We start from the raw sequence: 144,179 nt of genomic DNA on the forward strand, positions 1-144,179 counted from the left end.
CCACGATAGCTATTACAATTTTGAATATCTTCTTTATTTTTGTATATAGGTATTAAAGTGTTTTTCCTCCATTCATCTAGAATTTTCTTAGTTTTTACAATTATAACCAAAACCAAAACCAAGTCTTAGTCCCACTAAGTGGGGTTGGCTATATGAATCCTTTTTCTCCAATTTATGCGATCATGGACCATTTCTTTTGATAGATTCAAGGATATTAAATCCTTATTCACTATCTCCTGTCAAGTTATTTTAGGTCTACCACTACCCCTTCTACTGCCCCCCACAATAACTAAGTCACTCTTCCTCACAGGTGCACTATGTGGCCTACGTTGCAAGTGTCCATACCATCCGAGTTGTTCCTCCTTTATCTTATCTTCTATAGGAGCTAAACCTAACTTACCACGAATATGTTCATTCCTTAATTTATCCTTCAATATTATACCACTCATCCATCTAAGCATTTTCATCTCGACAACTTTTACTTTTTGGATATTATGTTTCTTCGTCGCCCAACATTCCGATCCATATAGCATGCCGGTCTTATAGCTGTCCTATAAAACTTCCCTTTCAATTTTAAGGGTATCCTACGATCACATAACACACTTGAAGCACTTCTCCATTTTACCCAACCTGCTTTAACTCTATGCATTACATCATCTTCAATTTCTCTTTGAGCTTGCATAATAGATCCAAGGTATCGAAATTTACAAGTGCTATTTACTTCTTCATCATCAAGTTTAACTTTGTCTCCAATATTCCTCCTCTCATTACTAAAACTACATTTCATATATTCTGTTTCATTTCTACTTATCCTAAAGCCTTTAGATTCCAAAGCTTCTCTTCATAATTCTAACTCAGCCTCTACTCCGTCCCTAGTTTCGTCAATTAATATAATATCATCTGCAAACAACATAGACCATGGAACCTCCTTTTGAATACTCCTAGTCAATTGGTCCATCACTAAAGAAAAAAGATAGGGACTTCAAAGCAGATCCTTGATGTACACCTATCGTAATTGGAAATTCTCTAATTTCTCCATCTATAGTCCTTACACTAGTCATTACTCCATCGTACATATCCTTAATGACATCGATATACCTACATCATACACCTTTTTTTTTTTTCTAAAACCCACCATAGAACTTCCTTAGGTATCCTATCATATGCTTTCTCAAGGTCAATAAATATCATATGCAAGTCCCTCTTCTTTTCCCTAAACTTTTCCATTAATCTTCTTAAAAGATAAATAGCTTCTGTGGTAGATCTCCCAGGCATAAAACCAAATTGATTCTCTGAGATCTTCGTTTCTAACCTTAATCTTTGTTCAACTACCCTATCCCATAGTTTCATCGTATGACTTATAAGTTTAATTCCACGATAGTTATTACAATTTTGAATATCTCCTTTATTTTTGTATATAGGTATTAAAGTGTTTTTCCTCCATTCATCTGACATTTTTTTAGTTTTTACAATTGTATTAAATAAATTAGTTAATCATATAATTCCGTTATCACCCAAGCATTTCCAAACTTCAATTGGGATGTTATCTGCTCCCATAACTTTCCCATTTTTCATCTTTTTTAGTGCAAACTTAGCTTCGTTAACTCTAATTTTGCGAATAAATCTTATATTTTTAGTCTTTTCCTCATTTGACAATTCTAAGTTTAAGTCTTCTATTTGGTTTTCATTAAACAACTTACTAAAGTAATTTCGCCATCTTTCTTTAATATCTTCGTCCTTAACCAAGACAATTTCATCCTCACTTTTTATACATTCTACATTTCCTAAGTCCTTGTTCTTCCTTTCTCTAGCTTTAACAAGTTTAAATATATCTCTTTCCCCTTCTTTTGTACCTAATCTATCATACAAACTATTAAAAGATCTACATTTAGCTTCACTAACGGCCCTTTTGCATCTTTTCTTGCCTCTTCATATTTTTCAAAGTTATCTCTGTTTCTACATTTTGGCCATGTTTTATACCAAATTCTTTTTATCTTTATGATTTTTTGTACATCTTTATCCCACCACCAACTCTCTTTGCCATTCGAGAATCTTCCCATTGATTCACCTAAAATCTCTTTTGCTATCTTTTTAATAGAGCTAACTAATCTATTCCAAAGAGTATTTGTATCTATCCCATCCTCTATGGTCCAATCCTCATCTATGATCATTATATCTTTAAATTTTATTATATTTTCTCCTTTTAGGTTCCACCATCTAGTTCTCCTACACTGGTCTATTTTATTTTTTTTCTTCCATTTTTTAATAGATATATCTAACACTAAGACTCTATGTTGTGTGGTTAGGCTTTCACTTGGAATAATGTTACAATCCTTGCATGATAAACGATCTACCCTCCTAGTTAAAAAAAAATCTATTTGACTTCTATTTTGTCCACTTTTAAAAGTTATAAAATGTTCTTCTCTCTTTTTAAAGCAAGTATTCATTACACTAAAATCATATGACATAGCAAAGTCTAAGATCATCTCCCCAGATTCATTTTTGTCTCCATATCCATATCCTCTATGTATCCTCTCATAATTTTCATTATCTCTTCCAACGTGTCCATTCAAATCTCCTCCTATAAATATTTTCTCAGTCCATAGTATGCTTTGTATAATACTATCCATATCTTCCCGAAATTGTCTCTTAAGATTTTCCGCTAAGCCAACTTGAAGAGCATAAACACTAATGATATTTATTATCTCTTGTCCTAATACCATCTTGATTTTTATAATTCTATCCCTTACTCTAGTTACATCCACAAAGCTATCTTTTAAGTTTTTGTCTATAATAATGCCTACTCCATTCTTATGTTTTTCTTTTCCAGTGTACCAAAATTTAAATCCTGATTTATCGATTTCTCTAGTTTTCTCCCCACCCACTTAGTTTCTTGAAGGCAAATTATATTAATTCTTCTTAAAATCATTGTATCCACAATTTCCATGTTTTTACTCGTAAGTGTCCCTATATTCCAAGTTGCTAATCTAATCCTAATTTCCTGAACTAACGTCTTTATCTGCCCGCGTTCAGAATGATGCAGGAACCCTCACATATTTGACACCGTACTTGGGCACCGACACGGCACGTCGCTTCGAGGCGACAACCTAGCCCACCCTCGCCCACTTTTCGCTACACCCGGGTGGTTCAAATGCAACGCGTCGCTTGTAGGGTACGCCCCAGCAATACTTAAAAATAAATCTTGAACCAGAAAAAAAAACTGCTGTGCCGAGAGTCACAAGGACAGAGAAGCACCAGAAATAGCAATAGAGAAAACGAAGACCAACCTTCTTGCACTTAAAAAAATAAATCTTGAACCAAGAAACCTGCTGTGCCGAGAATCACAAGGACAGAAACCTGCTGTGCTGAGATAGAGAAGCACCAGGAATAGCAACAGAAAGCTATTGCCTGCACTAAAATAAATGGCAAACCAGAAAACCTGTTGTGCCAACAGCCACTCAGCCACAGAAGTACCGAAAGAACAGAGAACAAAAAAATTCCAGAAGAGAAAAAAAACCACGACAGCCACAGAAATGAGAGACACCTCCGAAACCGAGAAGACAAAAAAATTCAAAGGGGAAAAAAAAGCTTAGCAGTCTGCTGGCTCTGATACCATGTCAAAGTATTGTGTGATTGGATGAATGGTTTGGCCTTGAGTTTTGTATATTATATATAGACTTTACAAGAATGCAATATATGGAAAGTAAATAAGCTCTAGCATGATTCAAGCCCTATACATGTAAACTACAATCTCTCAAGCCCTATACATGTAGACTAATATATGTTAACTGTAAAAAATAAAAATTGAAAAATAAGGAAATAATTGTGGGCTGAAGGAAAGAAATCTTTTGCTTTGCTGTTTGCTGTTCTATTGACAGTATCTAGTGACAGTTTAGCAAAGGAAAGGAGGTAAAGAAATGGGGGACCTTTCAGATATAGATGGTGATGCCATCAGTGAGTTTGACTGTGATGTGAGGTTGTTGGATGAGACACAATAACAATATGGGTACTTTTCTGATTCTTGTGATAAATTAAGGAATTTAATTTATGTTCATCGATCCCTGCTGGAAGTGTTGCAGGTTCCATTTTTGATAATGATGGGTGGTTAATAATTTACAATGCAAGGATGGAATTTTTCCTACACCCATGGAGGAGTTCCGAAGGAGTTAGAAAATCAAGATCTTTTGGATAAAATGAATCTAAAGAGAGGAGTGATTTTGGAGGAAATCAAGTGTAAGGACGGTGGTAAAAGTTAAAGGATGAAGGATCAAAGGAAATTAACGAATTTGAACAGCTTAGTAAAAGGGTTTGACAAGGGATTTCCTTGGTTAATATTGTTTAATTTTATATTGTCGTCTTTTTTTTTTTGTTTCTTTTCCTTTTACTTTTCTCTTTGATGTGCTTTTGTTGTTTAATTGGACTTCTTGTCCTTGTACCTTGTACCTCTCTTCTCTCTATCTAGCATATCTTATATTTTTATCCAAAAAAAAATAATTATATATAAAGATACAGAGTTATACACACAAAGCATGTCTATTAGCTACTTTATAAATGAAAACAACTCCCCAAATAAACTCATGATGCCATCTTTCAAAAAATCCCAACTATTCAGGAAATAAGGCTAAACCGTCCAGACCCTCGGTTTTATCCCCATCCAACACAGACCTTCTAACTTTCTCCAATTCAAGAGGCTTTTCAAATCAATTTGCAGCTTCCTCCCCAATAAGTGTCCAATCCAGCCCCTCCACCATAAATCTAATCTTACATTCATTAGTGTACAACATTTCATAAAAAAATTTGATCTCATCTCCAGTCTGTATATGATCCCTCAACACCCTCCCCAAGTTTAAATCCTTAGTAAGACATTTTTCACATCCTCCTTTTAGTAACCCTATGAAAGAACCTAGAATTACAATTCCCTCCACCCAGCTAACCTTCAATTTTTGACACCAACTCCTCTTTTCCCTTAACAGAAACACCTCCAACTCATTGCAAAGATTAACCCTTCTAGCTATATCTACCTCCCTTAACAACCCTCCTCCAACCTATCCATTCTAATGATTTCAAATAGGATATTATTTTTCTTCTCCTTGATATTCCAAACACCTTTTTTATTCCAATCCTTAAAGTTGTTTTTAAAAAAGTTCAATTTTATTACCAATTTAAAACCTTCCCACCCTTGAACCTAAAAAGCCCAAGTTGGTCAATTCTCAAAAACAAAAAAAACAAAAAAAAAAAAAAAAGGAAAAAAGAACAACACTACAGTAGATAACACTGTGTTTGGGCCATAACACAGACGTGAACCACCACCCTCAACACTCCTAACCCCTTAAAAGTGCCTACAAAGAATAAGACCACCACATACAATCTTTATTCTTTAAACAAGCCAAGTCTGGTATCCTAAGCCACTAGTCCCACCGAGACTTTGAAGAAGGAAAAGAAACCCACTCTCTGAATCTAGAATCCCAAATACTCCTAAAGAAAAGGGCATCTATCACTTTGAGTTTTGTCACCTGTAAAAAAAAAAAATATTAGGAGTAACTATTAACCAAAGCCTCTAACATTCTAGGATAGAAGCTTCATTTAATCTCATTAATGACCCCTAAAAACATACTCCCTTTCTCATATTTAACAAAAAATCTAATCTAACCAATTCTGTCCTTTGTTGGTCTTTTTCCTCTCCCCAGTGCACTTTTTTAAGCCTAAGCTTATCCTAAGGAATCACCGTACTAAGACCAAAATCGTCAAGGAGTTTCTTGGTCACCTGGTTCTCTCTCATCCCAAAGAGGACAAAAGTATAAGGTTCCCCTCAGATTCTAACTCCCTCTAGCATTTTGGTAATTTGAGTTTAAATGAAACAACACAAGAATGGGAGGATTACCTCTGGGATTTGCATTTTCCACTATTGCGCTTCAAAAGGTCATTTTCAAGGTTCTTTGTCGTCACACTAGGACAGGAAAGAGTGTTTAGAATTATGAGAATATCAGAACTACAAGATTTTGCAGTTTCTGTGCTCTGAATTCTATGAATAGAGCAAATACGACCCTTGCCTTTTGCCTTCATCAATCCTCTGTCCTCCATAATCTTCAAACCCTTGTCTTCGTCCCTTCCTACATCGCCTCTCTTCCTAAGTCATTCAATTAAAGACTCTTCTACCATGAGGTTATAAGAGGACAGTGACACATCCTCATTGTCTGCGAAATCCAAGTGCCTCATCTTGACTCTCTGATTGCATAACTTCCTTCCCTTTGTCATCCTCTATCTGCTCATCTACTCGCCCATAGACATCCGATAATCTTCGCAGCAGCGCTTGTATCACATACCTAAATAATTCTTCTCCATAGCTTTCTCAAATTTTCTGCTGCATATTTCTTCCCTCTTGTACCATTCTTAAGTTCTTCTGAACCTGACAACTGTCCCACTTCTTCTTCGATGTTCTTGATTTCTCTAAATCACAAAGTGGGCCTCTAAAGCATCTGCCATTTCTGCACCCAAAAAATTTCAACCTCGATGAAGAGGGTTCTTGCCTGTCCTGTGGCCTGAACCCCCTCAGCTCAGCATTGCTAGAAGCTTTTTCTTACTGTGAATGGGTCTCGTTGAGGCCCATTTCGTACAGAATGCTTTTTATTATCTGGCTGTATCTCTCGGGCCTAGAACTCCTGAAATTCCCCTTGGTCCAGGAAATTGACTGTTAGAGACCCATGCCCGAATAACACCTTCTGCAAAATAGTTCCACCGTGCTGTTTGAAAACCTTCCCTCTCGTAGAAAATTTCGTGGATATCCGTCTTGAATCCCCTCATTCCCGGTCAAGCTTTCCCAGAACAGCTTCTTTCCTTCCTTGGCTTGCCCGAGTTCCACGACCATCACTGCATTGAATCCTGGTCTCACCATGGCAGGTTATCCATTTTCATGGAAAAACTGGTTGGTATCCCTGCCCCTTGACGCACATTTGTAGAGCCACAATCCGCACAAAGTAGCTTTGGCGTAACCATCATCAGTGTTAGTCCGATTTCCCTCTGTAAAACCCTTCAATACGCCTTCCAGCCCCGTCTCCTTTCCTTGCTGAATACAGATCATTTGTATGGAAGCCTTAATTAGGATCTTCTCCATAGATAACAACCTTCTGAAACTATTCACTCTCAGCCTCAGAATCTCACCATAAGAAAGTGATTAGGGACTTAATGTTCTGACCCATGGGTTTGTGATTTTTGTCAATAAAATGTAACTTGTGAGAAAGCCATTGTCTTTTCTCCCTTAAAAGAGAAAGATGGAACAACAATGATCATTCTTCTTTGAAATTTCGAGAAAACCGTCTCTCTGACTTTCTCCATGACAGAAAAATCCTGTTTACCAACGAAAATTTTAGCCTCCCCCAGGCTCAAAGAAGAAACGAAAGATTAACCAAATCAACTTGACAGCAAAAAAGCTATGCCAGATGAGCATGCTCGTCACTGGAGATTCATCATATCAACTCAACAGAAAAAAGCTTCACTGGAGACAGAAGAAGTATAACTTATACCTGTTTCTGCACCTCCATTTTAATTTAATCCAAGTGTTCACTATGGGATGATCAACAGTAAGCCCAGCAGCAGCCATGAACCCAAGCACTTCTTGCACCCTCCACGCAAGTTCCTTATATATAAATTCCAAACGCAAATGGTCATGGTTGAAGCAGTGGAGGCTGGAGAAATGATGGATGGTGGTCAGCAGTGATTAATGGCTGGCTTGCACTGGTCAGCTACATTGACTGGTGAGAGATGATGGATGGTGGTCAGCAGTGATTAATGGTTGGCTTGCACTGGTCGGCTTAGTGACAGAAAAGGATTCATATAGCTGACCCCACTTAGTGGGAATAAGGCTTGGTTTTGTTTTGCTTTTTTTTTGTTTTTTTTTTTTGCACTGGTCGGCTGCATTGACTGGTATAGGGGTATAGGGCTTTGAGAGAAGAAATGTGATAGAACATTTAACTTACTTTAACTAATAAACACATGTTGATGGGTTTTATTTCATTTTATTTACCTAAAAAAAAAAAGTTCCATGTCTTGTCTGGGCTGAGAAAACTGTTTAGATGAAGCAACATCTTAAGAAGGTACCTACAGCCAATCCTAGCTTGGTGCAAGGCTCTAGTAGCTTGATTGGGTTAAGATTCTCAGCTGTGTGTGCAGGCACTTGCTCTTCTACAAAGAAGAAAAGCAGTAATTTTTTTGAATCGGTAAAGATCATTAGCTGGGCATCAAGAGGATGCCACCCTGTGGTACAAAACGTCAACTACTGTGTAGAGTGTCACAAATTGTTGCCAATAAACCAACTCTTCCATCTGACAAACAGAGAATAACTTGACCCAACAATAGATTACTAAGTGAAGTAAAACGAATTTTTATTTTTCAATGAAAATGAAACAGCAGACTCTGCAATCATCCAGAAATGGTCTCTAGTTTTGATGCATGCTTAAACTGCACAGACAAAATATTGAATACAACAACAACAAAACCAAGCCTTAATTCCACTAAATTCCAACATACCAGTATGATGTACATTGAAACAGCATTACAATGGCTCTCTACTTCCTAGCAGTCTATGTTCTTCATGTACTCCTTTGAAAGTTTAATCTCCATTATCAGCTGCTGTTCTTTCAGAAGCAAGTACCCTGACTTGAGTAAAGCCTCCACTGTTTGCTGTTCAATCAGATGTAACAATCATTTTCGGAAGTCACAATTCTTCAAAAGAACTTTCAAAATTCAGTAAGGATGCAGTGTCAATGACTGGGATGATGTTTATGCTAAATCTTTATCTATAGGCTAATGCACACACACACACACACACATACACACACACAGATGGAGAGCATTGGCACAGGAAGAATAAAGGTACTTGCACGGATGAAAGCAAACCTACACATTCCAAAAGGACCTAACTCTTGGAGCTTCATATCTTGCTAATCACATTAAGTTACAAATAAATTCTATGACCGTTTAAAACTATATCTTTATATGCCAAATGCCTACAACATAGTTGATCAATACAATTTGGCAACACCAAAAGCAGGGACGGAAAGTAAATTTAAAAAAAGAAAAAGAAAAAGAAAAAAGAATAATCCTCAAGCTGTCTGGTTATGGTACACCCCAAAGGCATAAAGAAGAAAATCTGGTGCAAAAGAATAGTAAGCTAGATGGCTTCTTAGTAAACAAGAAGCACCTATTGGATCCATGGGAAGAAGCACATGCACCAGGAGATAACCAGTAAATGCTGTGAAGAATGCAGGAAAGAGTCTATCTTATATTTTACAGGATATAGTAATGACATTTTGTCAAATTAAGAAGACATCATCAAATGAAATGTGTAATACGAAAAAAGTCATTGTGTTAAAACAGCAGCAAATGGAATCAACAATGGAAGCAACAAAGCACACACACAACACACATATACATTTGGTCAATTTATTATATAATTTGTTTGAACAGTTTAAGCATATATTGGTAGGCAGGGCTTTCTCATGATGTGCACTCATTATGTTTTGACAGTTTAGAAACAGGTCCTCAACTGTTTTTGCACTGTGATTTTGCTTGGATGATATGGAATAATCTTTTTGGTCTATGGGGACGAAGTTCGGTTTGTCAACAACTGGTTGAGGACATGTTGATCATTTCTTTCTCTAATTTTGGTAAAAACAAAGATGAAGTTGTGGGATTATGGATGAAACGCAATGTATGGGGAAAAAGTTTAGTCACACCTTGTTATTGGACAAGATTCATTTTTCAGCTTTGCTTTGGTAAGCTGGAATTGGTTGCTTAAAGGAGTGAGATTCTCTTGACTAGCTTTGTTAGTTAGGTTGTTGATTTATCCTTTTTGTTTTTTTTTTTTTTCTTTTTTGTACATCTCTTTTTGTTTATGAGGACTTCCTATTCTCCTTTTTGTACATTCTTTCTAATCTAATGGATTCATCTAGTTTTGTTATGATATATATATATATATATATATATATATATATGTGTGTGTGTGTGTGTGTGTGTGTGTGTGTGTGAGAGAGAGAGAGAGAGAGAGAGAGAGAGAGATGAAGAAATAAATTACCAATAGAAGAGAGAAGATGATAAAAAAAGGAGGATGTGGCATCCTCCAAGCTAGAAAGAAAAAAATAAAAAACAAAAAGGAGACCTTGACAATATGAAAAAACTAATAAAACAGACGCCTCCAAACCCTTTATGAATTAACAAATGGAACATTTTGAAAAAGCCACTTGAAAAACATTAGAGTGAAGCAAAGACAATTACTCCAAACTAATGTAATTGGAGTAACAAATCCCATCAGATATTCCAAATAATCACAAAGGCAGCACATCTCCCAAAAGATCCTTTATCTCTTTTTCTTAGACTTGCAAACCACGTCCCTCAATGCACAAAACGATCTCTACTCTCAGCCCCCAACACTAACCATAAGAAATTGCTGACTGACTTTTCTAACTTATGGGCCACCAGCACAAGAATTCTGTTAAGATTTGATTAAAATGAATGATTTGACTTGAAGATAGGTCTCTCCCTCTATTTAAAATACAAATTAAATACATTCTAATGACAATAATACCCTTACTAACTCTCGCTAATTAACATACTAATACACTCAATAATAATAATACTAAAAGATATATATAACCTCTAAGATTCCCCCTCAAGCTGAAGCATAAATGTCATAAGCTCCTTGATTGTTACAAATGAATTTAACACGAGCACCTATCAATGCTTTGGTAAACAAATCAGCAAGCTGCATGTCCGACTTCACATAAGCAGTTGTAATGAACTTCTGCATAAGTTTCTCTCGAACAAAGTGGCAATCAACTTCAATGTGCTTCGTCTGCTAATGAAAGACCGGGTTGGAGGAAATATGAAGAGCATATTGATTATCACACATCAAATTCATAGGTTGAGAATGCGAAATACTCAATTTTCCAACATGTTCTTTAATCAGACAAGTTCACAGGTAGTGTGAGCCATAGCTCTATATTCTGATTTAGCAATTGACCTTGCCATCACAATTTGTTTCATACTTTTCCAAGAAACCAAATTACCACCAACCAAGATATAGTACCCGATGGTGGATTTCCAATCGGAAGGTGATTCAGCCCAATTTGCATCTGTATATCCATGCATATAAGTGTGACCCTGATCACGATATAAAATACCTCTCCTAGGTGCACCTTTGAGATATCTCAAGATGCGAATTACTGCATCCCAATGACTTGTCCTCGAAGAATCTATAAATTGACTCAAAACAGTTGCAAAAGATATATCTGATCGAGTAATTGTGAGATAACTCAACTTTCCCACAAGTCTTTGGTATTGTCCAGGATTAGGTAGCAAATAACTTATATCTGACATTAACTCACTATTAAAATTCATGGGTGTATCAACTGGTTTAGATCCCAACAAGCTAGTTTCATCCAACATATCAAGAACATACTTCCTTTGTGACACAACAATTCCGATATGAGATCTAGATACTTCTACACCCAAGAAGTATTTTAACGGTCCCAAATCTTTGGTATGAAACTTAGCTTGTAGAAAAAGTTTAAGACCATGAATGCCTTTATCATCATCACTTGTAATAATAATATCATCCACATAAACAACAAGAAGGATCCTACCAGATGAAGTACAATGATAAAACACGAAATGATCCATAACACACCGTCAAAGCCCAAACTCAAGTACTGCAACAGTAAAACGACCAAACCATGCTCTGGGAGACTATTTTAAACCATATAAGGCCTTCTCGAGCCAACACACTAAGCCTGACTCCCCCTGAGCAATAAACCAAGGTGGTTGTTCCATATAAACCTCCTCCTCAAGGTCACCATGCAAGAAGGGATTTTTCACATCTAGTTGATGCAAAGGCCCGTGACAAGTAGTAGCCAAGGAGATGAATAGACGTACTGATATAAGTTTGGAAATTGGAAAAAAAGTATCAGAATAATCTAGACCATACACTTGAGTGTATCCCTTAGCAACAAGATGGGCCTTTAGACGAGCCACGACACCATCAAGGTTGACTTTCACAATGTAATCCCAGCGACAACCAACCACAGACTAGTCAGGAGGAAGAGGTACCAAGTCCCAAGTACCATTGTCATATGAAGCATTCATCTCTTCAACCATAGCATCGCTCCACCCTAAATGGGCTAAGGCTTCCAGAACAGATTTAGGAAGGGTAGTAGATGATAGAGTAATGACAAAACAATAATAGGAGGGTGATAAGGAGTCATAAGAAACATAGTTGGAAATGGGGTGTTGAGTAAATGTGTGTTTACCTTTCTGAACTACAATAGGAGGATCAACATCATGGGAAGTATAATCATCAGATGAGGAAACCAAAGGTGTGGTAGTAGAAGCTAGAGGGGACTCTCTTCCTCAGAGCAGTCGTTGTGAATACACCTGCAAATTAGGGTGATCAAGGTGATGAGAAGGACTCGAACTACATGAAGACTTAGATGGTTGGTTGGGCAAGGATAGCAACATAGAATCTGGAAGATTAGGCAAAGAAAGAGACTTGTTGAGCTCAGAATTGCTCAGTGACTGGATGTAGTAAGGTGTAGACTCAAAGAAGGTAACATCGGCAACAACAAAGAAGTGAAGCAACAGAGGACTATAACAATGATATCCCTTTTGAATTTATAAGTAGCCCAGAAAGACACATTTTATAGCACAAGGATCCAACTTATCCACCTCAAGAGTTAGTTGATGAACAAAGGACAGCCACCCAAATATACGAGGAGGAAGAGAAAATAAAGGTGAATTAGGAAAGAGAATGGAGTAGGGAAGTTTACCACTAAGAAGAAAGGATGACATTCTGTTGATTAGATAACAAGCAATAAGTACAACATCACTCCAAAACACTTAAGGTACATGCATTTGATAAAGTAAAGTGTGAGTGATTTCAAGAAGATGTCTATTTTTTCGCTCTGCAACCCCATTTTGTTGAGGAGTGTGGGCACAAGATGATTGATGCACAATACCAAACTGAGTCATATAAGTAGTGAATTGTGCATTGAAAAACTCTTTAGCATTATCACTTTGAAGTATTCAAACTGGCAAAACAAATTGAGTCATTATTTTAGAACAAAAGGCACAAAATATATGAAATAACTCAAAATGATCTTTTAGTAAATATAACCAAGTCATTCTTGAATAATCATCCACAAATGTCACAAAATACCGGAAACCCAACTTAAACACGACCCTACTAGGACCCTAGACATTTGAATGAACTAACATAAAAGGGCTTGCAGCCCGCTTATTGACCCAGGAAGCAAAAGAAACACAATGATGCTTTCCTAACTGACAAGACTCACAATCGAGACTAGACACTGAATTCAAACTAGGAACAAGACATTTTAACTTTTTCCAATGAAGGATGACCCAGGCAACAATGAATTTGGAAAGGTGTGGCAGCAGTAGTGCAGGCGATAGAAGGAGATAGCGGCTCAAAGTGATAGAGTCCACTAGCTTCACGCCCTCCACCAATCATCTTCCCCGTCTTCAAATCTTGAATAACCACAGAAAATCAGGGAAGAATATCATTGAACAATTCATGGATTTAGTGATTTTTCTAACGAACAAAAGATTGAAAGGAAATTTGGGAAAATATAAAACCAAAGGAAGAGAAATAGAAGAAGTGGGATTTACAGACCCAATTCTTTTGATTGCAATAGTGGATCCATTAGCAAGAGCAACACAAGCTAAATTTGCACAATATCGAATAGCGGAGACAAAGCTAGGTATACCTGTGAATCTGTGATTATGATCAGTGGCAATGGAGTCTAAGACCCAAGGAATAGGACAAGAAGTACTGGATGATAGGCATACTATGTGATTACCTATTTAGGCAAGAGATGAAATGGGAAGAGAAGCTTGTTGTGATGCTTGATACTGCTGCAACTTGGAATACTCTTCCTCTGACATAGAGACAATACGTTGCCCCCCACTCAACCTCAAAGGTGAGGAATCAGTTGTGGCTACATGCCCCCAAATGTGTGAAGTCAGTGGTGGCTGAATTGGCAACATGTGAAGGTTTGCCGTGAAGATCCTAACACTACTCAATAGTATGATTATCCTTCCACAATGAATGCACTTGAGAGGAGTACCTCTGCCTTGTCTGTCTCTACTGCTATGCCTACTCAAACCACCGTAATAACTTTTGTGGTTGTTTGGCAGAGAACTAGAATCACTCTATGTAGCAAAGGTTGTCCTCTCAAAGCCAGATGCAAGAGAAAACGAATGCGTGCTAAAGGAAGCACGAAGGACACGAGAATAAACATCAGCAAATGATGGCAATTTGGTACAATTGAGTATCTAGGACCGAACTACCTCAAACTTAGGTCTCAAGCCTGCTAGAACACAAAGAACTGTCATATGCTCCCTCTGCTTTTGCATCTCATGAACATCGACAGTTATAGGTTGCACGCCGTTAAGCTCCTCATGAATACGCTTCATCTCTCCAAAATAAACTACAATGCTCCTACCTCCTCGTTGTAACTGAAAGTACTCCTAGGATAAATCATACATACGTGTAATATTACTGAAGTATAGAGGTTTGAAATTATCCTAAATCTCCTTGCACGTATCTAGATGCATACATATCTATGAAATCTGTGGCTCCATTGAATTCCATAAAAGGGAAACAATCAAGGCATCTTCCTGAACCCACATGTCTTCTATCTTCTCTTCAGAAGAATTAGATTGGAGCAAGTGGTCATATTTCCCTAATCCTACTAAATAAATCCGAACAGCTTTAGACCATTGAACATAGTTCTTTCCATCCAACTTTTGAGTCGTTATTTGTGGCAGTGATGTAGGAAACAAATTTTTTGGATTCATAGATTCTATCCCAACACTCACAAATCAGCAATCACACCAAAAACAATAAGAACAATCAAAACTAATCAGGTCAATCACAAACTATGTGAAGCACTGACACAACGATAGACAAGGTGAACAACTCACTGACAGATATAGCGCTGCCACAGCACTCACAAATCAGCAACCACACCAAAAACAAGAAGAACAATCAATAATCAGAACAATCACAAACCATGTGTAGCATCGACGCAACCACAGATGAGGTGAACAACTCACCAACGGATATAGCACTACCACAGCCTCACAACTGAACATATGAACGCTGCCACGGCTCCACAAAGCTCACAAGGAAGCTTTCACAAACCCTAAACAAAAATTAACGGAATACCGTGAGTGCATGGTCAAAAAAAAGTTGAAGTTTTGAGCAAAAAACTGGTCTAACAGCTTGATAATATAGTCTAAAGAAGGAATTAGAACATGGCGGAAGAAAAAAAAAATAGAAAAGAAAAGTGGCTGTAGTTTCACTCACGCTCTGGCGTGTGGGGTCAGCCCTGCTGGCATTTGGCCAGCGTGTGGGGGCGGGTGGAGTGCCCTACGGCGATGGGGTTTTGTGATTTAGTATGGGATGGAGGTGAATCTAGGAAGAACAGCCACAGGAATGGTGTTTTCTAGCGACGGCCGAGGGAAATAGGGTTTAGATAGGATCATGCTCTAATACCATGTTAAGGTCTCGCCCTCTATTTACAATACAATTTAAATACATTCTAATGAAAATAATACCCTTACTACTCTCACTAATTAACATACTAACACACTCAATAATAATAATACTAGAAGACGTATATAACCTCTATCAAATTCTAATCAAAGACAAATAATATAAAGAAATATATCAAAGAAACAGCAGAGCAATAGTACTGTCATTACGTTCTCTCTCTGTCTCTAAACATTTTTCCTCACTTTCTCCTTCCACCCTTATTCTTTTCTCCCTTCTTCTAATTTATGTCTCTAACCCTATATTTCATAATTTGATAGATCTTTCGTGTTTATAACATCACATCAGAGCACAAATCCTGATCAATCTGACTTGCAGTACTTTCTTTGAGCATTCACTCCTATTCCCGTTTCTCTCCCTCCCTAATCGACTCAACAATCAACATCATTAGCCTGGTTTGGGACTCATTTAGAGGTCCTTTGTTTCTTTCCTTAAGTGCAACCTTGTTTGATGCTGTGCATTTCTGCCACTTCATGAGGTGAAATAGTTGTGTCCTGTTACATGGCCTCTCAGTTTCTCTGTTTGAGTGATTTCTGCAGGGGCATGTCATGGTTATTTTCTGAAACCATCCATCACTGCATTGCAATGTGTTTCTGCCTGTAAAAATTGTGATAGCCTCCTTAAGTCTTCCAGTGTGGGATGCCTGTGCTATGCTGCCTGTTGTCTTCTTTAGAGTGCTGCAATTTCTAGCTGTGCCTAATCTTTAATTGGTAATTGATCTAGAGTGTAGCACAGCAATTGGTGGTCCATCCAGGTTATATTGCTGCCTGTTGCAGCTAGTTCAGAGTGCTGTGACTGCAATTTCTAGCTGAGCCTGTTCTTTATTTGGTAATTGATCTAGAGTGTAGCACTGCTATTGTTGGTGTGTCCAGGTTATATTGCTGTCTGTTGCAGCTGGTTCAGAGTGCGGTGACTGCTGGTTGTTCCCTGTCGAATGTATGCTCACAGTCCGTTCATATTGTATCACCATTTTGATTTCCCATTTTTCTGGTGATTTGAACAGCTGAGTAAGATATTCTTTTTGGCTGAGTGGAGACTAGTGTTTAGTTGGTGGAGCTCTTTTTTGTGCATTGTTTGGTACTCTGCATGCTGCTCTCGTGGCTTTCTCATATAGAAGTTCAAGTGGTCAACTGATAATGTCCATGTCCAGATTACAGCAATGTGGTCATCTGGTTCTTTGAATTACCTCTTGTGGTCGCAGGAAGTGCAGGTGTATATTAACTTGAAATGGAAAACTATATACTTGTTCCAAGCCCCCACTGATCCCAACACAAAAGATAATGAGGATTAGATGAAAGAGTGGCAAAAAGTCCTCATGTAATTATGAATAGCATGGAATGGGCAGATGTTTCACAAGATTGCCAAGGTTGTTTTGAATGATTTTTGTGAGAGCTTAAGATACAAATAAGAACCTCATATCTTTTTTTTTTTGGGTATAAGAAAAGGATATATATTAAGAAAGAAAGAGTAGTTACAACCTAGGGGAGGATAGGAAATCCTCATAAAAATAAAATTAAAAAATTAATTAAAATTAATAATAAATATTTAAAAAAAAAAAAGCTAACAAGAAAATTTTAACCCATAGTCTATACAAGAAAAATTTCAATGTTGATAAAGAGAACAGACCTATAAGTCAACATCATTGTCCCAAATTTCCATGAAATTATCAAAATTTTCATTGAATTTCCACTTTTTACCACCCTAAAATAAAAATTGCAGCCAATTCCATTTTACAAAACCAGCCAAGAAGTCTTTTATTAATGACAAAGCAAAGGGAAGCATACCCCGTCATACTAGTGAGGATGGGCATATCATCTAGTGTATCTCGAATGGAGTATAACAATTAAGTTCATATGTTCCACCAATTCCAAGCTTAACCCTTTAGGCCTAGTACTACTGTGGCGCATTCATGTACAGCATAGCCCCTTGACAGTTCATCTTTTCATCCTCCAATTATTGATTTTGGTTCCTCATCCTGCATAACAGGTAGAAGTAGACCTACTCAATGACAAAAATTTTCCCCACTGATTGTTTAGTGACTCCTCTTTCCTGTTGTGGAGATATCCTCTCTTTTCCATCTCTTCAATTTCATTTATATTATACTAATATATATATATATATATAAGTTTCCATTGAATTTTCCATTTGCAAAATGCTGGACCAAGTCACTTAATTGTCAGGAAGATTGATGGAGGCTTAAGAAGGCCAGTCTAAGTTACTTCAATGGAGGCAGTGGTAGTTCAAGCTCCTCGTGTACAGTGACTTCATTTCCTCTCATGGATTAGTGGTATGCTCGAGGACATCCATCACTTCTAAAATATAGCAAGCACTTCTAGTTGTTTAGAAAAAAGTCAGTTCAAGAAGCACAGTGCACCTTCCCTTTGTCCTAGGATTGAGTCTTATAGCAAGCATGGTTTTAAATAGTGGTAACAAGTCAGTTCAAGAAGCACAGTGGGCCACCCTTTTAATTTCTTGCTAATTTTTTCTTCTAATCCTCGACCCCATATATCTTTTGCAATAAAATGTTGTGACCAGTTTCTTGGTTCTTCAAGATCAAGTCGTTGAGATGCTGTCAATGGAATCTTGAGATATCTCAAGGGTGCATCTGGGAGAGGTCTTTTATATCAGGATTGAGGTCACAATTATGCTAAAGGATATACCAATGCATATTGGGTTGGGTCGCCTTCTGATAGAAGATCCACAACCTGGTATGGTGTTTTTGTTGGTGGTAACTTAGTATCTAGAAAAGTAAGAAATAAATTATAGTGACCCAGTTAAGTGTTGAGTAGTATCGACCCATGGCCCACACTACTGAGCTTAGCTTCCTACATTCTCAGACTATGGAGTTGATATCTGATAATAAAGCTACTATTTCATATTGATTGCAACCCAATTTTCCATGGCCAGAAGAAACACATTAAAGTTGACTGTTGCTTTGTTTGAGAGAAACTAGTGCAAAAGCTCATTACAACGACTCATGTGAAGTCTGAATTCAAACTTGTTAATTTATTCACTAAAGTACTTGGGGGATGCTCAGGTTAAATACATTAGTAACAAGCTAGGAGCATGTGATATCTATGCTCCAACTTGAGGGAAGTGTTACTAAAGTTATTTATTATTTCTATCCTATGTAGTAAGTGGGAGTTAGTGTGTGAGGGTAACATGGTCACTGTTATGTACTTGGCATATATTATAAATAGCGAGAGAGATCCATCATTGTGATCAGGTCTTCCGTTTTACTCAATATTTTAACAGTTTCCTCTTTTCTACTTGCACAACATCCATATAGTCAAAGCACAATACCCGTCCATCCTGTAGCCCATTACTCATATCTCTGCTCCACCCCATAACAGCGCACAATCACTGCCCCACCCCATAAGAGAGCACAATCTCAGCCCATCCCACCACCCCCAAAGTGGCTTTACTAGGGACTGTACCAATAGACTCCTCCACCCTTTACATGTAAGTCGTCCAATTGGACAAGGTCTACTGCAACTTTAAGTTTCTAAACAAGCCTCTCAACAGACACAAAATGTGTTTCCATTAATCATAGGCCCTAATCCGAAGCCCACCTTGATTAGGCCCAACAGCCTGATTAGATGCATTACCCATTAAACATAGCGCAAATGGACTAAAAGGTCCACTCCTCTCAGGCCTAAACATCACCAGCTTCTTCATCAATGCTTCACTTCAAGGAAAACCTAGATCTGCGTCTCGCCAAACTGCCAGTGCTGCCACCTTTTCTCTTCGACCGCATGGTGCCACAGATGCATGACTGCTTTCCCAATGGAAACCTTCTTTATTCCCACAACTCATGCACCCCATCAAAGAACAAACATCTCAAAAGCAAATCCTCCCTTAACAACCACACCACTGATTCTTACCCGTTTTGACCTCTTTGATACTAATCCTCTTAGATCGGAGCCATCTTATTCATTTCTCCCTTCCATGAAACTACTCCAACCATCTCTTTTCAACCCTCCAGCAACAAAAATCAAATACTCATAAGATCAGACTCCCAACTCAGAAAATCTGTATCTAAGTTGGCCAAATTGATCAAATCAACCAGATTTCTCTATCTGAACAGACATGCTTAAATGAGACCACGCAGGTCAAGCTCAGAAAAATCCATTTTACCACTGGGTACCCTCGCACATCGATTTCTTGTCATGCTATTCTCAATCAAAATAACAAAACCTCCTATCCTCATCCTCTATTTCCTTTTGATTTCTGTACTAATCGCAGGAGATTCTCATCTGTCATGGCTGTCATTCAGTATCATGGTAAATGAATAAAGAAGATAGTATTACAAGACGAGAGAGAGAGAGAGAGAGAGAGAGAGAGTGCAGCAGTGAACATTTCTTTCTACTTTTAGTCTTCTACATATTTAAAGTGCTTATAATATGATTTTGAAAATAGTAAATATATGCTAAGTAGCAATTAAATATACTGACTAGCTGTAAATAAAATGAAAATTTTTGAAGTTGCTACAACACCTAATGGTAACACTTAGCAATAATATTGGCCAAAACAATTTAAAGGGAAAAAAAGAGCTTACAATGAAAACAAATAAGAAATTGACAAAATTATTTAAATAATTATTAAATATATTATCTTACAATAATCCTAATCCACGGTACAAGTTTGCAGTACGCAAACAAAGATTTAAAGCAAAAGGAATAAAATCAAATAAAGTAAAACAGAAAAACGAGAAATTACCATGAGAACAAAGCAGGGAAACCTTGTCCAAGAACAAAAGTTGTTCATGTTGAACCGAAATCAATGAAGATATATAATAGGGAACAATTCCAAACTGAAATCGCGACAACCAACCACAAAAAACAAAAAATCAAAAGAACAGCCAACCAAATGAAGTTCCTGGAGCTTAAACCAATGTTTGATTCAGATTTCAAGCTCGTGTCTCTGTTCTTGAAACAAAAATTAAGTAGATTTGAATTGGATGTGAACAGAAGAGGGTTCAGAGCACACAATATCAGAGAAAATCTGCGAAAAGGTGAAAATCTTCCTTTTATATGTTGACAGGTCGTAATGCTGCTGTAACAGTCTATAACAGTACAGTAGCCAGCCATTATAGACCGTTACACAGGCATAGCAATAGTTATGCCTATAAATTTCAGTCATGCAGATATACCAGGCTGTAAAGGGATCAGGATCTTTTTTCATTCTGAGACAAATTTCACACTACGTATAAAGGTCCCCCAAAAAGAAACCCCCCTAACTTCTTTGTCTCCCCCTCTCCTTGTGATGCTCAAGCTGCCATCTCTATCTTCACAATGCAGATGCTGCTCTCTGATTTTGCTGCTCTGTTATCCTTCCCCCTCCCCTTTGAAAATTCTCCTTTGACCTTCATTTTTCTAAGATTATGGTGGTTCAGAATACATGAGACGTGTTTTAGAGATCAGAGGGACTAGGTTTCAATCATGCCAGGAATTTCAGATTTGTTTTTCGTAAATTGGACGCAGTCTTTTTTAATCTATATGCTTCAATTTTTTAAAAAAAAAATTATTTGTATTTATTAAAATCTGCTTATTCATATTTTCCTGTAAATCTGCCTATATTCAATTGCTGCAGATTTTTCTTCTTAATCTGTTGCATTTTCTAATTTGCTTGCTTCAGACCTGTTTTTCTCCCCTTTTAACCAGCAGCACTTTCTTAAAATTGTTTTACTTCATATTTTTTATTTTCTTAAAAAAACAAAATTCTATTGTGGTTCCTTTATTATTTATTTATTTATTTTTTTTAAATCTGATTCCTTCATATCCGTTTCTCTAATCTGTTGCATTTTTTGTGTCTAGTTGTTTTAGATTTTTTTTTTCCTAAATCTGATGTGTGTTTTTTCCTAAAACAAAAATTAAGGATCTATGATTTGTTTGTCATTCACCCCCAAATTCTTCATCTAACGTGCACTTCATCAGCTAGTTAATGATACTAGCAGATGGTATTTATGCTCAAGTGATAATTGATCAATGGATAATATAATTGGCGTTTAAAATTTTGGATCTATGATTTTATTCCATTATTTATAAGATTTTGGCTCCATTATCCCATCAAGCATGTAAAATATAATGCAACTTTTCCTCAACAAGTTTGCAAATAAAATCTAATTTTATTAATATATGCAGTGTAGTCATTCACATAAAGGCACTAAAGCAAAACAAAAAAGAAATCATTTTTGAAAATTATAAAGGATGTCCTACAAATATGGGTTTAATTAACCAAAAGCATTCCATCATTTTCATTCTTGGGGAAAAAAAAAAAAAAACAAATACAATTAACCAAACATGTTCTTGCTTATAAAATATGCAAAATACATTGTGTATTTTCATTTTCAAAAAAAAAAAAAAAACAAACAAACAGTTAAAGGTTCTTGGATTGCTAACTGAATGGAGCCTAATAAAATGTAAACCTAGTAGAAGGCTTGACCTACAAACCTTTGGTGGAATAAACATGGGAAGCTTTTCGTCCTTTCTTCGTTTAAGAAGTTTCTCTCCAAGATTTTCAACACCTCCAAGTTCTTCAATCCACTATAGTAAAACACAAGTTATATGCAAACAAGCATAAAGTATTTAACATTAAATCAAAAAGAACAAGTGAGTGATCTCCAGAAGTTTATCTTTTAAGGAATAATTATACACCAATGAATTATAAAAATGCAGCAGCATTAATCATAGCAGAAGCAATTCTATGAGCAACCTGGCCTCTGCAGAACACATATTTGCCCAGATATTTATTCATCCTAGCTTGATAAAAATTGTTGGCCTATTCTCTTAAAAACTAAAGCTTTTAGCTTCTTGTACATATAACTATTTTACAGTTTCTGCTTGCATTTGTAAAAGTGTTTGTACATATGTGACCCTAATTATCAAGTTATCTGCCAGGAAATTAAGGCATGACCAATGAGTTCGTGGAGAAGTCCTTTAGTTTCCAAGTTGAGTCCTTATAACTATAGGGTATAGTTACAGGTCACACTGTGTTACATTGTTGATTACTGCATGCTAGTGAGTGTACACTATTGTCCTTCTGAAGTATCTGAAATTTATTTGTAAATAGAATGGAAGCCAAACATTAGGTTCTCAAGTTAAAAGAGATCCTTCTTGGAAACCAAATATTGTCCTTTGTGTCTCATTTTTAACATTTGTTGGATAAAAAAAGGTTTAGTGTTAGCTGATCCAGAGGAAAAGGAAGCCTACTTGGATGGTGGTAAATTAAGGCTAGGGGAGGGTCAACGGTAATTGGCTAATTTGCGCAGCACTCTATTAACTATGATGGAAAGATATTGGAAAGGGGTTTTCTTAGGTAGCATTTGTTTAGGGTTTTTTTGGGTGGTGGGCAGTTATGATTTTTTTTTTTTTTTGTCTTTTTTTTTAAGAGCAACAATCCTAAAAACCTGAAATCATCACCTTGGTGCACAGGTTTTCTCATGCCCTAACCCTAAACAGTTTCGTGAACACTCAGTTTATCACTGCAGTCATCAGAAAGGTTAGAGGAAAACCCATCTCACCACTGCCTTTCTGACTGGAGATAATTCCATGCTTGTTCTCGACAAACTGGCACCACGAGAGTCTTCAGAGGGTGCCAATAAACCAAGCTCAAAAATCTCAACCCATCATTCAGCACATGGCCTCAAGTGCCAGTTCTGTTTGGCAGGCTGACGCAGAATGGTGTGTGCAGATTCCTCCAGCCATGCTTTTCAACCAGTTTGGTTTGCCCTTGGATAACACTGTTTTGGCAGGAGTTTAGATCATGTAAGTTTGTGTTTGTTCACAGCATACATGTGTACACCATACCAATCTGTTATTTGTTGGTGGCATGGGGCCGTTGGTAGTATAGAGTGCATCAGTTGCTGTCCACTACTTCTTGGTGATAGAATCTATGAGTCCAAGGAGTCCCATTCTCTCCACATTGCCACAAATTACGGCATAAAATCTGAGGATGGAAACGACTGTTTGCAGTAGTCTGAGGCAGTCAATACCTATTTGACTAGCTAAGATAAGTTTGGACACCTTTAGTCTGGTCTAAAAGGAGGTATGGGTCAAGGTTGTTAGAATAGGGATCCTAATGGGAATATGTGATATCTGACAGGATTGGAAGGATCACATTCTAGGATCAGAACAACAACATCAGCATTGCATGACAATACTTTTGGTTCAATACAATACCACAGCATCGAATGAAAATGAACATTTCCCCACAGCCATTTAACATAATTTTTACATAACAGAAGAGGCAAATCATCACAAATCTACATAACTTTACCCCTTTGTTTCTTTTTGTAGCAAAAGAAACTTATTAACAGGAGAGAGAATAAATACGATCTAAGAGAGAGCAAGAGATCCTCAAAGAAAGAAGAAAAAAACAGGAGAAAAAAGAAAGAAACAAACTCTAATTAAGAAACCCCTCCTTAAACCCTTCCCACCGTGACTGACTAAGCTATGCAGATCCGCTAATTCACATTTCAAAAAAGGAACCATAACACTTCCATGACTAGTCAGGCTACCATAACACTTCCATGACTAGTCAGGCTACCATAACACTTCCACGACTAGTCAGGCTAGAAGAAGAAGAAGAAGAAGAAGAAGAATCACCAAAACACTGAAAAATATTGGCCACCAAAACTCCCACTAAACCAAATATCAACCAAGAAAAATGCCTCATGAAAATCCAACTCACTACCCGATCAAATCAGGCACCAGTAATCTAATTCTATTACACACACACACACACAAAAAGGCAGGAAAAAAAAAACAAAATCATAACAAAAAGAAAACAATCAGATAAACAAAAGCAAACCAAGTTCCAAGAGCCTAGTCACACCAATGCACGAAAAACAGCGAAACCGCATTAACATGAAAGCTGAGCACCGAAAGAGACCACGCCATAAAGAACGGCACAGCAGTCTTAAGACAGCAAACAGTAAATTTGTTGAACCAGCATTCCACAATTAGGCTGGTGATTCAACCAACAAAACTTGGGAAGTTTTTGGAGATAGGGATGGCATGGAAAAGGAAGATGTTTTTGGTTTTCGTTCCTGGTGGACTAAAAGGGAATAGATGGAGAAAGTTCCTGCAAGAATTCTATGCATTGACTTGGGTTCTCCCCAATGGTAATGGTGATGTAGGCAAAGGTTTACAGTGAGGCAGTCATTCATGAAGCAAGGTAGTGACAGCAGATAAGACCAAGATCTGTGACATGGTTCTGCAATGCAGAGGCAGCAGCAGAAACAGAAGGTGCTGCAGCAGAACAGCAACAGCAAAGGCGCAGGCACAGCCACAGCAGTTGCAGAAACAGTCTGTTCGTCCATTGTCAGGCAGTTTCCAAGAGCATCACTACAACCCAAGTCTACCATCTTATATATTGATAATAAACAGACATGCAGGATAAAGAACCCCACTCACCCTGATAATTCCTAAAATTGTATATTCTCTTCTAACATTTTTTTGGTTCAGATTTGATGTATGTTGGGGAAATTGTGGCGAAAGGGAGTTAGCCTGAAGAAGAGATTTTTTTTTTTTTTTTTTTTTAATATTCGTGCCGTTAATGATGGTTGGTAGTTGTGGAAGGACAATAGGTGTGGGTGTTGAATGGTGAAGGAGGTGGAGATGGTGTCGAGCAAAGCCCTTTAAGTTAAAATTGTGACACTACAAGTTTAAGTGGAAACTTGCGGACAACCCTGTGAAAGACAGCCACAGCAATTTGAGTTAAAATCCTGGACCGTGTCAAAAACAGTGACAGTTGTCTCATATCGGAGAGACTGCTCTGATACCACTTAAGGTAAGACCAATGTCCACTAACATCTCCGTGACTTGTAGTAATCTCAATGATACACTTATTTGAGGTTTTACCTGTTTTTGAGATGATAAAAAAGAAGATATATCAAAGGAGAAAGAGAATACAAACAAGAGAGGACAAGAACTCCTCAGAAAATAAAAGCAAAGACTAAAGACAACCAGCCGACTCCTGTGCCTACAACCCAAAACACAACTGTCAACCAACCCAAAGTAAAAACACAACCTAAACCTAAACAAAAAAACCACGTAAGAGAACCTCTTATCAGCCCTTTCCCATCGCAATTGATGGAGCACTGCAAATTAGCTAATTCCCTTTGCCCCTTCCTAGACCACAATCCAAATGGACTTCCTTTCCCTCTGAATTAGCTCCTGCATGCCTGCCAGCAGATGTTGAAAATGAGATATGAAAACAAGCGAGAATACCAGTGTAATTCTACTCAATCTTGTCTACTACCTCTTCTATCTCAGCGTTCCTCGAATCAAGGACTCCCTCTAAATCTTCCAATAGAGATGAAGACTGAAACTAAGGAACCGAGAATAAGAATAATCTGATTGATAACCAAGTTGTTCACGAACCTCATCTATAAGTAGCCCTTCGTCACAATCAAAATCACTAACCAAATCACCCTCCTCGTCTGATATGTCACCCCATTTCTGCTTTTCCAAGAAATCTTCACTAACCTTCTTTTGTTAATCTGTTTCCAACCCATTTGAATTCTCAATACAAAAATTACCATACCTACTTCTTTTAAGGAACTTAACTGGACTCCCATCTACCTAGGAAGCCTCTTAATTGAGTTCACCCTTTTTCCCCTACTCTTCCACCTCTGAAGAGTGTAAAACCATGATATAGCGGATTTTTTACCCCATCAATCCTCACCTTGTCGTTACTGGAATTTGCTCCATTTTGATTCCTGATATGAAAGGCTGCGCCATCATCCTCCATATGTACCTCCAAACAACCCTCCTCCAAAGAAGCACCTCTTGTATACTGTTCAATCTTCAAAAATTATCCTTCCCCCATCTATCAACAAGCCGGAAAAAATCTCATGTTGTTCATTCGTGCTGACCAACCTCATTGGAGAGGAGGTACCACAAAGCTGTTTCTCCTCCACCTCCTCACTTTGACAAAGACCAAGTCTGCTGTGCCCATCCGGTTTAACAGCCACTACCACACAAGCCTCTCCCACACTTTGGCCTGGTTGCAAGGGGATTTACCCAACATTATAGGCAGCTCATTGAAACTATTCGGTGGGCTTTCGGCCTGATTTCTAACAGGAGAAGCTTGCAAAACCTGAGATGTGTATTGGGCCTGTTCCAGAGAAGATAAATTAGTTGGAATGAGATGCCCATTAAATTTATTTGGATCTATCCTGATAGCACCCATTCAAGTGACCCAAGTTCAAAGTAATGTGTATAACACCCAGCCCATTCAACTCCAAGCCCACTCCACTATTCTTGAGCTCCCAGCCTTTAGTCCTCTCTCTATTGCAAAGCCTAGCTGCAACGATGTTCTCCAGACCAGCCGTTGCCACCACATACACTGGAGATCGCACCATGCTTCCACAGAATGCCACCAACCCTGCTGGACCTTTGACAATGAATCTTCCACCAAGGCATCCTTCCAACTGCAATTGATCATTTGGTTGAGCAAAACTTATTGTAAAGTTAGAGATGGAGAAGAGAAGAAGGAGAGAAGAGAAAAAGAGAGGAAAGAACTGAGCGGCAGTTTCATCAAGTCTATGTACAGCTCCAGGTTTACCCTCTTATATATTTTTAATAATAATAAAGTCTTAAGGACAAAGCTTCAATGTAAACATGCCAATTTTCCCCTTTAGAGTCCCCTGGAATGAAGATAGAGTTCCTTTATTGTTCGATTGCACTCCCAGTTCCAAAAGGTTACCTTTGTGATTCATTCTTGAAAGTTTTTTAGAAGAAGAATAACCATTCTTATTGAATTTCAAGAGTCATGATTACAAGATAAATAGTAGAGGAAGGCCACCAAATTAGGAAGGCCACAAAATCAACAAATCAAATCACCACAAAATCAGCAATTCAAATAAGCAGATCTCTAGGCTAGAAAACAGGAAACTGAAACTACTAGAGACTGAAATAGTAATTTCAAATTTTAAAAAATAGAATTTACTAATTTATTCCTTAGAAATCCGACACCCCCCCTCAAGTTGGAGTGTAAATATCTATCATGCCCAACTTGCTTAGAAAGAGCTCAAAACTAGGTCTGAAAAGTCCTTTGGTGATTTGTTTAGTAGGAACAAAAGGCAAGCAAACAGATCCACTATCAATCTTCTCTTTTATGAAGTGCCTGTCAATCTCTACATGCTTCATGCGGTCATGTTGTACTAGATTTTGAGCAATACTTATGGCAACTTTGTTGTCACAATACATCTTCATTGGCATGTTCACCGGCATCCACAGCTCTTCAAGAATTCTCTTCATCCATAGCATCTCACAAACTTTGTTAGCCATAGCCCTATATTCTACCTCGGCACTGCTCCTTGCAACCACATTCTGTTTCTTGCTTCGCCATGTGACCATATTTCCCCAAACATAAGTACAATATCCTAACGTGGATCTCCTGTCAATAACTGAGCCTGCCCAATCTGCATCAACGTATGCTTCTATGTTCTGTTGTGTGGTCTTCTGGAAGAGTAAACCCTTGCTTGGTGTACTTTTCAAGTATCTGAGAATCCAATAAACTGCTTCAAGATGTTTCTCGTAGGGTGAATGCATAAACTAGATAACCAAACGCACAGAAAAAGCAATATCGTGCCATGTATGTGATGAGTAAATTAACTTTCGCACCAACTTGTGATACCGAGTTGTTTCACTGGATCACCTTCCTTGTCATCTCTAGGTTTCTGATTGGGATCTATTGGAGTGTCTACTGGCCTACAACCGCTCATCCCAGTCTCCTTAAGGAGGTCAAGGACATACTTCTGTTGGGACATAACAACCCCTTTCTTCGACTGAGCAACCTCCATTCCAAGGAAATACCTTAGAGATCCTAAGTCCTTGATCTCAAATGTTGATGAGAGGGAAGTCTTCGATCGGTTCATCTCAAGTACGTCATCTCTAGTGAGAATTATATTGTCTACATACACAATCAGTATCACTATCTTCCCATCCTGTGAATGTCTTATAAACATCGTATGATCACCTTACCCTTGAGTATACCCCTGACTTTTAACAAACTGAGTGAATTTCTCAAACCAGGCTCTTGGTGACTATTTTAACCCATACAAGGACTTCTTTAGTTTACATACCTTTGTGCCAAACTTTTCACCAAATCCTGGAGATGCATCCATGTACACTTCTTCCTCCAGGACTCCATTAAGAAATGCGTTTTTTACGTCCAACTGTTGTAGAGGCCAGTCACAATTAGCTGCAAGTGACAAAAGAACTCTTACATAGTTTAGCTTTGCGACTGGAGCGAATGTTTCCAAGTAATCAATGCCATAGGTCTGAGTGAATCCCTTGGCAACCAATCGAGCTTTATACCGTTTTAGAGAACCATCAGATTTATACTTGACTGTAAACACCCATTTGCACCCTACAATTGTCTTTCCTCTTGGTAGATCAACTAACTCCCACGTGCCATTTTTTTCAAGAGCTTTCATCTCCTCGAAGACAGCCTCCTTCCACTCAGGAACTTTTAGAGCATCCTGCACAGTATTAGGAATCTCTATAAAAGACAATTGTGAGCTAAAAGCACAAAAAAAAGGTGATAGATTTTCATATAACACATAATTGGACAATGGATGTTGGGTACAAGACCTCACACCCTTCTAGATAGCAATGGGAAGTTCAGAATCATTGAACTCAGGATTGGAACCAAACTCAGGTTCAGAACTAGACAACTTAGAACTCAAAAATGAAATGGACTAACATGAGGTAAAGGCTCGGTGAGGACATCACCTGGAGGGTTTACGGATTCTGGACAGTGTAAAAGATTGGAAGACCCTTTCTTTCAAGTTGTCCTCTGTTGCGGGTAGACAATGTCAAATGGTACCAACGCTGCGGTGTTTTTTTTCTGTTTCTCCTTTGTTAGTCATTAGAAGATCATGAACGCCAAGAGATGACACTGTAGGAAGACCTGCCTTTTCAGTATCTAAAAAACTTGACTCACTTTCTCCTGATATAATAAAGCTTGGATTTTCAGGTTGAATAATCAAAGTTGGAGAAGGAACATTTTGCGAGTCTTTAGTTTGGAAAAAATCATGAAACACAGCCAAATCTTTGTTTTGGTTCCCCCCCTGAAGATGAGGTGTAAAATAGGGATGTAATTCAAAGAATTTAACATCCATGGTGACAAACATTTTTTTGGAAATGGGTTCAAAACATTTATATCCCTTTTGAGTGGGAGCATAACCAACAAACACACATTTTGTGGCTCGAGGTTCAAGTTTTCCTCGATTATGACAATGAATATGAACAAAACGGTACAACCAAATATCTTTAGTGGTAAAGAAGAAGACAGCTGATTTGTTGGATAAAATTTATGAAAAACATCAAAAGGTGTTTCAAATCTTAAAACCTTATCAGGTGTTCTATTTATGAGATATGTAGCAGTAAGAACGGCGTCACCCCAAAGATATTTAGGTACCTGATTGGTAAAAAGCAATGCCCGAGCAACTTCCAATAAGTATTTGTTTTTATTTCAACCAAACCATTTTGTTGCGGAGTGTCGACACAAGAGCTTTGATGAATAATTCCTTTTTCAAGAAAAAATTGGCCCAAAATTTTTTGAAATATTCTCAACCATTATCACTCCGCAAAATTTGAATATTTTTTTTGAATCGTGTTTGTACCATGGAGTAAAAAATTTTGAAAATTGTTTCCACTTCAGATTTTTTCTTTATCAAATAAACCCAACTTAATCTTGTGTGATCATCAATAAAGGTTACAAACCATTTTTTGCCAAAATACGTAAATGTTCTACATGGGCCCCAGATATCACTATGAATCACAGTAAAATGGTGTAGTTGGTTTCTAGGGATGGGTGGAAAAGGATGCATGATGATGTTTAGCAAACTGACAAACTTCACATTGAAAAGAAGATGGACGTTCATTCCGAAATAAGTTGGGAAACAAGTATTTTAAATATTGAAACTAGGATGACCCAACCTATAATGTCATAACATGATATCATTATCTTTGAAAATAGAAACAGAATTTAAGAAAGTACTTTGACATTGTCTACTCAAGTTAGGTCCATCGTCAAAATAATAGAGTCCATTTTTTCCTTAGCACTGCCAATCATCCTCCCTATGGTCAATTCCTGAAACTCACAATAAGAAGAATAGAAATTAGCTTGACATTGATGATCAAAGGTAATTTTACTGATGGACAACAAATTCCAAGACAAATTTGGAACGTGGAGCACATTATGGAGAGTTAACAACGAAATGAGTTTGATAGTTCCTATCCCGGAAATTACCGAGAGTGAACCATCTGCAATTTTGACCTTTTTATTGCCTGCACATGGACTATAGGATGAGAACAATTTGGAGCAACCGGTCATATGATCTGTTGCGCCAGAATCAATTATCCAAGAATGAACAGAATTGGGAATAACACCTAAAAATGCAGTAGCAAGAGAGTTCTGTACCAAAGAATAAGACAGAGTTAAGGATAGTTTTAGAGATTGAAACAATTTGTACAGGTGCTCTAATTGCTCCTTGGTAAAAGGGACTACATCCGAGTTGGTAGAAGGCTCTTGAGTCTCTTCAGCAGTGGCTTCGTAGGCGTGACTGTCACATTTGGATTTTGGCTTCCAATTTGTTGGTTTACCATGAAGCTTCCAACACATCTCCTTCATATGCCACAGTTTTTCGCAATGCTCGCACCATGGTTTCTTACACCCATTGAATTTTGTAACCGTGAGATAAAGGGATGAGTTCTGGGAATAGTAATCAGCAGAGCCGGTAGGATTTCTTTGGGCGCCGGTCATTGCCGACTTATACGACATCATCAGAAGAAAAGAGCACGAGGCTCTGATACCACGAAGGATTTTTTAGAATAAGAATAACCATTCTTATTGAATTACAAGAGACACGATTACAAGATTAATAGTAGAGGAAGGCCACAAAATCAGCAATTCAAATCAGCAGATCTCTAGGCTAGAAAACAGGAAACTGAAACTACTAGAAACTGTAATAGTAATTTCAGATTTTAAAAAATAGAATTTCCTAATTTATTCCCTAGAAATCTAACAATTCTACTAGCCACCCAAAACAGCATTATGCTAAAAAGTAGAAAGGAAGACAAATTGCACACTCATCTTGTGATCAAAAGAGTAATGCTGATCCACCGACTCCTATGTCTGGATCTCTCCTCAATGCACAAAACCTCCTTCTCCCCAAACTTCTACAGACATATATCAAAGGTCTTGCCCTCGATCTGCACCGACTTGAGGAGATTCACCTCTATACTTTCCTTTAATCAAATCCATAAATAGAAGAGGAAGGAACTCATGAGAGAGCTAGAGTCTGAGAGACATAGCATAATGCTAACCTTTTTGCATCACCAAACTCCAGGTTATCTGATCCTCGGATTCATTCCTAAGGACCGATTCACATGACAGAAGAAATGTTATCATTGTCAAAAAGATACTTTGCTTCATTTCCCACTCATCGAATTTGTGACTATGAGATCTGGTCCTTATAACCTTTTGTAAAGATGACATAGATTGTACAGCAGAAAGAATGTTATCTTCATCTAAAGAGAATATGCTCTGATATTATCAGAGAAGACTATCAGATAGAACAAAATCAATAGCAAATCAATAAGAAACAAACTTGTGTTAGATTACCAACAAAGTGCACATGATATTGCTTCTGATAGAATCTCTATGTCTCTTAATAAGCCTAAAGAGGCTTGCTGTTCAGCAACAATGCTAACTTCAGTAATCCAAAGGTAGAGGGTACATAGAATCATATTTGTTGGTTCATCATAATGAGTAGATCCATCATGGAATTTTGAACCTTTTTTTTTTTTTTTTTGAAACAAAGAAGTATATTAAGGAAGAAAGAAAAAAGAAGGTATAAATTGTTAAGGCTTGAAAATTATTTACCCACAAGCTAATAGCTTAAGCTTTTAGCCAAGTCATTGCTTAACATGGTATGAGAGTCATGACTAGCAGGAGGTCTTGGGTTCTATCTTGTAGGCTATGTTCATCTCTGTTTGTGAGAAAAAATTATGCTATTTCCCATACTAATTTCATTAATTATTTGTTACCACATCACACGCAATAAGGCTGCAATTGCAGGGGGAGTGTTAAGGTTTGATATGCATTGTTCCACCACAACCTGACAGCTTAATTTTTTAGGTTAAGTCATTACTTAAACATAAATAAAATACGAACGCAATATATCTTCCTTAAAAAATAGAAGAACCAAAGAAAATTTAAGGAAAAATTACAAATGGAGCAACACTTTCCAATCATTTTGCACAACTACTTAAGGCACTCCTCTAAACCCAACAAACAAAGAGCACCACAGTGAAGCTAGAAGATTAACTTTAACCCAAACCAATTTAAGGGAAGCCCTCTACCTCTAAAAATCCTAGCGTTATGGGGATATTGTTAATTTCTAGAAGATAAGGGAGGGATGACTCAAATGGTATGGACACTTGCAACGTAGGCCACATAGTATGCCAGTGAGGAAGAGTGAGTTCGTTACCGTGGGGAGTAGTACAAGGAGTAGGGTAGACCTAAAATAACTTGTAATGAGATGGCGAATAAGGATTTAATAGTCTTGAATCTGTCAAAAGAAATGGTCCATGATCACATAAATTTGGCAGAAAAGGATTCATATAGCCGACCCCACCTAGTGGGACTCAAGGCTTGGTTTTGTTGTTGTTGTTCTTCATTGGGAGAAATTTGAATGTGAGAGAAAGTGAGGGGGAAGAGAGAGAGAGAGAGATGCACAATCTATTTTGCTTGTTAAGTGTTGTTGACTTGATCCACCTATCCCAATGCTAGATAGAGGAGTGTTTTGGGTTTTTTCTTATAAATGTTTCTTTTTTATCATTTAACTCATAGATTTAGCGGTGCTCATTTTCTTTTCCATTCTTTTATTTGGAAAGTTAAGATGCCTTCACAAAAGGGTTTTATCTGGTCTATGGTACTTAAAAGAACTAATATTAATGATTTGTTAAAACTTACATGTTTGTGTTTTGTGCCTTTGGATTAGTACAAAAAATGCTCTTATCTTTCTATACTGCAGAGTATTTTGTTTGGGTTTCTCTTTCTTCGTTGGCAGTGAGAAGGAAGGGAAGTTTGCCTGGAAATATGCTACTTTTATAGTTGTTTAAGAATTCCATACTCATTTTATAAGAGACAGCAAGCATCATTGAAAATTTGATGGAAGTTAGTTCAACAATCAGAATATATATTGGCAATTGTAGACTAATGAAAAATCAACTTAAGACCTTATGTGTTATCTAAGTGGATACCCTGAGGAACTCGATTGATCTCTTTCTACCATCTAGCTTTCCCACAACCCTAGTGCTCATTTACAATGATCTCAAATGGCGCTAGGAGGGCTAATAGAGTCCAATTTCATGTTTTCCACACTCCAAGACCTTAAGCACTATGATGGTAACCCAAGAGATAAAAAAGGGACAAAATCACAGAATGACCAAAGGATGAGAGTGTCTCTAGGGAAGAGACAGAGTGGGAGGTTTTCTAAAACTCAATAGCATGTTCCTGTAGGTTGTTATCCCTCATTTTTATAAGCATTATTTCATAATTATTAAAAATCAGGGAGTAACAGCCGTGAAGTAACAGCATTCAAGGCTTCCGAGACCATTACATGGCAATATCTCTGAGGTCCTCTGATTCACAACCATAACAGCCATTACAGACTGTTACCTGTTACACTGCCAAACTGATGAATGACTAAAAATTGGGTTTTGAGTCCCTTTTTTTTTTTTTTTTTGCCATTTGCATATGCATTTGCATTTACCCTTCTTTTTTCCCTTTATTGAAGCTTAAAATGTCTATTTTAAGTTGGTTTATTTTAATTAGTAACCTCTTAATCTAAAAATAATTTTGGGTTTATTTTCTTTGATGCTTAGCATGCACTGTTTTAATAACTATCACTGATATATACCTAATCTTTTCTCGCATTAAAATTATACATTTCCATACTTTTTCTTTCAGTATTTTTTTTTCTTGAAACTAATCTGAATAAAAAAAAAAATGAAATATTGCTATGCATTTTTGTTCTTGTTTAATATATAAACATTCTATATTTTAGTTTTTAGATAACAATAATTTAATTAAAGACTAAAAATGTACAAAAGCAGGCATTCTTTATTTTTAATTTCCTTATATTTATGATATCTCAATTTAATCTTCACTTACAAACAAAAAAGTAAGGAAAGTTAGCAAATGCAAGCCTCTTCTCACCAATATCAACCAAAGCAACCTAGATGACATCCACTACAACTGATTAAAATTTACAAAAAATCATTTAAAGGACTAGTATGTAGGATTCTGGGATCAAAACATGTGAACCTATATGCTTGTAGCAAGTTTGCTAATGCAAAAAATGAATTCACAGATGCGATGTTTTCTTTTTTATAGTAAAAGAAAATTTTCATTAATATATTAAGAATATACAGCCAGCAGAATAAGGCATCTCTTTAACAGATTCTGGAAAATCCAGATAAAAAACAATGAAAAAAACTAGAATACTAAAAAAAGAGAGAAAAAAAGAACAGCACAAACTAACCACCCAACTCATGAAGCCAATCGCGCTGAATATCAGAAAAATTCACACCCTTAAAAAATTCCCCTGCCCTACACACCAAAGAGAAGCCAAATAATGTATTTCTCCCAAACCAGCAAATACGATGACTTCTTCCCTAGAAAAATACTTGCATTATGCTCCATCCAAAACCCCCAAATAACTGCAAAGAAGCACATTCCAGAGCGCTGCCCTTTCCTTTTTCCCGCCAAAACCAACAAAAGAAACCGCCAAAAAGTCCCACCACTGCCTCTGAAATTATCCAACGCTCGCCTAGAGTACAGAATAGCTTATTCCATACTCTCCACGCATAATTACAATGCATAAACAAATGCAATGCAGATTCTGAACAGTTAAAACAAAGAACACAAACATCTGGAGATAGAGCCTTCAAAGATCTCATAACCTGCAGCAAGTTATCGGTATTAATTCTATCAATGCAACCAACCACATAAAAGACTTGATTTTAAAGGGGCCTTCAGTCTTCCAATATGGAGAGGAAAGTATGAATTAGACGTAGTCGGAAAATCAAAAAGAGATTCACAAGAGTAAGCCCCGGAAGGATCCAAAGACCAAGAGAGACTATCCTCCTCTAAATAAAAACGAAAGTTATTCAACAAGACTACCAAAGAGGATAGCTCTACCATCTCCCCACTCTTCAACAACTTACGAAAATGGAAATACCAAGAAGGCAAAGGACCACCTGAATCAACGACAAAAGAATATATGGAGCCATCCTGCTCTGAGCTCAAGCAAAAGAGGCATAGAAAAGAGATGGACAAATCAACATTCCCCAACCAATGATCTTTCTAAAAATGGATATTACTACCTCTTCCAACCAAGAGTTTAATATGGGGAATGAAGAAGGGATAACTAAGAGATAGCTTTCCACCGACTCTTCAAACGACATCTAAATCTCAAATTAGTATCCCACCCGTTCTTGTCTAATCCATAGTTACTTTTAACAACTAAATTCCACAAGGAGGAATTCTGTAGCAGAGACCACCAAATCCATTTAGCCAAGAAGAGCTGTGTTTCTAGACACCAAGTCTCCAATACTCAAACAACCTCCTGCTTAGATCAACCCACCCCTTCCAAACTAACCAAATGATCCAAAAACCCCTACACTTGACCACATGAAGTCCCTCATTATCTTCTCAATCTTGCTAGCAACCCCCACCAGAATCTTAAAAAATTGAAAGAAAGTGTTTAAATGTGGAAAAGAAAACTGAATATTCCACTAACTTATGAAAAAGATTACATTCCCTTTAAATAGATGATAATTCTCATCTAATTACTAGGGATATTTACAACCTACTGAAAATAAAATATCCTATTTAAAATAGAAAGCAATAAAATAGGAAAGACTATCTACAGAATCGGGTAACATGTTACTCAAATCCCCTAGGATCGTGGAACCAAAAATAGCTAACAAATCAACTGATTTGTTAGCTGTAAATCTTCTAAAGATCAGCGGATCAGCCTCTAATAAAGGCTGATAGATATCTAATAATTCTACAAAAAGTATAGACGAATACTAGAAAGACAAGCCTGGATGAGTGTAATTCTACCACCGAGAGAAAAAAGAGCATCTTTCCACCCATCCAATCTCTTAGAAACCCTTTGAACAACAGGATCCCAAAAGCTGACAGATCTAGGGTCACCCACAAAAGGAACCCATAGATAGGACAGCCGCCATTCTAAAACATTGCAACCCACCTCTGCAGACAACTGCCTAAAACTGTCAATATGCATATTGATAGCCTCAATACCACATGTCCATATATTAATCTTAAGCCCATAAACCTTTTTGAAAACATCAAGGAAACCCAAAATATTCAAAAAGTAGGGTCTATGATATTCTAAACACAAGATAGTATCATCAGCAAAATGACAATGCAAGACCTTGAGCCCATCTCTCCCCACCTCCAAATCCTTCACTAAACTTCTATCCACAGCCTTATCCACTATCCTACTTAGAACATCAGCCACTACAAGAAACAAAAAATGGGTAAAGAAGGTCACCTTACCTAATCCTTCTCATAGCATAGACTAACCATTCACTAAAACCAAGTAGCTCACATTATGCAAATAGCCTCTAATCCAATGCCGCCATCTCTCACCAAACCCTTTCCTCACAAAAATCTTATCTGGGAAATTCCAATTCACCGAATCATTAGCTTTCTCAAATCCAACTTTAAAAAGAGCCCCTTTCTCTTCTCCAAATATCCTCAACAACTTCATTGGCAACCAAAATAGCATCCACAATTTTCCTACCCCCCACCAAATCACTCTAAGCCTTAGCGATAGTCCTATCAAGCACCGCACTCAACCTATTAGCTAAAACTTTAGTGATGATTTTATAAGCACTAGAATCTAACCGAATAGATCTTTAGTCCGACATCTTGATGGATTTGTTCTTCTTAGGCACTAGAGATATGAAAGTGGAATTGATTTTCTTGCTTAAAATCCCATTCCTATAAAATTCATTAAAAACCCTACACAAATCAGCTGTAACCACCTCCCAACAATCTTGGAAGAAAACCATATTAAAAGACTTGTCCAACCAAGCTACCTCATCACTAGACAAAGAGTCCCAATCTAAGGGGCCGTTTGGCATCACCATAAAAAATTAGAGAAACAAAAACCAACCAAAAACAAAAACTGAAAACTAGAAACCAAAAACTCGTTTGGTTAACATTTATAAAACTAATACAAACTTAAAAACTTAATTAAAAAATGTTCATTTTCATCTTTAAATCAAATAATATTATAAAAATATGATTAAAATAACAAAATTACAAATAATACACATTAAAAAATTACTATAATGAAAATAAAATTTATTACAATTGTTTTACTTTCAAAATTGAAAAATAATGAAAATATTTTGTAATTGGTTTTATTATTATTTTTTGAAATTTATGTATATTTTTCTTTTATTATATTTAAATTCATATGATCATTAAATTTTGATTATATTTTAAAAGTATATAATATGAATAATTTAATAAAAAAAAAACTATTTCTAGATATTAAACTTTTTGGCTACAGGTTGCCAAAACAACTGAAAACCATAAAATCTAGTTTTCAGTTTTTTGGAAAATAGTTGAAAACCGGCAACAGAAACGGAAAAATGACAACATAAACGAACGTATTTTTATAATTAGTTTTTTCACTATGGAGAAACAAAAACAGAAAACAGAAAACAACAACGATACCAAATAGACCCTAAACCTTCAACCATTGTTCTACTATCATCCTCCTCAGAATACAAACAAGAATAAAACTCTGTGATTTCAGAAAAATTTGACTATGAATGAAGATACTGTCTCCCTTTTCCACTTCCAACTCCATAATCAATTTTTTCCTCATTTTCCCATTAGCTATTGTATGAGGAAATCTAGAACTACAGTCACCATATTTGATTTATTTAAACTTCGTCTTCTGCCTCTAGGTTCTTAAATCCTTGAAAATCATGTCCACCAAATCATTATTCAAAGATACTCTTTCCATCTCTTCCTCCTCTAAGAGAATACTATCTTGTTCCTTCTTATCTAACTCAACCAACTCACCTAAAATACTAGCCTTTTTAAACCTTCAATCTCCAAACACCTCCTTATTTCATTCTTTCAGCTTCTCTTTAACCCCTTCAATTTTTTCATGAATCTAAAACCTTTCCACCCCCTCTCTAAATCCTCACTCCAAGAATCCCCAACTAAAGGCTAAAGGAATCATGATCAAACCACATTTTCAAACTTGAAATGAGTATAACCCCAAGAAACCTTCCTCAATTCCAACATAAAGGGAATGTGGTCAGAATTGGGCCTAGATGAAATAGATTGAGAGAGATTAGGGAACTCATCCTCCCACTCTGCAAAAAGGGAATCTGTGAAGCCTATTTGCACCACTCAAGCACCTTCCACTGACCATGTAAAATTAGCATTATCAAATAGGAGATCTCTTAAAACACAATCCCTAATGAGGCAATCAAAACTCTGCATAATAACAGCAGCCAATAACTCTATCAACCCCTTTCCCCCCTAGGGAAACCTAGCAACATTAAAATCACCTTCCACTATCGAATTTGGAGCACAAAATCCAAAGACATAAAAAAGCTAATCCCAAAAAGAGCTCTTAAAGGTTGGTCTAGAAGGACCATACATCGATGATACCCACCATTGGCTCTAGCCTTTCTTCTACTGAAACGGAAAGAGAGAAAAAGCCTACTATGCTATCCATTTTAACAATACTAATAGAGAGAGTGTTTCACAGCACCAAAATACCACCCCCCCCCCCCCCCCACCCCAAAAAATGAACATTCTCATGCTTAATCTATTGAATCAAAACAATATTAGAAGAATATCTAAGTAGGGCCTCTTTGATTAGTCCCCCTTGTTCTAAAGTCACCCAAATCTAACATTCCAACTAGAAATTTTCATAATTTCACTCATTTCCCCCCATTCCATACTCCTTTTTCTCCCCCAAAATTGATAGAAGAAACCAAGTTTTAAGTTCTTTCTAAACCTTCTTCTTTTTCTGCTCATATGTTCTAGGACTCACAAGCAATGTCAGCTCCACCAAAACTCGTATAACTAGTTTAAACCCAAGTCCTCAAAGTGTACATTTGGATTTGGAATGTCTCTCTTACTACCCTCCAAGCCAATACCAGAAGTGCTACCCTTGGTAGAACCCTCCTTGTAGCATACACTGTTAAAAGGAAAAATGAACTGAACATGAACGAGAAGAATACCTTTCCTAGATTTGGATGGATTCAGACCTACCGTAGGAATGGTTGTCTCTTCATCAATAATCCCCCTCCCCCACCCAAAACTTAAAGAAGGAATATCAACAAAGTCCACCATGTCAAAGTTAGGCTCAAAAACAAGGGACAAGGACCCCTCATCAAGCAATTCTTTTACCTAGTTTAAGTTTTTTTTTTTTTTTTTTAAATATCATCTGTACCCGCTTGCACAATTTCAAAAAATAATTAAGCACTCTTTCCCATACAGCTCTAGACTTTGTGTGTGGTCATCACACTACCCCGAGGCTTCCACTCTCTCACCTTCAAAAATTTCCTCTATAAGTTGTGCCAAGGCACCATTGCCTATTAAGTAATGTCTATGATGGCTGCAACCGTTCTGCTGTGATTGTTAACGTTACATGGACTATAGCAAGCCATGCATTATTTATAAGTATGGAAACCCTAGTCCTAATCAAACTATGCTGCCAAAGCACATTAGAAGCTCTCTCTTAGGTAAGGATTATCCTATTACAAGAACCATCCTAATCCAAATTAATGAAAGATAAAGGTCATCAAAGTCCTAGTTTGTGTGGAAGCCATGAAGATGCCCAAAATGGATCAGGTTTACCAACTTGATCCAATTTCCTACACAAATGATGGTATTTCCTACTTCAAAAAATCAATTTTGGTTATTTAATTAGAAAAAAAGTGAAAAAAGTATATTTTACAAATATTTAAATCCATATTTTTTTTTTTCATTCACAACATAAATCACACTAATAACACTATATTATTGAGAAACTTATGTGCCAAATAGAATGTCATAATAATCAGTAAAAACATAAAAGTATAATATCTTTGTGCATAAGAATCATTAGATAGCAAGGTATTCTATCTTCTAAGTTAGAATGTTCCAGACCTTAGAAATTGACCGGTCAAATGTTCGAGACCGAAGAGCTCCATAAAAATCCAAAGCTGCCCAATCACAGAAACAAAATAAAAATATCACTCAAAATCAAAACTTCCAACATATTACATCAACAAAAGAACAAAAAGCAACAAAAGTAAATCTCTATATATATGCTGAATTGGAGATAAGTATGCTCATGAAACTTGCAAGAAGGAATACAAAATAAGAAGTTAAAAGAATATGGTACTCTTCAAGCCTAAATCAATTTGAAACAATATAATAATTTTTAAACCAATGTGATTATTTTATAGTCGACTTATAATGGGGTTTTCATCTTTTCAGGCAACTAAATATAGAGAGATGAGGCATCTTACCTTGTTACAAATTATTCTTGATTCCCATCAACCTTCTAGTCAATCAAATAGGATATTTTAGAATTTATAGAGTTTTGGGATTTTTCCTGCAGGTCATGTTATTCTCATCTTATTCAAGAGTATACATGTGTGTGTGTGTGTGTGTGTGTGTCGAGCCATAAGCATTCAGAATGATGCTTTGATGAATTCAAATGACAACATACTCAAATAAATGCCTATATTCAGGATGTGTTTGTTTCGGTGGCTTGCCTAGGCTAGGGTAAGCACCCTTAGACTATGGTTGGCGGATCAAAGCTATGGCATAGGATTGGCCAAGAGTACAAATATGAAATTAGTTGTATGGTCAATTCAGCCAAGAAACCAACAAAACCAAACTCCTTTTGCTCAACTCAAACATGAAATGATCCTACCTAACTTTTTATATAGAACCGAAACCGAACCAACTGAAATTATGGTTCAAGACTTTAAAAAACCATCCAATTGACCTCATTGTGTTGTGATCTCTCTGTTTGAAAGTGGATGTCCCAACCCTTTCAGTTTCTCTGAACAACCTCCCTCATTCTCATATGATGGTGGCAATGGATGGAGATGTGGATGATGAGCAAATCAGCTCTAATCTCTAATGGTTTTTTTTAGAAGTTCATCTAGAAGATATTATAGCATGAGTTGTGCAAATTGTGCTTCCAAGAACATCGATTATTGCGAGCACAGCTCAGAGAAACAAAATGTTTCTTAGAGGCTCTTGGACAACGCTCTTTGTTGAAGTTTTCAAATATTGTCCAGTAAAGGAAAAGAGAACTTCCAAGCATGTTGGAGCCAACTCCTTTCCAAAAGTTGGAAATGGGGATCAAAGACTTGGGCGTATTTACAATGGGCCGACAAGGGTTGTTAGAAAATGGGTTTAAAAGGGTAAAACGATTGTTGCATTAGATTCTATCCAATATATGGATCTGAGACCTTTAATTACTAAGGAAAGGAGATTCTATGATTGAGGTCCCTTATCTAGCAGCCAAATGGTTAAGCTTGGTGGATTGGAATTGGGGGCAAATTTAGAAAGGGAGCTCAGGAAAAGATCTCAAAGTGAATTGAAGGGAGACAACTCAGAGTCACAAAATCTGGGAGACTTGAAGGTGATGAAGGAGAATACGGGGAATGTTCCGCACATTATTGACACATGGCCATCTCTCAACTTAGCCTGTGGGGAATCAAGAAAGGAGTTGGAGATTCCTGATAGTAAAGAGGATCAACTTTTTACATCAAACTTTGGGAGAGGGAAAGGTGAAGCAGTCAAAGGGGATGATGGGCAGAGAGTTGAAGATAATTTGAATAGTGGTGGTGAAGAGGTCGCTAATATGCAAGGATGACTCAAGTAGCTTTTATGATTCTAAGAAGGAATTGTTGGGGGATCAGTTGAAAGCTAATGTCGATTTCTATAAAGAGGAGGCCTTGGCAGAACTTATAAAGGAACTTTCCGAAGGTGAGAGAGTGTAAGCATTGAGGCAGTGCAAGGACCCCTACACAAAATTTATAGATGTCTGGGGAAGAATGTGCTTAATTGTTTTCCAATACTATGCAAGGGGGCACAAATGATATTAAAAACAACTTAAACTAGACAAAATAATTGACTAATAAGGGCTATTTTTCCCTGTCTCTAACCCTAAATCTACACAATGGACTTGCTGAAATTCCTTTTGTAAATTTTTGGGGGAGGGTGTACTGATGAAGAGACGGCTATTCCAATGGCCAGTCTGAATTTTCCCAAATCTGGAAAGGTATTCTTCCCCTTCCTATTCTACATGTTTTGTCTTTTAACACTTTATGCCATAGGGAGGGTTCATCTAGGGATAGCAATTCTGGTATTGGCTTGGATAGTGAGAGAGACATTCCAAATCCAAATAAACTCCCTAAGGACTTGTGTCTCAAATTAGTTAGTCCAGTTGGCGTCAAGGTGAAATTGCCAGTGACACCTAGAACTTATGACTTATGAGTGGAAAAGAAGATGGTTCAAAAAGAACTTAAGAACCAAGTTTCTTTTATTAATTATAGGGGAGAGAAGGGAGTAGGGAAGGGGGGATACAAGTGAAATTATGAAAATTGTCAGTTGGAATGTTAGAGGTCTAGGAGACTTTAGAAAGAGGGGGTTAATCAAAGAGATCCAAATTAGATATTCTCCTTATATTGTTTTGATTTAGGAGACTAAGCTCGAGAATGTTGATGGGGGCATGTCAAAGGAATTTGGGAAGGTCGTAATAAGGATTGAGCCTTTGTACCTTCTCAAGAGTCAGCAAGTGGTATTTTGGTGTTGTGGGACACAGGATCTATTGTTAAAATGGATAGTATAGTATGCATTTTCTCTCTTTCTATCTTAGTAGAACTGAAGGGCTCGAGCCAATGTGGGTATCGTCGATGTATGGTCCTTCTACAACAACCCATAGGAGCTTTTTTTGGGATGAGCTTTGTAATGTGTTTGGCTTTTGTGCTCCAAATGCGAGGTGATTCTACTGTTGTGATGTTTCCCTAACAGAAGAAAAGGGTGATAGGGTTATTGATACCATGCAAAGTTTTGATTACCTTCTTAGGGATTGTGGTTTGAGAGATCTCCCCTTTGATAATGCAAACTTTACATGGTTGGTGAGAGGCACTAGAGCGGTGGCAAGCAAGCTCAACAAATTCTTATTTTGCACAAAATAGGAGGATGAGTTCCCTTATCTCTCTTAATCTATTTTACTTAGGCCTACTTCTGACCACTTTCCATCATGATGGAATCAAGGAGGGTTTCTTGGGACCATACTCCTTTCTAGGTTGAAAATGTGTGATTGGGTCATGATTCCTTTTGCCCTTAGTCAGGAACTCTTGGAATGAGGATGTGGAGAGGGGGTGGGAAGGTTTTAGATTCATGAAAAAATTAAAAGAGGTTAAAACATAAGTTGAAATATTGGAATAGGGAGGCATTTGGGGATTTGGAAGTTTCTAGGGTAGTGGGTTTCGAAGGGACTCAATGGGTGGAAAGGTATTCCTTTTCCTCCCGAGAATTACACTCATCCAAGCTTTTCTGTCCAATATACCTTTATACTTTCTTTCAATTTTTAAGATTCCGATGGGGGTTTCTAGAAAGATTGAGAAGATAAATGAGGGACTTCTTGTGGCCAAAGGTAGGGGGTTTTAGGGGTCATTTGGTAAGTTGGCATGAAGAGGAGAGTGGTCAGGGTAAGTGGGATACTAATTTGAAATTAGATGTTCTTCGGAGAGTCCATGGAAAGCTGTCTCTCAAAGTTATACCCTCTTCATTCCCCATGTCAAACTCCTTGAAGGAAGGGGTAATAGTATCCTTTTTTGGAAAATCCTTAGTTGGTGAATGTAGATTTGCCCACCTCTTTTCCACACCTCTTTCATTTAAGCTCAAGGCAGGATGGTTCCATTTCTTCTTTTGTTGTTGATCTAGGCGGTGCTTTGCCTTCTTGGGTTTTCCAATTTTATACGTCATTGAATGAAAGGGTGATGGTAAAGCTATCATCTTTGTTAGTCCTGTTGAATAACTGACATTTTTCCTCAGAGAAGGAGAGGAGGTCTTGGTCTTTGGATCCTTCAAGGGTTAATTCTTGCAAATCCTTTTGTGATTTTCTAACTAGGTTTAACTCTTTTTTTCCTTTCTATAGATCCATTTGGAAGGCCAAAGTTCCCTCTAAAATCAAGGCTTTCATCTGGTTGGTTGCGCTTGATAGAATTAACCGCAATAACTTGCTGCAAGTTGGGAGACCTTTGAAGGCTCGATCTCCAGACATCTGTGTTCTTTGTTTTAACTGTTCATAATCTGCATCACATTTGATTATACATTGTGATTATGCTTGGAGGGTTTGGAATAAGCTTTTTGGTATTTTAGGTGAATGTTGGGTGAGTTCAGAGGCAGTGAAGGACTTTTTGGCAGTATCTTTTAGTGGCTTTGGCAGGAAAAAGGAAAGGGCAGCATTCTGGAAATGTGCTTTCTTTGCAGTATTTTGGGGGTTGTGGATGGAGAATAATGCGTATATTTTTCTAGGGAAGAAGTTGTTGCATTTGCTGGTTTGGGAAAAGATACATTATTTGGTTTCTCTTTGGCGAGCAGGGTAAGGGAATTTTAAGGGGGTGAACTTTTCTGATTTTCAGCACAATTGGTGTTGTCTGTTGGGGGTTTTTAGTTTGTTCTGGTTTTAGTTGTCTTTTTTAGTTTTCCGGATTTTTTTCTTTGTTTTTATCTGGATTTTCTAGACTCTTAAGGAGATGTCTAATTCTCCTGGTTGTAAATTCTTAATCTTTTAATGAAATTCTTCTTCTATTATCAAAACGAAAAAATTGGGCATGGCCTTCACCAAATGATCTCAAAAATCTCACCCTCCCTCACCTCTGTTGCAGATAGGTGATGCAGCAATTATTCAAGTGATCTCATTATCCTCACCCTATGTTATCTCACCACTCTTTAATTACTTCATTTATATTGCTCTGTTTTTTTTCTTAAAAAAAAATCTTTTTGATCTGAATCAAGAAATTTCAATATTTTCCTCCCTCACTTCTGTTATCAATCTGCTCGTGGTGAAGGATCAGAGCAGCTCAATATTTTCCTCGCTCACTTGGTGCTTAGCAGTGGTGTGGAGGCTGAATACAAAAGTCAGACGGTGCTGGGCTAAAAATTAACTCCTTGAAGAAGAAAATTGAGCCTCAACTGAAGAATCTGGAAACATAGTTCGGTTTCTTCGGTTAAGTGGGTTCTCCACAAGGTCTTGAATTTCGATTTCGACTCAAATTTCGAAGTTCCAAAAGTACGGAAATTTCGATTTCAATGTCAATTTTAATTTCAATTTGAAAAAATAGTGGAAATTAGTAGTAAAGCATGGAATTCTTTGTGAAACTTTAGAAATGGTTAACAAACATAATAATATAAGTTTTAGGACTAATATATTACAAATTAAATACATCTATGTTTTGTATGAGGTGGAAAAGTTGTAAATTTGTATGTGTATCAAATATATGTGTAAGATAATATACATCAAACATATTCAGCTAATACAAAGGGAATTCATAAATCATTTAAATATTATTTATTATACAAATAATGATAATTTAGACACGAATGGTTAAATAAAATATTACTGTAAGTTTATTTTTTCATATAATTTCAAAAAAATTTGTAATAATCTGTTGTTTCGATAAAATAAATAAAAGAAATTAACATAGAAATTTCACTTCACTCCTAAATTTCTCATTTGAATTTTGATGAAATTTCATCGTATAGTTAAAAATTTCGACAAGTTTCTCTAAAATTTCAAGATTTCGATAAATTTCTGATGATTCGTTGATATTTCGATGGAAATTATGCAAGAAGGAAATCGACTGCCATTTCAATTTCGAGGGTGAAGGAAATCGGGAATTTCGACAATTTCGTGGAAATTTAAGACCATGGTTCTCGATTAATAAAATTGAGACCAAATTGACATCTCTCTCCAACACTTTGAGCATGGATGGCAGGTCTCAGCTTTACCCCTTCACCTGAACCCTACACCCTGATACATCCCTCTCACGATGCTTTCTCGTCTTGACATCTCCCTCCAAGACTGCGAGCATGGCAGATTTCAGCTTTCCCCCATCTCCTGAACCCTATTTCCTTCCATTGATATCCTAACCCAGAAATGAAACCAAAGCACCAACAAACCTACAGAAATCGAATCTTATCTTCTCCTACTTCCAGAAAACCTCTCATTCTCTGGGAAACTCTCTTATCAGAAAATTGTGTCTCTGTTCAGCAAATCCTCCTCGGCTATCAGAGATTGATCGATTCCCTACGGCGTCTAGTCTTTTCATCAACCATCTTTCACCTTTCAGAAGGTCCTCAATTAACTCCAGAATCTTTGGGATTCAGAGTATGCTAGATCCATACCAGCAAGAAATTCCTTTGCATCTGCTTCTTTTTTCTTAGACCACAAGCAGCCTTCAACCATGGCTTTCTCTATCATGATTGATAGGAAAGTGTTCTCCTTTGGACAGGTTCCCAATTCGCATGCCCTCAGAACACTGGAAAGGTCTGGGGCCAGAGTATCCAGATGCTTATTGTTGGCAAATGAAATGAAGTGGATTCAACAACAATTCAGTGAATTCTGGACACAAAATTTGCATTACCCTTGGGTAAAAAATGAAAAGAAGCCCAGGAGGATAACTACTGGTCATGCATCTGATATCAAATAAATCAGGACATCTGATTGTCATAAAGAAATTCTTTTTTTTTTTTCCGATAATAAAAGAAGGATTCATTGATAGAATAAGAATATACAGCTAGGAGAGTAAGACGACTTCTTAACAAGGTCTGGAAAATCCACATAAAAGAACATAGAGAAACAACGTAAAGACAAAAAAAAACGAAAGAGAGAAAAACCAGCATGAACTAACACTCCAACACATAACGCCAATCCCGCTGAATATCAGAAAAGCTCATCCCCTTCAAATTCCCTTGTCCCACATACCAAAGAGAAGCCAAATAATGTATCTTTTCCCAAACCAGCAACTTAGGCAATTCGTCCCTAGAAAAATGCGTGCATTACACTCCATCCACAACCCCCAAAAGAATGCAAAAAAAGCACATTTTCAAAGCGCTGCCCCTCCCATTTTCCTGCCAAATCCAGCAAAAGACACTGCCAAAAACTCCTCCATTGTCCTAGAACTCACACAGCATTCACCTAAAGTACCAAATAACTTATTCCAAACACTCCAAGCATAATTACAATGAATGAACAAATGCGACGATGGCAGAACAAGTAAAGCAGAGAACACACATCTGAAGATATAGCCTTCAAAGGTCTCCTAACCTGCAGCAAGTTATTGATATTAATTCTATCAAGCGCAACCAACTAGATAAAAGCATTAATTTTAAAAGGGACTTTGGCCTTCCAAATGGAACTATAGAGAGGAAAAGATAAATTAGTCCTATTCAAAAAATCACAAAACGATTTGCATGAATAAACCCCCAAAGGATCCAGAGACCAAGACCGCCTATCCTCCTCTAAAGAAAAACAAAAGTTATTCAAAAAGACTAGCAAAGAGGATAGCTCTACCATCTCCCTATCATTTAGCGATCTACGAAAGTGGAAATCCCAAGAAGGCAAAGGACCACCTGGATCAACAACAAAAGAAGAAATGGACCCATCTTGCACTAAGCTCGGACAAAAAAGGCATGGAAAAAAGGTGGACAAAACCACATTCCCCAACCAAGGATCCTTCCAAAAACAGATATTACTACCTCTTCTCCCCAAGAATTTAATATGGGGAATGAAGAGGGGATAACTCTAAGAGATAGCTTTCCACGGACTCCCCAAAGAGCATATAAATCTCAAATTAGTACCCCACCCATTCTTATCTAATCCATACTTGCTTTTAACAACCACATGCCACATGAAGGAATCCTCTATCAGAAACCACCAAAGCCATTTAGCGAAAAACTGTGTTTTAAGACACCTGATATCCAATACCCAAACCACCCTCCTATATAGACCTTACCCATCGCTCCCCAACTTACCAAATGATCCCCAATACCCTCCACCCCTGACCACAAGAACTACCTCACTATTTTCTCAATCTTATTAGCAACTCCCTCCAGAACCCTAAAAATCCAAATATATATATATATATATATATATATATATATATATATATATATATAAAGGAATACAAGAAAGATAGACTTGTGACACAAACTGAGAAACACTTCGTGGAAGAATTTTCTTCATACTCTCGAATAATACACAAAATGTTAGCTATATACATCAACCCTAGCAACAAAAAAGGAAAATTAACTAGGTTATATCAGATCCCATGATTTATGGGATATTCTAACAGAATATGAAACTAACCAAATCAGCCTAATTCTAGGTATACGGGCTGTTACAAAATTTCCTAAAATAGCTAACTATACACATAGAATACAAGTCATTAAACACGTTTTCCCACACTCCCCCTCAAGCTGGCGAATAGGTATCTTCCATTCCCAGCTTGGATACAATACTCTAAAACACTGAACTACTTAACCCCTTGGTAAGTACATCAGCAAGTTGGCCATGTGTAGACACATAAGGTGTACAAATCAATCTGCTCTCCAACTTTTCTTTGATGAAGTGTCTATCAATTTCAATGTGCTTTGTTGGATCATGTTGTACCGGATTATGAGCTATGCTGATTGGGGACTTATTATCACAATAGAGTCTCATCGGACCATCCAACTTAATCTTCATGTCTTCTAAGATAATCTTCAACCAAAGTAGTTCACATACACCCTGAGCCATTGCTCGGAATTCCGCCTCCAAACTAGACCGAGCCACCACATTTTGTTTCTTACTCATCCATGTCACAAGATTTCTGCCAAGAAAGGTGCAATATCGAGAGGTCGACCCCCTATCAACAATCGACCCAACATAATTGGCATCCGTGTATGCTTCAAGGACTAAGCTTCCATTCCTTTTAAATAGAATACCTTTTCTTGGTGTCCCTTTGAGGTATTGTAACACTCGATGAGCTGCCTGCAGATGGACTTCCTTCAGGCTATGCATAAATTGACTAATCATACTCACTACATAAGCTATATTTAGTCGTGTGTGAGACAGATAAATGAGTCTTCCTACTAGGTGTTGGTACATTTCTCTATCTACTGCAAAATCCTCCTCTGCCATTCCAAGTCTAAGGTTAGGATCTATTGGAGTACTTGCTGGTTTGCACGCTGTCTTGCCAATTTCTTTGAGGAGATCTGCAACATACTTCTGCTGAGATATAAAAAATCCCTGTCTAGAGTGAGCCACTTTGATCCCAAGAAAATATTTCAGCCTCCCTAACACCTTGATCTCAAACTCCTTAGCCAAACACTAACTCAAAATCTGTAGCTCCTTATCATCATCCCCTGTCACTATTATATCATCGACATATACCAAGAGGGTTGTGACTCCCCCTGAAGGTGAGTGTTTAATGAACAATGTATGATCCCCTTGGCTCTGTCTATATCCCATGGCAATCATAACTCTTGCAAACCTTCCAAACCATGCCCATGGCAATTATTTAAGACCATACAAGGCTTTCTTCAGCTTGCACACAATATAAGCAGCCAAATTATTCCCATGACCTAGCGGGACTTCCATATAAATTTCTTCCTCTAGCTCTCCATGCAAAAATGCATTCTTGACAACAAACTGCTGCAAGTGCCAACCATAATTAGCTGCTAGAGACAACAAGATTCTAAGAGTGTTCATCTTTGCAACTGGAGCAAAAGTCTCTAGGTAGTCAATTCCATAGGTATAAGTATAACCCCTGGCCACTAACCTTGCCTTGTATCTCTTTATTGATCCATCTGCTCTATACTTCACAGTGTAACGCCATTGACACCCCATTGGTTTCTTTCCTACCGGCAATTTCACCAACTCCAAGGTTTTGTTTTTTTCCAACGCCTCCATCTCCACAGTCATAGCCTGTTTCCATTTCTCATTGGATAAAGCCTCAGATAAGGTGGTAGGGATGACAATGTTGTTTAAGCTAACAAGGAAGGATCTATGGGATGGTGAAAATCTTTTGAAGGACAAGAAATGTGAGAGAGGATATAAAGGTTGTTTTGTGCACTCTCTAGTTCCTTTTCTAACAGCAATTGTAAGATCTTGGTCATTAACCTGAGGTTCGGTTTCAACTTGCAATGAAGGGTTAGAAATTGTTACCTCATTTTCAGGATCCGAGCTGGAGTCTCAGACTTGCATAGATTCAGGGACAGCCACCTTCCTCCTTGAAAACACTTTTCCAAATCTCACATTCTCAAGAGCAAAATCAGTTTTTTTTTTCATGGAGAATTTTGGGCATGAGTTTGGACATATGATTGGGCACAGGATTTTGCACAAGCTCAAACACAGACTCAGACACAAGATTTGGCACAGGAGAACAAGAAATTAGATACAGGAAGTGACAGCATATCAAGTAAAACATCCCTATCCTCCCTATCCTTATCTTCCATTGTTGAACTCTCCCCATGAAGATAAGGAGTGGATAAATAGGACTCTTGTTAATTGAAAGTAACATCTGCTGAGACATACAACTTCTTATAGATGGAGGATGATAACATTTATACCCCTTCTGAGTCGAAGAATAACCCACAAAGACACATTTTAACGCCTTCGGATCTAGCTTTCCCCTACTTTGACTATGAATATGAACAAATGACACACACCGAGTATCCTAGGGACAAGATTATTCGTAGTGTGTATGGAAAGATAGAATGTTGAGAGCATTTCCATTGGAAAATTGAATCCCAAGACTCTGGAAGGCACATGATTTATAAGATGAGCAATTGAAAGAACTGTTTCCCCCCAAAAGGATTTAGGCACATTTTTTGGAACATGAAAGCTCAGGTTGACTGAACAAGATGACCATTTTCCTTTCTTCTACGCCATTTTTCTATCGGGTATTGACACAAGATGACTCGTGTACTATCCCTTCCTTCTGAAAGTATGGAGTTAGGACTTCATTGAAATAATCCCTAGCATTATCTGATCTAAACCTTTTGATATCGACCCCAAATTGATTTTTAACCATAGAATAAAAATTTGGGAGAACAGTACTGACATCGGATTTATGTTTGTGCAAGAAAAGCCAAGTAACACGAGTACAATCATCAATGAATGACACAAACCATTTTGCCCCAAAAACATTAGGAATATTAGAAGGACCCCAAATATCACTGCGAATGAGATAAAAAGGAATAGAACTTCTTTTATTACTGACTAGAAAAGATACACGTTTGTGTTTAGCAAGTTCAAACACTTCACAATGAAATTTCTCAACATTTAAACCTTTAAAAAAAGAAGGAAACGGAATTTTAATGACTCTAAATGACGGATGTCCAAGTCGGCGATGGTAAAGCCAAACTTTCTCTTTTTTGGATGAAAAATGCCCAAAAACAAAAGAGTGAAACAATTTGCCCTTGGTAATGCTTGACTGACTCGGTGCTTCAAGGTAGTAGAGTCCATCCCGTTCTCTAGCTTGTCCAATCATCCTCCCCAAATCCTCATCCTAAAATACACAATAATTATGATAAAAAACCACATTGCAACGTAAATCTTGAGTGAGTTTTTGAATAAAGACAAGGTTTATGGATAATCTAGGAACATGGAGAACATTTTTTAAAATCAGTGATGGGCCTATTTTGACATCTCCTACACCTGTTATAGCGATTAAGGAACCATTGGCTGTGGCTATTATCCTACTGCTTGGGCATGGCAAATATGTGAAAAAACCAGTGGGTCATATGGTCGGTAGCTCCTGAGTCCATGACCCAAGAGTTGGCAAAGGTTTCACCCGAGACATTTAATGCAATAGAGGTAGGGAACTCACCTGAATATGCCAATGAGCAAGTACCTAAAGGTTTGCCAAGATTTTCAATAAGAGATCTCACCCTCTTGACCTCTTTTTGGTTGAGACCGCCTAATTCCTGTGGTGCTACTTCATTTTGTTGTACAGCAGCAACATAAGCCTGACCATTGTTCCTTGGCTGCTCTCCTTTCTGTCCCCACTCTCAGCTTGGAGGTTTTCCATGAAGTTTCCTACACCGTTCACAAGTATGGTGTGCCTTCTTACAATACATACACCACAAGTTGTCCTTGTAATCACGGTTTTGGGCCTTTGGCTGACTAGGTCTCCCATTTTCAAAAACTGGTGTTCATTCCACATTTGTGACTAAATTATTGCAACCACTAGCCACCATAGCCGAGCTATCTGTGTTCAGTGGTTCAAGCATCAGACATCTTCTATTTTCCTCGCCTCGAATCAGTGCCACCACCTCATTAAAACATGGAACTTCCTACTTGCTAAGAATTTGAATCCTCACTTAATCAAATTCTAGATTAAGTCCAAAAAGAAAATCATAGACTCTATCTTGCTAGATGAAATCCTTTAGAACAGCAGAATCTTTAGGACTCTTGGTTTTTATCACTCTATAATGATCAAGTTCTTGCCACAAAGATTTCAATTGGTTGGCATATTCAGTAACAGATTTACTCCCTTGTTTTGTTGCAATCATCTTCACCTTCACCTCATATACTTGAGCCGCATCTCTAGCTTTTGAGTATGTCTATTGAATCGCATCCCAAATATCTTTGGCAGTAGCCAAGAACGTACATGTGTCACTAATCTTAAGAATCATAGAATTCCACAGCCACGCCATAATCATGGAATCTTCTTCATCCCATGCTTCAAAATGAGGATCTCCTGGTTTCGGCCCCATACCCATGAGATGGTTGACCTTTCCCTTTCCCTTCAGCACAGCACAGACAAGTTGAGACCATTTGAGGTGGTTTTTTCCATTCAGCCTTTATGCTGCCTGGATATTTTGCAATTCCCCAGGTTGTTGGGATCAAACAATCTCCCCCAATTGTGTTGTAGCAGTCATCTCTGCAACCTCTAATATTCTTCACGAACAATGAGCTCCTAGCAATTAAGGCCGATGGCTCGAAACAGAAACCATCAGCAATGAAGGCTCGCAAAGGTAGAAATAAGAACGGAAACTGCTCTAAGAAATTTCAGCAATGAAGGCTGAACAGAAAAAGTGCAAAAATACTCTGTTTTTGAACTAAAAAACAGGGTAAAACAGGGTACAAAGAAGCAGGAGTATGGTCTCGGCAATGAAGGCCTATGTGAAGAGGTTTTTAATCCTAGAAAAGAGCTTTAGGCTCTGAAACCATGACATAAACTGAGAAACACTTCGTGGAAGAATTTTCTTCTCTCGAATAATACACAAAATGTTCGCTATATACATCAACCCTAGCAACAAAAAAGGAAAATTAACTAGGTTATATCAGATCCCATGATTTATGGGATATTCTAACAGAATAGGAAACTAACAAAATCAGCCTAATTCTAGGAATATAGGCTATTACAAAATTTCCTAAAATAGCTAACCATACACGTATAGAATACAAGTCATTAAACACATTTTCCCACAACTTGGATAAGCATAATTCTACCACCAAGACAAAAAGGAGAAACTTTTCACCCATCCAGTCTCTTAGAAACTTTTTCCACAACAAGATCCCAAAAGCTAGCAAATCTAGGGTTACCCCCCCCCCCCCCAAAACGAAGCCCGGGAGAGAATAGCGGCCATCCAAAACACTAACTCCACCTCCGCAGATAGCTCCCTAACACTCTCAACAGACATTGATAGTCATGATACCGCTCTTTCCCATATTAATCTTAAGCCTAGAAACCTTCTCGAAAACATGACTGAGACCCAAAATATTCTTAAAGGATGGTTTATGGTCCTCTAGAATAAAGATAGTAACATCGACAAACTGCCCTTGATCCTTTCTTTCCCCACTTCCAAACCTTCCACTAAACCTCTAACCACTGCCCTACCCACTATCCTACTCAAAGAATCAGCCACTAAAACTTCCAATTCACTTTATCATAAGCTTTCTCAAAACCCAACTTAAAGATGATTCCCATCTTCTTCCTTCTTCAAATATTCTCCACCTCATTAGCAACCAGAATGGCATCAACAAATTTGCCAACCCCACACATGCACTCTGAGCCTTAGAAATAGTCCTATCAAGCACCGTACTTAGCCTATTAGCTAACACTTTAGTGATGATTTTATAAACACTAGAAACTAAGCTAATAGGTCTAAAGTTTGAAATCTTAATAGATTTATTCTCCTTCAGCACTAAAGTTATGAAAGTGGAATTTATACTCTTGCTTAAAATCCTATTCCCATAAAATTCATTAAAGACCTTAAGCAAATCATCCTTAACCACTTTCCAACAATCTTGGAAGAAAGTCATATTAAAACAGTTTGGTCCTAGAGCTTTATCTCTCTCCATCCCAAAAATTGTTGCCCTCACTTCCTATTCCTCGAAAGGTCTCTCCAACCCGACCACCTCATCACTAGATAAAGGATTCCACTTTAATCCTTCAACCATAGGTCTACTATCATCATCCTCAAAATACAAATTAGGATAAAACTTGGTGATTTCAAAAGCAAGTTGACTCTGATTGGATATAATTACACCCCATTATACACTTCCAACTCCCTAATCAAATTCTTCCTCATTTTTCCAATAGCTATCCTATGCAAAAATCTAGATTTAGAATCACCATCTTTGATCCATTTAAACTTCGTCTTTTGCCTTCAGCTTCTCATTTCCTTGAAAATCACCTCCTCCAATTCATTCTTCAAAGATACTCTTCTCATCTCTTCCTCTCCCGATAAGATTATCTTCCTTCTTATCTAACTCAACCAACTCTCATAAGATACTAGCCTTTCTAAAACTTAAATCTTCAAACACCTCCCTATTCCAATCTATCAACTTCTCTTTTAGCCTGTTTGATTTTTTCATGAATCTAAAGCCTACCCAACCCCTTTCCACATCCTCATTCCAAGAATTCCTAAGGGCTGGAAGGAATCATGATTCAACCACATATTTTTTTACCTAAAAGGAGTACGTCTCCAAGCAACTTTCCTCGATTCCAACAAGATGGATAAGTGGTCAAAAGTGGGCCTAGGTAAAATAAATTGAGAGAGATTAAGGAACTTGTCCTCTTACTCCATATAGAAAAGGAATCTATCAAGCCTACTCTCCGCCGCTCTAGCCCCATTTACCGACCACATTAAATTAGCATTATCAAGAGGAAGGTCTCTCAAACCACACTCCTTAATAAAGGAGTCAAAACTCAACATAGTAGCAATAACTCTATCACCTCTTTCTTCTCTCAAGGAAACCTCACCGCATTAAAATAACCTCCCACAATCCAAATAGGAGAACAAAAGCCATACACATAACCAAGCTCATTACAAAAAGAGCTCCTAAGGGTTGGTCTAGAAGGGCCATACACCAACAAAATCCACCAATGACCCTGGCCTCTCACATCTACTAAAACAGAAAGAGAGAAAAAACCTAATAGACTATCCACTTTAACAATACAGCAAGTATCCCACATCACCATAATACCACTTGTTGACTCTTGAGAAGGTATGACAGCCTAATCCTTACTGTATCTTCCCAAATCCCTCTAACAACCCCCCACCCCCCCGCGGAAAAAAAAAAATCAACAATCTCTAGTTTGGTCTCTAGAATCAAAACCATATTAGGAAAGTATCTAAGAAGGACCTCTTTAATTAACCCCCTCTTTCTAAAACCTCCCAACCCTCTAACATTCCAATTGACAATTTTAATTATTTCACTCATTCCCCCCCCCCCCCCCCCCCAAATAGTTAATAGAAGAAACTAGATTCCTAAGTTCTTTCTGCACCATTTTTTTCCACTCACAAGTTCTAAGACTCACTAGCAATTTCATCTCAACCCCCTACTAGACTAACTAATTTTAAACCTAGGTCCTCAAGAAGTTTATTTGGATCTGGAATGTCTCTCTCACTACTCCCCAGGCCAATACCAGAAGTGCTACCCTCAGAAGAACCCTTCCTATGGCATAAAGTGTCAGATGAAATAACGAATTGAATAGGAAAGGGCTTATACCTTTTCCATATTTGGACGAGTTCAGACCGAACATAGACAAAGTTACCTCTTCATCAATTACCCCCTTTTTACCAAAGGGATATCAACAAAGTCCACCATATCAGAGTTTGGCTCAAGGATAAGGGACAAAAAGCCTTTATCTATCAATTCTTTCATCTGGTTTAAATTGAGTTTAATATCACTAGTATCCCCTTGTGTGGTTTCAGAGAACAATTGAATATATTCTTCCCCCATACAATTGTGTGCTTTATGTAAGGTTGTCCCTTTGCCCTAAGGCTTCGACTTTCTCTCCTCGAAGCTTTACTCTATAAATTGAGCCAAGGCTTCCTCTCCATACAAGGCTAACTCAACTCTTAATAGATCCACCAACAATTCTTCCTTAGATTCACAAAAGCTGCTCAAGTCATCTTCCATATCAGATACCTCCTCTTCCCCCCTACTCTCAAGAATCTCCTACTCCTTTTTTGATATCCCACCAGCTGAATTGAAAGATAGTTGTGGACCGATATTGAGCAGTGCATTCCTCAAATTCTCCTCCATCACCTTCAAATCTTCCAAGTCCTCTGTCTTTAGGACCTCTCCATTCAATTTTCCTTAAGAGCTGCCCGCCTTCCCTTTCTAACTTCCCCCCAATTCCAATCCACCATGCTTATTGATGTAGGACGAGAAGCGGCTATTTTGATGGATCATTTGGACACAATTAGGAAGCCTATGTCAAAGAATAAGGTGAATGGTTTATTGGGCCCGAAACCCAAATGTTCTTAGTTATTTAGTTGCTAAAGTATATGTGTGTCGTTGTTTGTATTAGGATTATTTATGTTGGGGTATTGTCTGTAGTAATTGTGTATGTTGAGTAATTGGGTAAATTGGAAGACCTAAACTCAATGATATGTCTCTCCCTCTATTTATAATATATGTAAGTACAATAGGAATGACCAAAATACCCTTACTAACTCACACTTATTACTAACAAAACTCTTAACAGCTAAAAGACTAAATAACCATTAACACATCCCCTTAAGCTAGAGCATATATATCATATGCTCCTAGCTTGTTACAAATGAACTTCACACGAGCACCTCCCAAGGCTTTAGTGAACAAATCAGCAAGATGAAACTCAAACTTCACATAAGTGGTTGTAATGAGCTTCTGTACAAGTTTCTCTTAAATAAAGTGACAATCAACCTCAACGTGCTTTGTTTGCTCATAGAAAACAGGGTTGGAGGCAATATGAATAGCAGCTTGATTATCACACTTCAACCCCCTAGGCTAAGAATGTGGAAAACCTAGTTCTTTCAACATGTTCTTTGGCCAAACAAGTTCACATGTAGCGCGTGTCATAGCCCTATACTTTGAGTCAACACTTGACTTGGCAACCACAGTTTGCTTCTTACTTTTCTAAGACAACAAATTACCACCGACAAAGATACAATACCCAGTTGTAGGTCTTCAATCAGAAGTTGAACCAGCCTAATCTGCATCTATATATCCCTAAATATCAATGTGACCCCGGTCTTAATATAAGAGACTCTCCCTGGTGCACCTTTGAGATACCTAAAAAAGCGAATTACTACATCCCAGTGACTTGTTCTCGGGGAATCAAGAAGTTGACTCACAACGCTTTTTGCGAAGGATATATCTAATTGAGTGACTGTGAGATAATTCAACTTTCTAACAAGTCTCTGATACCATCCTGGGTTAGGCAACAAATCACCCATATCTGGCATTAACTTACTATTGGGGTCCATGGGTATATAAACAGGTTTGGATCACAACAACCCCGTCTCATCTAAGACATCAAGAACATACTTCCTCTATGACAAGACAATTCTCGTACGAGATCTTGATACATCTAGACCCAAGAAGTACTTCAATGGTCCCAAGTCTTTGGTCTAAAACTTACTCTATAGAAAATTCTTTAGGTCTTGGATGCCACGATCATCATCACTAGTGATCACAATGTCATCCACATATACTATAAGAAAAATATTGCCCAATGGGGTATGACGATAAAATATAGAGTGATCTACTGCACACTAATGAAGGCCAAACTCAAGTACTACAGCACTAAAACAACCAAACCATGTTCTTAGAGATTGTTTTAATCCATACAATGACTTCTTGAGCCAACATACTAAGCCAGACTCCCCCTGTGCAGCAAACCCAGGGGCTTGCTCCATATATACCTCCTCGTGAAGATCACCATGTAGGAAAGCGTTCTTCACATCTAGCTGATGTAGAGGCCGCCAATAACAAGTGGTGGCCAAAGAAATGAATAAACGTACTGAGGCAAGTTTAGCAACCAGGGAGAATGTGTTTGAATAATCAAAACCATACACCTGAGCATACCCCTTAGCAACAAGGCGGGCCTTTAAACGAGTCACAGAACCCTCAGGAATGACTTTCACATTGTACACCGAGCAACCAACCACAGATTTATCAAGAGGAAGAGGTACCCAATCCCAAGTATCATTATCATACAGTGCATGCATCTCTTCAACCATTTCCGTCCTCCACCCAGAATGGGAGAGGCTTCAAAAATAGATCTTGGAAGAGCAACAAAAGACAAAGTACTAACAAAATAGTAATAAGAGGGTGACAAGAAATCATAACAAACAAAAATTAGAGATCAGATTTTGGGTAAAAGTGCGTTTACCTTTTCGAAGAGCTATTAGAGGATCGACATCATGAGAAATAAGATCATCCGACGAGGGAACTAGAGGCATAGTAGTAGAAGTTGGAGAAGGCACTTACTCCTTGAGTCGCTGTGTGTATACCTATAAATTGGGATGATTCAAGCGACGAGAAGTACTCAAAGTGGATGAAGATGTAGAAGGATTGGGCTCAGATACTAGGCTTGGATCTGGGAGGTAAGGTAAAGGAAGGGACTCATCAAGGTCAACAGAACTCAAGGTGTTGGCTTTTTGAGTCCAATCCCTGGTTTTGATAATGACAAACAGCATGTTACTAATGTGTATGCCTAAGTACTTGAACAGGTTAATCATTCAAATCACACACATGAAGTGAAGTGAAGTGGAAGCCAGAAAGACCTTAAACGAGTACATACCGTCTAGCGTATTCCATGATCTGACGAGCAAAGGAAGAAGAAGAAGAAGATACTTATTTTAAATGTAAATGCATTTGGTATTTGTAATTTGAGTATGTAATATTTGCATCTGCATGCATGATATGAATAAGCTCAACAAGACCGTAGGTTGACCATAGGGCACCGAATGACCTTAGGGCACCCTTCAGTTGACCGACGCCGGATTTTTGGGGTTAACTCTCATAGGCCTTAGACTGATCGTAGGACCCATAATTCTGCATGAAAAAGTTCCCTATTGACTTAAAATTATTTATCATGTGACTAGGGACAATCTTATAGAGTATAGGACCGAAATGCTCAAATTGGCATGTTCGGTGGACCAAACTTCAATATGCAAAACCATTCGGTCGACCGAACCTCCCTAGGGTCAACGACTTGACCCTTCGGTCAACCGACCTTAAAATGAGCTACAACGCTCAGGTCGACCGAACTAACACGTGGGGAGATCCCAACGCCCTGGTCGACCAAACACCCAAGTTCAGTCAATGGAACTCATGTTTGGTCAACCGAACATCGGAGGGTTCAAAATGGCCTTTAAACGGCCAACCGAACCTGTAGTTCAAAAATGCCCCGGTCGACCGAATTTAGTGAGATGGTCGACCGAAATCTGGTCGACCGAACCTCTCGGGTTGGTCAATTTTTTACCGCAGGTAAACAAGGTTAATTTTAATTAAACATCATTAATCCTTTTCTAAAATGACCTCCGTATCCCCAACGGTCATATTTTTCCCCAAGTCTATATATACCCCTTCATTTGTATTAATTAGTAAGAGATTAGCAAAAATCATTAAGAAAATATCTCTGAAATTTTTTATACTCAAACTCCTCTTTTTGCTCAAATACTTCCAATCTTTTCAAAGCATACTACTCATACTCTCTTACGCTCCTTGTTTTTAAAATCATTTTGAAGAGAGCATTTGATTAATCCTTGGGCATTTATTTTCTTCATCCAAAGCGCATACTCTCACTTGTTCTTTGTTTGTGAAAATTTATTTTGAGAGTTAGCGTCTTGGATCTCCCATATATTTTATTGATAAATATTATTGGGAGAAAATTTATATTTGTTACTGTGAAAGACTTGAGCACATATATTTTGTACTGGGAAAGTCTTCTTGCATTTGTGCTTACATTGATGTGCATTATTTTGCAAGATCATTAGAAAGCAAAAACCCTAGCTTCCTTTGAACAAGTTTTTTGAAAATCTTTTGGGGTTGAATCTTTGAAATATTCATTATATGCATTTTACTCAAAGATTCCAAAAAGTCATTTTGAGAAAAATCACCATTCTCACATTGAACTTATTTTCATATCATACGTGAGTGTATTTTGAGCTGTAGTGTTGTACACATCTGCTTGTATTAGAAGCATATTGTACAAAATATTTTATTTGATTATCTGTTGTATTCCCAACGTATGATCGGAAGAGGGAGACTAGCCCTGTGAATAGTCTCGGATTGACTTAGACCCGATTAGGAAAGCTAGGTGCACCATCCTGGTAAGGTGTAGTTGTAGGTTGAGCTCAACCCTGTTAATTGACCTGGTTGTATACGGTGCCGCTTCACCCTTGAAGTGAGCCTTTAGTGGAATCCTCTTACTTGTGAGCTTGAGACGAGGACGTAGGCAGTATTGACGAACCCCAATAACATATCGTGCGTGTACTTTATATTTTTGCAATTTATTTTCTGCACCTTCATCATTTTCAGCACATGTATGTTTTGTGTTTAATTCATTATATGTTGTACATGTGTTGCTTGGGTTTATGATTATATAGAAAGACCCTAGGTTTGTGTAATACTGCTTCTGGTTAATTAGACCTAGGAGATAAATTTTTAAATACCCAATTCACCCCCTCCCCCCCTCTCGAGAATACACCAATTCCAACACAAGGAATCAAAGTAGTACGGTGTAGACTTAAAAAGGTAACATCAGCAGAGGCAAAGAATCGATGTAACGTACGACTATAACATTGATATCCCTTTTGAGTATAGGAATAGCTCAAAAAAATACATTTGATAGCACGACGATCCAACTTATCCATTCCTGGAGATAGCTTATGGACAAAGGACACAACCAAATATACGAGGAAAGGAGAACAAAGAAGCCTTAGGAAAGATAAATGAATATGGAATTTTACCACCAAAGACATAGTATGGCATTTTATCGATGAGGGAGCAAGCTGTGAGCACAGCATCCCTCCAAAAGACTTTGGGGACATTCATTTAATACAATAGGGTACAAGTGACTTCAAGAGTATGTCTATTTTTCCACTCTGCAACTCCATTTTGTTGTGGAGTGTGGGCACAAGAGGAGTGATGGATCATACCAAATTTAGTCATATAAGTACTAAATTGGGTACCGAAGTACTCCTTAGCATTATCACTACGAAGTATCATGACTAACATATCAAATTAAGTCTTTATTTGGGAACAAAAAGCACAAAAGATATCAATCAACTCAGAACAATCTTTGATTAAATATAACCAAGTCATTCGAGAGTAGTCATCAACAAATGTAACAAAGTACCAAAACCCCAACTTTGATGTCACATGACTAGGACCCCAAATATCATAATGGAGAAGCATGAAAGAACTAACCACCCGTTTGTCGACTTGGGGAGCAAAGGGAACACAATGATACTTGCCTAATTGACAGGACTCACACTCAAGATTAGACAATGTAGGAACTAGCTTTTTCAACTTGTCAAAGGAAGGATGACCAAGGTGACAATCATGGTCATAAATTTCCACAAAATTGTCAAAATTTCCATCGAAATTTCCGATTTTCGTCACCCTCGAAATCGAAATGGTAGTCAATTTCTGTCTTGCGTAATTTCCATCGAAATCGCAACGAATCATCCGAAATTTATCGAAACCTCCAAATTTTAGTAAAACTTGTCAAAATTTTAACCATGCAATGAATTTCCGTCAAAATTCAAATGAGAGATTTAGGAGTGAAGTGAAATTTATCTTTTTATTTATTTTATTGAAACAAAAGATTATTACAAGTGAGTTTGAAATTATATGAAAAAAAAAACTTACAATAATATTTTATTTAACCATTCATGTCTAAATTATCAATATTTGTATAATAAATAATATTTAAATGATTTATGAATTTCATTTGCATTAACTGAATAAGTTTAATGTACATTATCTTACAAATATGTTTAATGTACATTATTTTACAAATATGTTTGATACACATACTATTTTACAACTTTTCCACCTCATACAAAGTAAAGATGTATTTAATTTGTAATATATTAGTCTTAAAACTTATATTATTATGTTTGTTAACCATTTCTAAAGTTTCACAAAGAATTCCATGCTTTAATACTAGTTTCCGTTATTTTTTCAAATTGAAACCAAAATTGACATCGAAATCGCAATTTCCGTACTTTTGGAGCTTCGAAATTTGAGTCAAAATCAAAATTTAAGACCTTGGTGACAATGGATTTGAAGTGGTGTAGCAACGAATACGCAGGCAATGGGTGGAGAAGGCAACTTAACAGCAATTGGGTGGACCCATCCGCAAGGGTAACTTGAGGGAGATTTTTAGGATATTGGGGATCAGAAAATAAGTGCAAATGGTCAGTGGCAGCACAATCAATAATCCAAGGACTAGTAGGAAGGATACTAGATGACATGCAGACTATAGGACTACCTTTCAGGGCAAAAGAAGCAACGTGATAAAATGCTTGTTGAGACAATTAATACTATAGAAACCTTGAACACTCCACCTATGATATAGTCCCAGTACGCAGTTCACTCTAACAAGTGACTAATGAAGGAGTCATACTTTTGGAATCTGCAAACGCCATCCCAACATTCACAAACTCAGACCAATAATCATAAGATTAATTGCTGGAACAATCAGAACAACCACGAACAAGGTGACCCACCATGAACAAGCCATAGATAAATTAGTAGAAGGCTGCCATAGCACCAAGAAACTCATACGCAGCGCCAAGATAGCAACACTCAGCAATGGAACAATTGGAGAGGTGAACTGCAAAAACTGCCATGAACAAATCACCAACCTCAGATGCAGCCCCAAGAAAGCAACACATGAGTGCATTGTCACAACAAAGATTGGATCTTGGAGCAAAATCACATACCCAACAGCTTGATATTTTGGTATATGGAAGGAACTAGAATAGTGAATCAAAAAACACAGAAAACCCCTGTTTCAGACCCAATAAACTCAATAACAATTGATAAGCAGCTTCACGAAGCATCAAACAACCATTCCTTGGGTGCCACACTGCCACGGACGAGGTGAACAACTCACCGACGGAGATAGCACTGCAACAGCCTCACAAATGAACATATGAATGCTGCCACGGCTCCAAAAAACTCACAAATAAGCCTTCACAAGCCTTGAACAAACATTAACGGAATGTCGCGAGTGCATAATCGGAAAAGGTCGATTTTTTTAGCAAAAAACTGACCTAACAACTTGATAATATAGTCTAGAGAAGGAATCAGAACATGGCAGAGGGAAAAATAAAAAAATAAAAATAAAAAGTGGTCGTAAATTCACTTATGTGCCGACCCGTGGGGTTGGCCTTTCCGGCAATTGGCCGACACATGGTAGGTCCTCCGGCGATAGGGTTTTGTGGGGTGAGTCATCGGGGGGGTCTGTTTATGGATGTATGGTTGTTTTTGGAAAATAATATGGGATGGAGGTGAATCTAGGAAGGACAGCCGCGGGGATGTTGTTTTCCGACAACAGTTGAGGAGTAGGATTTAGTTTGGATCATGCTCTAACACCATGTTGAGTAATTGGGTTAAGTACAATTGGAATGACCATAATACCCTTACTAACTCACACTTCTTATTAACAAAACTATAACACATAATGCTAAAAGACTAAATAACCATTAATAGTCATGTAATGTAGTTTTAGGGGTATGTGTGCAATTTCATATGTTTAGAGGTTTTCTTATAAATAGTGTGTGAAACCATGATGTAGGCAGTTATTTGATGAATGTGAATTGGAATTGAACGTGAGTTCCCCCCTTGGTATCTCCTCTCTCCTCCCTTCACCTTCCTTCTTCTCTTCTAATTCTCCCATGGCTGCAAAACCTTGATGGTGCCCTTGCATCACTTACTCATTTGACCACTAGAAAGGATGCCCGCATCATTAAGCCTCATTTTCTTAGAATCAAAAGGTTCCTCCTCCTGAATCAGATCTAATACCATCTTAATTTTACCCTTTTCAACCCATCTGCTAACAACCCTTCTCGGTGCATTATTTAAATACCTACATTTGTTGTCCCTGTTACCATCATTAGGGAAGGAGTTACTCCTGAATTGCCCACTAATTCTCCTTCCCTTTATTAGGTGCTCTTTGACAACTTTGTAAAATGATATGTTATCCAAGAGCCATTGAAAAACAATCTGTTTCTCCAAGGTCTTCTCCCAGTGAACTTTGTTTGTGGAGCCACAATCTACACATCTCATAATGCGGTATCCTTCGGAGTCAACAAATAGCTTCATTAAGGCTTCTAAGAACTTGTGCAATCTCCCACTTCGATTCCCTTTCGTGACATGGAGTGCTTGCCTTCGACCTCCAAAAGACTACTTATCAATACAAATAAACCTACCCCTATCATAACTCCTCATCTGTATACGAATCCTACCTCCCTCTCTATTGAAAAGAGCATCCCTCGCTTGCCCATTCGATGCCCTCTAATGGACCCAAACAAATCACCACCATGGATTTCAAGATACATAAAAACTCCTCCTTTTATAATAAGATATAAGAGAAGAATCTCCCTGCAAATTTACACAACTTGAAAGTTAAATTGCCCAAGTGGTTCGCATTGAAAATTTTCCTCTCAGTCTTCACAGTAGCATGTCCAATTTATCTTCTTTCCTTCCCCCATACCCACATACGATTAAATAACCAGAGAACATGTACCAATAAGCAATAGAGCATGAACAAACAGCAAGTAATCAAAACAGCATAGAGAGAAAGTAAACAAAAATAGCCAATCAACACTAATCAGGATGTACAAGAGCCTCCCAAAGTGAATCGTATGTTAGGGGGCTCGGGAAGCCTTGCTGATGATTAGCATGAAAGTCAAATTTGGTGGGGTCGCAGGACCATCTTTGATGCTGAAGAAGAGATTCCAAACAAACACTGTCAAAGAGGACGACTCTACTAGGATCGAAACAAATTCAATCGCTAATGCGAACACCAAAAGAGTCAAAGCAGACGACTCTATGTCGAAGTAGTCTTAGTAAAGCAAGAGTTGCTGAGACGGGAAATATTGAAGTCAGGAGAAACACAGGGCACTACTCCTATGCGATTCTAACAGCCAAGGAGGCTTTTCCACAATGAAACGCAATTTTTAGAAAGGATAATTAAGTTGCTTCTTAAAACTTGGGTTCAGGAGTAGGGTATCTTTGGAAGGGGAAATGGTTCAACATAAGAAGGAAACGCATAGTTGCAAAGAACAATCCCTCTGAGTGATGAATACAGAGCTTCAAGTCGTTGGCTTACGTAAAAACAAGTTTCGTGAGTTTTGTAGCCTTATCGTAGGTCAGGGATGGAGTTGCGACCACCGCAATGTCCTCTAGAATCACTTTTAGGTTTTTCAACTTGCGACCTTCTCCTGGCGAAAGAGGAGGACGGTCGCAAAGGGCTAGGGCTAGGGCTAGGTGAGGCTAGGGCTCAAGGAGATAGTAACAATGAGGATGGAGGTGCAACTAGGATGGAGGTGAGTCGACTTTACTATGGAAGGGCTAGGAGATGGTTTGATGAAGGAGATGCCATACTCAAGGGCCAGGGATAAGAACACCAAGAGGAGAGCATCGAGTCTCCTGTCGGGAGAAGCTTCTCCCTGAGAATTCTATAGGGAAAGGAGGCTTCTAGTTAGCAATCTTCTACAAAATCCAAGTTTCTCTCACCAACATTGTGGATTCAAATAAACAGTGAAGAACAAGCGCAGAAATCTTGAGTTTAATGGGTTCAAAAATGAGTGCAGCTTTGCAAAGATGGTAAAGTATGAGGTTCTGGTGGTGGGAGTTGAAAAACTAGCTAGAAAACTCAGCAAGGCAAGTCATCGAAAATGGAAAGAGTTAATTTGCGAGAGAGTGATTCTCGACAATCTTCAGACCTAAACCTAGTTCAAATTTTAAATTTTGTTCTCTTAAAGGAAATGGATTGAACTATGAACTAAAAATCACTAAAATGGAGAACAATTTTTACATAACATGGTTTGGGCCAATAAGCCTAAGTCTAAAACCAGTCTATCTATTAGGCCCAAGGGAGGGTAAATGGACTGGTTTAGCTTGAATAGAAAAGAAAAAGCCGACGATTATTAAAAACCTAGATCTTGAAGGGGCTTTTTCTTATGATGGGAGCCTGAATGATAATAAAATAGGGATTTAGTAGTAATAGGAAAGAAGTCAAAGGAGCAGTTAAAATTGAACAGAGAGGACAATCAACTTTTGCCAATTCTAGAAGATCCACAGGTTTCACAAGAGTAAAAGGAGAAGCTAAGGAAAGGTGGTGCAGTTTAGTCTTCTAGTTAGTCGCCTAATCAGACCAGCTATGAGTGTATTAGGGATACAGCAGAGGGCCATTACCCTCTCCCCAAAAAGGTGCCTTATTACGGTATGCAACACCCACTCTTATAAGTCCTCAAGATCTTCCAACCGTTTTCAATGTGGGACAAAAGCACCCTGCATATCCTTTGGCACTTAGCGAGACACCCTGCCTAACCCTCCTAGGTGCTTCGCGTGTCACCTTACCTACCCTCCGGAGTGCTTGGCATGACATTCTCCCCCACCCAATCTAACAACGCCCTCATCGCCGATGGCCACCCTACCTACCCCCTTGGGTGCTTGGCGTGAGTCAAATCGAGTCAGGTTGACTCTGATACCACTTTATCATGGAGCCATTACCCTCTCCCCAAAAAGGTACCTTATTAGGGTGTGCAGCACCCACACTTATAATCCCTTAGGATTTCCCAACCGTTTCCGATGTGGGACAAAAGCAACTTGCCTACCCTTTGGCGCTTGGCGAGACACCCTGCCCTTTATCACGAGGCCATTACCTTCTCCCCAAAAAGGTACCTTATTAGGGTGTGCAATGCACAGGCTTATAAGCCCTCAGGATCTCCCAACCATTTCTAATCTGGGACAGAAGCACCCTACCTAGCCTTTGGCGCTAGGGGAGACACCCTGCTTACCCCCCTCCCAGGTGCTTTGGCATGTCACCCTGCCTACCCTCTCGGGTGTCTAGCATGACATTTGTGTTACTCTTCCTACCCTCATGGGCACTTGGATTGACATTCTCCCCCACCCAATCCGATGACACCCTAGTCGCCGATGGCCATCCTGCCTACCCCCTTGGGCGCTAGGCGTGAGAATTGAGTCAGGTTGACTCTGATACCACTTTATCACAAGATCATTACCCTCTCCCCAAAATCAAGCAAGATTTTGGGTATGGAAGATACAGATTCTTATAAGCGAGGAAGCAGCCAGGACGTGACGTCGGAAAACCAACAAATGGACCATATATCAAACGGGAATAATGAAGTGAAAAATTGGTATGAAGACAACAAAAAATCTGTTACCAGAAGTTTGGAACAGATTCCAGACTATGAAGATGTGGGCTTTCCTTTGTCTCAGCTGCAAGATATAGTTAATTTAGAGGAAGCTGACAATTTGAAGAACTATCAAAGTTTCGAACTGCTAACTCAACACAAAAGGCACTCTTAAAGGAGGTAGGGACTTTTGTCAAGTCGTCTTCTTCTGATCAATCTAGAAAGTTTCTTTCCAAGTTTTTCCATAGGTTCAAAAAATCTTTCTGATGGGGAAGCTTTGGTTGCTAATAACCTCTCGGGGAAATCTTCATGCTATTCTTCTCCTCTCAATCATTGATCTCAATTCAGGTTCTGTAACTTCTGATGTTCAAAATGAGAGATTTAATTTTGGCAAATGCATCCTACCTATGCCTGGGTTTGATCTTATTGAAACAAATTATCTTTCTTACAAAAGAAACTTAGATTCCATAGGAGGGAATTTAATCCTATATACCCATTGGGAGGTGAAAGGGACAGCTAGGACCCACGGGACCTTTTAGATCAATTGGAGTGCTTTGTATTCAATCCATTAGGCTAGGTTGTCAAAGTGGTTGTTTCCCCCAGAACCTATGAATGTAGAAAAAGAATTGCGAAAATTACCCCATTATATAGATTACTTTTTGGGGGGGGGGAGGGGGGAGAGAGTTAGGGGCAGTAAGTTGGTAAAATGAAGATTCTAAGCTGGAATGTTAGAGGTTTGGGTTGTCTTTCTAAACGTTGTCAAATCTAGGCTATTATAGCTAAGGCTGCCCCTAACGTTGCTATGATCCAAGAGTCTAAATTGGAGATGGTGGATGGTTTTCTTGTTAGGAGAATCTAGGATTCTAGATCTAAAGATAGGGTGTGGTTAGCTTCTATTGGTTCCTCAACGGGTATTGTCATTATTTTGGTAGATTTGCAAGCAAATTGGATGTTCTCATTGGTTCTTTTTCTATCTGTTCATTTAGAAGTAATAGGTAAGGGTCAAGGGTGGTTTACCTTGGGTTTATGGTTCCAATAATCCTCTGGTGAGAGGTAATCTTTGGGATGAACTAGCTGCAGTTCATAGCATGTGTTCCCCTAGTTAGTGTTTGGGAGGCAATTTTAGTGTCATTACATTTGCAAACGAAAATTTGGGAGGCTCCATAATTTCCTCAAGCATGAGGGTTTTGATATATTTATTAGGGATTGTGAATTGAGGGATATTGCTCTTTCGAATGCTCATTTTACTTGGTTTCCTCATGGCTCTAGATCAGTAGCTATTAGGATTGATAGGTTCCTATTTGCTACTGATTGGGAAGATGCTTTTCCTATGCTTACTCACGAAATACTACCTAGAGTTAATTTTAAAGGGGTGAGTTTTCTGATATTGAGTGCAATTGGCATTATATGTTGCAGTGTTAGTTCGTGTTGGTTTTTTCTCTCTTGTTTTTTAATTTTCAGATGGTTTCTTTGCGACTATGTTAAGGAGATGTCTTATTGTCCCAGCTGTATATTCTTATTCTATGAATGAAATTTTTTTTTTACTATCAGAAAAGAAAAAAGTACTCCCTCGAGTTGTTTTTGACCAATGCCCCTTGATTTTTGGATCTAAACCTATTAAATGGGGCCTGACTCCATTTCAATTTGAAAACATGTGGCTTTCTCCTACTAATTTTGATTTATGAAAAAATAGGAGTATTTGAAAGAGACTGAAAACTTGGAATGCTGAAACTTTTGTTGATGTTTGATTTTGCCAAAAAAAAAAGTCTTGAGGAATTGCCAATGACTGATAGACTAACTGAAGAGGGTCTCATTTCTAAGGACATTGCTGGAAGACCTATCCAGCTGTCCAATGAGTTTGAGCAGGTTGTTTTAAGGGAAGAGATGAGCTGGAGCCAAGTCTAAGATGAATTGGGTCAAGAGCGGGATTGTAATTCTAGACTCTTCCATAGGATGGCTAATGGTAGCAAGAAGAATTTTATTAAAGAGCTTGAGGACGATAGAGGAGGTTATTAGGGATTTCGTATCGTGGGACTGATTATTGAATTTTATAGGAATCTCTTTTTAGAGGGAGATGGGAGAGTAGTCAAGGCGTTGGATAGGTGTCCTATATCAGCTGATAAAGCAACTTGGCTAGAGAGACCCTTCGAGAAAGCAAAGATTAAAATCTCGTTTTTGGAATGGATAAAGAGAAGGCCCCTGGGCCAGATGGTTTTACTATGGTTCTTTTTCAAGATTGTTGGGACATTTTGACGAAACACCTTCTCAAAGTTTTTCGTGAATTTTTTTATAATGGGGTAGTAGAAAGAAGCATAAGTTCTACTTTTACTACCCTGGTGCCTAAAAAAGATTGTGCAGTTAAAGCCAAGGACTTTAGATCAATTAGCTTAGTCACAAGTGTATAAGATTTTGACTAATGTGCTATTTAAGAGATTGGCTACTATTCTGGAGGATGTTATCTCTCTTAGCCAGAGCGCTTTTATAGGTGATAGATAGATCCTAGATGCTGCCTTGATAGCAAATGAGGTGGCTAAAGATGTAGTTTGTAGTTAGTGGTGGTAACTACCACCCATACCCATTAACCCACCCAGGGCCATGATAAATAAAAGGGTTAGGGTACAACCATATAATTATATGGGTCATAAATGGGCGGCCCATTTATTAAATGGGTTAAATGGGTGCACCCACTTAACCCAGTAACCCATTTAAATTTCCAACTTTAATTAATATATTTAATTTATCACATTTAAAAATATACTACAAGTAAAAAACTAATATCATAATTTGAACTTCTATGTACTTAATGTAATTATGTAGTCTTCGTCTTCGGTTTAATAATTTGGCTTGATTTTCAAACTAATTAATATTCATGCATGGTCATAATTGCATAATGGGTTCAGCCTATACATGTCCATAATTATGTCGGTATGTTATTATAGTTGTAACGCCCCAAAAATAATTATTACAGGAGGATGTAGTGATTCCAAAAAAAAAAAATTACTAATTAAATAATATAATATAATTATAATATAATATAATATAATATATTAATATATATATATGTTGACAAAAATTAACAAAAGGTAAATTAGAAACCTGAATTTCAGAACAAAGCCCCCCCCCCCCACGCCTCTCTCACTCTCCGTCTCGCTCCTCATCTCCTCTCTCTCTCTCTCCTCAATTTTTTCGATCAAACGGGCGTCGATTGAAAAACAGAAAATACCACTGGGTTCCATTCTCCGCCACCGACATTTTAACTGAAGTGGATTTGTCGTAGGAGCAACGTAGACACCACTCCTGGGGTAAGGTAACCTCTCCCTCTCTCCTCAATTTTTCCTTAAATCTCCAGCCAAATTGACGATCGGACACAACCACAGGGTCCTAGATTCAATCCTTGTCATGTTAGTCGGAGCAGATTTTTGATTTGGGGGTCTTAGGCACCACTCCGAGGCTAAGGTGAGAAGTACAAATTCTGTCAATTATTTTAGAAATTCAACCGATTAAATTATAATATGAGATTATTAAATTGGAGTATTTGATTATAGCAGATTTTTGAAGAATATTTTGGAATTAAATTAAATTTCAGGGATTTGATTAAATAAGATTTCTGAGAATATTTTGGAATTAGACTAACTGCGGGGATTTGATCCTATTGGTATTTTTAATATGTTAGAAATTAAATTTAAATACGGGAAGTGGATCAAACCTGCGTTTTTAGAATTTACTGGTTAATGGAAGCGTGTGAGCCTAGAAAATGTTAAAATAATTGTAATTTTGGGGTTGAGTTAATTGAATTGGGGAAAATGTGATTTCAGGGGTTTGAGTTCCGAACGCCGTGGGCGTGGATTTAGGGATTTTAGCGAGATCTCAGTAAGTCAAGTAAGGGGAATAAATTATTGCAGTTATTTTTGAAATTACTAGTTGGGGAAATATGTAAAAATGAAACTATGATATTTTGCCTGAAATTATTATGTTATGAATATCAGATAAAATTTTGTGGCATATGATTTATACTGAGTTGTGATGCTTTAGGATTTGAAATTTGGGAAATGATGAAAAGTGATAAATATTGATGAGTATTTTCTGAAAAATAATGAAATGTGAAACATAAATATGTTTACTGGAAAATGATGGAATAGGGTATACATATATATATATATATATATATATATATATATGGAAATGTTTTCTACGATAAATGAGGAAATATGAAATGATGGTATGTGTTATAGAAAAATGATGAAAATATTGAAATGTGATATATACTATTATGAGATGAGATATGAATATTGAAAATGTGAATATTGGAATGAGAATATTGAAAGGTGAATTCTGAAATGTGAATATTGAATTGTGAATATGGAAATGTGAATATTGCAATGTGAATACTGAAATGTGAACACTGAAATGTGAATATTGCAATGTGAATACTGCAATGTAAATACTGAAATGTTAACACTGAAATGTGAATATTGCAATGTAAATACTGTAATGTGAATACTAAAATGTGAATACAAAATGTGAATAATGAAATATGGAAATGAGAACCCTGATGGACGGTTGTTGATATAGAGCATGATACCGTTGCTATCGAGGTGTTAGTGCAATCACACAGTCTAATGGTGAGTGTGGTGTTGACAGTCAATTGAGCCAGTGAGAAGGGTAGTTTTGCCCCCTGGTTCCGAACCAGGGTTATGGCAGGTCAATCATACTATAGACGCATGGATGGATTTCCTATTTTGATCTAACTGAGTAGGCCAACCGCGGTTTAGATCCAGCCTTCAGACCGCACAACCTCGACCATGGGGGGAAGCATGGAGTGGAGAATATCCTCAGGGCAGCCATGAGTTACAGACCGTACATGGATTGGTTACCGCGGACACTCATGAGCTAGATGTGAAATGGAAATGAGAAATGAAAGAGCGTGAGTTCAATAACATAAATAATTAGGGCGAAGTAAAACTCTCTGCTTGAGGGCTTACTGAGTAAGGTGAGTGCCCTGATAAGTATCAGTTGTAGCCACACCCGAACTATCCGAATAAGGTTACAAACGATATCAGAGCGGAGGGGAGCTACATGTATGGGCGTGTAATCTTCTCTATACTCGGAAACTTTCGCTAATAAATATGGGTTGCATGTGCATGAATTTGAGAAATGGAATAAAGCTATAAAAAATTGTGTTTTATATCCATATGATTATGAATACGAATTTGTATATTTTCTCAGATGGTATTATCACTGAAATGAGTATATTATGATATAACGAAACTCATATTGCCACACACTATAAATAATTTATTACGTCTTACTGAGATGTGTCTCACCCAAATATCTAATATTTCAGGAAACCATGACAGACCAAGTGATAGAGCTCCGTGATAAAGGGGAGTTGGTACCCTAATAGACAAGGTGAGAGTTTTGTTTAGGGATATATGATTCGTAGTGTATATTGTGGGTTTTGGGGATGTGTATGGTTGTATAGAACTCTGGGTATTTGTATTATGGATGATTTATAAATATTAACTTCCGCAATTAGGAATGTATATATATGGTAAAATAATTACCCTATACCCCACTTCGGGTCGGGTTATATTTAAATGGTATCAGAGTTTTTGACATGGCCAATGTTTGATTAATATTTATTATTTATTGGGAAAAAAAATGGTATGAAAATCGGGGCATCACAATAGTATTGTCTATACTCATTGTTTGTAATTGAATTATATAATTATGTAATTAAAATTATAATTAAGAAAACTACATGCATAATTTTATAATTATGGACAACTAGCTTACAATAAGTACGTAATTTTACAATTATATATATGTAGGTAATTTGATTTACTTTAATTTTTCAAACCAATTAATATGCATGCATGTACATAGTTTACATAATTGATTCAATTTAGATACATCCGTATTTTTATCGATATGTAACTATATTAATTGTTGACTATACTTATTACTTGAAACTAAATTACATAATAATGTAATTAATACTGTTATTCAAAAATCTATGTACATAATTTTGTAATTAAGAGCAATTATAAATGTATACAATTGGTTTGGTTCATATGCATACATGTCTGGTTCAATTTAAATATATTCGCAATTATGTAGTTATGTAATTAAACAACACAATTAATGTTACATCGTTAATACTACAATTTGAAAATGTATGAATATAATGTCTCTTATCATGGACAATTCCATTTGAATACGTACGTAATGACGCAATTATGTATGCACGTAATTGAATTGATTTGGTTTTCCAAACCAATTAATATACATGTATGTACGTAATTACATAATTGATTCAATTTAGATATCTCTGTAATTATATAAATATGTAATTATAGTATTAATCACTCATATTATTTTAAATTAAAATTCATAATTGTGTAATGAATTCTATAATTTAGATATCTATGTACATAATTTTGTAATATGTTAATAGTTTTTTTTAATAGCATGTACTTACATAATTATATGTACATAATTGGTTTATTTTACTTATGAGTATAGACAATCGGTTGGATTTGTTTATGCAAACCAATGAATATGCATGCATGCATATACGTAATTACATAATTGGTTAATTAAGATATATCCATGATTTATAGTTATGTATGTAATCATTATTATTGGTTACAACTACCTCTTAAAAATTAAACTATATAATTGATTAGAAATCAGTATCATAATTCGTAAATCTATAGTTATAAGTTTCAATCGGTATTCAACAATTGATTTTGTATGCTTTAAAATAAATGGGTAAATTGGTTGACCCATTTCTAAATGGGTATGGGTCATAAATGGGTCAAATATTTGACCCCACCAATATTGATTCATACCCACCCATTTAACATGCTTACTCGTACGAAAAAGAGGGGTCTAGTGCTAAACTAGATTTTGAAAAATCCAATGATAGGGTGAAGTGGAGTTTCTTGGACAAGGTTATGGATGGAAAAGATTTCATTCTGGGGTGGAGAAAATGAATGATAGGGTGCTTATCATCTGTGGTCTTCTCTGCCTTAGTTAACGGTGAAGCTAGGTCTTGGTTTCATGCATCCAAGGGTTTAAGACAAGGGGACCCTCTCTTCCTTGTTCTCTTTACTATTGCAGTTGATGGTTTGGGTAGGACGATTGAGAAAAGAGTTGACAAAGGGCTAGTGGAATGGATTAAGGTCGGGTATGAGGAGTATATCATTTTGCATCTCCAATTTGCAGATGATATTGTTCCCTTCCTCACATATAACATGGATTGCTTCTCTAACTTTTTGACAATCCTTCGGGCATTTAAGGAAGATTCTAGTTTGAAAATTAACTTTTCTAGGAGTTGTTTGGTGGGCCTTGGCATTAATGTTGATCCTTCCGTTAGGCTTGTGGGTTGCATAATTTTGAATTGACCGATTATCTATTTAGGTGGTAATCCTAATTTTGATTCTTTCTAGGATCCTATTTTTAGGAGAGTGGCTAGGAGATTAGATGGCAGAAGGAGCATTCTTCACCTTAGGGGGTGGATTACACTTCTTGCATTTGGTTGTATTATCTCTCTTTTTAGAATTCCAGTGAGAGTAGCGCGCAAGCTTGAGAAATAAGTAAGGTATTTCTTGTGGTCGAGTTGGGGAGAGAGTCAAATACATCACCTTGTAGGTTAGGAGACTATGTTGGTCTAAAAGGGAGGAGATCTAGGTCTCATCTTGGAAATTTGGTGTACAATAACATTTCTTTGGTGGAAAAATGGTTATAGTGCTTTCCTTAGAATATAATTCTCTTTCGCATAGGGTAGTTCGCAGTAAATTTGGTCTACAACAGAATGGTTGGAGAATGGTTGGAATGCTAAAGTTTCAGGTTAGTATTATGTGGGTCGTGGGAAGTTTATATCTCCGATTTATGATAAAAGGGTTTCCAAAAATCCATTACATGGTGGGTAATGGGATGCAATTTTTTCTAGGAGGACCTTTGGATTGGGGAGATGCCATGAGCTATTGCTTTTCCTCATCTTTATCGAGTTTCTATGCTTCATGATAACCCAATCCCCGATTTTTTTTTGTTTTCTTTTGCAAGGGGATAGTCTCTCTTGGAATTTCCATTCAGGAGAAATCTTAACAATAGAGAGATTGATGAATTGGCTCTTTTACCCAGTTTTCTTGATTCTTTTCACATTCATTTGGAAAATGATAAAAGGGTTTGGAGTTTAGATCCTTCTGGGGATTTATCTTGTAAATCATTTTTCTCCTATTTGAGTCACAGCCCTAATGTGGATCCTTTTGGTTTGTACTCTTTGATTTGGAAAGCTAAAGCTCCCTAAAAAATAAAAGTTTTATCTGGACTGCAGTTCATGATAGAATTAATATTAATAATGTGCTTCAGAAAAGAAGGCCTAAAAGGCCTCAATCACTGCATGTTTGTGGTCTTTGTTTGAGAAGTGGAGGAACTTGCTCACACTTGTTTATTCATTGCTCCTTTACTTGGGTTGTTTAGAATAAATTGTTTTGTATTTGTTCGGAAGACTAGATTTGTCCCTTCACCTTGAGGGCTTTTTGCTCTATTGCATTTAGAAGTTTTGGAAAAGGGAAGGATAGGAAAGCCTTGTGGCGATACACTATTATGGCTGTTATTTAGTCTGTTTGGTTTAAGAGGGACGCCAGAATTCTCAAAGGGGTGGCCACTGCTAATAATTTGGTTTGGAGTAAGTGGTTTATCTTGCGTCACTGTGGGTGTTGGCTAACGGCCGCTTTCATCATGTTTTTTCAAAAGACCTGCAGCAGGACTGGTTGGCTCTGCTGCATTGAGTTGGCTTTCAGATTATGATGATCTTTTGTTGTAATTTTTTGTTATTGTTGTAAAGAGAGTATCTTATTCTCTTGGTCTTTTCTTTTTCTTTTCCTCTTCCTTCTTCTGATGTTCATTCTTATCTCTTCTAATAAATTTCTTTTTTATCAAGAAAATAAAATTGGTACAAAACAACAACAACTAGCTTAAGTACCACTAGGTGAGGTCAGCTGCTAAAAAAAATTGAGACCAAACTGAATAATTTTTCAGTCCTAATTTTGGCACTGAACAAAACCATTTGGACTGAATCAGTTCAGTCAATTTAAAACAATTATGCACAACCCTAGCCAAGGGAGAGGGCCTTGGCCCATTAATATGGCATAAGGCCACCACCACCACCATCCCAACCCCCCAAAACACCAGCCAGCAGCAGCTAAGTAACAAAAAGACTAGACTGGCCTATGCTTTTTCTTTTGGCTATGTTGGTCTTTCCTTTAAGTGTAGTTGGGCCCTTTGAATGATTAGCCATCCATTTACAGATGACAATCCAAACATAGGGGCGGAGAACTATCATAGCCAGTCCAATCCGTAAACCTCAGCCAGTAAAACAAAGCACCATACAATATTCAATGGACCTCAGATCGTTCCATTTTTCACCCAATAAAACAAAAGTGTTCCCTCAAACCCCAAACAACTGAAAAGTGCAAGAAATGATGGAGATGAGTCTTGCTATTGAAATGCACAAAGCATAATTCAGGGAACAAGCTTTATGAGGCCCCCAAATCAGCAAAAAATTGTTGGCAAACTCTATTCAGAACTGCCACCAAATCAAAGCTTTGACCTTGACATGACCTTTAGCTCTCCAAATACAATTAACAAGATAAAAAGAAGTAGTTATAATAAACTGAGACAAAATTATTTCCAAAACTCAGACCCTAGAATCCTCCTATAGATGAGGTCTGAAAAGCATCCAACAAACAGGGGAAGAAAGAAAGCTCAACAGCCTGACAGACACTAATATTCCTCCAAAACTAAGAACTAAAAGAAATAAAATCCCGTTGACAACCATGAAAGAAGAAATGAATGCATTATGCAACAAGGAAATATGACAATGATGATACAGGGCAACAGAGAAAGAAGCATGCCCATCCCCCCCCCCCCCCCCCCCACCCCACATCCTTCCAAGAAGGTTTATGAGAGCCTTCCACTAAATTACAACCAAATAGAATCATAGAACAAGGTAAAAATCTACAAAGTGAACTTCCATTAGGATAGCAACTACAATGAACAATGGCGTCACATTAGTTTCATTGAATGTCTATTTCAAGGAATATAAGATGGAAAAATAATGCAGAATGAAAAAGGAAAAAATTATTTTGTATAAAAAAAAAAAGTAACTCTTGCAAAAGCTGGTGTTATTTCATACATGGAATAAGATATGAATAATCATTCCAGTTAAATTTGGAATCAATTCCTGTCTATTCGATGTTATGGATCGATTAAAAAAATTTGCATTGTCATTTGCTTTATGATGACAACACATTTTCTCTTATAAGCTATTAAATTCTTGAATTATTACTGCTCTATTTCTAGGAATACTAATACTGCAAACCAAACTTGATGTGAGAGTATCAAACTGTTCTACAGCTGTTTAGGCATGCATGTTCATCATAGATTTTGATGAGCCCAAATTGGAGGGTATCATTGCATCACAACTTACACCCCCAAAACTCCTCACATTTCCAGTACCAAGTCAACTGGGACTGATAATGTGAATCATGGCCGCTCCTTTCACCATTTTTATAGCATCCAAATTATCAGCACATGCTATTTATAACTCAAAAATTAAGACATAAGTGACCAAAAAAAAAAAAAAAAGACAAATAATCATCAAGAAGATACAGATCATACCCTGATTAGGAAATGTGTCCACAATGCTCACAACCACTTCTCTGGATATACCATCTTTTTCATACATTTTGTGAACAATATTTATAATATCTTCACGAGTTGGCTGCCTGTTTTAGCAAAAATATTTCAGCAAGAGGTGTCTCAGTTCCATTGTGTCTACAACCATAGTGTAGTAAGCATAAAAAATCACGTCACCAAGAAACATAGGCAATTTACAACATGAACATGGATTTATAAATTTAACATTTTACTGAACATTGGGAGGACTCCATTTTTATGGTAATAAAGGAAAGTATATTAGATTGAGAACAAAAAGTTACAATGTAAAGGGACAAGAAATCCACCCCAAAAAATAAAAACAGAAAAAACAAAAAACAATGGAAAAGTAAAAAATAAAATAAACAGTAAAAATAAATGAAATGAACAATTAACCAAGGAAACCCCTTTTCAATCCCTTTCCATCGTAATTCACCAAGCGCTTGAGATTTGCTAGCTCCCTCTAACCCTTCTTTGCTTTGTACTTAGCCCCAACAAATCGCACTTCCGTTCCTCCAGTATCACACATTTTTAAATCCAATATCTCTAGGGCTTCTAAATCCTTCCTAGAATTCACCTCCACTGATGTAAGTATAGTTCCATCATTGCACTGCATTTTATTACCCAATCCATTGTTTTCAAAAACAGAAACACCATCCAGTCCTTCCAACAGGGCTGGATGAACATAAGATAGGTCCCCGAGATCATTACTGGAATCAGAAACAGAACCATATTGGTCCTGAATCTCATCCAAGAGCAAGCCCCCAGTCATCACTATCATTATCAGAAAAATATTCCCATTTCTTATCATGCTTTCCTTCACAAGCTCCATTACTTCCTGTCTACTTCCTCTTGTCTAGTGCATCTTCCACAATGCTAAACTCACCTGCAGAATCTATCCTTCGACTCTTTGTCCTTATCTTCCTAGATTGCTCTCTCTTCTCTTTGCATAATTTCCTCATTTCTGCACCCACCAAATCAACCTTCTGATGAGTGTACGCCTTAAGCCCTCGGATTTTTTTCAGAAAATAAACCTGAAGCATCAGAATTTGTACCCAAACCATCTTCTTTTTCTATTTCTCCTGGATATAATACCAACCTCTAATCCCTCTGTGAAACCAAAATTAACCACCGATCTGATGCTTTTGTGATTATCGTCAATTTCTTCCCAACCTGTGTATGAAACCAAGCTAAAATTCCCCTGATTACACACTGAATGTTGGTTCGCTCTATGTTTGTCTTGAAGAAACTGAAAAGAGGATTTGGATTTTGTTGACAACTGTTTGGATATCCACCTCCCCCTTACCTAGAATCTGCAAATTTGGGCCAAGGAAATGGACCAGATCAAATGATAGGGACATGGAAGGGGCCTGGTTGCTGATAACCTTGCAATGGGCCTCCTTAGAAGCAAGGCCCAACTGAGTATTCCCTTGTTGAGTAGGTCCCTCTTTTGAAACCAAAGAAAGACCCATTGCATTCCAATTTAAACATTGGGTCTGTTCTATCAAATGGCCTAAATTTGCAAAGAAAGAAGCCTCACCTTTCTCACATACTTGGGCCAGATTCTAGATGAAAACCAGCCGTTCTGGCCCAGCCTTCATGCCCCCATCTTCCCCAATTGCAACCCTAGCCGCCTCTTCAACACTTGCAATGACTACTAGAACCCTGCGCACTGTCTCCTTATGGATACTCTCCTCTATACAAGTAGCAATGTAATCTAGAGTCCTCACGCCGAAATCCTTCAATTTCAAATCTCACCCACACCAAAGACAAATTTTATGATTTTGTACTACTTGAACTGCCTTCACCTAGCTTCCCTTCTGATACCACCTGCCTCCACAACTTGGGAGCTGATGAACTTGCAGCGCCTGCTCCTTCAAGATTGTGATGAAACTCCTTCGTGAACACAGAAATTTTCAAAGCTTCTGCTTTCCATCTACACCTCCAGGAATGAACACCGGAAAGTTCTTCCCTTTCCCCCTCAGCTCTAGCTCCAAAAACTTCCCCACCCTCGTCCACCTAATCGCCATCTAGCAATGAAGATTTCTTTTGTGAATGTTTCTGGATCCCCTTCCTAGCCGAACAAAAGTTAATAAGCCATCGGCAACCCATGAAGCTGCATCCTTCGAGAATTTAGCTCATTTATTTTTAGAGGCATTCTACAGCACACACAATTATGGGGATTTCCCCTCCTTCAAGCTCAGACCAAAGGATTTACCTTCAATTTGCACTGAACGCCTCAACATCTACTGTTTGGACAGCCATGATAGTGTTCATGTGAGAATGGGAAAGTTGTTTCACGAGAAGAATAAAGACCACCAGTGACAGATTTTTGTATGCAAGCAAAATGCTTCATTGGAAGGGCTCAATTAAGAAGCAAATAAAACCACAAAAGTAAAGAAAAGAATTCTACTTAAAATAATATGAAATGTACAGCTTCACAAAGAAATAAAATTCTTTGAGCAGACTCCCCGCTAACATTCCTTAAGCTTCCCCTAATTCCATTTTCCTCCAGCCAAGCAGAAGCATCAAACCTATCAGACCTTCCTCCTCCTCCAGTCTCCTGCACTATACTTTTATCAAAGCATCCCTCATCAGGACCATCAAAGCTTTTATTTGAAGAAGAGAACAAAATCGGATCACCTTGTACTTCACATAAAGAAGGATGCTGCTCGACATGTTGCTGCTCTGAAGGACGGTGAAACCCCCCTATCATCCCAATTCGTGCGCAGAGAGGCTCCCTCATGTTCAGGGGGCTGTAAAGACTCTTGGGCATTCCCAAATAAGTGGCCTATCTGCTCTTCTGTATAAGCTTCCCCACTGCCCAAGCTCATTTTTAAATCAAAATACTCTTGGGCCTTCCCAAATAAGTGGCCCATCTGCTCTTCTGTACGAGCTTCCCCACTGCTGCCGACTTCAGAATCACAGCCTTTGTCCGTTTGAGCTATACCACCACACATACAGCACCTATCCTCCTTAAAGGCTGCCATAACTCAATCTCCAGAGAGGGCTTGACAATTGCGACCCTCACCTCCATCTATATTACCTTCCATCCCAAATCATGCACAAAGAGGATCCCTTATGTTCAGGAGGCTGTAGAGACTCTTGGGCCTTCCCAAATAAGTGGCCCATCTGCTCTTCTGTATAAGCTTCACCACTGCCCAGGCTCATTTTTAAATCAAAAGACTCTTGGATCTTCCCAAATAAGTGGCCCATCCGCTCTTCTGTATAAGCTTCCCCACTGCTACTGACTATGAAATCTCAGCCTTGTTCATTTGAACTATACCGCCACACACACAACACCTATCTTCCTTAACAGCATCCATAACTTGATCTCCAGAGAGGACTTGACAATTGGGATCCTCGCCTCCGCCTCCATCTATATTACCTTCCAGCATGACCTACCCCCACGATCTGAAACATGGATGACCATCTGCAACCATAACACCCAAATATTTTCTTAACTCCTTTGCCAAGCTGCAGAAAACACTCACGAAGTTTCTCCATCTCTCACCTTTTGTGCCAACAAAATTGAACACAGAAAATTTCCTACAATTCCAACCCAACCCTAACTCCAAGAACTTTCCCACCTTCGTCCACCTAATCAGCAGCCAATAGTTTGTGATACCCTTGCCAAAACTCCGAAAACCCCTCTCCATCTGACCAAAAACCAACAAATTTTCAACAAACCATGAAACAGCCTCTTCCAATAATCTAACCCATCTGTTACAAACATCAATCTTCTCGACCATGAGCGAAGATGATCTCCCCTCACCCTTGTCTAGATGCAGAAAGAAGGATTTTCCTTTGTTCTGAATCGCTCAACTCATCATAACCTAAACCAATCTTCATCGCAGTGAAAACATGAGGAGGGGTTGAGGAATAGTATCAAGAGGGGGAGAGGGCCATCGACCCTTTTCTAACACCTTCACAAATTGTAAACAACAAATAGTCCAACCCAAATTGGAACATTCACAGGGCAGCTAAACTTAAAACTTTGAGCAGTCACACGGAACATGAGCACAAATGAGCAGAGTGAAATAGAAACACTGCAGAAAAAATTTTAATTTACCAAATTAAACCACGGAGAAAAGCCTTAATTTTGTAGGGGATTTTGGCCTTTCAAATGGATTTATAGGCAGGGAAAAGGAGAATTAGAGAGAGTCAAAATTTCATAAAAAGATTTGCAAGAATAAACCCTCAAAAGATCCAAAGACAGAGATCAACTGTCCTCTTCCAAAGGAACCAGACAATTATTCAACGAGACAAGCAAAGAAGATAACTCTATCATTCCTTATCATTCATTGACTACTTTTGAAAGTGAAAGTCCAACTCCCAAGAAGGTAAAGGACCACCTTGTTCAACAAAAAAAGAAGAAATGGAACCGTCTTGCCCTGAGATTAAGCGAAAGAGGCAAGAAAAAGAGGTGGACAAAACTATATTCCCCAACCAAAGATCCTTTTAGAAAAAAATATTACAACCCCCTACCCATGGTCTTAAATTTCCACGAAATTGTCGAAATTTCAGCCGAAATTTCCGGTTTCCATCACCCTCGAAATTGAAATGGCAATTGATTTCCGTCTTCCATAATTTCCATCGAAATCTCAACGAATCATCTCGAAATTTATCGAAATCTCGAAATTTCAGCGAAAGGTGTCAAAATTTTAACTATACAATGAAATTTCCTTGGAATTCAAATAAGAGATTTAGGAGTAAAGTGAAATTTCTCTCTTAATTTATCTTATTTATTTTTATTGAAACAAAATATTATTACAAATGCTTTTGAAATTATATGAAAAAATAAACTTATAGCAACATTTTATTTAACCATTTATGTCTAAATTTTCATTATTTGTATAATAAATAATATTTAAATGATTTATGAATTTCATTTGTATTAGCTGAATATGTTTACTGTACATTATCTTACAAATATGTTTGATACACATACTATATTACAACTTTTCCACCTCACAAACAACATAGATGTGTTTAACTTGTAATATATCTGTCCTAAAACTTACATATTATGTTTGTTAACCATTTCTAAAGTTGCACAAAGAATTTCATGTTTTACTATTGATTTCCGTTATTTTTTCAAATCAAAATTAAAATTGACATCGAAATTGAAAAATTCATCGAAATTTCCGTACTTTTGGAGCTTCAAAATTTCAATTGAAATTTAAGACCTTGCCCCTACCCAACAGGAATTTAGTACTAGAATGCTCTTTCTTTTCTTTTCTTTTCTTTTCTTTTTTTTTTTACAACAAAAAAAGAGATTCTATTAAAAAGATAAGAATTTACAAAGAAGAGAATAAGACATCTACTATCAAAATCCTGGAAAAATCCTATAAAAAAAAAAAAAGAAAGTAAAAATGCAAAAAAAAAAATGTTGAAATATCAAAGAATGAAACTTTTTTTAATCTCTTTGAGTTTCCGAAAAGCTCGCTCCTCGGAAACTCACTCCCTTAAAGCATCAAGTGTAGTGACCCGAATAATAAAATGTTAATAATAATACGAGGGAGAGAAAATAGATACTAAAACAGAAGGAGGCCGTAGACTTCGTCAACGATATTGCATTTTGGAGAAAACATTAAATAATAATAATTTCAGTGAAATTGCTCAGCTTCGTCAACGAACACAGGGTCTCGTCGACGAACACAAAGCTTCGTCGACGAGAAAATACCGAGAGGCGATTTGGGCTGCCCTGAATTTCGTCGACGAACACAGGGCCTCGTCGATGAATTTTGTGAAGGGTTCGTCGACGAACACAGGGTCTCGTCGACGAACCTGACCCTATAAATAGTGGAAACCCAGGATTTAATCACATTTTTCTCGCCTCTCTCTCTCTCCTACGACTCCCTCTACCTTCTCTCTTCATTTCCGGCCCCACCGGTCGCTGGATCGACGATCCGAAGCTACCACGACGCTCCTGGCAGAGTTCTCTGCGAATCTGCCGGAGCAGATCGTTGGGAAATCAGAGTTGGAAATCATCCCAAATTCAGGGTAAGCCCTTTTAACCACTTTTTGGCCTCATGGCAGTTATAGGAAATAATGTAGGTAGGAAAATACTAATGTTTAGTTCTGGCAATATTGGTTTCAGGGTGTTTTATAGGAAGCTCTGCGGGTATCAAGGTAGAATGCAGTAGGAGCTTTTCAGAGTTAAGGTAAGGGAAATATGCTATGCTAGAATATTTCTACATATTATACAGTTTATTTATTTACGAAAATCATGTATTATAGTATGGTGTGGCTTATGAATATGTATGTAGTACGAGGATATGATTTACGAATGCTAGTTTCATGATTTTTATGAATTTCAGTACCATGATTTTATGGATTTTAGTACCATGATTATACGACTCTCAGTACCATGATTATACGAATTCCAGTATTATGAATATGCAGTTCCATGTTATGAATATTCAGATTTCAGTACGTTATGCAGCATCATGGTTATTTCAGTACTTTAAAATCATGGTAAATCAGTTAGACATATATATAGAACTATATTATACGATATCAGACCCTGTTGGACTTGCAGCTACAGAGCACGGTACCGTTGCTACAGATACTATGTTACTTTACGAGCGCAACCACCTATTCAGATATACGTGGTACGGTCGACCACCTAGGCCCTAGAAGAGGTTGGGCTCCCCATCCAGATATGGGTTGATGAGGGCAGGTCGACTAACGAAGTTCAGTGATTTATTCCTGATTGGCCAGTCAGGGTAAATCCAGCCTACGGGCCGCACAACCTCGTCATGAGGGGCATATCATGACACAGATAGCCACAGGGAACAGTTTCAATTACTATTACTTACGTATTGATTTACAGAAACAGGGATCCTACTATATACACTAGAAGTATTTTGAATTATAACCATAATACTGATATGTTAAGCAATAGGGAAAAGGGGTGGTGTGTTTTATTATTTGTACTGTACTTTAGTACTCAGTTATTCATGTTTATATGAAACAGATTTCATGATATGTAGTAGCTCATTTGCCACACACTAGTAATAGCATATTTTCTCTTACTGAGCGTTGGCTCATCCCAGTGTTGATATATTTTTCAGGTGATCCAGGTAGGCGAGCAGATCAGGCTCGCAAATAGAAGGGCTTCAGTAATGCCCTGACAGAGAGTGAGTATCATATTGGGAGCATTTTTGTATTACCCTAGCTAGTTGAGGGCAATTTTTGGGGATACAGTTATGTTGTATATTTTGCAAAATATTTCAGAACTCTGGTATTGAATGTAATGGTCTAGGTTATGTTTATATGATTCTGCTTCTCGCTGCTTAGGTTAACACGATGGTATCAGAATATGTTAATTGCTATTATGGAAAAAAAAAATCATGATAATTAAGCAGGTTGTTACATCAAGAGCCAACACGCCATAAAGAAGCCAAATAATGAATCTTCTCCCAAACCAATTGCCTATTCAATTTTATCCTTGAAAAAAATCTGTGCATTGCACTCTAACCATAAACCCCACAAAGCAGCCCTATCCTTTCTTCCTATGAAGCCCTCAAAAGAGACTGCCAACATTCAATCCACCATCACTAGACAAACCCAAGCTTCTCCCAACACGCAAATAAATTATTCCAGATGTTCCAAGAAAAATCAGAGAGTAAAAACAAATGAGGATCCAACTCAAAATTCATATAACAAAGCATGCAAATATCTGGAGATAAGGCCTTCAGATCTCCTAATTTGCAACAAATTATTAATATTGATTCTATTAAGCACAATTAGCCGAATGAAGCCTTAATCTTTGGGGGAGCTTTGGCCTTCCAAAGACATGAAAATAAAGAAAACAAGAGCAGGAATGGGTCAAAAACTCAAAAAATGATCTACAAGAATAAACCCCTGAATGATCCAAAGCCCAAGACGAGTTATCCTTACTTGAAGAAAGATGACAATTATTCAATAACGACACGAAGGAGGAAAGTTCCATCATCTCTCTATCATTTAGAGATCTTCTAAAATGAAAGTTCCAAGAACCAGAGTGCTAGCTAAATCAACCATAAAAAATGAAATCATGCTATCTTGCCCTAACCTCAAGGCAAGGATAAATTAATGTGGGGAGTGAATAAAGGATAAATCTGAGAAATAGATCTCCATGGACTCTCCAAAGAACATCCCAAACTAACATTGGTATCCCACCCATTCACACCTAACTCATGCTTACTTCTAATCACTTTATTAAAAGGGAATGATCTTCTAAGGGAAAATGCCTCAACCATTTAGCTAGGAGAGTGATGTTTTAGACACCAAATTTCCAAGACCCAACCCTTCCTCCTTTTGGGCCTGCAAACCTCCTCCCACCTAACTAAATGATCCTGAAAACCCCCAACTCCAGACCACAAGAAATCTTTCATTATTTTCTCAATCTTATTAGCAATCCCATTAGAATTTTAGAACTTGACAAATAATATAAGGGAATGCTAGATAAACAAGCCTAACTAAGGGTGATTTTGGCCCCAAGGGAAAGGGTGCCCCGTTCTAACCATCCAACCTCTTGGCCACACTTTCCACCACCGATTCCAAAAACCATGGATCTAGGATTTCCCCCTAAAGGGACACCTAAGTAAGTCAAAGGCCACGCCCCCCCCCCCCCCCTTCTCTTCTCTGAAACACGCTCACTAGAACGCTCAAGAGGCACATTAATATTAGGCATACCACTTTCCCCAAATTTATTTTCCGCCCCAACAGCCTCTCAAAGACATGGAGGACACCCAAAATACATATGAAAGAAGGCATTGATCCCCTAGAAAAAAAAAATAGTATCAACTGCAAACAGCAAATGAGAAACCAACAGATGCACTCTCCCCACTTTCAAACATTTCACCAACCCCTGATCTGCAGCCCTATTCACCAGTCCACTCATTCATATTAGCTACTAGGACAAACAGAAAAGGGAGAGTGGATCCCCTTGTCTAATGCCTCTAGAAGCCCTAAACCACACCTTAGGCTTGGAAAGTTTCAAATCTGTTTAGTCAACTTTCCTATTTTTCTAAGAGGATCTCAGCTATAAATGTGTAAATATCCTAGAATATTTAGTTTCTTTAGAAGTTAGCATCTTTGGTATTTTCTTTCTTAGTTCTTTCCTTCTATTCTTTTGTTGTACATCTATTTATACAGACTTGTATCTATGTTACAATTAATGAGAATTATTTCCACAAGAAGCTATCTCATTCTAGATGGTATCAGAGCTAGGTCCAGCTCTTGGCCTAGTGTAAACCCTAGTTTCCCTTGACGGCTCAAATCTGACTCTAATCTCTATAGGGTTTTCTTCCTTGTTCAACTCTATACTAATCTCTTCTATTTCTATAGCCATGGCTAAAACTTCAAACAAAGCTAAACCCGAAACCAAACCTGAAACCAGACCTACCCATTCTGAATCTTACTCTGTCCAAATTACCAATATACGATTAAATGAGGCCAACTTCCTGCGGCGGTCACAATCTATCAGGATGTATATTCATGGAAGAGGAAAGATAGGATACTTGACTGGTGAAGCTAAGGAGCTCGAGAAGACAGACCCATCTTATGCTATATGGGATGCTGAAAATTCCATGGCGATGGCATGGCTTGTGAATGCTATGGATGAAGAGATTAGTGCTAATTACATGTGTTATTCTACTGCAAAGGAACTCTGGGACAATGTGAGTCATATGTACTCTGACCTTGGAAATTACTCTCAGATTTATGAATTGTAGCAAAAGATCAACAATACTTATCAAGGAGACGACAGTGTAACAAGGTATTTCAATGTTCTTAAGGGCCTATGACAAGATCTAGATTTATTCAATGATTACGAATGGAAAAATCCTACTGATTGCAATCCCAATAAGAAGATGGTGGAGAATGCAAGAATTTTTAAATTCATGGTTGGACTTAATGATGAGTTTCATGAAGTAAGGGGAAGAATCCTAGGGAGACAGCCTCTACCCCCACTCGGGGAAGTATTTTCTGAAGTACGATGAGAAGATTGTCAAAGGAGTGTGATGATGAAGAAAAAGGAGGATGAGATTGTGGAAAATTCTGCTCTACTTGCTGCCAATAATCCTGCTCCTCATGCTACTAGTAATATAGATTTGGCTACTGCCAATATTTCTGCATAGCGGCCTTACTCTAATCAAAGGAGGTTGGAATATAAGCCTTGAGTTTGGTGTGACTATTGCACAAGCCACGCCACACTCGAGAAAATTACTGGAAACTCCATGGAAAGCAAGCAAACTGGAAGAGCAACAAATCTGGACCCTCTGGTAGCAATCATGCAATCCCTAAAGCCAATGAAGCTAATTTCCTACGTGCTGAGTAGGTGGATCATCTTCTTCAACTGCTAAAATCTACTTCTGCCTCTAGCCTTCCTACTGGTTCATTGGCCCAAACAGGTGATAACTCTAGTGCCTACCCTTGTTGCTTAAATTTTGCACCATGGATTATTGATTCTAGTGCATCTGATCACATGACCAGTACCTCACAATTGTTTCAATCTTATTTTCCTTGTTCTGGTAATAAAAAGATTAGAATTGCAGATGGAAGTTTTTCATCCATTGCTGGAATAGGTTCTGTCCAAATCTCTGAAAAAATAGAACTCAAATTTTTCCTTCATGTCCCTAAACTTGCTTGTAACATGCTGTGTGTTAGTAAACTCTCACGGGATTCTAAATGTTGTGTCATTTTCTTTGATTCCCATTTTGAATTTCAGAACCAACTCTCCGAGAGGATGATTGGTAGTGTTAGAATGATTGATGGACTCTACTACTTCCATGAGACTTTATTCAACAATAAACAAGCTCAGGGTTTGAGTAGTAGTACTAGTTTTGTTTCTCTACGTGAACAAATAATGCTTTGGCATCTTAAACTAGGACATCCTAGTTTTCTCTATTTAAGGTGTTTGTTTCCTAGCTTATTTAAAAAACTGGATTGCAACTCTCTTCATTGTGATGTTTGCCACATATCCAAAAGTCACCGAAGCACCTATCACTCAAAAGCTTATCATTCTTCCAAACCTTTTTATTTAATTCATAGTGACGTTTGGGGTCCCTCAAAGATCACTAGTACTTCTGGTAAGAAATGGTTTGTTACGTTTATTGATGATCATACATGTTTGTGTTGGGTGTACTTATTAAGTGACAAATTTGAGGTTGAAATTTTTTTTCAGGATTTTTATAATATGGTTGAAACTCAGTTCCAAACGAAAATCAGAATCCTTAGAACTGATAATGGTACTAAATATTTCAACAAATGTTTAGGAACATTTCTTTCAACAAAGGGTATTCAACATCAATCTACTTGTTATGACACTGCACAACAAAATGGCATTGCTGAGAGAAAAAAATCGCCATTTGTTAGAGGTTGCACGGGCCCTAATGTTTTCAATGCAAGTTCCTAAATATCTATGGGGTGATGCTATTTTAACTGCACGTTATCTTACTAATAGGATGCCTACTCGAGTGCTAAAAAACATCACTCCCTTAGATTGCCTAAAAAAATTGTTTCCTACATGTCGGATAACATCAGACTTGCCACTAAAAGTGTTTGGATGCACTGTTTTTGTTCATATACATACCAATCTTCGATCCAAGCTTGATCCTAGGGCAGAAAAATGTGTTTTCCTTGGATATGCTCCTAATAAAAAAGGGTGCAAATGTTTAACCCTCGGACCAGAAAAATTCATATCAGTATGGATGTTGTTTTTATTGAAAACCAGCCCTTTTTTTGCCATAACTATCTTTAAGGAGAGAAAAAGGAAAATGACAAACCTCTAAGCCCCTTCCAAGTGTTTTCCTTGACATTGACATCCACTCTTTAAAGGGTCAGGAAACTGATACTTTAACTGGCAAAAATAATGCAAATCATAGCCTACCTATACAAGGCATACCTGAGTCACAAGCGGGGGGAGAAGTACTATCAAATATTCCCTCATCTGAGCTTCGTGTTTATACCAGAAGAAGAAATCATCAGAATAATAGAGCTCTTTCTTCAAATCCGGAGCAAGGCCAATCATCATCACCTACACAAGTTGGTCCTCCTTCACATACTCCAGGTACTTTTTCTTCTCCAGATCCTTGTTTTAATAATTCTTGTGATCTTGACCTGCCCGTTGCCCTTTGGAAAGGAGTTAGAACATGTACCACACATCCTATTTCCAACCATCTATCCTGTCATAGACTCTCCAATTCTCATAACGCCTATACTTCAAATGTTTCTCATCTGTTTATTCCAAGAACCATTCAAGAAGCACTAGATCACCCCGAATGGAGATTGGCTGTTCAAGAAGAGATAGATGCACGAATTGCTAGCGGCACTTGGGAAATTGGTGACCTACCGGAGAGGAAGAAGACTGTTGGCTGTAAATGGGTATTTACAGTAAAAATCAAGGTTGATGGGAGTATAGAAAGGTACAAAGCAAGACTTGTGGCGAAGGGGTTCACTAAAACATATGGAATTGACTACCAGGAAACATTTGCTCTTATAGCCAAGATGAACTCAATCCGTGTGTTGCTCTCTCTAGCAGCTCACTCTAACTGGCCCTTATATCAACTAGACGTGAAAAATATCTTCTTAAATGGAGACTTAGAGGAGGAAGTCTTGATGGATCTACTGCCAGGATTTGAAGCGAAAGGTGGCAAAGGCAAGGTGTGCAGATTGAGGAAATCATTGTATGGACTCAAACAATCTCCTAGAGCTTGGTTTGAATGCTTTGGGAAGGTAGTAAAGAGTCAAGGCTACAGCCAGGGTCAAGCCGATCATACTATGTTCTATAAACACACGAGTGAAGGTAAAATGGCTATCCTTATGGTCTATGTAGATGATATAATTCTGACAAGTGACGATAGCAATGAGCTAGAGAGGTTAAATAAGATCCTTGCTCAGTAATTTGAGATCAAAGACTTAGGAAACTTGAAGTATTTTCTTGGTATAGAATTTGCAAGGTCAAAGAAAGGAATTTTTGATTCCCAACGCAAGTATGTGCTTGATTTACTTGGAGAAATAGGTCTGCAAGGGTGCAAAGCAGCAAAAACACCTATAGAGCCGAACATAAAACTCCAACCAACTAAGGCTGAAGAAGTGACCAACGGAAAGCAATACCAAAGATGGGTAGGGAAACTCCTTTATCTCTCTTATACGCGTCCTGACATAGCATGTGCAATAAGCGTGGTAAGTCAATTTATGCACTCACCAAGACCCGAGCATTTTGATGTTGTGTACAGGATTTTAAGGCACCTAAAAGGGACTCCAGGTAAAGGTTTATTATTTGGAGGACATGGGAATTTATAGGTTGAAGTATACACTGATGTAGATTGGGCTAGAAGTATCACTGATAGAAGATCAACTTCTAGCTATTGCACCTTTGTTGGAGGAAACCTAGTAACATGGCGCAGCAAGAAACAAAATGTGGTGGCAAGGAATAGTGCAGAGGCAGAATTTAGGGTTGTTGCTCATGCAATTTGTGAAGCACTATGGATCAAAAGGTTGCTGGAAGAATTAAAGATTACTAATTCACTACCAATGAAACTGTATTGTGACAATAAAGCTGCAATAGCTATCGTTCACAATCCAGTTCTTCATGATAGAACTAAACATGTGGAGGTAGACAAGCATTTTATCAAGAAGAAAATAGATAAGGGAGTAATCTATCTACCATATATCTCGACAACTGAGCAAGTACTAGACATACTGACAAAGGGACTACCGAAGTAATAGTTTGAAAATTTCATTAACAAGCTGGCCATGGAAGATATCTTCAAGCCAGCTAGAGGGGGAGTGTTGGAAGTTTCAAATCTATTTAGTCAACTTTCCTATTTTTCTAAGAGAATCTCGATTGTAAATGTGTGAATATCCTAGAATATTTAGTTTCCTTAGAAGTTAGCGTCTTTGATTCTTTCCTTCTTGGTTCTTTCCTTCTATTCTTCTATTGTACATCTATTTATACAGACCTGTACCTATGTGTGGAATGACGGCCAGCAGTGTGAACAACGGCCACAGTTGGTGAATGACGGCCACCTACCATGGTAGGTGAGCCACCGCCACCTACCATGGTGGGTAAGCGACCACAACTTACCATGAGATTTTACCACAAGCTAGAGGCTATAAATTAAGACCCCCCACCGAAGCTAAACTACACACATCTCAACTGCAAGTTATGTCCTCCCCTATTTTCCATATTTTATTCTCTGTGTACATGTTAAATAGGGACCCGAGCATGTAAAGAATACACAATTGCATATACAATTGATTCATTCTCATTCTCTACATGGTATCAAAGCTCGGGTTACTCTAAAACCCTAAGCAATCCATGGCTGCCATAAAAGGAGACAGCCATGAGTCCAGCCAGTCGACAACCCAGGAAGGAGATTCAGAGATAACCTCCTCCATGGGCTCGGCCAGCGTATTCGATAATTCCCCACTCCATCTTATTGTTGAAAAATTCGATGGTAAGACGTATGGAAAATGGGCACAATCAATCAAGCTCATTATCAACGGTAAGGGATAGCTCAGCTTTCTCAGCGGCGAGACTCGCCGACCACCTCCTACCGATGCAGTGGCATCCCAGAAATGGCGGTCTAAGAACTCCTTGATAACGTCATGCTTGATAAACTCTATGAAGCCAGCCATTGGCAAAACATACCTATTTCTCCTGACGGCAAAGGACGTGTGGGATGTGGTGCGTGAGACATACTCCGATGCTGAAAATGCTTCTTAGATTTTCGACTAGAAGCCACGGCAAGGCAACAAAAATTGGAGCTACCAAGCCATGATTGATAATCAAGCCAAGAGACCTCAAGGGGAGAAAAGCAGTAATAGCTCCAATTCAAGCGGTGCATTTAACTCTGAGCAGTTGGAACAACTCTACAAGATGTTCTCTACCTTTCATACTTCGGGTCGGTCTTCCACAAATATTTCTTCGGGTTCTTTAGCCCAAAGAGGTAATTTTTTGCAAGCCTTGAGTATAACCTCTAAATCCAAAACTCCTTGGATTAATTATTCTGGTGCCTCTGACCACATGACCGATGCCTATCATCTTTTCTCATCATATTCAGCCTGTGTTGGAAATTTGAAAGTTAAAATTGCAGATGGATCACTCTCGTCTGTCGCAGGCAAAGGAAATACCCGACTCTCTGACTCCATCACACTGGAGTCCGTTCTTCATGTTCCTAATTCATCCTGCAACTTACTATCCATTAGCCAGTTTACTAAGAATTCCAATTGTTCTATTAAATTTCTTCCCTCTCATTGTGTTTTTCATGACCTATCATCAGGGGAAGACGATTGCAGTGCTAAGGAGTGTGAGGGACTCTACTACCTTGAGGAGGCTAATGTGAGTGAACAACGTCAAATTGCTATCTGTGATTCTGCATTTGTTCCTAAGGATAGTGATATTTTGTTATGGCATTTTAGAATGGGTCAACCAAATAATTGCCTCTTCCAAAAGTTTTACCCATCTAGTGTGATAGAGGTTATTATCAAGCACGAATAGAAACTGAACCTCTAGCATCTTATCCAATCTCGATTGAGTGCTTTGACACCATGATGTAGGAAAAGAAGTCAGACCATGGTAGATCATTGTCAAAGCCTAATTCAGAAGAATTAGGTCAAGGGATTGTTGAGTTTAACTAATAGTTTATTGTGTTTTTAGTATAATTAGAATAGAATACGTGTATTTGGGGGCTTGTTTAAAAAATTTGAGTATTTTAGGGGTTTGCTTATAATTTCATGTATCTTTAGGGTTATATGTGCAATTACTTATATTCTAGGCTTTCTTTTTAATAGTGTGTGAAATCCATGTAAGAGTTAGGGGGTTGAATTTCTATTGAAAGTGTATGAGTGTTTTCCCCTTTGTATCTCATTCCTCCTCTCTTCTTTCTTCCTTCTTATTCTTCCTCTCTAACTCTCCTACGTTCTCCCATGGCTGCAGATCTTTTATGTCGTCCTGCATCACATCACTTGTTGCTTTCAAAACCATAGAGAAGTTTGTGAGAGAGAGAGAGAGAGAGGAGGGGGTCATTCTGCGAGAGAGAGAGAGAGAGAGAGAGAATGAGAGCCATTTTTCCTATCTTCCTCAAAGCTTAGTTCTTCACTGTCTTTCTTTCCACCCAAACATTACATAGAACTAAAAATATGAAAGCATGTTAAAGTAATTCTTAAAAGCATAACTGTTACCAGTAAAACTTTTCCATCCTTCCATCACGAATCAAGGGAGCATAGATTGTTGACAAATCATTCCCAGTGACAATTATAGGAACTCTGTTTGTAACATCCGACTCTCGCCAATCTTGCCCAATACTAACTCTTGTTGGATTATCTGACAAATTCATTAGAGTCCCAACAACAATTTGGTTGTTGACTGTCATTTGAGTGTTTCCTACATGACGGAAAAGAAAATATACATTTTAGTAAAAGAGATTGACAACCATATAGAATTTTTTGCAACGATTCATAGTTAATGTACTCTATAAAGAAAATAAAAGCATCTAGCTGATGTACAAAACAGCAGCATGGTTGGTGATAAAATAAACTGTAAGACTCATCTTATTGGATTCATATGTTCTATTTAAAATCAAATGGTATTCACCACTCACCAAATCTACCCAGGCCAGCATCAATATCATTGATCATCAAACAACTCATTTTGCCCTACATTAGTCAAGGAAAACCAGACTATGTCACCTTCATAACTCACAAATTTCAAAAGAAAACGGAAATGAGTAGAAAAGTAGAGCATAATGGCTGCAACAAAGCATTAATAATAACTGCAGTGCAGTAAAGAGAAATGCTAAGGACAGTCGCAACAGTCACCATCATCCAAATCAATAAGTCACAATGCACCACACAATCTATGTGCACATGCTGTGGGGCTGCATGCACATGCTTTGCACTATAGGATGTTAAAATCCAACAATTGCCACTGCAATAAACAGTCCTAAGTATTCCTCTCAAGTAAATTATGCAAGCCTGTTATTTTGTCAGGACATTTTATCATTTAATATGAATCACCTACCAAAAGTCTCTCCTAGAAAGCTTAATTTTTTCTATATTTAATGAATATATTATGCATAATTCGATTAGCTCAAAGCATCATTTGTCAGTTTGGATGTGATATAACACGTGTCCATCCAGCTCGTCAGCCTAAAAAATGTCAAAACCTAGTAATTTGTTAAATCGCCACTCACTATCAAATAGGACATATGCAAACTCATGCAGCATGCACATGAAAACATGGCAAAGAGAATCTCTTTGTTGATAGCAATTTTTAATCCTTTTTGGTTTTTGTGCACTGCCAAAATTTTTACTTTTCATTTTCTTCATGTTTCAACTTTTATGTATAGAAAAGAGGAGATAAGGGAAAATCAATGGACTAACTTCCCCTACTCTACAACGAAAGAAAGGAAAGAAGCAAATGAATTCTGATTCAATTTAACAAAGCCCACACTTCTTTTATAGTTATTTTATGCTTCAAACAGCTCCTTATGAGAAAAAAAAAAAATAGCTCTACAAAACTGTTCTATATTCCTTTTTCTAGGTTCTCTCATCAAAGCTATCAACATCTTACAAATTGAAAAGTGTAAGGTTACACAAACAGAACCAACCCTAGACCACCAAAGGAAGAACAGCTTTGGAAAATGAAGGAAAACTCCTCACTGCACACTTTCTATATATTGGTTACATCAGCACATGTGTGCATGAACTAGAGGCAAGCACCAAAAAATGCCAACTATTATGCTATGAACTGGGGAAAAAAAAGTAACATTGCACTAAGAAAACCCGAGTCTAGATCACCACATGAACAACCACCTTGGAAAACAAAGGAAACAGTTGACATGTATCTACCCCTTGAAGTAGGGGCCAGCACTAAAATAAAAAATAAAAAAAGCCTAAACCAAACAACAGTTAACTGATTTTTTGGTTAAGTTCCCATTTGGAATTTTAAAATTTTTCATCATAGGTTTATTGGCTTTTTTAAGGAGAAAAAAAAAAAAGATGATTAACCAAACCATTGTGCGTGAATGTGCGCAGTACATGTACTTTTAGTATTAATGATTATAGAACAGTTCATATTTTTTAAGCATTCAATGGTTTAAAATATGTATGCATTTAGAGTAATGTCTAAATTTGAATTTTTAACATTTCATGTTTTTTTTTTTTATAGCAAAGGAAATTTCATTAATAGGGAAAGAATTTACAAGGGAGAATAAGAAATCTCCCAAAAAATCAGGTTCAAACCAGAAAAAATCTAAAACAGAAAAAATCAAGCCAACTAGTTCCTCCAATCCCTATTTTAATCCTGAAAACTAGCTTCCCTGAATTCCAAACCCGACACATCGCAAAGAAGTCAAATACTAGATCTTATCCCACGCCAATAACGAATTCAACTTCTTCCCAGAAAAAATCTGCACATTACACTCCAACCATACAACAACAATAACAAGCCTTAAGTCCCACTAGGTGGGGTCAGTTACATGAATCCTTTTTCGGCCAATTCACCTAACTGAGAGCATTTTCCTCCTCTAATTTAAGAGTTATTAAATCCTTCCTCACTACCTCATTCCAGGCCATTAAGGTCTACCCTTACCCCTTTTAATATCAAAAACAATAATTAAATCACTCCTCCTCACAGGTACACTACTAGGCCTGCATTTCAAATGCCCAAACCATCTAAGTCATCCCTCCCTTATCTTATCTTCGACCAGTACTATGCCTTGTTTATTGGATATATGTTCGTTCCTTAATTTATCTCTTAATGTTACGTCACTCATCCACCTTAACATTAGCATTTTGGCAACTTTTACTTTTTTTACTTGTTGTTTCTTAGTTGCCCAACATTCTGATCCATAAAGCATGACTGGCCTTATAACTGTCTTATAGAACTTCCTTTTCATTTTAAGAGTATTATACGATCACACAACACACCTGACACAGTCCACCATTTTATCCAACCTGGTTAAATTCTGTGTATTAATTTCCCCTTCAATTTCTCCTTGTGCTTGCATAGAAGATTCAAAATATTGAAATCTACTAGTGCTATTAATTTCTTGATTATCAAGTTTAATCTTCACTCCAATATTTCCCCTTACGTTACTAAAAATACATTTCATATATTCTGTGTAATTCCTACTTATCCTAAAACCTTCAGACTTAAAAACAATTCCCCAAAGTTTTGACATAGGTTCCATACATCTCCTACTTTTATCAATCAAGACAAGATCATCTACAAACTACACCAAGAGATCTCATTTTGGATATTCCTAGTGAGTTCATCAATCACCAAAACAAAAAGATAAGGACTCAACGTAGAACCTTGATGTGCACCTACTGTATTGGAAATTCTCTAAATTTCCCTTCTACAATCCTAATGCTAATAGTTACTATATCATGCATATCCTTAACGACCTTGTTATATCTACTGTAGACTCCCTTCTTTTCTAAAAAACCAACCAAAGAAGTTCCTTAGGTAATCTATCATAGGCTTTCCCTAGGTCAACAAAAACGATATGCAAGTCCCTCTTCTTTTCCCTAAACTTTTCAATTAATCTTCTTAAAAGATAAATACTTTCTTTTGTCAATCTCCCAAGCATAAAACCAATTTAATTTTTTGGAACTCTCGTTTCTAGTCTTATTCTTTGTTCAATTACCCTTTCCCATAGTTTCATCGTGTCACTCATAATCTTAATTTTGCGATAGTTTTTACAATTTTTACTATCGCTTTGTTTTTTTATAAAGATATTAACATACTTTTTCTCCATTCCTCCAGCATTTAATTGGGTTTTATAATAGTGTTGAACAGATTAGTTAACCATAAACCCCTTACAACTGCATACTTGCTACACTTCCACGGGGCTACCCTATCCTTCTTTCTTCCAAAGCAGCAAAAGAAATGACTAACAAGCCTTCCATTGAATTGGGGCAAACCCAACTCTCAACCATAAAACTAAACAAATTGTTCCATATCCTCCATGCAAAGTCACAATGCAAAAGAGATGGGCAGATGCTTCGAAATTCGGGTAGATGCTTCAGAATTCCTATAATAGAGCATGCAAACATTTGGGGAGAGCCTTCAAAGGTCTCCGAATCTATAGCAAGTTATTGGAATTAATTTTGTTAAGCACAAGAACCAAGTAAATACTTTTATTTTTTGGGGGGCAACTATGACCTTCCAAATATTAGGATAAAGAGGAAAAGGAGAGTTTCAATAGGTCAAAAATTCATAAAATGATTTACAAGAAAACACTCCAAATTGATCCAAACACCAAGAACGAACATTCCTTCCCAAAGATAAGTTGCAATTTTTTACTACGGACAACAAGGAAGACAACTCCACCATCTCCCTATCATTTAGAGGTCTCTTGAGATGAAGATTCCAAGAGACCGAAGAGCTACTCATAGTGTCCACAATAAATAAATAAATAATAATAATAATAATAAATAAAAAAAGGCAGCCTTACCTTGCATTTTTACGAGAGGCTGTTTCCATGCCTCGAACTCGTAACGTCTAGGTCAATCGACGACAACCTTACCATTGCGCCTAAGCTCCCCTTTGTCCACAATAAATAAATAAATAAATAAAAAGATAAAAAAAATAACTTTGTTCGGCTCGGAGTACAGCCTAAAAAGACAAGGAAAAGAAGTGGAAACAAAAACATATTCCCGAGCCATGGGTCTTTCCAAAAACGAATTTTGGAACCCCTCCCCCCCACTTAAAATTTAGTGTGAGTATAGAAAATAGAGTAAATATGGGAAATATACATTCATGAACTCCCCAAAAAACATCTCAAACTAGCAACGGTTTCCCACCCATTCTCATCCAACCCTAACTTACTATATATAACTCTATGCCACAAGGAATTATCTTTTCCGGGGAAGTGCTACAGCCATTTAGCTAAAAGAACGGTGGTTTTAGACATCAAGTTACCAAGACCCAACACCCCCCCCCCCCTTTTTTAGACCTAAAATCCTCTGCTCAACTCACTAATGGTCCCTATGACACCCCACAACAAACCACAAAAAATCTCTCATGATTCTCTTAAGCTTACTAGCAATCCGCACTGGAATTTTAAAAATAAATTAAAAAATAAGCAGAATGCTAGAAAGACAAGCTTGGATAAGCGTAATGCTAGAAAGACAACCTTGGAAGATCTAGCTTTCTTAGGCACCAAGGCTATAAAAGAGGAATTGATACTCTTGCTCAAAATCCTATTCACGTATAAATCGGTGAAAATTTTCAACAAATAACCCTTAAAAATCTCCCAACAAACTTGAAAGAAATCCATGATAAAACCATCTGAACTCGAAGCCTTATCTCCATCCATCCCAAAAACCACCCTCACTTCCTCCTCATCAAAAGGTCTCTCTAACCAATGCATCTGATCATCAGAGATAGGATTCCAACCTAAACCCTTAATTATTGATCTATGATGGATTTCCCGCGAATTCAAATTACGAAAGAAATTAGAAATAACAGATGCAATCAGACGTTGATCATTCGTAAACCTCCCATCCCTTAAATCCAGCTCCCTAATCAAAATTTTTCTCTTGTTACCATTAGCTAACTGATGCAGGGGCAGCATCAAGGTTCTGCAGCCATGGGAGAATTTAAAAGAAATAGGAGATTGAAAGGAAATGGAAGGGGGGAGAAAGGAGATACAGGGGAATTAAACGTGAGTTTCCCCAAATACACATAATCCTATACTAATTTATACTAAGCACACATAATAAACTACTAACTTAATTTACAATTCCTTAACCCTACTCTTCTTAGGTATTCTCGAGCAAGGATCCTCCCAAGTCCTTGCTTCTTGTCCTACATCACTAACCTATGGAGAAAAAAAAAAAATTTATAGCCACCATCTTTCACCCACTCGAATTTGGTCTTTTGCCACCAACGCCTCATTTCCTGAAAAATCACCTCTTCCAACTCATTTTTAAAAGTGACTCTTCTAGCCTCCTCACTTTTCGACAAAATAACCTCCTCCTCTATATTCCAACTCCCCTAAAAGACTAGATTTTATAATTCTAAAACCTCCGAACTCCCCCTTATTCCAAGTTTTCAATTTCTTCTTCAGCCATTTTAATTTCCTTATAATTCAAAAACCTTCCCAGCCTCTCTCCACTTCCTCTCACCAAGAATCCCTAACCAAAAGGATTAAATGTCACATGGTTCAACCACATGTCCTCAATTTCTATTATTGCATTTTGGTAGATTATGTTTACTCATTTTGGGTTTTTTTTTCCATTTTTACTCATGTGACATTTATAATGCAACCTTTTTCATTTATTGGTTTGAATTGGTTAACCAGTGAATTTAATCCAAATTATCTACTAATTGAATTTTAGTTTGACTAATTTAATCAATTTGCCTTTCTTTTCCAAAATTTCATCTTAACTTCCAATTTAGCAAGAATTCTTGGTGCACGGCATTCAAAAACTTGTTAAACTAAACCTTTTGACTACCCAACCCTACATTGAATAACTTGTGTTGGATGCACAAGTTGTACAAGTATACGGGATATGTCTAACATGTTTTCCCACATACCACAAGGAATCATACTCAAATGGAATTGCCATAACCACTTCCTCCCTCTAATAAAATGCTTTTAGGCACCAAATTCCCTCAGTTGCAATAATTGTCACTCCTCAACCTAAACACAATCTCTTATCTAACCGAATGACCGCTCTAACTATGATCCTCACTAGACTAGAAAGGTGCATTTGTTTCATGGGCTAAAAGTGGCTGGGCTTGGCTTCGCTATTATTAGCCCATGTTTGGTGCAGGAAAAGTAAAAGATGGGACAGGCTAATGGAGGGTTTCTTATCCCATGCACTTAGGCTACTATTGGTTGGTCCCCCTCCACATGCCAACACACGCTAACACAAACCAAAGGCATAAAAAACAAAGGAAAGGAAAAGAAAAAAAAAAAAACTCCACTCCCTATGCTTATCATGTCCCTCATAAATGGCAAACCAAACACAAGATATGATAATTATCATAAGTATCCAGCCCAATACTATTGAGTACCATCCAAGTCCTACAAAACCTCAACCTACAAAACAAACATACCATAAAAAAAAAAAAAAAAGTCATCATTATCTTTTCCAATGAATGAGCAAGACGCACTAAGATAAGAATAAAATATAAGGAATCAAAGAAAGATCATCTTGAATAGGAGTAGCTCAATCCTACAAGTAGAATAAGAATCCTCCATTATCGCACATAAACTCCATAGACTGAGAATATGGAAAATTCAATTCTTCAAACATGATCGTCAACCAAACAAGTTCACATTGTAGTGTGAGCCATAGCCCTATACTCTGACTTAGCACTTGACCTACCACCATAGTTAGTTTCTTACTCTTCCAAGAAACCCAATTACCACCAACAGAGATACAATATCCGATTGAAGATCTTTGGTTGGAAGGCGACCCAGTCCAATCTGCATCTGTATATATCCTCGAATATAAGTGTGACCTCAATTTTGATATAAGATACCTCTCCCTGGTGCACCTTTGAGATATCTAAAAATGCAAATTACTGCATCCAATGACTTGTTCTCGAAGAATCGAGAAATTGACTCACAACACTTGTCACAAAAGATATATTTGGTCGAGTGACTATGAGATAATTCAACTTTACAGCACGTCTCCAATACTATTCTAGGTTAGGCAACAAATCACTTATATTGGGGACTAACTTATTGTTGGGAGCCATGGATGTATCAACATGTTAGAATCTCAACAGCTCAGTCTCATCTAAAAGATCAAGAACATACTTTCTTTTGTGACAAGATCATTCCCATACGAGATCTCGATACCTATATACCCAAGAAGTACTTCATTGGCACAAATCCTTCATTTGAAATTTAGTTTGCAAGAAAAGCTTTAGATCCTCAATGCCTTGATCGTCATCTCCAGTAATCACAATATCATCCACATACACAATAAGCAAAATCTTGCTAGATGGAGTAAGACAATAAAATACAAAGTGATCCACTGCACACCATTGGAGGCCAAACTCAAGCACAACAACACTGAATCGACCAAACCATGCTCTCGGAGATTGTTTTGAACCATATAATGATTTATTGAGCTGACACATTGAGCCTAATCCCCCTCCCCCCCTTGAGCAATGAACCCAGGTGGTTGCTCCATATAGACCTCCTCCTAAAGATCACCATGTAGAAAAAGCATTCTTCACTTCTAACTGATGTAGAAGCTAATGACAAGTAGTAACTAAGAAGATGAACAAACGTACTGAAGCAAGCTTAGTGACTAGAGAGAATGGTCCGAATAATCCAAATCATACACTTGAGTATATCCCTTAGCAACAAGATGGGACTTCAATCGAACCATAGAATCATCTAGATTGACCTTCATAGTAGACAGCTAACAACAACCAACTACAAACTTATCAAGTTGTAGAGGTACCAACTCACAAGTATCACTATCTTGTAGTGCATGCATATCTTCAATCATTGCATTCATCCACTCAAAATGGGATACGACTTCAAAAAAAATTCTAGAGGAGCAACAGAAGACAAAGTATTAACAAAACAGTAATATGAGAGTGACAAGAAATCAAAACAAACAACATTAGAGATTGGATTTGGGTACAAAACATTTAACTTTTCGAACAGCAATAAGAGGATCAATATCTTGGGAAATAGGTTCATTTGACAAGAGAACTAAATTTGTAAAAGTGGAAACTAAAGGAGGCTCTCCTCCCTTGAGTCACCATGTACCTACACAAATTGAGATGATCCAAGCGACGGACTCAAACTAGATGAAGATGTATAAGGATTAGGCACAAATATTAGGTTAGGATCTGGAAAGCAAGGCAAGGGAAGGGGCTCATTAAGGTCAATAGAACTCAAGGAATTAAAGTAGTACGACGTAGACTCAAAAAAAGTGATATCAGCAGAGATAAAGAATCAATATAAAGTAGGGCATAGCATCAATATCCCTTTTGAGCATAGGAATGCCCCAAAAAAAAAAATACATTTGAAAGCAAAAGGATCCAACTTATTCATTGTTGGAGTTAATTGATGGGCAAAAGACACAACCAAATACACAAGGAGGAAGGGAGAATGGAGCAGACATAGGGAAGATATGCATTTTACCGCCAAGGTTAGACAATGGAATTTTATTAATGAGACAGCAAGCAATGAGCACGACATCACTCCAGAAAACCTTGGGGACATTCATTTGATACAATAGGGTACAAGTGATTTCAAGAATATGGATGCTCTTCCATTCTGCAACTCCAATTTTTTTTGGAGTGTGGGCACAAGGTAAGCTGATGGATCATACCAGAATTAGTCATATAGGTATTGAATTGGATACTAAAGTACTCCTTAGCATTATCACAACGAAGTATCATGACTCGCATATGAAACTGAGTCTTTATTTGACAACAAAAGGCATAAAAGATATTAAACAACTCAAAACAATATTTCATTAAACACAACCAAGTCATCCAAGAGTAGTCATCGACAAATGTAACAAAGTACAAAAACCCCAACTTTGATGTGACACGAGTAGGACCCCAAACATCAAAATCGATCAGCATGAAAGGACTATCTACCTCATTTATTGACTCGGGAGTCATAGGGAACACGATGATGTTTTCCCAACTAACAAGGCTTACACTCAAGACTAGGCACAAAACTCAAGGTTACTAGCAATTTCAATTTGTCCAAGGATGGATGAAAAAATGGATTTGAAGTGATGTAGCAGTAGCTATGCAGGCAATGGGTGGAGAGCAACTCAAAAGTAGTAAGTCTACAAGCCTCAAGTCCTGTGCCAATTGTCTTCCTTGTCTTCAAATCCTAAATACCACAAAACTCGGAAAGAAGGTTACAGAACAATTTAGTGCTTTGCAGGCTTACTAACAGACATGAGATTGAAAGGGGACTTAGGAATGTACAAAACAAAAGAAAGAAAGATGAAGGGAATAGGGCTTACTTTTACTATCCCCTTACCTATGGTTGTGGACCCATCAGCAAGGGTAACTTGAGGTAGATTTTTAGGTTATTGGAGGGCAGAAAAGAAGTTGGTTACACTTTTCACATGGTCAATAGCAGCTTAATTGATAATCCAAGAACTAGTGCCCTTTCATATGGTCAGGGACAGCATAATTGATAATCCAAGAACTAGTGCAAGAGACACCAGATGACATACAAATTGTAGGATTACCCTTCTGAGCAAAAGATGCAATGTGATGAGATGCTTGTTGGGATGCTTGATACTATAGGAACCTTGAATACTCTTCCTTTGAGACAGTTATAGTACATTGTTCACCTAAACAAATGCCTAACAAGGGAAACACACTTTTGGGATTTGAGGATGCCATCCCAAGACACACACAACCTCAATACAGCAGCAAATCAGAAATACACAGCAAATAAAATGCTCTTGGGATCCCAAAAGTGAACTGTTACCAAAACAACACAAATGAACTTCCACCCCAATAAACAAACACAAACGAGTAAATCATTGATTCAACAATGAACAATTCACCAACAACTGGACATAACACTGCTAAAAGTGAACTTCTGGACCGACTGAAACAACCACAAGTGAATTCCAGACCAACCAAAAAAAACAAAACGAGTCAACCACTGATTCATCCACGAATGAGTCACCAACAAATGGACATAGCACTGCCACAGCGCTACAAAATCAAAGTATAAATGCTGCCACAGCTCCAAGAGACTCACCAATGAACTTTATTAATACCCAACAACAACACCGAATCCATGGTCGAAAAGGTTGGATTTTTTAATAAAAATACATGCCCAATAGCTTGATATTATGATCAATGGAAGTAATCAAAACATTCTACAAAAAAAAAAAATGCAGAAAATGGTGGCTGGAATTTGTCTCACACGTCGTTGCATGGGGTCGGCACTGCCAACAGTCTGCTGGCACATGGAGGCACAAGAGGAGGCTTCCGGCAATGGGGTTTTGCAGATTTACAGATTGGAGGGTTCTGTTGTGGGTTATATGGTTGATTTTGTGAAATATGGAAGGGTTTGGAAGGTTCTGAACTGGGCAGGAACGACCAGGGAATTTTTGGGTGATGGCTGAGTTTTCCAGCAATCCCTAAGCTTGTTTCTAGGCTGTAGGAGGGCGGTTGATCCTCCTATACTAACTGATTTGCATCGGATGGCTAGGTTTAAGGTTTGATTTGGTGGTGGCGGTAGGGTTTAGGTTGGGTCTTGCTCTGATCCTCCATTACTCATAACAGATTTTCCTTCTCTTCTTTGATAACCCATTGAAGATCTTCCTCACCAGTCTCCACAGACCACAGCCATGAAGCAATTGTTCTCCCCTTCTCATGGGTGGGTGGGGGTGAGTGAGTGCAGATGCTGTGTGAGAGAGAGAGAGAATGATTACCATTAAGGAAATATAAGCTCTTTCCCAGTCATTAAGGTGTTTACCCACTTGCACAACGAGAAGATCCCAAAAAAGAAAATATAAGCAACTACCACAGAAAGCCTAGGCAAGATAAAAGCCAATCCAGAATGGAACAACCAACTAAAGCTCTAAGCTTTGGGAGATCATCCAACACGCCCCACCCCCCTCCCCCTTTCCCCAAAAGACACACATTTGCACCATCAATTCCATTCTTAGTCATTCAGCCCAGAAAGTTTCTCAAAATTTTAATAAAGACAACACCTTGTGAAATTTAGTCAAGTCAGAATCACCTTCTGAAGTTTAGTGAAGTCAGCATCCAAAAAGAAAAATGGTATCCATCCATCAGCAAACAACAAACACAAGATTTCATTACTTTTCCTCCCCATCTAACTCTTTGAATAAGAACCAGCTCCTGAGCAAACATCGTCTACCTAGTTAACACATCAACACCACATTGAGTGGAAAAGGGAACAGCAGAACACCATGCTTAAGCAGTTAAGCCCTCTTCAAACTGCAAGATTTATGCTCAGCATTGACAGTAAATGACAAAAGAAAAAGAAAGAGAGCCTCTGAACCATTTCCTCCATCTTTTGTTAAACCTCTTCCTCTTCAACACCTTGCCGACAACCAGATAATCACAGCTAAACTTTCTCAAAATCAAGCAGGAATATTCCTCAACTTCCTTTACATATCATCAGCTACCTCATTAGCAAACTTCACACAAACAAAAATATGGAGAGAATTATGTGAAAAAGCATATCAATTAACGAGAAAAAATTTAACAGTGATTCATGCAAAGCAGCATTTAGAATATTATATAGCACAGACATACATATATTGACATTGAGGGTTGTAAAGCTTCTAACTTGATTCTGGACCACTTGAGATGCTGCTCTATACCGCTCACGTATCAATTTTCCTGGTTCACCTGTCAAAGGAAACAAAATGCATTAGATATAATTTTACAGGTAACAAAAAATAACCAATGTAAGCCAGATTTGTTAACATTGAAGAAAGGTTAAATAGTAATAATTTTTTTACTTCACATTTAGATTTTAAGCACAAACAATTTTAAAAGGGTACTAAGTGTATGTTAGTAAATTGCATATAAAGATAGTAAAAAGAAGTGAAAAGGTTGGAAGGAAACCATTTTACCAGCTCGTTCTGACTCCAGTTCCCCAGCAGACATAATGACGGGTTCGATGCCCATGGCCTGGAAAATTAATTCAGTTTGAAATGATTTCCCTTGCCCCTTTCCTCCCCAAACACCTGAGCAATAAAACAATATTGTTTATTTAGGTTAGAATAGTCAGATGGATATCTGGAACCAAGTGAAATAAAAGGAACGGTATAAAAGAAATATCTGTATCCTACTCATGCAAAAGAATGCATATTCATAAGTCATGCTAAATGAAGCCGTCATCATCAAACATATAAGAACATGGACAAGTATCAATGTTGGAAATAGAAGCCATAACATAAAAGCGGGCAATATAGCTAGAGGGAAAGTGTCACAGTTGATCTTCAAACATAGATCAGCAGCTAAAGCTGCCCACAAAAGAGACGAAATCATGAGAAAATTATTTGCAAAAACAAACAAATCCTAATCCCTAAATACACATATTTACAAAAGAATTGTGAAAATACTTTGAAAAGAATAATGAAAATATTATCACATGAGTTTTTAAGCAAGTGTTGTTACTGAAAATTTCTTACAATATTGAAAATATTGTGAAAAGAACATTTACCTAGGATCAACGGAACTTTAGCATTCATAAGATGAGCAATGTAATTCTTCACAATGTGGCATACTGCACAAAAACAATGTGTGAGAAGATGTAACAAAGCATAAGAGTCTAAAAAAATAGAATAAAATTTGCACATCCTACCATATCAATATTAAACATAAATGTTGTAAAAGTCCAGTATATGGTGGGTAATGGGGACATTGGGGAGTGAATTCATTTTTGGGAGGATCTTTTGGTTGGGGAGATGCCTTTGGCTATTAGTTATTACTTTCCCTTGTCTTTATCGAGTCTCAATTCTTCACGATCCCCTGATTTTTTTTTTCTTTTGCACGGGGATAGTCTCTCTTGGAATTTCCATTTCCGGAGAAATCCAAATGACAGAGATTAATGAGTTGGCTCATCGAACCAGTTTGCTTGATTCTTCCCACACTCATTTGGGGAGTGATAAAAGGGTTTGGAGTTTAGACCCCTCTGGGGAATTCTCTTGTAAATCTTTTTTCTCCTATTTGACACGTGACCCTAATGTGGATCCTTTTGGTTTGTATTCTTAGGTAGCATTTTATTTGTGGCAGGCAGCCATGGTATTGTATTTGTTTAGCTAACTTTTTTTTTTGGGGGGGGGGGGGGGTGGATGGTTGTGGTTTGGCTAGACTTTTTCTTTCTTCTTTGATCCCTTTTTTTTTTTTCTGAGAATATCTTGTCCTCTCTTGCTCATCCCTTTTTCCTAAATATATCTTCTATATTTTCTTAAAAAAACATATTTTCTTCTTACACTCCCCCTCAAGCTGGAGATGTATAAATATCACCCAACCCTAGCTTGTTACAACCATTAGATAAGGCATGCTTAAACAGAGGCTTCGTGAAAACATCGCCTAACTGATCCGCATATTTCACAAAGGAAGTCCTCATGGCCTTCTTCAACACAACATCCCTCACAAAATGACAATCAACTTCATTGTGCTTTGTCCTCTCATGAAATATTGCTAGCAATATAAATGTCAGCTTGATTATCACAAAACGTATCCATCGGCTTTGTTACCAAAAGCCCTACTCTGACATTACTTCAACCGTATAAGCTCACTCACAATATGAGCCAAAACTTGGGTATTCAGCTGCTACAGTAGTTTGTTTCTTGCTACACCAAGTAACAAGATTACCACCCACATATAGTAGACTTTTGATCATCAATAGAACCAACTCAGTCTGAAATAGAGTATCCCATGGTCTCACTGTTTTTGTTACATTTATATATTAAACCTTTGCCAGGAGAGCCTTCAACATACTGCAAAATACTCCAAACAGCAACCCAATGTAGTTGTTTGGGATTTTCCATAAATTGACTCACCACCCCCAGGGCAAAATATATGTCAAGTCTACGGACAATCAAGTAGATCAACTTGCCAAACAATTGCCTATATTGACTTTTGTCTTCAAAGTTTGGTCCAACATCCCTAGATAGCTTCATGTTAGGGTCCATAGGAGTATCAATTAGTTTACCTCCCAACAAACCAGTCTCACTTAGCAAATGAAAGGTATATTTTCATTGAGATAGACTCAACCCTTTCCTACAACACAATCTCAATACCAAGAAAGTAATGCAAAGTACCCAAGTCTTTGACTTGAAATTCAGCTTGAAGCCATTGCTTAGCATCTGCAATCCTGCTCTAATCACTGCCAATGATGATGATATCATCAACATAAACTCCTAGAACTATCACACATCTCTTTTTTGCGGACAAAAACCGAATAATCAGAATAGCACTGAATGAAGCCAAATGTAGAGACCATCACACTAAATTTGTCAAGCTAGGCTCAAAGACTGCTTAAGACCGTAAATGGCTTAATGCATCCTACATACTTTACCATCCTCCCTTTGAGCAACATATCTAGGAGGTTGCTCCATGTATACCTTTTCCTGCAAATATCTATACAAAAAGACATTCTTCACATACAATTGGTATAAGGGCCATTTTTTCTTTTATATAATAAAAGAAGAATTCATTAATAGAATAAGAATATACATCTAGGAGAATAAGACATTTCCTTAACAAAGTCTGGAAAATCCAGATAAAAAACACAAAGGTCCAACCTACAGACTAAAGAACAAAAGAGGAAAAAACCATCACGAACTAACACTCCAACACATAATGCCAATCATTCCCTTGTCCCACACACCAAAGAGAAGCCAAATTATGTATCTTTTCCCAAACCAACACCTAAGCAGAATTCTTCCCTAGAAAAATGCACACATTACGTTCCATCCACAAACCCCAAAAAACTGCAACAAAAAAGAAAAGACAAATTTCCAAAGTGCTGCCCTTCTCCTGCCAAACAAATCCAGCAAAAGTCACTGCAAAAAAATATATTATCATCAGCAAACTTAATGTGCTTAACCTTGACCCTCTCTCTCCCCACTTCCAAGCCTTTCACTAAACCTCTATCCACCATCCTACTCAAAGAATCAGCCACTAAAACAAACTAAAACGAGGAAAGAGGCTCTCCTTGCCTAATCCCTCTAGTAGCCTTAAACCAAGATCTAGACTCACCATTTACTAATACTGAGTAGCTTACATTAAGCAAACAGCCTCTAATCCAACCCCATCATTTCTCTCCAAAACCCTTCCTCACAAAGATCTTATCCAAGAACTCCCAATTCACTCTATCATAAGCTTTCTCAAAATCCAATTTAAAGATGATAACCTTCTTCTTCATTCTCCAAATATCCTCCACAACCTCATTAGCAACCAAAATGGCATCCATAATGTGCCTGCCCCCCACAAAAACACTCTATGCCTTAGAAATAGTCCTATCAAGCACCTTACTCATCCTATTAGCTAACACTTTAGTTATGACTTTATAAACACTGGAAATTAAGCTAATAGATCTATAGTCTGAAATCTTAATAGATTTATTCTTCTTCAGCACAATAGTTACAAAAGTCAAATTGATACTCCTGCATAAAATCCCATTCCCATAAAATTCATTAAATACCTTAAGTAAATCATCCTTAACCACCTTCCAACAATCTTGGAAGAAAGCCATATCAAAACCGTCCATGGGTCAGCCCCCCTTCAAGTAATTAACAGTAGAAATCTGAATCAAGTTGTGGACCATATGGATGTCTCCAACCAGACAATGCCCAATGGTGATGCCATTGCTTATGCCAAGAATTTAAAAGAGGTACACAAAAAGTCCAAAGGAGGCTCGAAAGTGTGAACCAACTCTACAAGAAAGCTGATAATAAACATAGGCGGTTCAAGGAGTATCAGGTTGGTAACTGGGTGATGGTTTTCCTATTTCAGAATCTGACAGGTGCTTACCACAAGTTGAAAAGTCAAAGATTGTGTCATGCAAAATTTTGTGAAAATTTGATGAAAATGCCAATGAAGTTGAACTCCCTCATGGCTTCAATATATCACCAATCTTTAATGTGACCAAATTGTGCCCATTCCATGGTAATACACAAAGTGTTGAGTGCAAGAACTCCACCAAATTCACTTCTAGCAAGGTAGAAAAAATTGAGGCTATCATATGCATGTGAGAGGTGAGGAGTAGGACTGGAATTTGCTTCAAATTCTTGCTAAATGGTATGGCACACCTGATTATGAGAATTCATGGAGTAGTGGGGCAGAATTCATAAGGATTGATCCTGACATTGTCGGGCAGCCAATATAATAACTCACACAAAGGCGAGTCCTTTCTAAGGAGGGAATGATGCAATTTTCAGTCTTTATTTAATTTTGGGCATATATCAAGTGTTGTTATTTATGGGCTAGGGTATTCCTATAATTTCTTAATTTTGGGATTCATTTTGGTCAAGTTAGCATTGGGGGCCTTTTTGTAATATTCAAGGGGTTATTTTCTGATGGGATTTATTTTTGGACAGGTTTAGAAGATAAGTGGCTTTTAGAGAGGGTTATGTGCAAAAATGGGAGTTGTCTTCTCTTGGAAGCCTTAGGGATGGTATAAGAAGGGGCCGCCTTCAACCACTTTTCCAAAAGGCTTTCTGGATTTGTCTTTGAGAAGGTTTCTCTGCAGAGCACAAGTCTAGACCAGCTAGGCTTTGAAAGTTTGGAGGCTTGGGTTTTGAGGATTTGACCCCTACCAGTCCCTCCACCACTAAAGGTGCAAGAAACTAGTAGAAATTTGTTGTTACTATTTCTAAAATAGTTCCAAAACAAGTACAAATTTGAGGATTAACTTGCTATTGTGGCAAAAAATTGCCCTATTCTTTTGTTGTGCCCATAAACATCAGTAGTCTCTTTATTATTATGAAGATTGAATCATTATTTGAATCAAGAAAAGTTGCTTAACCACCATTCTGAATTCTTAGCCTTTATTTGTGATTTTTTCTTCTATTCCTACACCTATTTACATTAGATAAGGCCATATGTAATAAATTTGGACTTCTACAAAACATGGAGTCTATATCAATTATTCAAGCCCTTGGAAAATTGTATCTCAAATTTATCGCTCTTGTATTCCTAGTGCCCTGTAAAAAGTTGGTTACGAGGAGAGACTTCGTTTTTGGGAGGATCATTGGGTAGGGGAGGTGCCTCCTTCAACTCGTGCATATTCTAGTTTTTTTTATTTATCCACTCTTCATTAAACCCCTATTTGCTTACCTCCTTTAGCAAAAGGATGGGCCTTGGGATTTCCATTTTCTGAAGAACCTTAATGCGAGAGTGATTAACAAGTAGTCCTCTTGAATAATATGCTAGATTCTTTTCATGTCCATTTGCAGAATTAAAAAAGAGTTTGGAGCTTAAATTCTTCAGACAATTGTCTTGCAAGCCCTTCTTTCTTGTTTGATCTATCATCCTACTATTGCTCCTTTTGCCCTTTATGCTTTGACTCTAAAAGCTAAAGTTCCTTCAAAAATAAAGGCTTTTTAAGAAAATCTATACTAGTGACTTGCTTCAAATAAAAAACTATTAAGTCTTTGTCCTTTGCTTTAAAAGTGGGGAAATATATTCACATTTGTGCTTACTTGTTTCTTTAGTTTGGCTCTTTGGGATAAGTTTTTTGGTATTTTTGGCTAAAACTGGGTCTACCCAACCACTGTAAAAGCCTTCTATGCTATTATGTCTAGGAGTTTAGCCCTAGGTTGGAATGTCTTAAAAAAAGTGCTTATTGCCTACTTAAAATAAGTAGTTGTATAATGGTTTGTATAGCAATAAGTACTAATCGAAAAAAGTACTTCTCGCAACATACTAATCAGAAAAGTACTTCTCACAACCATTCTTCTTGGGGGCGAAGAAAAGTACTTTTTAAGAGGTAATCTAGGACCACTTCGACCCTTATAAGTACTTATGACTAAATAGAAGTGGTGGCAAACTAGTAATATTGAAGAATTTTTGGGCAATGCAATCATTTTAACTCTTTCTTTCTCCCTCCTCATACATTGTCCTCTGCATCTCATACGATATGCTTTGCATGCCTCCCCTATGCATTCGTCTCTACTGCTCCCTCTTCCTCCTCTTCCTCCTCCTCCTCAGCTGACATCTCCTCCTTCGTTAGTGCCCTCACTGGCCTCTGCTTCCTCCTTTGCCTCTACTTCCTCCTCCTTCTCCTCCTCCTCCTCCTTTATAGTCACTATCTCCTCCTCCTCAATTTGTTGCCACTGCCTCCTCTTCTTCCTCCTTCGGCATTGGTGTCACGTCCTCCTCCTCTTCCTTCACCTCCTCCACCCCAATCTATGCTTCGATTTTATTTTATTTTTTTGTTTATAGAAACCAAATTTGAAAATTATTTGTAGAAACCAGATTTGGAAATTAACCATCAATTATTTATAGAAACCAAATTTGGCAATTAATTATCAAATTATTGACATCTTGTTAATTAAAAATGTAAACATATAATTAATGTTAATGAACATAACTTAACAAATACTAATATTTTATGTTTAATTACTATGTTACACTTTTAATAATATCATAATTACTTTAATTACTTCAAAATATTATTGCATTAAAATTCAACATATAATTAATGATAATATTGAAAAATGTAATATTTGAAATTTTAATTGAAAATGTTAATTAATGTGTTAATTAGACAACATTTAAATTGTTAACTGATTTGTTAATTAAAAACAGTAAAATGTCAAGTAACATTAAAATAATTAAATTATTAAGTATAATATAAGTACAGTTTTAATTAAAAATATTAATAAAAAAATTATGTTTATTAACATAATTGAATAATTAGATATAATTTTAATGTATTATTATATATTAATTATATGGCGAAAGTTCATAATAATGTTATTATAAAAATTTATACAGCTATCCAAATATTAATTACAAATATCCATAAAAATTGTTGTTTCGTTTGCTAATTAACAAATTTTAAAAATATTAATGAGAATGTTAATTAATTTTATTGTTTTATAATAGATAATTTTAATTAATTTGTTAATTAGAAATATTTAAATTTTAATTAAAAATATTTTTTAACATAAATAATAATGATTTTTTTACTATTATAATATATTTAATTATATGTTGAAATTTAATAATATTATTATAATAAATTCATACCATACTCTTTTTTCTTCTTTTTTTTTTTGGAAAGAGCCGGAAGTCACCCACATAGCGGCCCCATCCCAAGTTTATTAATAACCCTCACTTATGGCGGAAGAATACCATGGAAACAAAATGACACTTGGGGCTTACATAATAACCAATAAAACACCCCATTCATCAAACCAAACAAAAGAAGAAAACAAACCTATACCAATACCAAAAGCAAACCAACTAAACATATCTCATATAAGTCGTACTCATCTTATCCAATCTATACAAACCTTTTATAACTCTAGGAAGTTGACTACTATTTGTAAACAAACTATTCCTCCCCATGGCACCTTGTCGAGCCAAAGCATCTGCCACTTTATTCCCTTCTCTATACAAATGATTTATAGAAAAATTCACTCCCTCCAATAAACCAATAATAAATGATTCATACAAACACAACTTATTTTATAAGTACTTAAAATCAGGTTTTATTTTTAAACACAACCAAACAATACTTATAACGTTTCCAATTTTGCACTTATTATAAGTACTTTTACAAATAAGTTTTTTTTCCAGAAAAATACTTCTTCATAAGTGGTCCCAGACAATCCCTTAGTAAGGAAAAGGATAGAAAAGCTTTGTATCGGTGCACCATTGTGACGATAATTTGGTGTCTTTGGCTGGAGAGGAAAGCCAGAATTTTTAGAGGGGTGTAGAGTGATGTTTCTTATGTCATTCTGGGTTTCAGCAAATGGTTTTCTTGACATGTTCTCCAGAAGACTTACAGCAGGATTAGTTGGCTTTGCTCCACTGAGTTGTCTTGCATTTATTTTCCTTTTTCCCTATAGCTGTTTTTTTCAGAAAGGGAGGATATCATGTTCTCCTTGTTTTTGTTTTGCTCTTTTGTTGTACTCTTCTCTTTCTAGTACAAATCTTTGTTAACAAAAAAAGTAAAAACAAAACAAAGCAAAACAAAAGTGTTCAATGCCGATGCAACAAATAGGACTGCAGGCAGTTGCAATCATTTTGACCTTTTCAAACAAATAAAGAATATGTCATGTAGAAAGTGAATCCTGTACAGTCATTTCTGAAACTTGGTTTACTGCTGCTTCAACAAGATAGGTTACAGCTTTTTTACCTTCAGAGTTCCATGAAACTTACCAACTTTATCCTGAAAAAAAAAAAGGGAAAACAATTGGAATTCAACATTACCCAGAGTAAATTTGATTTAGGATGAAGAGAAAAAGGGAATAGGCAACTATGACAAACTGATATAAATTGAATCAACAAATAAGAAGGTTCTCAAAATTCTCGCAGAGAATCAAAGCAAGTGAAAGAATGACAATTTATAAATCCCAAACAGTGGAACATAACTACAGAAATGAAATAAAATCAAATAGCTTAAGTAGCAATAAGGCAATAACGGGCATGCTTCTTAGGTAACAATAAGTTACAAGTTTAGCCCAACTGAAGTCCAAGTCCGCTCCATAGCGGAATCTAATCTGATGCAGCAAGGTGAAATTAATTTGGATTATGAGCCCGAACAGAAATGTTCTAGTTCGCATGCCTTAGTTACAGCAAATGGGGTGCCATGTGACAACATACTGATCCAAGTTCCCAAAGCATCACATAGAGTACAGTTTGAAAGCAAGTTAAAGCATGAGGTCTAAAGAGTACCTTTTCTGAAATTCTTCAGCATACAAGCATTTAATACATGGTCAATAGAGTTTTTGAAAGTGTAGCACTGATTTTTAAGAGTGGGAAATTTTATTTTCTACATTTTCCTAATGCTTGGAGGGATGTTCAAAGCCTAAACCATATATATTTTTTTTTATAGAAAAGCAAAATATATTCATTGAAGAGGATAGAATGTACAAAGAGGAGAAAAAGATCCTTCTTTAAAAAGAAGAAACCAAAATAGAATAGAAAACAATCAAAACAAAACCACCTTCCAATCTCTCCAAACTCAAGAAAGGACCCTTTTTACAAACGGGCAGATGCAAATGACCATAGAGAATTCTAATAATGGACAATTAGTTAAGAAGTCTACTAGAAAGACAAGCCTCCCACTACTGGAGAAAATAAAGCACCTTTCCACCCATTCAAATATGCTTAGATACTACCTTCACACTACTAAAACCCAAAACCCAATAGACCTGGGATAAACCCTGCAAAGAAACTCCTAAAGACAAGGGCAATCAAGAATGCCACACCCAACTAAAAGCACCTATTTTAGTTGTAAAATGGCTTTGGAGGCTCCCCTTGCAACTACGGTTGGCATCAAAACGGGTAGTATGCTAAAGCAAGCAACAATGCTTCTCCTGCTAGCTTTGCAAATTCATGTCTCAAATAGTCCACTTATTCTATCCTCTCACTCATTTCCAAGTTGGTAATGGTAACCTCATTCGGTTCTAGAGAGATATTTGGGAGGGAGAGGTTTCGTTGGAGTCTTTGGTTCCTTGTCTCTTTAGGCTGTCCGACTTACACAATTCCCCAACTAATGTTTTTCTATTCTTTTTGGAGGGGGGTTGCCTCTCTTGGGATTTCCATTTCTTCAGAAATCTCAATGAGAGAGAGGTAAATGATTTGACCATTTTGTTAAGAGTGATGGGTTTTTTCTCTCCCACTACACGAGATGATTCGAGGATTTGACCAATTTATCAAAAAAAAATTTCTATCAAAGGAAAAGAAAAAAAAAAGCTAACTCTAAAGACCTGACACTACAAAGATTAGTAGTATCAATCTCACTCTGACCCAAATTTATTTTTTAAACTTTAAATCTTCTCAAAAATCTATAGAATTGCAAGAACATTTGAAAAAACTCTCTATGATTATCGAAGGAAAAAATAGTATCCGCAAATCAAAGATGAGACTAGGGGTGTAAGTGAGTCAAGCCTTCTTGGAAGCTACTCGGACTCGACTCATCTTCTATCTAGACTCAATTATATTCTACACAAGTTCAAGTTGAATTCAAGCTACTCGAGTATTTTAACAAGTCAAGTTCGAGTTTTGTAATACTACTCAAGTTGAACTCAAGCTCTTTAATAGTATTCAAGCCGAGTTCGAGCTTAATTGAGCTTTTTAATTTTATTATTTTTTTATATTATTAAAGCATATAATATTGATTTTATTTATACACCCAATACCATATATACATTATATATATATATATTTATACACGTATTTAATATTAATTTACAATTGAGTCAAGCTTAATCGAGTCGAGTTCGAGCCAAGTTTCAAGCTTAACATTTTTGAGTCTAGTCAAGTACGAATATCATACTATGTCAACTTGACTCAGCTTGAATACACCCCAGATGAGACACAACAACCCCTTTTTTACCCACCTCAATCCTTTCACATAACCTCTATTTGTGAGCCTATCTATCAACCTACTCAAAGTATCAACTACTAGAACAAACAAAAAAGTCATAGAGAATCCCCTTGCCTAGCCTCTCTAGAATCCCTAGAGCACTCCTTACGCTCCTAATGACTAAGTAGAAAGCATTTGACGAACACCCCCTCATCCAACCCTGCCACATCTCCATAAATCCTGTTTTAGCAAACATTTTATCGAAGATCTTCCAGCTAATGCCCCTAACCCTATGATAATCCTTTTAAAAATCCAATTTAAATATAACCCATTTCTTATTCCTCCTAGAACATCTCAACTACTTCATTAGCATCCAAAATCCCTCTTTCCACCAGCAAAAGCCCTTTGGGCCTTAAAAATAGTATCTCCTATCACTTCACTCAGCTAATCAGCAAGCACTTTTGAAACAATTAGAATGTTCTTTTGAATGAAATTACTTCCTTTTGGCATTTTTTTGGTTTTGTATCTCTTTTCCATTGAGCGGAGAACTATATTATTTGCTTTGTATTGATTTGGTGGTGATTTTTTGTATCCTTAAGAGCGGTGAGATTCTTCATTTTATGTTTCCGCTTATGTTTTTACTTTGATTCTCGCCTGCTTTGTTATGAAGTTGGTATCAAAGCTCCAGAATGGAGTTCTTCTTGGTGTTCTGAATATTGGTTCAATGGCTCCAAAGAAGCACAAGTGTGTTGTTGAGGAAGATCAATGTGATTTTGAGATGTAGGGAGAAGGCAACAAGTGCAACAAACTCAACAATGTCTAGAGCACTTTGAGGCTCTAGAACAAGATCAAGCAATGCCCTGCCTCTCAACATGTCATTAAATAATATGTAGATGATAATATCAATCATTTTCTATCATGCTAGAAGCCATGCATCTGGCGAGGAAATAGTACTACTAATTCCAACAATTCTTAATCAGAATAAATAAATAAATAAATAATTCTATCTCAAAGCAAAAGTGAAGAAGTAAACTTGTCCTAAAAAATCCTCTTGTTGTATTTAGTCCACCTAACAACCAAAGAATGGCTAACCAAACACATTACTTAAAGGAAAATTATAACGCAATAACTCTCCTTTTTAAAAAATAAAAAAAGAATGTGATGCAATAACATTCAGTTTTGATACTTCATATCACTATATTTAACATCTTGGAACAAAATGTACCATTTATTCCCCAGCTAGGCAGAATGAAATGTACCGTACATTTCTTACACCCACTCTGTCTAGTCGTATTTAGGACAATGCAACTCTACCTAAAAATGAGCTTAACAATGAAATATTGCGATGGAAAAACAAAAAAGAGAACTTTCAGATTATCACTTTACCAACAAGCTTAAGTTTTTAGGTTGTGCTCCAACAATGTATATCATGCCTTGACTTTAACATTCCCCGCAAATGCAGCACAATTGGATGTGAAGACATAAACGAAGAATAAAAAACACTCATTACAAGGATTATGATAATTTATAACAATCATACAGCAAACGTGGCCAACAAGAGGACCTCTTGGCAACCATATACCATCTTAAACTACTACATTCTCTAAAAGCTTAAGATGTCAAGTTGGGGGCCAATGATATATATCAAGCCATGCCAAGAACAGATGTTCAAAGATAAGCAATAAAAGCATCTCATTAAATGAAAACAAAATAATATGAATACAAAAGGCTAACCATGAAAGTAGGAGCAATATAATAATCGCCTTGAAGGTACTCAAATGACCTAGTCACCTTTTGACGGTAATCAAACACAATATCGGCTGCAATAACCACAACAATAACAATAATATAGTCCAATAAAAAAAATTTAAAAAAAAAGAATAAGAACTAAAACAATAGCAAATCAATTTCTCAAAGAGAAGCACCAGTATTTGAATGACAAGACAAATGCTATCCAAAGCAAGAGTCTCAGTTCGGGCATGGACAGAACTAATGAAAAGAAAATAAGGGCATGTCTAACACCCTTTTCAATAACTGTTTTCCATTTTTTTTAAATGGAAAAAGTGAAAATAACGCTTAAAAACCACCAAATGTTTTCAAGAGCTTTAGGAATTTAAAATATATATGTGTGTGTGTGTGTGTGTGTGTGTGTGTGTGTGTGTGTGTGTGTGTTGTTCTCTAAGTTTCAAGAAAAGGATCACTTAGAATTGAAAACAAAATCAGTAAAAGATCATGCTATCCGCATTTCTGTTCTTTTTCATTTTTAAATGTGAAAATGATTTACAGAATCAATTTTCAAAATGATATCAAAAAAGTTCCAAACCCCATGCTGTTGGCTCCATTCATACCAGAATATTAAAATTTGAAGCAGCATAAAGCTGATTTGAGAAAAGCCAATATCCAAATCTGCAATCTCCTCACCTTTCATGAACTTTCTCATCTGAATATTACACTTAATTTCTGTCTGTTTCAAATATGCTAAACGCTCAAGGCTAAACACAACCGACTTAGACAATCTCAAATTCCGAAACAACTGATTACTCTCCTCATATCCAGTTCCTTGGCTCGTAAATTAAAGGCAAATCTAAAATAAACAAATAAAAAAGCATTTTAGGAGGAAAATTACAGTCTTTTCCGAGAAAATTCCCAGCGAAAACGTCATCAATGATGCCAGACCTAGCTCCCACAGCAATGTTCATGTTATCGGCCTCTTTACCGAGCCTGTAGAGATAGTCCCTTCCCTCCGCATCCTTGGCTTCCCACGATGACTGCTCCGAGATTCTCCTGTCGGGTACGCTCCGCTCGTTGCTACTGTTGTTGGCATCGCCCCGATCACCGTCGGATTGCGCCGTCGATTTCAGGGCACGGGCGGAATAGATTTTCCGGGGGCAAGACGAGGGCGATATCCCGAGACCGGAAATTCTGAGGAGTGATAATGATGACACCGACGGAGATGACGATGAAGACAAGGGACGCGGACAACGGCTACCGGCGACGACGTCTGCGTAGAAGTAGCAGAGCGCCATTGGGTACAGATTATAGAGAGAGAAGTATAGATGGTTGATCACTTCAGCAGGTCCCAATATTTCATGGCTTAAAATTTGGGTGAGAATGGCTTGGTTACCGTTTGGAAAATTTTTTATTATTTTAATTTTTATAATTTTTAGGGTGGAAGGCTTATGGTGCTTGTGCAAAAATTTAAATGCTATCCTTTCTATTTTTGATTTTCTATTGAAAAATGTATTTATTTACATTATTCATTTTGTTGATGGCTTTCAAATGCTTATAAAAAAATTAAAAATCAAATTTTATAGTTTTTTATTATTTTGACAACATATTGTGAGAATATTTTAATATTTAGAATTAACCATTTTGAATTAAATCATTCATTTTATCTATATTTTTAATTTATATTAAAGTAAAATGATCATATGAATTTAAATTATAATTAAAATAAAAAAATTCCTAAAAAATTATAAAGATAAAAAATAATAATATCCATTTACAAAAGAATTTTACTTATTCCAATTGTCATATACAATAAGATTATGCTTGTGAATTTTGAAATATGGTAATTAAAAAATTAATTATAATAATTTTATATTTAGTATAATATATTTAACTTATATTACTTTGTATTTTATTATTTTAATCATTTTTATAATTACTATTTGTTGGCCTAACAAGACTTATAATCTTAACTTGATGATAACAAATCAAAAAAACTTAACATATTTGGTTAAATGAAGTTTCAGGACTCAGGTGATTAAGTGATTCAAGTGTTTTAGATCAAGATCAAGTGTTTGACAAGTCTTTTACAAGCTTGAACTCAAACATAGAAGATATGATAAAGTTAAAGACTATTGAAGTTTGATGTCAAGATAAACATGAAGACTTAGTGATTAGAAAAGTCATAGTCTTAAGAAGTCTCATGTAAGTACTTCATATATTTCAATATAAACGGTTGAAACTCTTAGGAATTATTATTGATTTAGAAACCAATTTTTGAAAACCCTGAAAAAATGTTTTTAAGTAAGTCTCATTTAAGTTTTTCCAAGATCAAATTAAGGGATAAAGTGTTGAAAATTAAAGATTTTTTTTTTGAAAGTTGTAAGTTTAGGCGACTGACCTTGTTAGATGAGTTGACTGACAGTTTTATGTGTTTTTAAGTATGCAAATAGAACTGCATCAGGCGACTGACCATTAAGGCTCAGGCAACTGACTCAATATTGACTTTTAGAATACGTTGTATTTTCAAGGCATAGGTGACTGACCTTCGTGTTTTTAAATTTTAAAACAGTGAGGGAAGTTTCCAAAATTGTTTGCTTGACTCCAAAACTTTGTAAAAACTTGGAAAACACTCTAAGAAACTTGGGAAATACGAAAATTAATTTTTTCTATCTACAAATACATGGTAAACCTAAAGATCATACATACCTACAAGAAGCAATCAATCTAAATTCTTCCTACTCTTCAAAGCTTTCTTGCTCAAATATTCTCTGAAGTCTTGTTGTATTTATAACTCACGGTTTCTGATCATTCTCTACTGAGATTTTCAAATCAAATCAAAATCACGGTGAAAATAATCTAAGCTTCACTCTTTTATATTGATTATTGATTGAAGTATTTTGATTTTAAATTGTACTAATCTGCTCTTGTTGAGAGTGTTCTACTTGTACACAAAATTGTTTCTTATTTTGTTATTGTTTGATGATTCAGGGTTATTGAATCGTTGGCTAACGAGAAGGGGTATTTTTGTTAGAGAGTGATCTCCACCTGATACGGAGAGGTTGTAACTTGGCCTGTAAAAAAGTTGGAAAGGAAAATCCTCATAGCAATTGCTTAGGGCAAGGACGTAAGCCGTTGGCCGAACCTTGTAAAAAATGCAGTCTTCAGCTCTTCTCCCTACTCTATTTAATTTACTACAAGCATATAACATGCGTGTATGATCATTAATTACTTGCTAAATTTTGAAAGTTGCTGAAGTTACTGATTTTGTTTTATATCAGAAATTAAATAACATATTGGTGATCATTGATTGGGTTAACAAGTTCAAAGTTAATATTCTATTCTTTATTTCACTACTGAAGTTAATCCCACTCAACTAATTAAAGGAAAGTTTCAAGCTTTATTAAATCAAATCTCTGAAATTATATTTCAAGGAATAAAATCTAATTTTGAATCTAGAAGGTTCTGAGATTTTTCAATCTATCTTATATTGGTACTAAGAATTTACAAAGCTGATTTTGAACATCATAAAAGAACTGAACTTGGATTGACACTTGATTGTTAATCAATATTACTTTATTTGAAGTGATTGGATTAAAATTTTTGTTAAAACCTTGAAAGCTGAAATTGTCGAGAGCACAGTTTATATAAAATTTGTATGATTGTCTTATCTATTTTGTAAGAACACTTCGGATTGGCGTATTGAAGTTATATATTAAAACCTATCATTGTTCATAACTGAGAAGAATTATTGATTCGGAAATTTGGTTATGTATTGAAGCATTGGATTCAAATTCTGAAGTGTTGAGTATTAAGACTGAGTTTAATCTTGAGCAATAAATCATTCTATTGAAACAAAATTACAATGACACTCAAGATAATTTTCTAAAATTAATATTGTTCTTGATATATAAATCTGATATGATTTTTTATCTGTTGAAATTCTAAAAGCTGAATAAGTAACACCATCTTTTTGGTTAATATAAATAAGGTGGTTGATAAGAATTATATTGCTGATTAAAGAGGGTGATTGCAATCAATTGAAGAAGGGTTATACTTAACTAAAGAGTTTACAACAAAAATTTTAAAACCCAATTCACCCCCTTTTGGGAGTACACCTTACTTCTCACCGTTTGATTCAAGGAAAAAATGATCATTTATTCAATAAAGTTTTAATTTTTTTTGGTAAATACTAACCAAAAAGGTTGTTGGTTTCCAGTTTTTAACTTTTGTTATTAGTTATTATGTAACGACTTGCTTAATTTCCATGATTTTTTTTTATACTATGATAATCTACATGCTCTGATACCATACTGGGGGAAATTCAAACATAAACCTCAGTAGCGAGAAGCAGAAATCACATAAACATAACCATATGTAAATATATATACACAATACCAATACCAAAGTACTAATATGTTTCCCCAAAATATACACATATATCTGTTTCCCAAAATACACTCAACTATACTAGGATATACAAAAATCCTCCACAATACTCACTTCACTGACGGGGCACTACTGAAGCCCTCTTTCTGCGAGTCTGGCCTACTTGCCTACCTAGAGCACCTGAAAAATGATTCAACACTAGGATGAGCCAACGCTCAGTAAGACGAAATATGCTACTACTAGTGTGTGGCAAATGAGGTACAATATCATGAAAATCTGTTTCATATAATCATATATAACTGAATATGTAAATACAGTACAAGTGATAAAATACACCACCCTTCCCATATTGCTTAACATAACAGTGTTGTAGGTTACTATTCAAAATACTTCTAGTGTACATAACTATGTTCCCTGTTTCTGTAAATCTGTACATACGTAATTGTAACTGAAAACTTTCCCTGTGGATAATTGTATGTCATGATTTAACCCCTTATGACAGGGCTGTGCGGCCCGTAGGTGGGATTTACCCTAGCTGGTCAACCTGGAATAAATCACTATACTTCATCCGTCTGATCTGCCCACCTCAACCCACATCTGACGGGGGGTCTGTCCACGTCAAGGGCCTAGGTGATCGACCTACTATCACGTATTATCTAAATAGGTGGTTGCACTCATAACATAACATAATATCTATAGCAACGGTACCGTGCTCTGTAACTGCATAGTCTAACAGGGTCTAATACTATATAATATATCTCTATATACAACTATCTGTTTTACCATGATTCTGAAATAACTGTAATAACCATGATGCTGCGTAAACTATAACTGTAATTCATACGTCATAATACTAAGAACTGTATAATCATAACACTGATAACTGCATAATCATAGTACTGAAATTCGTATAATCATGGTACTGAAATTCATAAAATCATGATACTGAAATTCATAAAACATATCTCCGTACTATATTCATATTCTCAAGCCACACCATATTTTAATACATAATTTTCATAATTTAATAAACTGTATAATATTTTAAAATTTCCTAGCATAGCATATTTCCCTTACCTGACGACCAAAAAGCCCCTACGGTATGCTGGCCTAACCCCCGCAAGGCCTCCTACATGACACCTTGAAAACAACATTTTCCAGAATAGAATATCAATATTTCTTCACCTACATCATTTCCTATAACTGTTAGAAGACCAAAAATGGATTAAAAGGTCTTACCCTGAATTTGGGATGAAATCCAACTTCGTTTCACCAACGATTCGCTTTAACAGACTTGCAGAGAACTTCGCCAGGAGCATCGTGGTGGCTTCGGATCGTCGATCTGACGTTTGGCAGGGCCGAAAACGAAGTAGGAGAGAGAGAGAGAGAGAGAGAGAGAGAGAGACGCTGAAATGTGATAAAAATCTGATTTTTCACTACTTATAGGCCCAGATTCGTCGACGAAATTCAGAGCAGCCCATCCTTCACTCAGTAGTTTTTCGTCGACGAAATCTTACCTTTGTCGATGAGGTCCTGAAGACCTTCGTCAACGAAACCCTATATTCGTCGACGAATTTCGTTATGCACTTGTCGACGAACCCTTGTATTCGTCGACGAGTCTTGAAAATTCCTTGAAATTATTATTACTATTTATTATCTCCAAAATGCGATGTCGTCAACGAAGTCTACTGCCTCTTCTGTTCCTATTTCAATTTTTCTCCCTCTTTATTATTAAAATAATGTTATTCTCCAGGTCACTACATATTAGTTTTAATTTTTAATTTCCTTTTTTCATAAATTTTTGACAATGATGTCAAACAACCCTTAAGTTTTTAAGGGTGATTTGATATCACTATCAAAAAAATTAAAAAAAGTAAGAATAAAATTTTTTAAAAAGATTAGTAAATTTTTTTATCAATATTTTAAAACAAATGCTCATTTTTCTCTTTGAATCAAATAAAAATTCGAAAATATAAATAAAATAATACAACCAAAACAAGTGTACAAATTAAAAAATTCTAAGAAAGATAAATTATTGAAATTATTACTTAATGGGTAAAATTGAGCAACATACACTTACGTTTAAAAATATGACACTTCCCCCACTAAATTTTTGAAAATTTCAAAATATTTTGAAAATTAAACTTATAAGTGAATCAAAACCCATTAACTAAGTCAGGTCAATCAGTTGATAGTAGCAAGAAAAGTAATTAAATTATTATTTTTTAAAATATTGTGAATTACCAAACAAAACAAATAATACTAATAATTCATAAAAATACTTAAATAGTTATATTGTTACAAAATATTTGTTTACATTTCATGAAATTTAAATGATTAAATATATCTTTAACAAATAGAATATAGTTTAAAAAAATCAACTCGAATCGCATGGTTGGTCGAATTGCGGCGTGTTTTCTAAGTCTAGTTTAATATGATATTTAATAAGATACCAATTTAAATAAAATTAGTAAAAGTCGGGAACTTTCTCGAACAATGGTCAACCAATTAATATTAATTTGAATTTTCTTTATCCATTTAACATTCATACTTTATACATAGAAAAACTATGATCTAATTTTATAATTATAATTTATAAAGAATGAATTTTAAAATTTCAGCTTATATCTTTTTTTAACACTGTATTTTTTTTTTTAACACTGTATATGATAAGTTACTTAAATTTAAAATATTGAACTATATTTTATTTATTTTATGATGTGTTTAGTCATTAATTTTTTAGGAAAATTACATCTAGTCATTCTTGTAATGTCATAATTATTAGGTATATTTTTATAATTTATTATTATTTTACATTTTTCATATACTTTTTTTTTCTGAAAAATTGAAATAATAATAGAACTTTTTTGTTATGTTGATGTCATTTGGTTAATACAAACCAATTGGATCAGATAGATCAATTAATTTGAAAATCAATCAAGTCTTTGAGTTAGTTAGTTTTCAAGACATTATAGTAATCAATTTTTTAATTTAATTTATTAAATAGATGTCATTTTTTAATGTCATTTTATTATGGATGAAATTAATTTTTTTCAAATATCATTAATGGTAGACTAACAATCAACAAATGAAAGGTTCATTTTACCAATAAAGTTAAACTTCAAGAGGTTCTTTGGTAGTTTTTGAAAATATAGAGGCGGAGGGTCATTTTCAGAAAACTTAGGGAATGATGCTAGATTTATCTTTCCTTAGTTGTTACATTCTAAAACTCATTAGTTAGTGGTACAAGAATAATATTATTGTACATAACAATTGAAAAATATTAAAAATATTTTTTAAAAAAATTTAAAATATTTTATGAAATTTTCTACTTCAATTATTCAAATTCACACAATCATTTGATTTTTATTTTAATAATAAATTAATGTATAAATAATGAATAATTTAATGTAAAAAAGTTAATTATATTATAAAACTCATTGGTTAGTGTTAGAAGAATAACATTATTATACATGACAATTGAAAAGTAGTAAAAATAGTTTTAAAATAATTTTGTTATTTTTAACAAATTTTTAAACCTCTTTGATTCTTTCTATTTTAATTATATATTTTTTACGGTCAAAAAATACATTTTATTTTAATTTTAATAAGAAAATCATGTATAAAAAATGAATAATTTGATCTACAAAAGTTAATTTTGGATATTAAAATATTGTTTCAAGTTGTCTAAACAATTGAAAATCATAAAATATGATTTTTAGTGTTTTAAAAAATATATGAAAATCGGCAGTAAAAAAAAAAAAAAAACTAGAAACATAATAAGAGCATTTATTGTTATAATTTGTTTCTTCACTATAAACAAACGAAAACAAAAAAAAAAATAGAAATATACGAAACAAATACAAAGAGAAAATTTCTTAAAATTATCCCAATTTTAATTTTATGTTTCTATCTTTGCTCTCTAAAAACTACTTATTTTGATTAGTCCCTTCTAGAAGTTGTCTCCTTTCATTCATTAAAGATCATAGAGTTTGATCTTGGATATGGTATTAATAACTTAGGCCAACTAGCGCTACTTTATTTTGATCTTCAATTTACTTATTTATATTATTTAGTTGATTTTATTACATATAATGTACATGGATTAATCTGTACAATATTTTACCAACAATCTAATGAAGGTGTCATCGTAGATCAAAATGTTGCTTCTCATTGTTTACATGTCTCCATTCAAATGTATAGTCCTCTATTACTTAATTTTATTTACTTCATCCATATTCGTATTCTCTTTATTTGGATTGAAATGAGTTAGTATGGCACCAAACATGAATAGACAGTAACCTAATCATAACCAACTCACTTTCTCGTAGATGGAAAATAGACAGTAGCTATTTGGATGTCATGTCAATGACATAAAATGTTCTTGGTTTGTTCCTACTATTAGATGTATATATGTAAGTTTGTTTTCTTTTCTTCTTCTTTTTTTTTTTTTTATAATTATTTGTTACATCTTAGTTAAAAAAAAAAATGGGCCTTGCATGTTCACATGTTGAGAATAAGAGTGGTTTGAATATGCCATCGAACTGTTGGCTCGGGACCATCCAAAATTTCTCCATATATCTGGTATGACAATGAGTCACATAATCATCACCAAAGGGCAAGTAAACACTAAAGAAACTGATCCACTTTTAGTCATTTATCTATGCACAAGTAATTGTTGGATTGGGTTTCAACTCAATCACACTAACCTTTTGATGGGCGAGTTTTATATATAGTTGGGGAATTTATTATCTAAAATTTAAATAGTTAATTGTTTATGGTCAATATAAATATTGATTAAATTGAATTTTAATTTGTTTTTATTGTTCTCTAAATTTTATTTATTTATCATCTAATTAGCAGGTCTTTGTTATATTTTCTTCTTAAATTTTATCATAATCAAGACTTGATATATTTTGTTAATATTATTTTGGAAGCATGTAATCTTGCCCTTACCATTAGATGTGTTGGAAGCCCAAGTCGAGGATGCTTCCTTTAAAGATGATGCCTTGGAGTCAATTCTTTCACTCTTGGTCTTGCCCATTTCCACTAAAGAGCTACTCTTCTTAGCCATGGGGAAATTCACTCCAATATAGTCAACCCAGTGTTCCATGCATGGAAGTCTTGAACTCTTTCTTAATAAAATTTAGCTATCACCCATGATTCAACACTTCAATTAGAACAAATTATATTTCTCTAACATGTCCAAGATATCCAACATCAAAGTAGAAAATTGTTTCACATATTCTCTCACTGTCTTGTTGTGCTTAAGATCTCGCAATTTACCCCAAACATTATACTCAACTTTCTCATGAAAGAAGTATGTGGATGTAGTAAGCATGAAAGTAAACATGAGTCAAGCGGTAAATTGCAATTCTTTCATTACAACTCTATGGACAACATGTGTTTAGTGAAGAAGACAAATAGGTTAAATACGTTTACAGAAAGCTAGTGAGTTATAAAATATTTGATACACTCACCCTCCCCCCCCCCCCCAAGCTTTCTATGTCAATCTTTAACACTAGGAAACGTTAGTATGATCGAGAAATCACATTTCCCCTTTCATTAAGGCATTACTTTGCCCAAATGATAAAACCTACACTAGTATTAGTGGTTATGCATCCCAATGTGCACAATGCAAATAGTTATAGGCAAACTTAAGGTCCTGAAAAGTTTGGCTCATAGTGCCAATTGTTATGGTTACCATATATTGTGCACTCTAAGAGGTGATTAAGGCCAAGCAGAGAGCCTTACCCTAATATGGTCCAATTTTGCAACCCAAAAGGAAGTTTAATTAGATTGGTGTCTACTTTTTATTTAAAAATTTAAATTTCATCAATCTAGTCTAAAACAATAATTCAAATAATAACAATAATACTAGCAAGCACAATGTAAGTAATGCAACAAAAGTACAAGCATATATATATATATATATATATATATATATATAGAGAGAGAGAGAGAGAGAGAGAGAGAGAGAGAGAGGAAGAACACAACTATATATAGTGACTTTTGCTCCAAATTTGGAGCCAACATCCATTACTTAGGGAACACTTTGAGACTTTCACTAAACCAAATCTTCAAGAGAGAGAGAGAACACAACTATATATAGTGACTTTTGCTCCAAATTTGGAGCCAACATCCACTACTTAGGGAACACTTTGAGACTTTCACTAAACCAAATCTTCTTCAAGATAAAATCTAAACTTAGATTACATAAGCTAATTCTCCAAGAATCATCAAGAGTATGCCCATATACAAGGTGTTAGCACCAGAGGAGCCCATGAGTAAGCTTGATATACATGGGTGAGCACCAACTTGACCCAAAAGCTTAAGCATATTGGATTTTGGGCCCAACCATGTATGATTGAGAAATCACATTTTCCCTTTCATTAAGGCATTACTTTGCCCAAATGATAAAACCTGTTAGCTTTAGTGGCCACATAATCATATTTAATGTGTTTTGATGATATTAACTTATTTGTAGTTTCAAGTGTATCATATCTTTGCAAATCACATATTGTACAAGTACAAGTGACAAATACATGAAGGTACTAGATCAAAGGCAAAGATCAGACTAAGTAGATGTTCGAGTAGGAAAGATCAAGATGGACACTCACTCGGAAGAACTCAAGCACATCCAACAAAGTCATAGTGTAATAGGAAGTGTTTGAGGTAAGAACTATTGTAACTCTTGCAGTATTGTTTCACGCATAATCATTGAGCAAGAGTTGAGTAAAATGCATGTGCATATTAGTTCATAAAAGTATATAGGATTTCACCAAGTCATAAGTTTAATACTCATGGTTTTCAAAGACAAAATAAAGAGTTCTATAAAAATATCCTTTACTCAAATGTATTTTTATAAGGGACAAGTTTTAAATATATTAGTGTTATAATCCAATAAAAATTTGGTCCTAGTTGGGTTTAAAACCTCATTTATGCACCACTCAAATTTCCTGAATACCTTTTAGTATTTGAAGCATAACTTTTGTTAGAAAACTCTACAAAGGGAGATATTGGTATCTATGGAAAGTTAAGAAAAAAATCTCACAACTTTCATGTTGAAGACTTTCACTGATTTAGGTAATTAGTCGACGATTTGGGGTAAACAGACGACGGTTTTGGGCAAAATGTGACCTAGATGAAACAGTCAACTAATTGGGGTAATCATTCAACTAATTGAGATAAATAGTCAACTAATTAGGTTAAACAGTCAATGGTTTGTGTTGGGATTCAAGCCCCAACGGCTATAAACGACTAGTTTTCAAAATAAACAATTATTTTATAAGCCTAACGACCATAAAACAACTAGTAACTCACTTTGCCTATAAATACAAGTCTAAAGGTTTGTTTAAAAGGTGATTAATATAGTTATATATCATTATGGGCACACTTTAATTAGTTCATCATATTTGTACTCAACTTCTCTCTTGCTCCTTAATCTTTGTGTGATACATTACCTTGAGAGAGTTGTGTGAGGATTTTGATTGTATCAATTATCAGCGCATTCAAGGAGCATTTTTTTTTGGTAAATCATTTTCATCTTCTTGTTGCAAAGGGTTCTTGGTGAATTGAGTTGCGAAGGGTTCTTGGTGAACTGAATTGCAAAGATTCTAGGTGAACCTTATGGCTTTTGGTGAGCGAAAGGGATTGTTTCCTGTGTGAAGGTTCTTGGTGAACCTTGTGGCTCTTGGTGAGCGATAAGGATTTGTTCCCTCGTTGTTCAAAGGCTTCTCCATTGGTGAAGGAGGTTGATAGTGGATTGAGAATCCTTGAGTGTGTCTCAAGGTATGGACATAGGCAAGGGGCTGAACCATGTTGATATCGTTTGTCAAACTTCTCTTCCCTATGCTTTTTAATTTATGCCTTGTGCATAATTTGTGTTCTCTATATTGTGACATAATTACTTGTATCTTTCTAAGAATTATTATTTTATAGAGAAAAGCCAAAATACGCAAAAGAGTCCATTCACCCCTCTTTAGGCTCGATTCTAGGGCCAATGAAACCTACACTAGTATTAATGGTTATGCATCCCAATGTGCACAATGCAAATAGTTATAGGCAAACTTAAGGTCTTGAAAAACTTGGCTCATAGTGCCAATTGTTAAGGTTACCATATATTGTGCACTCTAATAGGTGATTAAGGCCAAGCAAAGAGCCTTACCCTAATATGGTCCAATTTTGCAACCCAAAAGGAAGTTTAATTAGATTGGTGCCTATTTTTTATTTAAAATTTAAATTCCATCAATCTAATCTAAAAATAATAATTCAAATAATAAAAATAATATTAGCAGGCACAATGTAAGTGATGCAACAAAAGTATAAGCATAGGGAGAGAGAGAGAGAGAGAGAGAGAGAGAGAGAGAGAGAGAACACAACTATATATAGTGATTTTGCTCCAAATTTGGAGCCAACACCCACTACTTAGGGAATACTTCGAGACTTTAACTAAACCTAATTTTCTTCAAGATAAAAACTAAACCTAGATTACATGAGCTAATTCTCTAAGAATCATCGAGAGTATGCCCATATAAAAAGTGTTAGCACCGAAGGAGCCCATGGTTAGGCTTGATACATATGGGTGAGCAACAACTTAACCCAAAAGCTTAAGCCTATTAGGTCTTGGACCCAACCATGTATATAAACACTCTTTATCTACTCAATTTTTTCAATGTGGGACAAACTCACAAGTGGAATTCTTAACAATCTCTTCCCTCGCCTGTAAGTTCCAATTACTCTCCCTTGAATAGAATCTGTCTCCCTTATAGGAGTAATCTCAATTCTCCAACAATTGCTCAAGTGGGCCTTACCTCCGTGCCTTACGTGCCTCAAATTGCATTCCACGTGCCTTCAAACCAATCCTACTTCTCACGTATTGACCTTATTCGAATCCATCTTCCAAGCCTAGATGATCCTTATTGGCATCGATCACACACTTGGTCTTCCAACTGTTAGCATTTCAGGATAATTAGCTTCACACCTCGACTTTTTTTACGAGGTCGCTCACCCAAAGTTATGAATTATCGGCTCTAATACCATTTGTTAGCACTAGAGGAGCCCATGGGTAGGCTTGATACACATGAATGAGCACCAACTTGACCCAAAAACTTAAGCCTATGGGGTCTTGGGCGCAACCATGTATATAAGCATCTATTATCCACTCAATCTTTTTAATGTGGGACGAACTCACAAGTGGAATTGTCAATAATCTCCCCCCTCACTTATGAATTCCAATTGCTCCTCTCCTTGAACAGAATCCATCTCCCTTATGGGAGTAAGTCCAATTCTCCAATAGTTGCTCAAGTGGGCCTTACCATCGCGCCTTACGTGCCACGGATTGCATTCTATGTGCCTCTGAACCAATCCTACCTCTCATGTATTGACCTTATTCGATACCATCTTCTAAGCCTTATTCGCCTTGGTCACACACTTGGTGCTCCAATTGTTAGCAAGTCAGGAGAATTAGCTTCACGCCTCGACTTTTTTTAGGATGTCGCTCATCCAGAGTTACGAACTGTCGGCTCTGATACCACTTGTTAGTACTAGAGGAGCCCATGGATAGGCTTGATACACATGAGTGAGCACCAACTTGACCCAAAAGCTTAAGCCTATTGGGTCTTGGGACCAACCATGTATATAAGCACCCATTATCCACTCAAATTTTCTAATGTGGGATAAACTTAGAAGTGTAATTCTCAACATAAGGTACTAACCTTGTGCATCAAAAGGGCTACCTATATTTATAACATTCTCTCAATCAAGAACAATAACTCATACTAATAAATTGACCTACAAGGACCAAAGTGATCTCAATCAAGGTTCTTGCCCTTTTAAGCTTGCTAGGATTGGAGTTATTAATTTTGCTATAGTATTGAAGTATAGGAATATCTTTAGTCTTTGTTTGAAGGTAAATGAAAAAAATTATTTTTGTATATTGATAAAAAAAAAAATGGAGATCACATTTTGGTATAATTGTGCACAATTCAAGTCATTTGTGTACGTATTTCCTTCATCAATTCAACTTAATTCATTTATTGTACCTAAATGTACGGTCCTTTTAACTGTTGTAACTACATATACATGCATCTTCACATTTATGTATTTTGCATAGGTATTAATTTTCAAGGGAATAATAACCCACTATGTGAAGTTGCTAGTAATTTAAATACCTCGGTTGAGTATATTAACATAGAGAAGAAAAATGACTCCGAAAAAAAAATTTATAAAGTAATTTCAGATGTGTCATGTAAATTGTAATGTTAATTAATGGTGAAAATGGAGCGCCTATTTTGTTAGAAAGGTCAAATTTAATTTATTAGAAAGTCTCCTTAGTAATAAAAGAGATAACTAGTTATGATTTTTATTTAGATAAGGTCATATCAAGAGAATTATTTTTACTCACTAAAATTTTTCCAATTTTAAATTTTCTCATTATATATTGTAAAATCATTTTATCTTTAACATTGTGATGAATCATAGTCAAACTCTTCGTTATTTGTTTGTTATTTTCACAAATGTTTATAAATCCCTCCTCTCTCCATCTCTCGGACACATAAAGACAAGATTTTTAATATATAGATTCTTGATTGTGGCAAGGGCTTGTTAAACCCTTTTTATATTTTTGAGTCAACTTTTTATGATTCTAAACTCAACTTCAAATTCAAAAGTGAAATCATAATGAATAATTTCTATATTTCTTGAATAATTTTGTACAAACCAGTAAATACAATCTTTACTCTAAATATGGAAACAATCTCTTAAAAGAATCTCACTCAATAACATACAATAAATACCCCCTAAATCTCTCCAATATACACGAGATTTCTATACTCCCCATCAAGTTGGATAATAGATATTGATCATGTCCAACTTGCAGATGAAATCATCGAAACTCTGTTGGGCTAACCCTTTGGTAAAGATGTCTATGGTTTGTTTCTTGGTAGATACATACGTCATACAAATGATTCCTCCTTCAACCTTTTCTTTGATAAAGTGTTAGTCCACTTCTACATGCTAAGTCCTATCATGTTGAACTGGATTGAGAGAGATACCGATGACTGCTTTGTTGTCACAGTAGAGTTTGATAGGGACTTTCACCAGGATCTGTAATTCTTCCAAGAGTTTCCGTAACTACAGTCCTTCACATATCCCTTGTGCAGCTGTCCTGAATTCAGCCTTGGCACTACTTCAAGCCACTACATTCTATTTTTTACTCCTCCAAGTCACCAAATTTCCCCATACAAAAGTGCAATATCTGATGGTAGACCTTCTATCTTCTGTTGATCTTGCCCAATCTGCATATGTGAAAACTTTTACTTCTTTATTTTCACACTTTTTGAAGAATAGTCCTTTGCCCAAAGAGCCCTTGAGATACCTAAGGATCTTGTACACGGCATCAAGGTGAGTCTTTTTTGGTGAATGCATGTGTTGGCTTACCACACTAAGTGCAAATGTAATGTCGGGTCTAGTATGTGATAGATAGATGGGTTTACCAACTAATCTCGGATACCTCTCCTTTTCAACTAATATTCCGCAGTCTTTAACTCTCTTTGCTACTTCAATGGGGGTTTCACTAGGTTTGCATCTAAGCATGCCAGTTTCGATTAGGAGATTAGGATATACTTCGCTGAGAGACACTGATACCCTTTTTTTATCTGACAACTTCCATTCCTAAGAAGTATAGCATTTGTCCCAGGTCTTTAACTTCAAACTCAACAGTTAGGACTTTCTTCAATCTTTCCATCTCCACTGTATCATCTCCAGTCATGATTATATCATCAACATACACAATCAGAATTGTTTTCTTACCACTTTCAGACTGATGAAAAATATAGTGTGATCTGATTGCCTTTGTAGGTATCCTTGGTTTTTTATCACCTTTGCAAATTTGTCATGTAACACCGCGAACCCGAAACTAGGTTCCGGAGTGTTATTTGAATAAAAAAAAAAAAAAAAACACCTCTGCTACCACCTTGTGACGCCCCGAACCCGCCAAGTGGGGCCTAGGTGCCACATGTTCTGTTTACCCGAACTTGACTCTATATCAATTATGCAGTAGAAATAATAACAATTCTTCCATAATATACCAGAGTTTCTACATCTATACAACCTCAAAAGTATAAACCAACATCCAGTATTCACAAATATTCACAACTCTGAAAACATAAATATATTACAACCCCATAAATTATAACCAAAGTTTATACCCTCTCTTTCTTTCAAAAATGCTATACTAGCCCCGAGCTTATTAAGCTTGATCATGCGAAGGTCCTGAAAAAGATAAAATTCAACTATCGAGTGAGACACATGTCAGTAAGGATGGAATACATTAAATCAGTGTGTGACATTCATGAGGTTTAAATACAAGATATATATATATATATATATATATATATGTATTCATTATTTTCAAATGAAACCACAATTATAAAATCATTCTCTGTTCCTACTCATATACATGTAAGGTATTTTACCAATGAGAGTTCTCAAGGATAGGAGTGATTACCCACCCATACAAGTAGCACCCCTTTGCTCTGATACCTTAAGCAACCTACGGTCACAACTGAAGTATATCAGGATAGTAAACCCTGAGGTGGTTAGTTTATATCGTACTCAAACATTCACGCAAAGGTTTATCGGCAGAAGTTCCTGAGAATAGGAAGATTACCCGCCCATACAAGTAGCTTCCTTCTGCCCTAATACGTTATGCAGCCTAATATAGCTACATCTGATACCTATAAGGGCACTCGCCTTTCTCAGCAAGCTTTCAGGAACAGTGTACGCTTCGCCTCAAATACATACTATAGTATAATATATAATACATTTTTTTCTTTACTCTATATCTGTTATCTTTGTATTATTCATTTCACATTTCACTTTTCACATTCATATTCATATTCCACATTTTTCATTCATATATTCATGTCTGCTTTCACATATTCTGTTTTCATATCATTCTCATCTGCTGTTCTTATATTTGTTGTTCTTATGTCTGCTATTCCTATATCTTCCGTTCTCATATTATCAATGGTTAAAATAACAATTCTGCGTTTAGAACTCTTTGTATTGGTGAAAAATCATAGTCATGCTTCCGCCTCACGATGGGTTGTGGGGCCCGAAGGCTGGACTTAACCTTGGTCAGCCCTCCAGAATTAAATCAACCACATTCTATAGTTTGTAGGTCTGATTGGCTGTTCCAGTACTGGTCTAGACTTTAGGTGGACACTACCCTTCCCAGCACAATCAACCATCCCGTCTCCACACTCTCTCTATGACATGTGGGTGCACTAGTGCTACCATACATATCTGCAACAGTATCGTGCCCTTTTCTGGTCCACTAGAGTTCTCAGACCATACATTGTAATTTAACATTATCAAACACATGCAAAATAAATCAAATCACATTTAAATTCTCAATGTCTTTCCAGTATTTCCTGCATCTCATACATATATCATAGTTTAACATAGAAACTTCATTTTACTCATGCCACACAATTTAACAACATTTTTCATACGTTTACTGTAAAATAAGCCAACCCACATTCATCATTAATATATTGAAAATATACATTTAATCTCTTACACAATTAACCAGAAAATCTGCCTTTTTAACTTTCCATTTTCACAAATAATATCTAGTAGCACAACCCTAATCTCAGAAATTTATAATTTAAACGGTTGGCTTTTCAAAACCCACGTGAAAAATTGTATACACATATACATAATATTTCCATTTTTTTACCAATTATTTCCTCAAAAATCCTAATTTAATATATTCCCCTTACCTGATTTCTTGAACTATGCCGATAGGGACCCCAAAATGATGCCTGCGGCACTCACCCGAACCTTGAATCAAAAATCCTAGTTTAATCAAATAAACCTAAAAGAACCTACTATTTCAACATTTTCTCAACCCATAAACCTTGAATAAACGCTTTAAGCCCCCAAACTAGGAATCCTAGCCCTTACCTCAACTTTGGAGCGATGCCTGGAAAGCCCAATTTAGAAATCTGTTCCACTAGATGTGTAGAGAATCTCCCCTAGAACACCGTAGCAGTTCCTGTTGGTTGATTTGGGCTGAATCCGGGCCGGAATCGTAGAAGGAAGGCAAAGAGAGGTGTTTTAGAGAGAAAAACGAAGAAAAAGTAATTTCTTTGCAGAGAAGCAACCTCAGATCTACTTATACATGATGTTGCCACGTGGCTTCGTCGACGAAACCTAAAATTTGAAATTCAACCACTCAGGATCTCTTCATCGACGAGGGACTGAACTTTATCGAAGATCTTTAGAAGGACACTCGTCGACGAAGACAGAAGATTCATCGATGAGGTCTACTGTCTTTTCCTTTAAAATTTTCCCTTTTCCCCTTTTATTTATTTATCTATTCTATTTATTATCTTTCCTAATTATTTATAATTTTTCAGGTCTCTACATGTCAAACCATGATCTAGGAGCTTGCTTGAGTCCATACAAGGACTTTTTTAGTTTACATACCCTGTTTTCTTCATCTCTCTTACTGAAACTTGAAGGTATTGTCATGTAGACTTCTTCTTCTAACTCACCATTTAGAAACGCATCCTTAATGTTGAGTTACTGTAGCGGCCAATCCAAGTTGGCTTCCAAGTGTTGGCTTAACAAGACTTAGAATCTTATTTTGATGATAACAAATCAAGGGTGTACTTAACATGTTTGTTTAAGTATCTATTAGGTCTTCAAAAAGAGCTTATAAGATCGAGTTCATGTTCTTGAAGAAAATTGGTGAAGTTTATACTCAAGACAATGAGCTATGATAGATGTCAAAGTATATTGAAGTTAGAAAGCTTCAAGTTGGATATAGAAAGCAAGCCAAAGCATGAAGACTTTGTTCTTAAAATAGAGTTATTATATATATATCTCATGTAAGTACTTCACAAATTCAATATTGATGCATGAAGTTCTTAGAAAAGTTTAAGTGAGTTAGAGACCTTATTTCAAAATCATGGAAAATGTTTTAAAGTCTTATTTTTTTCCAAGATCCAAGTAAAATTTTGAAATCAAAATTTGAAAAATCACTTAAGCTGAAAGCAGGATAGGAGACTGATGAATCATCATCAGGCAACTGACATTTTTATGTGATTTTTAAGAAAGCAAAATGAATCGAGACAAGCGACTGACCCTTAAACCTCAGTCGACTGACCCAACATTGTGTTCTCAAAATACGCTGAACTTAAGAGGCTCAGGCGACTAACCTCGGGCATAGTCGACTGAAGTTCTTGTTTTAACTTTTTAAACAGCGTTTGAAAAGTTTTCAAATTTGATTTTTTGGACTCCAAACTTAGAGATTACTTGGGAAATACTACAAGTAACTTGGGGAAAACATAAAGTAACTTTACTACTCTATAGATACTTGTTATTTTCACAAATTACAAACAAGCAATCAAGTACATACAAATTACAAATTCAAAGTTCTCCTGCTGAAATATTTTCTGGAGTATTGCTGTGTTTTTGCTGAAATGACCCACGATTTTCTAATCTATTCTATGGAGAATTTCAATTCAAATCAGAACCTTGGTGATATTCTACTGAGCTTCACTCTTCTATATTGATTATTGTTGAAATATATTTTTTTCAATTGTACAAATTTGCTCTAACTGAGAGTTTCAATTGTACGAACAAAGATTGTCCTTGTTTCTTGTTTTCTTGACGATTCAAGATTGTTGGATCGTTGCCTAATTAGAGGAGATTCTCATTAGAGAGGCGAACTCCACCTTTGAGGGAGAAAGGTTGTAACTTCACCTGGTAACGAAGTTGGAAAGTAAAATCCTCACAGCATGTTGCTTGGGGCAAGGACGTTAGCTTCTTGTCGAACCTTGAAAAAAATTTGGTCTCTAGCTCTTCTTCCCTAATCTCTTTACTTTATTGCAAGTTTATAATCTACATGTATGTTTATTGAGAACTTGCTGCTATTGGAAGTTGCTAAAAATATGATTTTGTTTCATATTTGAAATCAAGGAACATATTGGTTATCATTGGTTGGTTCGACAAGTTCAAAGTAAAAATTCGAATACTGATTTTTATATCACAGCTGAAGTTAATCTTGCTTAATTAATTAAAGGAAAGTTTCAAGCTTTATAAAATTAATCTTTTGAAATTATTCGTTGTTGAAGAAAATTTAAATTTTGAATATTGAAGTTCTGAGATTTTAATCAAGCTGGTCTTTAACATCATTCATAAAAGATTGAGTTTGGATTGTTCAAAGGATTGTTGATCAATATCATTGTGTTTGTGTGATTGTTGAAAATTAATTTGCTAGGTTAATAATTAAACTAAGGAATTTGTGAAACAAAGTTATAAAGAAATTTTAAAAACCCAATTTACCCCCCCTCTTGGGAGTATACCTAAATTCTCAATTGGTACTAGAGCGCTAGGTTGTAGTAAATCTTAAACTAGAAGCTACATAAAGATCCCTATAGCACACCTAGGTGTACCTCCTTTTGGCGAGGGTCAATCCTCTTCTAGACCACCCATCTTCTGCGGTGTTAACTACACCTTCTGGAAACAGCGAATGAGAATCTATTTGCAAACCATGGATTGGAAAGTTTGGAAAGTAGTCACACATGGTGACCTTATCCCCACTAAAAACATAGATAACAAAGAAATACCTAAAGAAGAAAAAGAGATGACTGACAATGATATAAAGATGCTGCAAATAAATTATAGTGCAATGAATGCACTACATTGTGCCCTTGATGTCAATAAATTCAATAGGGTTATGGGATGTAAATCATCTTAAAGAAATATGGGATAAGCTTGAAGTAACTTATGAAGGAACGGTTAACTTAAGGGATAGTAGAATTAACATGATCACCAGCGAGTATGATGCATTTAGAATGAACCTTGAAGAAACTATCACTAGTATGTGTACTAGGTTTACTTATATTATAAACTCTCTTAATGCATTAGGGAAAAACTACACTACTTATGAGATGATTCAAAAAATCCTTAGAGGACTTCCGCCAATTTGAGAACCTAAGGCCACTGCAATAATAGAAGGAAGAAATTTGAAAAATACCTCTCTTTATGAATTAATAGGATCGCTTCTCACATATGAGATGGCGATAAATGAAAGAAATTCTGAAGGTAGCAAACACAAGAAATCAGTAGCCCTTAAGGCTGCAAAAGAAAGTTCTAGTGAAGAAGAAGACAACGAACTAGATGACAATGATGTAGCCTTAATTACTAGAAGACTTGGAAAATTCTTCAAAAAGAACAAGAAGTTTACTTAAAAATTCAGAGGCTCAAAATATGATAAAGGAGAAACTAGTAAAAAGGAAACAAAGAATGAACCTCCTATATGTTATAATTGCAAGAAAGTTGGACACATAAAACCTTATTGTCCATAGCTTAAGAAATACACCAAGAAGAAAGCTACCATGTGGGATGATTCAAGCTCAAGTGAATTAAAAAATCAAACGATCAAGATGTGGCAAACCTCTACTTAGTGGCAAAAGATAATGAGGTAAATTCCTACTCTAACTCACAAGAAGAAGAATCTAGTGATGAATCATGTAGTGACTCATGTGAAAGCATGCCCTCATATAAAGAAATGCAAGCTGAATTATTTTCTTTGCATAATAAGTTCATAAAAGTAACCAAAAGAAACATAGCATTGAAAGAACATAATGAAAAGTTAAAGAATCAACTAGAGACTTCAATGTCAGCTGAAAAAGAAAAGGACTTACTTATTGATGAACTTATGAGTAAAGTAAACAAGACGTCTCAAGACTTAACAAAGCTTCAAGTAAAAGGTGAAAATATTAAGGACTCGTAAATATGTGATCTTAAGAATAAAATTGAAGATAAAGACAAAATCATCTACAATTTTACTAGTGGAAAAGAAAACTTTGATAAACTGGTAGGATCACAAAGAATGTCCTTGGATAAAGAAGGAATAGGATTCAATGGACTTAAAAACAAAAAGAAAAAGAACCTCGACATGTGGTATTTCGTAAAGGCATCAAAACACTTTGCTAGCACATCTTCCACAAATGCATATAAACATACTACTTGCTTCTTGTGTAAGAAAAGCATACATATAAAGTTTGAATGTCCATTCAAAAGAAAAAAAATGTTTAAATCAAGAAAGTATAGAGAGTAAAAAATGAAGCTAAAATTGAATCAAAAAGACCTAAGAAGGTTTGGGTACCAAAAGTAACACCTTTAAACTTTTCTTATAGGTGTGTTTTATGAGCACTCCATCAAAAGACAAATGGTACTTGGATAGTGGATGTTCAAGACATATGACCAGAAACAAGTCCAAATTTACCACACTAATACAAAAGGATGGTGGACATGTCACCTTCAGATATAATGCTAAGGGTAGAATAATCGGTATCGGAAAAGTAGGTAAAGAACCCTCCTTAACTATTGATGATGTTTTATTAGAAGATGAGTTAAAACATAATTTGCTTAGTATTAGTCAATTAAATGATACAAGCTTTGAGATGATAAGCTATTTAGATGCTGATTATGTAGGATGTAAAATTGATCGAAAAAGCACAAGTGGTACTTGCCACTTTTTAAGAAGATCTCTTGTGTCATGATTCTCTAAGAAACAAAATTCCGTAGCACTATCTACTGTGGAAGCAGAGTACGTGGCAATAGGTAGCTGTTATGCACAAACTCTCTATATGAAGCAACAGTTAAAGGATTTCAATTTGGAGTACTCGGCGGTACCTATAAAATGTGATAATACAAGCGCCATCAATATTTCCAAAAATCTCATATCTTATTTAAGAACCAAGCATATTGATATTAGGCATCATTTTTAGAGAGATCATGTGCAAAAATAAAATAAAACTCTTGAGTTTGTGAACACAAGTGATCAATGAGCAGATATCTTTGCAAAACCTCTTCTAGAAGATAGATTTATCTCTGTTGACCCTATGGGTCATATCCCGATTTTGATAATGACAAATACTCAAGTATTTAATGACTATCTAGTTCATGTGCAGATTTATATTAGCAGATACACTAATGACACATGAAGTAAAGCTTCAAGACCCTAAAGAACATTTTTATTGTATTTCATTATTATTTAATTCAGGTCTGTAATATTTAAGTAGGAAAGGTCTGTAATATTTAATGCATATCATGCATGTAGGAACTACAAAACTCAAAGACCTTAGAACAACTCTAGGTCCCTACACAAAATCATGACCTTAAAAAGACCTTAGGGATCACCCTTCGGTCGATCGACGTGATTTTTTCGGTGTCCTAAAAAATACCTAGAATGACCCTATGACCCTCATACATGCACCTATATATATGGTCATACGGAAGGGCGATCACATAATTAAATAGAACTGAAATGCACTTAAAATGCATGTTCAGTCAACCGTACTTCACAAGTACAATATCTCTCAGTCGACCGAACGATCACTGGGTCAACTGTTTGACCACTGCCCGGTTGACCGAACACGGCTCAGTTCATTTTACCCGGTTGACCGAACTCCCTCTGAGTCAACCATTTGACCATACAGTCGACCGAGCCAAAATCAAAAGCCAACAACCTAGTCGATCGTACCCACATGTGGGAGAATCCAACACTCCGGTCGACCGAACTACTTAGTTCAAAACCTTTCGGTCGATCAAACAGCGCAGAAAAGAAAAATCGCCCTTGGGACATCATGTCCGGTCGACCGAACTTCTAGTTCAATTTATGCCCGGTCGACCGAACGTGCACAACTTGGTTAACCGAACCTTACTTCGGTCTACCGGTGCTCTCGAGTTGCCATATTATTTTTACCGCGGTTAATATTTTAAATGGGGCTAATTGGGTTAAAATGGTTTAAAACAAAATTAATAATCCCTTATGTGTCATGGACGACTATAATCGAGGGGTAGTTTATATATACCCCCTCATTTGAAGAGATCAGAAAGAG

General features: G+C 36.6%; 1 protein-coding gene across 1 annotated transcript; it reads right to left on the reverse strand.

The window, feature by feature from the left end:
• Positions 1-8,361: 8,361 nt before the first annotated feature.
• LOC131157065 (ribulose bisphosphate carboxylase/oxygenase activase, chloroplastic) lies at positions 8,362-121,245 on the reverse strand. The gene is made up of 12 exons (XM_058110930.1): positions 120,764-121,245; positions 119,872-119,957; positions 115,986-115,995; positions 108,307-108,369; positions 107,714-107,827; positions 107,425-107,486; positions 95,731-95,785; positions 95,312-95,513; positions 79,097-79,203; positions 40,868-40,923; positions 22,075-22,167; positions 8,362-8,676 (listed from the first exon to the last, which is right to left on the reverse strand). The coding sequence occupies exons 1-12, from the start codon at positions 121,161-121,163 to the stop codon at positions 8,569-8,571; spliced, it is 1,356 nt and encodes a 451-aa protein (XP_057966913.1). The 5' UTR covers positions 121,164-121,245; the 3' UTR covers positions 8,362-8,568.
• Between the last annotated feature and the right edge of the window lie 22,934 nt (positions 121,246-144,179).

Source organism: Malania oleifera, chromosome 6, assembly GCF_029873635.1.
Source record: "Malania oleifera isolate guangnan ecotype guangnan chromosome 6, ASM2987363v1, whole genome shotgun sequence".
Classification (NCBI taxonomy): domain Eukaryota; kingdom Viridiplantae; phylum Streptophyta; class Magnoliopsida; order Santalales; family Ximeniaceae; genus Malania; species Malania oleifera.

Excerpts from the sequence above, each read along its gene's own strand:
- LOC131157065 (XM_058110930.1), bottom strand. The coding sequence starts at position 121,163 with ATGGCGCTCTGCTACTTCTACGCAGACGTCGTCGCCGGTAGCCGTTGT. Across the intron at positions 107,828-108,306 it reads TAAAGTTCCGTTGATCCTAG|GTGTTTGGGGAGGAAAGGGG; the intron begins GTAAATGTTCTT and ends TTTATTGCTCAG. Across the intron at positions 95,514-95,730 it reads TGCTGGCCTGGGTAGATTTG|GAAACACTCAAATGACAGTC; the intron begins GTGAGTGGTGAA and ends TCCGTCATGTAG.